General features: G+C 49.7%; 5 protein-coding genes and 1 long non-coding RNA gene across 6 annotated transcripts in view; 3 read left to right on the top strand and 3 right to left on the bottom strand.

The window, feature by feature from the left end:
• gal3st4 (galactose-3-O-sulfotransferase 4) overlaps positions 1–16,338 on the top strand; it is an 18,758-nt gene extending 2,420 nt beyond the window's left edge. Inside the window, exons 2-4 of the mRNA XM_072591467.1 lie at positions 2,041–2,151; positions 8,020–8,332; positions 9,216–16,338. Coding sequence (XP_072447568.1) covers positions 2,084–2,151; positions 8,020–8,332; positions 9,216–10,037 — 1,203 coding nt within the window. The 5' untranslated portion in view covers positions 2,041–2,083 and the 3' untranslated portion in view covers positions 10,038–16,338. The remainder of the gene's footprint in view (positions 1–2,040; positions 2,152–8,019; positions 8,333–9,215) is intronic.
• A 16,501-nt stretch (positions 16,339–32,839) lies between these two features.
• On the top strand, positions 32,840–97,281 carry trappc14 (trafficking protein particle complex subunit 14). Its single transcript, XM_072591457.1, is given in 12 exon segments — positions 32,840–33,447; positions 60,200–60,295; positions 62,294–62,423; positions 70,703–70,789; positions 73,955–74,075; positions 75,233–75,359; positions 75,361–75,381; positions 77,191–77,273; positions 82,745–82,917; positions 84,715–84,869; positions 86,418–86,614; positions 89,604–97,281. Coding segments are annotated over 12 exon segments (1,905 nt in total). The 5' UTR covers positions 32,840–32,886; the 3' UTR covers positions 89,758–97,281.
• A 5,107-nt stretch (positions 97,282–102,388) lies between these two features.
• lamtor4 (late endosomal/lysosomal adaptor, MAPK and MTOR activator 4) lies at positions 102,389–111,867 on the bottom strand. The gene is made up of 4 exons (XM_072591459.1): positions 111,770–111,867; positions 106,659–106,739; positions 106,109–106,226; positions 102,389–102,918 (listed from the first exon to the last, which is right to left on the bottom strand). Exons 1-4 carry the CDS (start codon positions 111,770–111,772, stop codon positions 102,821–102,823), a joined length of 300 nt encoding a protein of 99 aa, XP_072447560.1. The 5' UTR covers positions 111,773–111,867; the 3' UTR covers positions 102,389–102,820.
• Positions 111,868–112,484: 617 nt separating this feature from the next.
• LOC140492528 (uncharacterized) lies at positions 112,485–133,673 on the top strand. Its single transcript, XR_011963578.1, has 2 exons — positions 112,485–112,726; positions 133,353–133,673. It is a non-coding gene; the product is annotated as an uncharacterized lncRNA (long non-coding RNA).
• LOC140492526 (interferon-induced very large GTPase 1) lies at positions 117,807–128,043 on the bottom strand. The gene is made up of 3 exons (XM_072591458.1): positions 127,720–128,043; positions 126,707–126,802; positions 117,807–123,038 (listed from the first exon to the last, which is right to left on the bottom strand). The coding sequence occupies exons 1-3, from the start codon at positions 128,021–128,023 to the stop codon at positions 118,300–118,302; spliced, it is 5,139 nt and encodes a 1,712-aa protein (XP_072447559.1). The 5' UTR covers positions 128,024–128,043; the 3' UTR covers positions 117,807–118,299.
• A 5,945-nt stretch (positions 133,674–139,618) lies between the features above and the next one.
• LOC140492367 (transmembrane protein 272-like) overlaps positions 139,619–142,146 on the bottom strand; it is a 6,137-nt gene continuing 3,609 nt past the window's right edge. The window contains exons 3-5 of the mRNA XM_072591284.1: positions 141,699–141,749; positions 141,147–141,350; positions 139,619–139,827 (exon numbers count right to left, since the gene is read on the bottom strand). Of these exons, the coding sequence (XP_072447385.1) occupies positions 139,619–139,827; positions 141,147–141,350; positions 141,699–141,749 (464 nt within the window). The remainder of the gene's footprint in view (positions 139,828–141,146; positions 141,351–141,698; positions 141,750–142,146) is intronic.

The following is a 142,146-nucleotide window of genomic DNA, read 5'->3' on the forward strand; positions in this document are numbered from 1 at the left end:
ATACAAATCAACGATAAACATTTGCTTACACACACATATCTCCCAACTCACTTCTAACTCCTCCCCAACTCTGCTGGTTCCTCCCTTTTCCAAGAGGTGTCCGAAGGTGTATGTATCAGTTTCCGAAGGCAATCAAACACACAGTCAAAGAAAAAGGTGCATTCTCGCTATCTATAAAGGAAGATGATGATCCCAGTGGTATTGCCGTCGGACTGTTAACCGAGAGATGAAGGTAGTGGTCCTGTGAACCTGGGTTTGAATCCCACCACAGCCGATATTGGAACCAAAACACGATCCAGAAATACGAGTCTATTGATGGAATTAAGAGTCTAATGGTGACATTGAGTCAATTGTCAGAAAATGTGAGTGGCAGATGGACATTGAAGTGGTCATTGGATAGGCATATGGACAAGAATGGAATAGATGGACTTCAGATTGGTTCCACAGGTCGGCGCAACATCGAGGGCCGAAGGGCCTGTACTGCGCCGGAATGTTCTATGAACTTGGATAAACGTGAGGTAATGCATTTGGGTAAAACAAAGGGCAGGACTTATACAGTTAAAAGTTGGATCTTGGGTAGTGTTGTAAAACAGCAAGACCTAGGCGTTCAGGCACATAATTCTTTGACCTTTGTGTCACGTGTAGACAGAAGGGCTAAGAAGGTGTTTGTCATGCTTGTCTTCATTGCTCAGCCCTTCGAGTACAGGAGTTGGGGCGTCATGTTAAGGTTGTACAGGTCATTGGTGAGGCCTCTGCTGGAGAACTGTGTCCAGTTCTGGTCGCCCAGTTATGAACTGGGCCAGACCCCCTCAACACATATCAAGAAAGTAGCCCAGACCTTAACTTGGCTCGTTGTTTTAAGCAGGTGTAAAGCAGATATTCCAGGAGCGATGCAGCTGGCCCAACCACTTAGTTTATTTGCAAGGTTACTGAATGAAACACAAACAAAAGAGAGCAGAATGGGGGTGGAGTAACTTAACCAGTTCGAAAACCTAACAGACCATCCTGACTTAATGATGCTGTTCCAAATTCCTGCAACGATCCCCATAAACACCCCTTGGCAGAAAAAGGTAAAATCAAATACAGGGTCTTACAGGAGAGAGAGATGGCAGTGATATTTAGCACGATTCCATGTAGCTGTTCCTTTGACCAACTGACCAGCGGTTCTGAACAGCCAGCCTTCCAAACACCAAATCACACCAGAGACAAGCTGAGCTGGGAGAACTGGCCACTCCCCTCACGTTGTACAATTATCTTAAACTCGAAAGCCTTTTTCCTGATGCAGTATCTGTTAGGTATGATCAAACTAAAACCCATCCAGCCCAGATGTTTCAGAATCTACGTGTTTGCAAACCCTCTGGGAAAACGATCAAGGACCACATAACCTTGTCTAAGCATCGTCACGGCCTGCTATCGAAGGATATTATTCAGCTGGAGATCTTTCAGAAGAGATTGACCAGGATGTTGCCGGGATTGGAAGTTTTGGGTTATAAGGAGAGGCTGGATAGGCCGGGACTTCTTTCAGATGCTGGAGATTAGAGTCAAGATCAGAGTGGTGCTGGAAAAACACAGCAGGTCAGGCAGCATCCGAGGAGCAGGAGAACTGATGTTCTCCTTCTCCTTAAGCCCTTTTCATGGAGTGTAGGAGGTTGAGAGGTGATCTTATAGAGGTTTATAAAACCATGAAGCCTGTAGATAAGGCAAATGGCAGGTGTGTTTTCCCTGGGGTGGGGGATTTAAATACCAGGGGGCATATTTTAATGGTTAGAGAGGACGTTTTTCAAAAGATATGAGGCGTAGTTATTTTACACAGAGAGGGGTTTGTGTGTGGAATGAACATCCTGGGGAAGTGGTGGATGTGGGTAAAGTTACAATGTGTGAAAGATATTTGGATAAGTCCATGAACAGGAAAGGGATTTGAGTCAGGAGCAGGCAGGTGGGAACTAGTTTGGGATTATGGATTGGATGGGGAGGCAGGTTTTAGTATAACCTTTTCACACCCCCCCTCTCTCTCTCTCTTTCTCTCTCTCGTCCCTTCAGGAAGCCAAGATTACTGCAATGGTGCACACTGAGTGTCTTGTGGATGTCCGTGGTGATTCTCATGGCGATCGGACTGGCGATCCAGACATTAGGCATCACAGATAAAAAAAGGTGACCCTCGTCCTCGTTTCACCATGGTGCAGCCAGTGGTTCAGATCTAACGTCTGCAGCCACTGAAAGGCAAAAGATTCTTGTCATCAGGACCAACACAAGAATACCATGTGGCCAGCAATCACAGCAGTGTGTGCTGCAGGAGAAACAGGGGACAGCCTCGTTTGAAATTTGGCACTCTTGCGTTTGTCCTGATGAACAGTTTTGGCAAAGTTTAAGTTCGTTAGTACGAGCGACTGTTGACATCTAAATGCTGAACATTAATGTGTGTTAACGGACTTCACGAGAAAGAGGTAACTCAAACACAGCCATTTAGAAACTCTACAGTGTGGAAGCAGGCCATTGAGCCCATTGAGTCCACACTGATCCTCTGACGAGCATCCCAACCCCTACCCGATAACGCTTAATTCCCACGGCCAATCCACCCCAACCTGAACATCCCTGGGCACTATGGGACAGTTTCCCACCGCCAACCCACCCTAACCTGCACATCCCCTGGGCACTATGGACAAATACCCACGGCCCATCCACCCTAACCTGCACATCTTTGGACTGTGGGAGGAAACCGGAGCACCCGAAGTAAACGCACGCAGACACGGGGAGAATGTACAAACTGGAATTGAACCCGGATCCCTGGGGCTGGGAGGCAGCCGTGCTAACCACTGAGACACCGTGCCCTCATGATTTTATAAACCTCTATAAGGTCACCCCTCAGCCTCCAACGCTTCAGGGAAAACAGCCCCAGCCTGTTCAGCTTCTCCCTGGAGCTCAAACCCTCCAACCCTGGCACCATCCTTGTAAATCTTTTCTGAATCCTCTCAAGTTTCACAACATCTTTCCGATAGGAAGGAGACCAGAATTGCACGCAATGTTCCAACAGTGGCCTAACCAATGTCCTGTACAGCCGCAACACAACCTCCCAACTCCTGTACTCAATACTCTGACCAATAAAGGAAAGCATACCAAACACCGCCTTCACTATCCTATCTACCTGCGACTCCACTTTCAAGAAACTGAGCCTGAACTCCAAGGTCTCTTTGTTCAGCAACACTCTCTAGGACCTTACCATTAAGTGTATTAGTCCTGCTCTGATTTGCCTTTCCCAAAATGCAGCACCTCACATTTATCTGAATTAAACTCCATCTGCCACTCCTCAGCCCATTGGCCCATCTGGTCCAGATCCTGTTGTAATCTGAGGTAACCCTCTTCGCTGTCCACTAGACCTCCAATTCTGGTGTCATCTACAAACTTACTAACTGTACCTCCTGTGTTCACATCTAAATTGTTTATATAAATCAAAAGAGAAAATGCTGGAAAATCTCAGCAGGTCTGGAAGCATCTGTAAGGAGAGAAAAGAGCTGACGTTACGAGACCCTTTGACCCTTTGTTTATATAAATGATTGAGTAACTGGGCCTGATGTCAAAGATTTTTTTGTTGTTCTGGGCACCCTGTCTCAGAATGAGTTCCCCTCCGTCAATTACTTTGACCACCTTAAACACCGTCATTTGATCATTGATAACTAACTACGTACCAAGGGGAGATAGCGTGAACATGGTACTGCTATCGCAGTCAGACTGATGCCTGGGGAACACTACGGCAACTTTTTTGGAAATTATATTCAACTCGTAGATCCACAAAATGAAGATAGGGCAACGACCATCAATTGCTGTAAATAACTCCATCGAGTCACGCTGCACAGCAAAGGCCCTTCGGCCCGTTTAGACGTTACCAACCTATCTGCTCTAAACCTCCTCACCGGCGACTGGCCCACCAAACGACATTTTAGGTGCTCACCGACATACGGTTTAAAGGCTGGAAGGGGTCTCACCTCCCCGACGCGCTGGAGTTAGCAGGCAGCGGTGGGGGGGTTAGCTCACTTGGCTGGATGATGGGTTTGGGATGTAGAGTGATCCCGACATCGTGGGTTCGGTTCCCGGCTGAAATTCCCAGGAAGGGTCTCTCCTTCCCAAACCTCTCCCCTTGCAGAAGGGCGTGGTAGCCCTCAGGTTAAGTCTCCAAGGGACATCTCCTTCTATGCAGGGTTCTCTCAAACCAAGGCAACACCTTCCCCTAACGAAGGCATAGCGCTGCCTTGGTACAGTAACACTGTGGCTGCCTTACATCGGGTTTATCATTCAGCTGGAAAAGCAGAGAGCAGCCCACACCAGGGAGAGATGGAAATCTCCCCTCCTTCCCTTCTCTGGTCTCCATGTGGCTCCAGACCCACAGCCAATCTGGTTCACTCTTAAATACCCTCCCAAATGGCACCTAGTGAGACAGGGGGCAATTAGGTTTGGCCTCATCCAGCAATACCCATGAGCATTAGGGACCCTCGGGCAACTGCCTGTGTGGAGTTTGCGCATTCTCTCTGAGTCAGCGAGATTTCCTTCAGGTTCTCGGGTTTCCTTCCACAGTCCAAAGGTGTACAGGTTAGGGTGGACTGGCTGTGCCAAATTGTCTCATAGTGCCCAGGGATGTGCAGGTTAGGGTGGATCGGCCGTGCTAAATTGTCCCATAGTGCCCAGGGATGTGCAGGTTAGGGTGGATTGGCCGTGCTAAATTGTCCCAAAGTACCCAGGGATGTGCAGGTTAGGATGGATTGGCCGTGCTAAATTGTCCCATAGTGCCCAGGGATGTGCAGGTTAGGGTGGATTGGCCGTGCTAAATTGTCCCATAGTGCCCAGGGATGTGCGGGTTAGAGTGGATTGGCCGTGCTAAATTGTCCCATAGTGACCAGGGATGTGCAGGTTAGGAGGATTGGCCGTGCTAAATTGTCCCATAGTGCCCAGGGATGTGCAGGTTAGGGTGGATTGGCCGTGCTAAATTGTCCCATAGTGTCCAGGGATGTACAGGTTAGGGTGGATTGGCCGTGCTAAATTGTCCCATAGTGCCCAAGGGATGGTACAGGTTAGGTGGATTGGCCGTGCTAAATTGTCCCATAGTGTCCAGGGATGTGCAGGTTAGAGTGGATTGGCCGTGCTAAATTGTCCCATAGTGTCCAGGGATGTGCAGGTTAGGGTGGATTGGCCGTGCTAAATTGTCCCATAGTGTCCAGGGATGTGCAGGTTAGGGTGGATTGGCCGTGCTAAATTGTCCCATAGTGCCCAGGGATGTGCAGGTTAGGGTGGATTGGCCGTGCTAAATTGTCCCATAGTGCCCAGGGATGAGCAGGTTAGGGTGGATTGGCCGTGCTAAATTGTCCCATAGTGCCCAGGGATGTGCGGGTTAGGGTGGATTGCAAGGTTACAGGGACAGGGGGTGGGTCTGGGTGGGATGCTCTCCCGAGGGTCATTGTGGACTCGATGGGCCGCATGGCCAGCTTCTGCACTGTCGGGATTTTATGAAACCTTGAAAGGTTGCAAATCCTCATTGGCCATTGGTTATGGCGATACGTGACCAATTATTTCCCAAAGCCTCACCTGGTAGATCATTTTGTTTTGTTCTCGTAGCTGTGACAATGACTGCAACGCAGTCGAACAGTCCACTTCGTTCACGCCCCAATGAGTGGTTTGGCCTCTTTGCTAAAAGTCAGACACAGGAGGTAAATCCTTAATCCGGAGAGACTCCAGGACAACCCTGAAGGATTGGCAGAGCCACTCCCTCTAGACCTCGTTGTTAAGAATCCGAAGATCTGTGCTCCTGCAGGAATCCACCCAAGAATGGATATGCTGAGTGTTTATCTTCTACAGCGATTGGTGTGTCAGGCGCCATTGTGTTTTAGTGTTGTTGTTGAATGGAGATCTGCAGAGGGGGAGGGGGGAGGGGAACCAGGGACAGAAGTGGGGAAGGGAGTGGGGGAAGAGGAGAGAGAGGAGGGGGAAGTGGAAAGGGAGTGGGGGAAGGTGAGGGAGAGGGGGGCTAGGGGAAAGGGAGTGGGGGATGGTGAGGGAGGGGGGTCTAGGGGAAAGGGGGTGGGGGATGGTGAGGGAGAAGGGGGCAAGGGGAAAGGGAGTGGGGGAAGGTGAGGGAGAGGGGGGCTAGGGGAAAGGGAGTGGGGGATTGTGAGGGAGGGGGGGCTAGGGGAAAGGGAGTGGGGGATTGTGAGGGGGGGGCAAGGGGAAAGGGAGTGGGGGGATGGTGAGGGGGGGGGCAAGGGGAAAGAGAGTGGGGGGATGGTGAGGGAGGGGGGGCAAGGGGAAAGGGAGTGGGGCTGGTGAGGGGGGGCAAGGGGAAAGAGAGTGGGGGGATGGTGAGGGAGAGGGGGGCAAGGGGAAAGGGAGTGGGGGATGGTGAGGGGGGGGCAAGGGGAAAGAGAGTGGGGGGATGGTGAGGGAGAGGGGGGCTAGGGGAAAGGGAGTGGGGGATGGTGAGGGAGAGGAGGGAAAAGGGAGTGGGGGAAGGTGAGAGAGAGGATGGAGAAGGGGAAAGGCAGTGGGGGATGGTGAGGGAGGAGGGGGAAGGGGAAAAGGAATGGGGGAAGGTGAGAGAGAAGGGGGGAAGGGGAAGGGGAAAGGGAGTGGGGAAAATGAGGGAGAGGAGAGGGGAAGGTGAAAGGGAGTGGGGGTAGGTGAGGGAGAGGGGGGAAGGGGAAAGGGGGAGAGGAAGATGAGGGGGGATGGCAGTGGGGGAAGTTGAGAGAGAGGAGGGGAGAGGAGAAAGGGAGTGGGGGAAGGTGAGGGGGGAAGGGGAAAGGGAGTGGGGGAAGGTGAGGGGGGAAGGGGAAAGGGAGTGGGGGAAGGTGAGGGGGGAAGGGGAAAGGGAGTGGGGGAAGGTGAGGGGGGAAGGGGAAAGGGAGTGGGGGAAGGTGAGGGGGGAAGGGGAAAGGAAGTGGGGGAAGGTGAGGGGGGAAGGGGAAAGGGAGTGGGGGAAGGTGAGGGGGGAATGGGAAAGGGAGTGGGGGAAGGTGAGAGAGTTGGGGAAAAGGAAAGGGAGAGGGGGATGGTGTGGGAGACGAGCGGGGGGAAGGGAGTGGGGTCAGAGGGGAGTGGCAGGGAAGTGATCAGCCGAGGTCTGCTGATCCTTGAAAGGGTTGAGAAAAGATTTACCAGGATGTTGCCAGGGTTGGAGGATCTGAGCTACAGGGAGAGGCTGAACAGGCTGGGGCTGTTTTCCCTGGAGCGTCGGAGGCTGAGGGGTGACCTTATAGAGGTTTACAAAATTATGAGGGGCATGGATAGGATAAATAGGCAATGTCTTTTCCCTGGGGTTGTGGAGTCCAGAACTAGAGGGCATAGGTTTAAGGTGAGAGGGGAAAGCTATAAAAGAGACCTAAGGGGCAACTTTTTCACACAGAGGGTGGTACGTGTCTGGAATGAGCTGCCAGAGGATGTGGTGGAGGCTGGTACAATGACAGCATTTAAGAGGCATTTGGATGGGTATATGAATAGGAAGGGTTTGGAGGGATATGGACCGGGTGCTGGCAGGTGGGACTAGATTGGGTTGGGATATCTGGTTGGCATGGACGGGTTGGACTGAAGGGTCTGTTTCCGTGCTGTACATCTCTATGACTCTATGACTGAATCAGCTTCCAATTTCCCACATTTGTATTGCCATGGAGACCGCATCAGTGATGTGGTTAAAAGCCGTCTGGTTCACTACCGTCCTTTAGGGTGGGGGAGATCTACCATCCTTACCCTGGTCTGGCCTGCACGTGACTCCAGGCCGGCAGAGATGTTCCTGACTCAGCGCTGCCCTCAGAGACAGTCCCAGATGGGATCAGGAGCCGTTCGGGAACTTGTAGTCTTCCAGCGAGGTCCACTCTCTCCTCTGCTCCCTCCCCAAACCCCCGTACCCCTTGAGAATTCCAAACACTAACAATGCCCGAGACAGGAAATCCCCCCTCCCCCCCCCCCCCGCCGCCCCCCCGACTGTGCCGTAGCAACAAAACCGGGACACTAGATAAATTGAACCTTGCTGCATTTCTCCAGGATGGCCTCGGATCAGCGGGAGCAGTCTCGGAGTTTGACGATGACCCCCCGCAGTGAAGGAGGGATTCCGCGGAAATCCTGCCAGCCCAAGACGCACGTGATGTTCCTGAAGACCCACAAGACGGCCAGCAGTACCATCCTGAACATCCTCTACCGCTTCGGGGAGGCGAGAAACTTAATGTTTGCCCTGCCCAACTCCTACCAGTTTGGCTACCCCTTCCTGTTCAGTACAAGGAAGATCAAATACTACAGTCCCGCAAAGTTGCAGGAGTATCACATCATATGCAACCACATGAGGTTCTTCAGGCCGCAGGTAGGTGGCGATAATAGCAGCGTGGTGGTATTATCGCTGGACCCCAGCTCCGAATCCCGACGTGATGGGACCTGGATTCCATTTTTAAAAGGAAGCGTGGAACTAAGATGGCGGCTCAGCGGTTAGCGCTGCTGCCTCACGGCGCTGGGGTCGTGGGTTCGCTTCCACCCTCAGGCGAACGTCCATGTGGAGCGTGCACATTCTTAGATTACCTACAGTGTGGAAACAGGCCCTTTGGCCCAACAAGTCCACACAGACCCTCTGAAGCGCAACCCACCCACACCCATTCCCCTACATTTACCGCTACACCTAACACTACGGGCAATTTAGCCTGGCCAATTCACCTAACTGCTCAGTTTTGGTCCCCATGGCTTTCTTCCAGTTTCATCCCACAGTCCAAAGATGTGCAGGTTAGGGTGGACTGGCCGTGCTGAATTGTCCCATAGTGCCCAGGGATGTGCAGGTTAGGGTGGATTGGCCATGCTAAATTGTCCCATAGTGTCTAGTGATGTGCAGGTTAGGGGGGATTGGCCGTGCTAAATTGTCCCATAGTGCTCAGGGATGTGCAGGTTAGGGTGGATTGGCCGTGCTAAATTGTCCCATAGTGCCCAGGGATGTGCAGGTTAGGGTGGATTGGCCGTGCTAAATTGTCCCATAGTGCCCAGGGATGTGCAGGTTAGGGTGGGTTGTCCGTGTTAATGTGGACCCAATGCTCTTCTTCCGACACTGCAGGGATTTTACGGTAAGGTCACCCCTCAGCTTCCGACGTTCCTGTGCATCGTCTCCCGGTAGCTCAGGCCCTGCGTTCCCAGCAACATCCTTGTGAACGTTCCACGCTGCCTCACCAAAACCCTTGACCCTTGTCCGTTTGTGGCCTCTCTAGGTTGAGAAAGTGATGGCAAAGGGGACCTTGTACTTCTCGATCTTGCGGAACCCGGTGACCCTGGCCGAATCGTCCTTCACCTACTACAAGGGGACCAGCTCGGCCTTCAAGAAGGTGGAGTCGCTGGAGCAGTTCCTCAGTGACCCGTGGAGGTATTACTCTGCCCGGGAGCGGGGCAACCAGTACGCCCGCAACCTGATGTGGTTCGACTTCGGCTTCGACCCCAACGCCAACGACACGGCTGACTACGTGGAGCTGGTCCTCAAGGAGATCGGGGCTACCTTCCATCTCATCCTGCTCTCCGAGTACTTCGACGAGTCCATGATCCTGCTGAAGGACGCCCTGTGCTGGGAGTTCGACGACGTCGTCTCCTTCAAGCTGAACTTCCGCAGCAACGTTACGGTGAGGCGGCTGTCGGAGGACGCAACCCGACGGGTGAAGGCCTGGAACGCGCTGGATTGGAAGCTTTACCTCCACTTCAACCGCACCTTCTGGCAGAAGGTGGAGGACTACGGCCTACAGAGGATGAGGAGCGACGTCCTGATCCTGAGGGAGAAGCGCGGGAGGCTGATGGACCTGTGTCTCCAGGGAAGCAAGCCGGTGGACGCCAGCCAAATCGAGGACAAGAACATCAAACCCTTCCAGTATGGCCGGGCCCAGATCATGGGCTATAACCTGAACCCGAATCTGGATAACAGCACCAGGGAGAAATGTTTAAGGATGGTCATGCCTGAGCTCCAGTACAAGGATCTTCTCGATGCCAAACTGTTCCCGTTGACTCCCACTGTCAAAAGCCTACAGACGCCGCAGAAACATTTCTGAGGGGGGGGGGGGAGAGGCATGGGTGGCTCCCTCTTGCCCGAGGGAAACGTCTTGCCTGGTTGTTGGCACCGAGCCAAGAGAAATCTCCCTAAACGTCGCCACTCCTCCTCGCTGCCAATCCCACAATGCCCCCCCCCCCCCACGGGGAGGGCGGCCATGCCAATTCCCGGCCTTCGTCCTGACCTAACGCTTCATTCTTCAGGGTTACCACGGTGGGGGTGGGGTGGTTGGGGTGCTAAGGTCAAAGGTGTCGGGCGGTCAAAGGCGTCCGTCTTGAATCCGTCAGGATGGGAACGCCGGGCTCCCTGGGGAGTTGGCAGGGCCGCGCGGAGACAATTTGCCGGCCGGGCGTTGGATGCGGCTCACTTACCCTTGCACGCTAGGGTCTGCCCGCTGCCCTCATGTTCTGGAGCAGGTCACCCAGAGCGTGGCCACATTTCTAGGGTGAGGCCAGAAAACGTTGACCGTTTCCAAGAAGGAGGCAGATGTGGTTCTCAGGATCAAAGGGTATTGGGGGGTTGATGGGGTGGGGGAGAGGAGAAAGCAGGAATAGGGGACTGAGCTGGATGGTCAGCCATGATCATATTGAATGGCGGACTGGTCTCCTCATAGAATCTCTGCAGTGTAGAAAGAAGCTGCTCAACCCAGGTTCGATTCCACCCTCAGGCCACTGTCTGTAGGAGAGCAGGCCTCCTCCAGGTGCTCTGGTTCCCTCCCACAGTCCAAAGACTTGCAGGTTAGGGTGGATTGGCCACGCTGAATTGTCCCGTAGTGTCCAGGGACGTGCAGGCTAGGTGGGCTAGCTATGGGAAATGCGGGCTTACAGGGATGGGGTAGGTCTGAGTGAGGCGCTCCTCAGAGGGTCGGTTTGCACTCGACGGGCCGAATGGCCTGCTTCCACACTGTAGGGGATTCTATGAACGGTCTGGCCCTAATTCTAGAACCCTCCACCAGTGGACTTTGTAAGTTTATGCTGCTCTCTTCCTGTTAATGTATTGAAGAATTCAATCAGATCACCCTGACCCTTCTAAATTCGAGGGAAAACGGGCCTCATCTGTACATCTGTCCTTGAAGCGTTGTGACCACCTCACATGTATGAGCCCTAGCTTTGGTATCTTCCACAAGTGGCCAAAACAATACATCTACCTTATCCAGCCCCTTCATAATCTCGGAAAGATCTCACGTTGGTCACCTTGCTGCATTTTCTTTTCTGAAGTTGCTGACCACCTCTACCTGAGCGATCTAAACTCCGTTAGCACAGCAGGAGACTTTTATTTATTGTGGGGGCATCACTGGCTGGGCCTAGCCTTTATTGCCCCATCCCTAATCGCCCCCGAGGGCAGTTAAGAGCCAATCCCATTGGCCGTGGGTCTGGAGTCACGTCTGGAGTCAGCAGGTCTGGCAGCATCTGTGGAGAGAAATCAGACTCAAGGTCTCAGTCTGGTGTAGGCCAGACCAGATAAGGATGGCAGTTTCCATCCCTGAAGGACATTAGTGAACCAGATGGGTTCTTCCCGACAATGGGTTCACGGTCATCATTAGATTCCGGATTCCTTATTGAATTCCGTGGCGGGATTTGAAGCCGGGTCTTCGGAACGTTACCCGATTCTCTCAATTAACAGTCAGGTGATAAGGACCACTAGCCTCCCCTGTAATTATTATGATGTGGAGGTACCAATGTTGGACTGGACAGATAAAGTCAGAAGTCGGATGACACCAGGTTATAGTTCAATGGGTTTATTTGGAATCAGAAGTTTTCGGAGCGCTGTTCCAATTATCATGGTGAAGAGGCATCTTCCATGTAGTACATCAGTTACCTTAAAGCTTTCCACACCTTCCTGTCCAACTGTGTAAAACAAAACCTGGACCCTATCTGTACTCCCACCACCCCCCCGACAACTTTCAAAACTTGAGTGGCAAAGCCTCAACCAATCAGTGTTGACTTACTCAACCAATCAGCTCCCTTTTCTCATTCGGTATAAATTGTTGCTCACTTTGAAGTTTGGCATTCTTGCACGTGTCCTGATGCCTACGAGATTTATCAGTCATCCTTCTATAAGGACGACCCAAGTTCTTCACTCCCACAACTTTGGAAGTTAGAGGGAAACTTACAGAGCTGGCTTAAGTGAGGGTTATGTACAGATACATAAAAGAGGAGATTTCACTTGGAATGGTCTGCTTCGTTAAAGCGTAGAGCTAATTTAAAAGGGACAACTATTCTCGAGCTCTCAAAGTGTGGAACCCTCAGAGAATGTGCATTTCGATGAGAGTACACATGTACAGGATGGTGAAGAGTTAGAACTGGGGGTGGAGGAAACGAAATGTTCTTGGTTTGAATGCAAAACGAAAATGCATCTTTGTTTTGCGGGATGGTGCTCCCCAGCAGCAAATTCTGGTTGTGTTTTTGCGTATGTGAAAGGCACTATACAAATGCAGGTCGTCCTATTTATTTCCGTACAGTCACATTAATACGGGTGTTTTGATTCTAGTTCCGGTTTTGTGTTTGGTACTGGATTGTGGGTTAAAATCCTAGAGTTCTTTTTCTCTCTCTTTCTCTCTCACACGCACACAACACCCTTTACCACAAGTTGATTCAAGATGGCGTCCTTATGTCAGCAGTTGGTGGGAGAGTTGGCTGAACCAGGGACATCCACTTCCACAAAAGACAGAGAAGGAAACTTCATAGGAAGGAACACACGTTTTAGTTCTCTTTAGGAATCAAAGTTCAAGAAATTTGAACATTAAAAAAAAACCACACAATGACTTTGCAAGATCTCAGTGGGCGTGTCGACATCTTTAGAGAGAAGGAAGCAGAATTAAGGGTATCCTTTTATCAGAACTGGGAGAATTCAAGACCGGACAGAGATTGAAAGCAAGTCAAAAGTGAAAGAACTGCTGATGCTGTAGATCAGAAACGAAAAGCAGGAATTGCTGGAAAAGCTCAGCAGGTCTGGCAGCATCTGCGGAGAGAAAGCAGAGTTCAGGTCAAGTGAGGTTCTGAGGAAGGGACACCGGACTGAAACGTTGAGCCTGATTTCTCTCCACAGATGCTGCCAGACCTGCTGAGCTTTTTTCCAGCAATTTCTGTTCTAAGCAAGGGCCCTGGCTTCTCTATCCTCCCAGACTGTGGGAGTGAATTCCTCATTTCTGTGACTTGCTCAAATTTCACCTTCCGCTTCACTAAAGCCTCTGCATCCCGGTCCAGCCTCCATCCTGTGATTGACCCAGAATCACAGAAACCCGAGGCTATTTGACTCGTGTTGTGGTTGTGTGGTACTGGACTATGGGTCAAAGTCCTGAGGTTCTCTCTCTCTCTCTCTCTCTCTCTCTCCAACACACACACGGCGCTGTTTACCACACGGCAATTCACATCAGGCTCACAGCCACACTCCCTGCGTTTCCCGTGGCTAACCCACCCAACCCGAACACTATGGGACAATTTAGCACGGCCAATCCACCCTAACCTGCACATCCCTGGGCACTATGGGACAATGTAGCATGGCCAATCCACCCTAACCTGCACATCCCTGGGCACTATGGGACAATGTAGCATGGCCAATCCACCCTAACCTACACATCCCTGGGCACTATGGGACAATTTAGCACGGCCAATTCACCCTAACCTGCATATCCTTGGATAGTGGGAGGAAACCGGAGCACCCGGAAGAAACCCACGCAGACATGGGAAGAACGTGCAAACTCCACACAGTCGCCCCAGGCTGGAATTGAACTTGGGTCCCTGGTGCTGTGAGGCAGCAGTGCTAACCATTGAGCCACCGTGCTGGAGTCCCTCAGCTCCTGTGGCAATGTGCACTTTTTATTGGCATGCAGTAGCTGTGGACAGTGATGATCGAGACTCCAAGCCCTTTGAATCATGGTTCCAATATCCTGCTGTTCCCTCCTGGAAGGATTTACAAATCAGTTTGCAAACTGTTTAATAGAGACACCTTCCTTTTTTTTGAAAATCATTCATTTGCAAGATGTGGGGGTGGGTCACTGACTAGGCCAGCATTTATTGCCCATCCCTAATTGCCCAGAGGACAGGTGAGAGTCAACCCCATTGGGTGCAGGTCTGGATTCACATGTAGGCCAGACCAGGTAAAGACAGCAGTTTCCTTCCCTTCAAGGCCAGGTAAATTTTCCCTCCAACAATAGTCACCATTAGACTCTTAATTCCATTTTTTTACCCTTGAAGCTGAATTCAAATTGCACCATCTGCCGTGGTGGGATTTGAACCGAGCTCTCCAGAACATGAGCCAGGTCTGTGGATTAACAGTCCAGCAACAATACCACTAGGCTATTGCCTCCTTTCGGGATATCAGGTACAGGACTTCAGGCAGAGATGGTACATACTGAACCTCAGGACCAGTTTCTTCCGAGAGCTATAATCTCTCTGTGACCATCCTTGTAAAAAGTTACATCGCATCTTCTCTGGTGTGTGTGAGTCCTAGTTTAATACAGTCAAGACCAAACCACTTTGGTGAGAAGGACAGGCAAAGAATATAATTACTAAATTATAGTCCAACACCAGGTTCTAGTCCAACAGGCCTATTTGGAAGCTCTAGCTTTCGAAGCACTGCTCCTTCATCAGGTGGTTGTGAAGAATAAGATCACAGACACAGAATTTCTAGCAAAAGTTTACAGTGAGATGCAACTGAAATGATATTGAACAAACCTGGATTGTTATTAAGTCTTTCATCTTTTAGAGTGGGTTGCAGATTTTGGTTCATTAATACGGAAATCCCAGAACTACTTTCCAGTCACATTCTTGAGATAACTTAAGATTTTATATAAAAAAAACTCTCATGCACACACTCCCATGCTCTCTCTCTCCCCCTGCCCCTCACATGCACACACACACACACACACACACACACAAACACATAAGTCTATGGGGTTAATTTGCATTTGCAAATACATTCTTTTTTATCAAAAAGCACACAACCTGCAGGCAGTCAATCGATGTAACATTTTATAAATTCCTACTTTGAAACAGAACCAGTCGGACTCAAGACTGGGATACAGACAGATCCTAACCTCACACCTTTAATACATTGTCTGAGCCGAGATGTCACTTTTTTAATATAAAACCTTACGTTATCTCGAGAATGTGACTTTAAAAAAGTTCTGGGATTTGCATATGAATGAACCAAAACCTGCAACCCATTCTAAAAGGTGAAAGACTTAACAGAAATCCAGGTTTGTTCAATATATTGTTTTAATTGCATGACACGATGATCTTTTGCTGTAAATTCTGGGTCTTATGATCCTGCCTCACTAGTTACCTGGTGAAGGAGCAGCGCTCCGAAAGCTAGTGCTTCCAAATAAAGCTGTTGGACTATAACCTGGCATTGTGTGATTTTTAACTTTGTCCACCCCAGACCAACACCGGCTCCTTCACGTTATAATGATTAAGGTGAACTTATCTTTGTCGAATCTGATGTGGGGAGTTCCCTGTATGATACAGTCTTCCCAACTTGGCCATGTTCTGTCATGGTAAAAGCTTAGGTGAAATCGGGCTGAGACTGTCTTACAACCCCGAAAGAATGCAAGTCAAGTTGACAACTTTATTTGGTTTGATTTCTTGGACTGACATGCAGTGGAAAGTATTGTTCTGTGTGCTAACCAGACAAAACATACCTTTGCATGAGTACATCAGGGTAACAGAACAGAATGAATATCGAGTTAGAGTCACAGAGGACAGCGAGAGATCAACTCCAAAGTGCGAGTCTGATAGCAGCGGAGAAGAAGCTGTTCTTGAATCTGTTGGTACGTGTTTGTATGTTCTGGAAGAAGATTGAAGAGAGTATAACTGGGGTGGGAGGGGTCTTTGAAGATGGCCGCTTTCCCGAGACAGCAGGTCGTGTCGACACTGTAAGGAAGGCTGGGTCACCTGATGGACTGGGATACAGCGACAGTGCATATTTTGTTTCAGAACTGATCATTAATATTAAAACTGCATGCCTCAGACTGCACAACGACAAGTTAAATTGAGTGTGCATTTGTACGGTTTGTTATTCATTTGCACACACACTCTGTACAGGAAAAGAGAACTCATTCAAAAGATTTTTAAAAAAAGCAGGGATCTGACTAACACGTGTTGTATAAAGACGAAACTGTGTCCTTTGGAGAAATGTGACAGGGATATTTTTATAATTCGAATTAAATTCCACTTGCATAGATGGGAACTCATTTCATAATTGTTTTTAATCCAGGTACGTAAGGCAAGTGTTCTGGCGTTGTCTTAACTGTGGAAAACTGCAATGAAGAAACATGTTAATTTATTAAAATCTTAACCTGACTAGTGTGTCTTTGTTAATCTCCTCACCTTGAAGTCTTCAGTCAGACTGTGCATCTTCTCATTTCACGATGGGTTTGAAATCTTCCAAAGGTTGAGCCCTGAGGACGGGGCGTACTCGCTGTTACGCAGAAAGCATAAGGGACTGTCAGAGAAGACAGGAGGATATAGATAGACTGGAGAGGTGGGCGGAAAACTGGCAGATGGATTTCAATCCAGACAAATGTGAGGTGATGTGTTTCAGCAAGACTAATTCTAGAGCGAATTATGCATTGAACGGGAGAGCCTTGGGAAATGTTGCTGGGCAGAGAGATCTGGGAGTGCAGGTCCATTGTACCCTGAAGGTTGCTGCACAGGTGGATAGAGTGGTCAAGAAGGCATATGGTATGCTTGCCTTCATCAGACGAGGTATTGAGTACAAGAGCTGGCAAGTCATGTTAACATTGTACAAGACATTCATCCGGTTGCATTTAGAATACTGTGTACAGTTCTGTTCACCTCACTACCAAAAGGATGTGGACACATTGGAGGGGGTGTAGGGAAGGTTTACGAGGATGTTACCTGGTATGGATGGTGCTAGCAATGAAGAAAGGTTGAGTAGGTTCGGTTTATTTTCATTAGAAAAAAGGAGATTGAGGGGGGACCTGATTGAGGTTTATAAAATCATGAAGGGTATAGACAGGGTGGATAGAGACAAGTTTTTTCCCAGGGTGAGGGATTCAATAATGACAGGTCACGCTTTCAAGGTGAGAGGTGGAAGGTTTAAGGGGGGATACATGCGGCAAGTACTTCACACAGAGACTGGTGGGCGTTTGGAACGCGTTGCCAGCAGAGGTGGTAAACGCAGGCACGGTAGATTCATTTAAGATGTAGGTTTGCTCGCTGAGCTGTAGGTTTGATATCCAGATGTTTCATTACCTGGCTGGGTAACATCGTCAGTGGTGACCTCCAAGTGAAGCGAAGCTGTTGTCTCCTGCTTTCTATTTATATCTTTCTCCTGGATGGGGTTCCTGGGGTTTGTGGTGATGTCATTTCCTGTTCGTTTTCTGAGGGGTTGATAGATGGTATCATAGGGGTTGATCTATGTGTGTGTTTATGGTGTTGTGGTTGGAGTGCCAGGCCTCTAGGAATTCTCTGGCATGTCTTTGCTCAGCCTGTCCCAGGATAGATGTGTTGTCCCAGTCGAAACGGTGGGGTTTTTTTCATCCGTGTGTAGGGCTACGAGGGAGAGAGGGTCGTGTCTTTTTGTGGCTAGCTGGTGTTTGTGTATCCTGGTGGCTAACTTTCTTCCTGCTGGTCCTGCATGGTGTTTGTGGCCGTCCTTGCATGGAATTTTATAGACGATTGTCTACAAACATATCAATAGAAAGCAGGAGACAACAGCTTCGCTTCACTTGGAGGTCGCCACTGACGATGTTACCCAGCCAGGTAATGAAACATCTGGATATCAAACCTACAGCCTAAACCTCAACCTGAGCTACAAACCTTCACAAACCTTGCAAGATTCATTTAAGATTCGTCTGGATAAATGCATGAGTAGGTGGGAAGCAGAGGGATACAGATGCTTAGGAATTGACCGACAGGTTTCGACAGTACATTTGGATCGGCCCAGGGTTGGAGGGCTGAAGGGCCTGTTCCTGGGCTGTAAATTTTCTTTGTTCTTTGTTGCAAATTGTCATCAGCTGATTGACCTCGTTGGAGCTTCCCATGTTGCTGGTCACGGGCCCCGTGTGCGCATGTGTACGCGTGTGTGTGTGGCTGATGTCCTGCACGTTTGGCGTTTCTGGGAGATGGCATTTATCTTTGAACTTGAGCTACCTAGTGTTCCTTCTGTCAGTTCCTAGTCCATAACCTCCTCTTACCAATGGGTGTTCTTGTGGAATTGTGGTCACTCATACAGGGATTCCTTCCCAGTTGGTGTCATGGGAACAAGGGTCGTCCCGGCCTGGACAACATTTCTTGAGTGAAGCTCTTCATGGAGTCTTTGGAATGCTTCCCATGTTCTCCTCTCATTCGGATGCCTTCCCTTTTTCATAATTTTGATCATCTCAATATGATCACCTCTTATTCTTCTCCATGGAGAATCAGCCCAATCTCCCTATGAACAAAGAGACCTTGGAGTGCAGGTTCATAGTCCCTTGAAAGTAGAGTCACAGTGGACAGGATAGTGAAGGAGGCATTTCGTATGCCTTGGTCAGCACATTGGGTATAAGAGTTGGAAAGAGTAAATGAGGACTGATGAAGGGCCTGCGTCCGAAATGTTACCTCTCCTGCTCCTCGGATGCTGCCTGACCAGCTGTGCTTTTCCAGTACCACACTTTTTGACCCTATAGGAGTTGGGAGGTCATGTTGTGACTGTACAGGACATTAGTTAGGCCACTTTTGGAATTCAGTGTTCAATTCTGGTCTCCCTGCGATAGGAGGGATGTTCTGACAATAGACAATAGATGCAGGAGTAGGCCATTCAGCCCTTTGAGCCTGCACTGCCATTCAATATGATCATGGCTGATCATTCCCAATCAGTATCCTGTTCCAGCCTTATCTCCATAACCCTTGACTCCACTATCTTTAAGAGCTCTATCCAATTCTTTCTTAAATGAATCCAGAGACTGGGCCTCCACTGCCCTCTGGGGCAGAGCATTCCACACAGCCACCACTCTCTGGGTGAAGTAGTTTCTCCTCATCTCTGTCCTAAATGGTCTACCCCGTATTTTTAAGTTGTGTCTTCTGGTTCGGCACTCCCCCATCAGTGGAAACATGTTTCCTGCCTCCAGAGTGTCCAATCCTTTAATAATCTTTTCTGTCTCAATCAGATCCCCTCTCAGTCTTCTAAACTCAAGGGTATACAAGCCCAGTCGCTCCAATCTTTCAACATAAGATAGTCCTGCCATTCCAGGAATTGACCTCGTGAACCTACGCTGCACTCCCTCAATAGCCAGAATGTCTTTCCTCAAATTTGGAGACCAGAACTGTACACAATACTCCAGGTGTGGTCTCACCAGGGCCCTGTACAGCTGCAGAAGCACCTCTTTGCTTCTATACTCAATTCCTCTTGTTATGAAGGCCAGCATGCTATTAGCCTTCTTCACTACCTGCTGTACCTCATGCTTGCCTTCATTGACTGGTGGACAAGAACACCCAGATCTCTCTGAACAGACCCTTTACCTAATTTGATACCATTGAGGTAGTAATCTGCCTTCCTGTTCTTGCCACCAAAGTGGATAACCAGACATTTATCCACATTAAACTGCATCTGCCATGCATCTGCCCACTCACCTAACTTGTCCAGGTCACCCTGTAATCTCCTAACATCCTCATCACATTTCACCCTACCACCCAGCTTTGTATCATCAGCAAATTTGCTAATGTTATTGCTGATACCATCTTCTATATCATTTACATATATTGTAAAAAGCTGCGGTCCCAGCACGGATCCCTGCGGTACCCCACTGGTCACTGCCTGCCATTCCGAAATGGAGCCGTTAATCACTACCCTTTGTTTCCTATTAGCCAACCAATTCTCTATCCAATCTAGTACTTTGCCCCCAATACTGTGCGCCCTAATTTTACTCACTAACCTCTTGTGTGGGACTTTATCAAAAGCTTTCTGACAGTCCAGGTACACTACATCCACTGGATCTCCCTCGTCCATCTTCCGAGTTACATCCTCAAAAAATTCAAGAAGATTAGTCAAGCATGATTTCCCCTTCATAAATCCATGCTGACTCTGTCCTATCCTGTTACTATTATCCAGATGTGCCGTAATTTCATCCTTTATAATAGACTTCAGCATCTTTCCCACCACTGAGGTCAGACTAACTGGTCTATAATTTCCTGCTTTCTCCCGCCCACCCTTCTTAAAAAGTGGCACAACATTAGCCGCCCTCCAATCCTCAGGAACCGACCCCGATTCTATTGAACTCTGGAAAATAATCACCAGCGCATCCACGATTTCCCGAGCCACCTCCTTCAGTACCCTGGGATGCAGGCCATCAGGTCCCGGAGACTTATCAACCTTCAGACCTAACAGTCTCTCCAACACCAAATCCTGGTAAATAGAAATTCCCTTAAGTTCAGGTCCTTCAGCTACTGTTACCTCAGGGAGATTGCTTGTGTCTTCCCCAGTGAACACAGATCTGAAGTACCCATTTAATTCCTCTGCCATTTCTTTGTTCCCAGTAATATATTCCCCTGTTTCTGTCTTCAAGGGCCCAATTTTTGTCCTAACCATTTTTTTGCCTTGGACATACCTAAAAAAGCTTTTACTATCCTCCTTTATATTTTTGGCCAGTTTACCTTCGTACCTCATTTTTTCTCTGCGTATTTCCTTCTTACTAATCCTCTGTTGTTCTTTAAAAGCTTCCCAGTCCTCCGTTTTCCCACTTATCTTCGCTAAGTTATACTTTTTCTCTTTTAACTTTATATGTTTCTTTACTTCCCTCGTCAGCCACGGCCACCCATGTCTCCTCCTAGGATCTTTCTTCCTTTTAGGAATGAACTGATCCTGCATCTTCTGCATTATACACAGAAATATCCGCCATTGTTCCTCCATGGTCTTCCCTGTTAAGGTATTGCACCATTGAACTTTGGCCAGTTGCTCCCTCATAGCTCCATATTTCCCTTTATTCAACTGAAATATTGTCACTTCAGATTGTACTCTCTCCCTCTCAAATTGCAGATTGAAGCTTATTGTATTATGGTCACTACTTCCCAATGGCTCCTTCACTTCGAGGTCACTGACCAATTCTGGTTCGTTACACAATACCAGATCCAGAATCGCCTTATCCCCGGTCGGCTCCAGCACCAGCTGTTCTAAGAATCCATCTCTGAGGCACTCCACAAAGTCTCTTTCTTGAGGCCCGATACCATCCTGATTCTCCTAGTCTACCTGCATGTTAAAATCCCCCATAACAACTGTAGTAACATCTTTGCGACAAGCCAATTTCAGCTCCTGATTCAACTTACATCCGACATCCAGACTACTGTTTGGGGGCCTGTAGATGACTCCCATGAGGGTCTTTTTACCCTTAGTGTTTCGAAGCTCTATCCACACTGACTCTACATCCCCTGACTCTAGGTCCCCCCGCGCAAGGGACTGAATATCCTCCCTTACCAACAAGGCCACCCCACCCCCTCTGCAATTTACGAGGATATTGCCGGGGTTGGAGGGTTTGAGCTGCAAGGAGAGGTTGAATAGGCTGGGGCTGTTTTCCCTGGAGCATTGGAAGATAAGGGGTAACCTTACAGTCAAGGTCTTTTTTTCTCAGGTTAGGGGAGTCCAAAGGGGATTCACTAGAATGATACCCGGAATGAGATCTTTTAGATACAGGGGAAGATTAGAACCATAGAGTCGTACAGCTACCATAGCAACAAGCACTTTTTACGCAGTTATACAGCACAGACACAGACCCTTCGGTCCAACCCGTCCACGCTGACCAGATATCCCAACCCAATCTAGGCCCACCTGCCAGCACCCGGCCCATATCCCTCCAAACCCTTCCTATTCATATACCCATCCAGATGCCTCTTAAATGTTGTAATTGTACCAGCCTCCACCACTTCCTCTGGCAGCTCATTCCATACACGTACCACCCTCTGTGTGACAAAGTTGCCCCTTAGGTCTCTTTTATATCTTTCCCCTCTCACCCTAAATCTATGCCCTCTAGTTCTGGAATCTCTCACCTTGCCTGTTTATCCTATCCATGCCCCTCGTGATTTTATAAACCTCTATAAGGTTTAGCCTCAGCCTCCGATGCTCCAGGGAAAACAGCGCCAGCCCTGTATTAGAATAATGGACAGTGTTGATTTGACCGCTTGTGACTTGCCTTTTGTTTTCTTGTGATATAATCACCTTTCTTTTAGGCCCTGCAAATATTCAATTCCGTCTTTGAATAAACTCACAGATTCTTTGCCCCTGCCACCCGTTTAATCAAACCACATTCACTAACGTGAGTCCAGTGACGGGATCAGGGGGTTGATGGGTGATCTGGGCTACCTAGGTCCGGATTCTCATCTGATGAAGGCCTGATGCCCGGAACGCCGAATCCTCCTGCTCCTCGGGCGCTGCCTGACCTGCTGCGATTTTCCAGCACTACGCTCTCTCGACCTCAAGAGTGTCAGTGGTGTGCTGATCCCACAAAACCAGAACTCCCTCCGCCCGGGTCCCTGTGAGGCTGTGTGCAAACCACCGAGCAGCTGAAATGTTGTTGGACCAATGGCCTGTGGAGAGGGAACGTCCTGTCCTCACCCTCGACAGGTATCCCCTGCTTTTCAAAAGCTCGCGTTACGCCACTTCGCTTTTTATGAAAGACCAACGTATTATGAAAGTACCTGCTTTTGCTAACCGAAAGAAATACAAAGAGGATGTTCGCTTTTCCGAGAAAAGGTGAAATTTTTCCCCGTATGAGCGGCACGGTGACTCAGTGGTTAGCGCTGTTGCCTCACAGCACCTGGGTCCCGGGTTCGATTCCCAATTTGGGTGACTGTCCATGTGGAGTTTGCACATTCTCCCCGTGTCTGTGTGGGTTTCCTCCGGGTGCTCCGGTTTCCTCCCATAGTCCAAAGATGTGCAGGTTAAGGTGGATTGACCGTGCTAAACTGTCCCATAGTGCCCAGGGATGTGCAGGTTAGGGTGGATTGGCTGTGCTAAATTGCCCGTAGTGTTAGATGTGTTAGTCAGGGGTAAATATAGGGTAGGGGAATGGGTCTGGGCGTGTTACTCTTTGGAGGGTCAGCGTGGACTTGTTGGGCCGAAGGGCCTGTTTTCATACTGTAGGGAATCTAATCTAATCATAAATTTATGCTTCTTTGCTTTACGTCATTTCACCTTACGAAAGGTTTCATAGGAGCTTTCCGATAGTGGGGAATCCTGTATTTATAAACCCTGGATCCTATAAGCCTTTTGAATAACCCGGTTTCCACTCGCCTGGCCAGCGATCCCTAAGGTCCCTACGCTCCTGAACTCCCCTCAGAGTTGCACCATTGAGGCCGGTGCTTTCAGAATGAAGCCAACACCTGGGTGAATTCCCGCTTTGTCTGGGGTTATGACGAACGCTGTACATCTCTATGACTCTATGCAGGATTTATACACTTAATGGTAAGGTCCTGGGGAGTGTTGCTGAACAAAGAGACCTTGGAGTGCAGGTTCATAGCTCCTTGAAAGTGGAGTCGCAGGTGGATAGGATAGTGAAGAAGGTATTTGGTATGCTTTCCTTTATTGGTCAGAGTATTGAGTACAGGATTGAGAGGCCATGCTATGGCTGTACAGGACATTGGTGAGGCCACTGTTGGAATATTGCGTGCGATTCTGGTCTCCTTCCTATCGGAAGGATGTTGTGAAACTTGAAAGGGTTCAGAAAAGATTTACAAGGATGTTGCCAGGGTTGGAGGGTTTGAGCTACAGGGAGAGGCTGAACAGGCTGGGGCTGTTTTCCCTGGAGCGTCGGAGGCTGAGGGGTGACCTTATAGAGGTTTACAAAATTATGAGGGGCATGGATAGGGTAAATAGACAAAGTCTTTTCTCTGGGGTCGGGGAGTCCAGAACTAGAGGGCACAGGTATAGGGTGAGAGGGGAAAGATATAAAAGAGACCTAAGGGGCAATGTTTTCACACAGAGGGTGGTACGTGTATGGAATGAGCTGCCAGAGGAAGGGGTGGAGGCTGATACAATTACAGCATTTAAAAGGTATATGGATGGGTATTTGAATAGGAAGGGTTTGGAGGGACGGGTTGGACCGAAGGGTCTGTGTCCATGCTGTACATCTCTATGACTCTGTGACTGAAAATATTGAGGCAGCAGGACATATCACCAAAGGGTTCGGAAAGTAGTCAAGGAAACTCAATGTAGAAATTTACAGGTCAATCCTCAACTGGAGAGGTACATTTACCGAAAATAATCCAGTACAAAAAAACCCCAAAGTCACAGCACACACAAACTCCTCCTCCTCACCCAAAATAGAGCCAAGATTGACAAATTCGAACGAAAATGACAAGAGGTCAAATTTAATTTTGACAGAACTGACAAACTATTGCCAGAGTTGAGATCTTGAGGGGTAAATCAGCTTTGAGAAACCTCAGCAAGACTGGGCCCAATGTCAACTATGAGCTTGCACAAAGTCGTTGTCAATGAACGATTATTCCAATGGTAAAAGATTGCAGCGTGCCGCACTGCAGAGGGAGCCAGGAGTCCTTGTGCATGAATCACAGAGAGTTGGTTTGCAGATGCAGCAGGTAGTTAAGAAGGCAAATGGAATAGTGTCCTTCGTTGCTAGAGGGATGGAGCTTAAATGAGAGTGGTGCTGGAAAAGCACAGCAGGTCAGGCAGCATCCGAGGAGCAGGAGAATCGACGTTTCGGGCAAAGGCCCTTCATCCTTCCTGATGAAGGGTGTTTGCCCGATACGTCGATTCTCCTGCTCCTCGGATGCTGCCTGACCTGCTGTGCTTTTCCAGCACCACTCCAATCCAGACTCTGGTTTCCAGCATTCTGCAGTCCTCACTTTTGCCTGAATGGAGTTTAAAAACAGGGAGGTTATGCTGCAGCTGTATAGGGAGCTGGGGAGGCCCCACCTGGAATATGGTGGACAGGTTTGGTCTCCTTCCTTGGGAAAGGATGTCCTGGCACTGGAGGAGGTTCATTAGGTGGATTCTGGAGTGGAGAGGGTTGGCTCATGGGAAGGGATTGAACAGACTGGGACTACACTCATGGGAATTTCGAAGCATGAGTGTGGGGGGATCTTAAGAGAAACCTATGAAATGATGAAGGGAATAGAAGCAGGGAGGCTGGTTTCACTGGTGGGTCAAACCAGAACGAGGGGGCAGATGATTTGGGACTGAGTTCAGGAGGAAATTCTTCACCCAAAGGGCTTTGAATCTGTGGAATTCCCTGCCCAGGGAAGTGGTTGAGGCTACCCCCTGTTGAATGTTTTTAGATAGATTTTGGAACAGTAAAGGAATGAAGGGTTAGGGTGAGCGGGCAGGAGAGAGGAGCTGAGTCCATGAAAAGATCAGCCATGATCTGATTGACTGGTGGAACAGGCTCAAGGGGCCGGACGGCCTACTCCTGCTCCTATTTCTGACGGTCTTATGTCAACTCGATCGCGATTTGGAAGGGAACAATCAGACGGACTTTCATAACTGCGGACATATAAGGCCTCCCTGGAGAATGTGTGCCTTCACGGCTTCAGAAAAGTGCGAACCCAACATTTATAGTCGGGTTCTGGCGATAGTTTGTCAGCTCTGTCGAAACTAAGATGGACCTCTGGTTGTTTTAGCTGGATTTTGTCACTCTTGGTCTCTATCATCAGCGCTCCAAGAGAAAAGGGCGAACAACTTACTGTGGTGACCCTGGAGATGGAATGTCACCTTGCTGAACGGCCAATGACAATGTACACGCATACCATTAGCAGGTCAGGAATGACATAAAGACTAGGTGTGAAATATAACGGGGAATAATGCACAAGGAGAGTTGTGTGCTTGCTCACCAACTTGGGGTAACGCTGTGGGCTCACGTTATTCCTTGCCTGGAGAGGGGTTAGTGCATGAACGTGGATCCTGGTACCTCTCAGTTGTGCGAAACGCCTACAGCTGGTGGAAACAAGCCTGTGGTTGCACGGTCCGTACAGGTTACAAGGGGGGGGGGGAAAGGATGTGGGTCGGGGTCTGAAAGCAAGGATGTGAAGTTTTAAAACGGCGAGGCAACTTGGGTCAGAGGGCACAGGAAGGGTGAACGGGACTCGGTGAGAGTTAGGAGCTGAACCGCTGCATTGTGGACCAGCTCGTGCTCATGGGAGGGCAGAAGGTGGGAAGCTGACCAGGGAGAGCCTTGGAACAGAATAAAATTGGCAACGGCAATCCTCCTGCAAAGGGGGAAAGCAACCAAACAATGCTGTTTTTGTGCTGCTGTAAGATCAGAGGCAATGTACTGCCGTGTCTGGAAATGAACTGCATTTGGAAGTTGAAAATTGGGTCTGTTGTTTGTACGCTCAGCCAACGGCTTTGCAGGCATTTGATCTTTCAAGTGGTATTTGCCTTTGCGAGCGGATGAGAAACGGTTTAATAGTGTGCATCGATTGTTTGTTCCCCTTGTCCCTTGGATGGATGGTACACTGCGTTAACCAGAGGTGATCCAAATTAGCCAGTACTGCAAAGACCTCTGCAAATTATTCTCACAAATGAATGCCTTCAAAAGCTGTTCCCTTCACACCATATCCCAGACAGCTCCAGAGGATTGTCATTCAACACCACAGATTAATGGTGTAGTTTATTTAAGGGGGAGTCTGAGTTACCATAGCAACAAGAGCCTTTTAACACAGAGCTGTACAGCACAGACCCTTCAGTCCGACTCCTCCATACCGACCAGATATCCCAACCCAATCTAGTCCCACCTGCCAGCACCCGGCCCATATCCCCCCAAACCCTTCCTATTCATATACCCATCCAAATGCCTCTTAAATGTTGTAATTGTACCAGCCTCCACCACATCCTCTGGCAGCCCATTCCATACACATACCACCCTCTGGGTGAAAAAGTTGCCCCTTTGGTCTCTTTTATATCTTTCCCCTCTCACCCTAAACCTATGCCCCTCTAGTTCTGGACTCCCCCACCCCAGGGAAAAAACTTTGTCTATTTACCCTATCCATGCCCCTCATAAGTTTGTAAACCTCTATAAGGTCACCCCTCAGCCTCCGACGCTCCAGGGAAAACAGCCCCGCCTGTTCAGCCTCTCCCTATAGTTCAAATCCTCTAACCCTGGCAACATCCTTGTAAGTCTCTTTTGCACTCTTTTTGAGTTTAACCACTTCTTTCCTCCAGCAGGGGACACCGCAACTGAATGCAGTGGCCTAACCCATGTCCTGTAAAGTACTCAATACTCTGACCAATAAAGGAAACCATACCAAACACCTTCTTCACTATCCTATCTACCTGCGACTCCACTTCCAAGGAGCTATGAACCTGGACTCCAAGGTCTCTTTTGTTCAGCAACACTCCCTCGGACCTTACCATTAAGTGTGACGGTGTTGCCTTGATTTGCCTTCCCCAAAAGTGCAACACCTCACATTCATCTCAATTACATTTTGTCTGCCATTCCTAGGCCCACCTGAATGTCTTTGACCACACCCTGGACACATTCTGTGATCGTCAGGGGTCGGAATGGCTCTCGAACCCTAAGACACCTGGTACTCTGATCACAGCTCCATGCGGCCTCTGAACACCTTGACACAATTTCCGAAGGGCCAATAATCGCTATGTAATGTTAGAGCAGGTCCTTGGTATTACCTCTATTCAGTCACACCATGGCCTAGTGGTATTATCACTAGACTATTAATCTAGAAACGCAGCTAATGTTGCAAGGACCACAGTGGGTGGTGGAATTTGGATTCAATAAAGAATTCTTTTTTCTCTTTATTCATTCGCAGGATGAAGGCGTCGATGGCCAGGGCAGGATTTATTGCCCCAAAGAGCAGTTAAGAGTCAACCTTGTTGCTATGGGTCTGGAGTCACATGTAGGCCAGACCAGGTAAGGATGGCAACTTCCTTCTCTTAACAGTGGGACCAGATGGGGTTTTTCCCCCTTGCCAGCTGGCAATGGATTCATGGTTGTCATTGGATTCTTAATTCCAGACATTTAGTGAATTCAAGATCCACCATCTGCCAGGAGAACGTGCGGACCGGAGATGCTGGAGATCAGAGTCGGGAGTGTGGTGCTGGAAAAGCACAGCATCCGCGGAGCAGGAGCAGCCTCACTCCTGATGAAGGACTTACGCCTGAAGCATCGATTCTCCTGCTCCTCCGCCGCTGCCTGGCCTGCTGTGCTTTTCCAGCACCACACCTGCACCATCTGCCAGGGTCAAGGATTTGAGCCCAGGACCCCACGAACATTACCTGGGTCTCTGGATTAACAGTTCAGCAATAATACCGTTAGGCCATCAGCACAAATCCATTGGAATAATCCATCTGTTCACTCATCCCCTTGAGGGAAGGAAATCTGCCATCCTTACCTGTGGTCTGGCTCACATGTAACTCTCGGCCCACAGCGATGTGATGGTTCTCTTAACTGCCCTCTGAGCCATTAGGGATGGGCAATAAATGCCAGGCTTAGGCAGCGATGCCATCATCGAGTGAGTGAATAAAGGAAAAGGAAATGGTGTCTGATTGAATGGATACTAAGCTTCCTCCCCACTTTTGGGCGGCACGGTGGCACAGTGGTTAGCACTGCTGCCTCACAGCGCCTGAGACCCGGGTTCAATTCCCGCCTCAGGCGACTGACTGTGTGGAGTTTGCACGTTCTCCCCGTGTCTGCGTGGGTTTCCTCCGGGTGTTCCGGTTTCCTCCCACAGTCCAAAGATGTGCAGGCCAGGTGAATTGGCCGTGCTAAATTGCCCGTAGTGTTAGGTAAGGGGTAAATGTAGATGTAGATGTAGGGGTATGGGTGGGTTACGCTTCGGCGGGGCGGTGTGGACTTGTTGGGCCGAAGGGCCTGTTTCCACACTGTAAGTAATCTAATCTAATCTTAAGGAAGGCACTTGATTGACGGGAAGATAAAAGAAGCATTTCAAAGATTCCCCTAAAGGAATGCAATGTCGCCATCAATGTGTGGGAGACCCTTGTTCAGAAGAAACCGTCTCAGAGGGAGCTCCTGTGCATGGAGACGCAATTCTTCAAGAGAGAGAGGCCTTGGCAAGAGACAGTATGGAAAAGAAACTTGAAAACAGGAATGCCAGGGATCTCAGGGCTAAGGATGGACTCCACCTCTTGGAAACACCGAAGGTGTGGTTGGAGGTATGGGTCTGGGATCAGCCACACCCTGAGGCTGTGACCAGTGAGGGCGGAACTTCCCATGTCGATAACCATTCTCATCGGCCAGCGATTGCTAAAGGCGACAAAGGCAAAATCGCTGTAGTCCCCATTACCGCGAGCGATGACTGGTGGCGGTTTAACCGGACGGTCACCAAGCTCCAGATGAGGGGAGGGGTTGAGAAGGAGAGTCCTGCGTGGTGACCCCAACCTATGCTAGGATTGAACCCAGTGCGTTGGCATCACCAACAGAGCTAACTGACTCCAGGCAGGTGGGGTACATTAGGCAAAAGTGAGGACTGCAGATGCTGGAGATCAGAGTCAAGATTAGAGTGGTGAGCAGGTCAGGCAGCATCTGAGGAGCAGGAAAATCAATGTTTCGGGCAGGAGCCCTTCATCAGGAATGAGGCTGGGAACTTCCAGGGTGGAGAGATCAATGGGAGAGGGGTGGGGCTGGGGAGAAGGTAGCTAAGAGTGCAGTAGGTAGATGGAAGTGGGGATAAAGCTGATAGGCCGAGAGGAGGGTGCAGCAGATAGGTGGGAAGGAAGATTGGCAGGTAGGACAGGTCGTGAGGATGGTGCTGAGTTAGAAGGTTGGAACTGGGGTAAGGTGGGGGAGGAGAGGGGAAATGAAGAAACTGGTGAAGTCCAAATGAATGCCCTGGGGTTGAAGGGTCCCAAGGCAGAAGTAAAGGCGTTCTTCCTCCAAGCATTAAGTGGTGAGGGAGCAGCGGTGGAAGAGGCCCAGGACCTGCATGTCTTCGGTAGAGTGGGAGGGGGAGCTGAAATGTTCGGGACGGGGCGGTGGGGTTGATTGGTGCAGGTGTCCTAGAGATGTTCCCTAAAGCGCTCTGCAAAAAGGCATCCAGTCTCCCCAATGTAAAGGAGACCACACCGGGAGCAACGGATACAATAAATGATATTTGTGGAAGTGCGGGTGAAACTTTAATGGATCCTTGCTTCCTTTGGAACACATTGTGAGCGTCGACTTGGGGTGGGATCCCCAGCAGCAGGTGGTGATGGTGAGGCAGGAGGAGGAGTGGCTGGACCAGTCGAATGGAGAAAGAAAGAGCGTCTTTGGTAGAGAGAGGGAGAGGGCAGAAGACAAGGGACAGATATCAGACAAAGGAATTCCTGTGGCCAATGTCGTCATTATCCTGGTCTGTCCTGTTATTGGGAGTCAGGGTTGGAAAGGAAAATCCTGCAAGTGACACTCTCAGAAAATTGGGGCATGAGTAGACATTTTCTTCCCTTCAAACCTAATCTGCCACTCAATATGATGACGGCCGACCATCCAACCTGGTATCCTGTTCCCGCTTTCTCCCACATACCTTTCGATCCCTATGCCTTGACTCCTTCCGGCAATGCTTTGGCCTCGACTGCTTTCTGTGACGGAGAATTCCACAGACTCCCCGCTCCCGGGGTGAAGACATTTCAGGATGACCTGCACGATCAACGTGACGTGCCTTCCATATTTCAAAAAAGGGAACTCTGCGGTATTGTTCACGTCCAAGCCAAGTCACCTCCCATGACAAATGGGAAATGGTGGTGGAGGGTGCGGCGTGTCTGCTGGTTGGTCGATAGGGAGACCATTTCCCATCAGTAGTGGGGTCGATACACAGCAGGCATAGTTTTGAGGTCAGGAGCAGGGGTTTGAGAGGAGATTGGAGGGGTTTTCTTCACCCTCAGCATGGTCAATGTGTCTCTGGAACTCAGACTGTAGAGGCAGGAACCCTCAAGACATTCAGGAATTATCCTGATGATCACCAATGGCCTAAGTGCTGGGAAATGGGATGAGAAGCGGTGGGTGTTTGATGGCTAGCACTGACACGATGGGCCGAAGGTTGTAAAATTCCTCCCTCCCTCCCAGTCTCTGCTATTCCTCCCCTTCCCGCTGGTCCTCCGGATGGCGCTGTTCCTTCCGCAGCCGCTGGTCCTCCGAGAGGCGCTGTTGCTGATCTTCCCCCACCCAGTCTTGCTCCGGATGGTGCTGCTCCTCCAAGTCCCGCTGGTGCGCCCCCTCTCCCTGTTGTTCCTCTCCCGGCCGTTGCTCCTCCGAGTGGCGCTGTAGCGGGTCCTCCGACAGCCCGCCGGTTGTTGCTCCCTCTCCCTGTTGTTCCTTGTCCGACCGCCGCTCCTCCGAGTGGCGCTGTACCGGATCTTCCCACCCCCGCTGGTTGTTGTTCCCTGTCGTCCCTATCCCGGCCGTTGCTCCTCCGAATGGCGCTATACCGGGTCCTCCCAACGATGGTTATTGCTATCTCTCCCTGTTGTTCCACCAGCGACCGCCGCACCTCTGTGTGGCTTTGTACCCGGTCCTCCCACCCTCGCTCGTTGTTGCTCCCTCTCCCTGTCGTTACTCTCCCGGCCGCCGCTCCTCCGAGTGGAGCTGTACCGGGTCCTCCCACCCCCCGCTAGTTGTTGCTCCCACTCCCTGCCGTTCCTATCCCGGCCGCCGCTCCTCCGAGTGGCGCTATTCCGGGTCCTCCCACCCCCCCGCTGGTTGTTGTGCCCTGCCGTTCCTCTCCCGGCCGCCGCTCCTTTGAGTGGCGCTGTACCGGGTCCTCGGACCCCCCGCTGGTTGTTGCTCCCTGTCGTTCCTCTCCCGACCGTCGCTCCTCCGAGTGGCGTTGTACCGGGTCCTCCCACCCCCGCTGGTTGCTGCTCCCTCTCCCTGTCGTTCCTCTCCCGGCCGCCGCTCCTCCGAGTGGCGCTGTACCGGGTCCTCCCAACCCCGCTGGTTGCTGCTCCCTGTCGTTCCTATCCCGGCCGCCGCTCCTTTGAGTGGCGCTGTACCGGGTCCCCCCCACCCCCGCTCGTTGTTGCTCCCTCTCCCTGTCGTTCCTCTCCCGGCCGCCGCTCCTTTGAGTGGCGCTGTACCGGGTCCCCCCCACCCCCGCTCGTTGTTGCTCCCTCTCCCTGTCGTTCCTCTCCCGGCCGCCGCTCCTCCGAGTGGCGCTGTACCGGTTCCCCCCCCACCCCCGCTCGTTGTTGCTCCCTCTCCCTGTCGTTCCTCTCCCGGCCGCCGCTCCTCCGAGTGGCGCTGTACCGGTTCCCCCCCACCCCCGCTCGTTGTTGCTCCCTCTCCCTGTCGTTCCTCTCCCGGCCGCCGCTCCTCCGAGTGGCGCTGTACCGGGTCCTCCCAACCCCGCTGGTTGCTGCTCCCTGTCGTTCCTATCCCGGCCGCCGCTCCTCCGAGTGGCGCTGTACCGGGTCCTCCCACCCCCCCGCTGGTTGTTGCTCCCTGCCGTTCCTCTCCCGGCCGCCGTTCCTCCGAGTGGCGCTGTACCTCGTCCCCCCCCAACTGGTTGTTGCTCCCTGCCGTTCCCCTCCCGGCCGCCGCTCCTCCGAGTGGCGCTGTACCGGGTCCCCCCCCACCCCCGCTCGTTGTTGCTCCCTCTCCCTGTCGTTCCTCTCCCGGCCGCCGCTCCTCCGAGTGGCGCTGTACCGGTTCCCCCCCCACCCCCGCTCGTTGTTGCTCCCTCTCCCTGTCGTTCCTCTCCCGGCCGCCGCTCCTCCGAGTGGCGCTGTACCGGGTCCTCCCACCCCCACGCTGGTTGCTGCTCCCTGCCGTTCCTCTCCCGGCCGCCGCTCCTCCGAGTGGCGCTGCCGCCGGATTTGTTGCGAAGGGGGTGCGGTTGGGAGAGCGGGGAGGCCGGCCGTTGCCATGGTGAAGGGCGGGGGTTAGGCCGGAGCCGGGAGCTGGAGGACGGGCCCGCGGGCCGGGGGAGGAGGAGGAGGAGGAGGGGAACAGGCCAATGGAGTCCCTGTGCGAGTACCTCATGTATTTCCCGGCCGGCCCGGTGCCGGATTACCGGCGTTACCGCGGCCTGCCCCGGCGGGCCCAGCTCTACCTCGGCGAGACCGTGCGCTTCGTGCTGGTGGTGCGCCGCCGGGGGCAGGGCCCGGGCCCGGGCCCGGGGGAGGGGGACAACGGCCAGGCCCGGGGCCTCGACCCCCGGAGCTGGAGGGAGCTGTCCGGCTCGCTGTCGGCGCTGGCCAGCGTCTGCCCCGGGCTCCAGCACCGGCACCGGGCCCCGCCGCCTCAGCGGCCCCTCCTGCCCGAGGACACCGGGCCCGCAGCCCCCTCCCCCGCCCCGGGACCGGGACCGGGACCGGGACCGGGACAACCCGAGGACGGAGCCGGGCGGCAGCGGCAGCGTCAGGCGGAGGGAGAGGAGCCGGAGCCGGAGCCGGAGCTGGAGGAGGAGGAGGGGGAGGGGGAAGAGGCCGGCGGATTCCGGGAGTGTCGCCCCCTACTCACCCACGGAGGAGGAGGAGGGGGGGTGCCCGGTAAGGAGGGCGGCTCTGGAGGACAGGTGAGACCCGGGGGGGGACACAGGGAGAGCAGGGGGCTGTTCTGGGACACTGGGGGTCGGGGTGGGGTCAGGGTGCGCTGGGTGTCGGGGTGGGGGTCAGGGTGGGGGTCAGGGTGCACTGGGTGTCGGGGTGCACTGGGTGTCAGGGTGGGGGTCAGGGTGCACTGGGTGTCGGGGTGGGGGTCAGGTGCACTGGGTGTCGGGGTGGGGGTCAGGGTGCGCTGGGTGTCGGGGTGGGGGTCAGGGTGCGCTGGGTGTCGGGGTGCACTGGGTGTCAGGGTGGGGGTCAGGGTGCACTGGGTGTCGGGGTGGGGTCGGGGTGCACTGGGTGTCGGGGTGCACTGGGTGTCGGGGTGGGGGTCGGGTGCACTGGCTGTCGGGGTGGGGGTCAGGGTGCACTGGGTGTCGGGGTGCACTGGGTGTCGGGGTGCACTGGGTGTCGGGGTGGGGGTCGGGTGCACTGGCTGTCGGGGTGGGGTCAGGGTGCACTGGGTGTTGGGGTGCGCTGGGGGTCGGGGTGTTCTTGTTGGGGTGCGTCATGTGTGATTGGGTGTTGGAGCGCCAGCTGGCTGCACTGGGTGTCATTGGTGTTCGGGGTGACCCTTGGGTGCCCGTCAGGAGTATTGGATTTCAGGATGCTGGTGGGGGTGGTGCTTAGGGTGTCAGCCAGTGTTTTCAGGTTGGGGCTCAGGATGTGAGTGCGCCAACTGGGTGTTTTGACTGTCAGTCAGGTTCATTGCTGAATGGTACACGGGGTCAGGGGGCAGATCTTGCCCCTAGAGTCAGTAGCAGATGCCCGCTGATCACATTGGGTTGGTGTGGGTTGTACTGAGTGTGGGTGTGCAGGGTTTCGAGTGAATTGGAGTTTCCGTCAGGGGTGTTGGGTGTGCTGATGTGCAGGTCTTGTGCAATTTGCTTCTGGCCCTGGCATGATGGTCACGATTAGTTGAAAGCTGGTCTGAGAACATCAAACATAACAGCCCTTTAGCCCTCAAGTTGCTGTTGCGTCCAGGGGAGCACCGGTAAACTCTGTTGCCCGTGGACAAAATGTGAAGATAATTCATCCTCTGTGATTCAGATGTAGCCTAACTCAATAAACTCGGGATGAATTTGATTTTGCCACCACGCATGTTTTAGTTGAGAAGAGAATTGAAACTTGCTGGGTCATCGCATTTCCTGGTTAATTTGAGTTCACATTTAGCTTTGGGAGCGATAATTACATGTGCCACTTCCATTTCTGAATTGTTGAGAATTTTGTTCATTCCGTGTGTTTGCAAGGTTGTTTGATGCATTGTTTAGCTGCAGTGTGTTGGCAAATGCCATAATAGCTCATGTTGTTCCAGCCTGAGAGCACCAGATAGGCCACTTGGCCTACTCCACCATTTCACCGGGCCATGGCTGATCTTGGGCTTCTACTCAGTTTGCAGCTAGCTTCCCCTACTCCTTGATTCTGGCGAGACCGGGCATCCATCAGTCCCAGGTTGAACTATATTCAACGATGGGACGTCCCCAACCCTCTGGGGGAACCAATTTCAAAGACTCAATACCCACCGAGTCTTGGAACTTTTCCTCATCTGAGTCCCGTGTTCTCGATTCCCTGACCAGTGGAAACAAGCTTCTGTCCAAGTCCTTGCAGATTGCAATGTGATCGCCTCTCGTCTTTCTAAATTCCAGAGCATTGTCGAATATATCGAATTTACTCAGCCCCTCAGTCAAGAGGGCAGCCCCTTCATTGCAGGATCCAATCCAATTGAGCCTTCATTGTCCCACCTCCAACACAAGCATGCATTAAATATGGAGTCCAAAACTGCATGCAGTATTCCATATGTGATCTGACCAAAACCCTATAAACAGTTGTATTTATTCCTGGACTCCCAATCCACTTGTGATCCAGGGCAGCGATGTATACGGCAGGTGCCTAGCCATTTGAGTGTCCCTTGACAGGGTGCTATCTTTGGTCTGTGCTGCAAACCATTGACCCAGTCTGGTTGAGATACGACACGCAAAACGAATTGGGGTTCGTAATTTTCATAAACCGCTGCCAATGTTTACTGTTGTAACCACCTTTTTCATGCTCCAGGTAGGGACCGTGCAAGGTCACCTGCACAATCGAAGGTTTCTCATGGTTAGAAAGCCCAGTCAATGTGAGGGGCAGTCCCAACTTGGGCATGCAGTCACGGATAAATGAGAGGTGCTGGGGTTTGGTGAGGCAAGTCAGGGCAGGACCTCATGGTAGGCTCCTGGAAAATGTTGCCAAATAGAGACCTTGGGGTGCAGATTCATAGTTCCTTGAAAATGGAGTCGCAGGGTAGTGACGAAGGCATTTGGCATGCTTCCCTTTATTGGTCAGAGCATTGAGTTGAGGAGTTGGGAGGGCATGTTGCGGCTATACTTTGGTTAGGTCACTTTTGGACTACAGCATTCAACTGTGATCTCCCTGCTGTAGGAAAGATGTTGTTATATTTGATAGGGTGCAGAAAAGATTTACAAGGATGTTTCTGGGGTTGGAGGGTTTGAGCTACAGGGAGAGGCTGAACAGGCTGGGGCTGTTTTCCCTAGAGCGTCGGAGGCTGAGGGGTGACCTTATACAGGTTTATAAAATCATGAGGGGCATGGATAGGGTAAATAGGCAAAGTCTTTTCCCTGGGGTGGGGGAGTCCAGATCTAGAGGGCATAGGTTTAGGGTGAGAGGGGAAAGATATAAAAGAGACCTAAAAGGGCAACGTTTTCACACAGAGGGTGGTACGTGTATGGAACGAACTGCCAGAGGAAGTGGTGGAGGCTGGTACAATGACAGCATTTAAAGGCATCTGGATGGGTGCATGAATAGGAAGGGTTTGGAGGGATAAATGCTGGCCAATGGGACTAGATAATTTAGGATATCTGGTTGGCGTGGATGTGTTGGGCCAAAGGGTTTGTTCCGGGGCTTTCCAACTCTATGATTCTATGCAGTCTGACGATGCCTTCAATTTAACCTTTTCATCCTTATGCCTGGATCCCTGTGTACTCCCAATCGTTTCTTAGCTTTGTATAATGTCTGAGGTGGGAGTGCTTCTCTGATGCCAGCTTCTTCTGCATCCCCAGTTTCCCTAGCTGCACTGATGGCTGGGCCTTCAGTAATCTCTGTGTAATTGCTTGTCTAAAACCACTCTGCCTCCCTCTCTTCCTCGAAACCTACCAACCAGTTAGTTGCCTATCCCTTTGCTATCCAGGTGCAAGGTGTTGGAGTGCTTGCCATGTGAAGGTTTAAGAATACAGCTGCCTTCGAGTGACCCACTCGATATTTATTCTGCACGAGCATCAGATTGGTTTGTAACGTTGCTAGATCTGTTTCAGATAGTTGTGGGTTTAAAACCCATCTTAAAACCATGACAGGCGGGGAGGAGAAAAGAAGAACAGATTATATTGTGGGGGGTGAAGTTTGCTCAAGGCAGGTTATCGACGTCTCGTCCACCTCTTCAGGACGGGTTCAGTGACTGACTGCGTGCAATATCTGAGAATGGCTGAGGTTTCTGTGGTGTCTTGACAATCATTGCTTCATCAGCCGAACACCCAGAACTAGGTAAACGTGAGGACTGCAGACGCTGGGCGTCAGAGTGGTGCTGGAAAATCCCAGCAACTCAGGCAGTATCAGCGGAGTCGGAAAATCGACGTCTCGGGCAAAAGCCCTTCATCAGGAACGCTTGCTGACGAAGGGCTTTTGCCCGAAACATCGACTTTCCTTCTCCTTGGATGCTGCCTGACCTGCTGGGAATTTTCCAGCACCATTCTGATCTCGACACCCAGAACTGATTACCTAGTCATGGTACTGTCAGCAAAGTCAAGGAACGTGTGTGTGCTAATGTGCAACAGCATTGCTATGTTAAAGATTTCAATCCCCAGCCATTGCACCTCCAACCAACACAGACACACAAGCCCTGTGATGATTGGCGAGAGGTGATAGGGATGGGCTTGAGACATCTGGAAGTCCCTAGCTTCGGACTGGCACGTAGATGGTGGAGTTTGGCTCGGTTGGTCTTCTCCTGGAGTCGGAGCGGACCATTTTGGCAGCTTTCTTCCAACCTGAGCAGCCCCTCTTCAGGATCGACTCTCCTCACCCCACGCGGAGAAGCGGCTAGGCCCTAAAAGCAACCTGTTCCGTCCTCAACCTGGCTGGAAATCCGCTCATTAACCAGCATTCTGAAACTCAAAACTCCGTCTCCGGATCTGGAATGTACGAGACCTCATGGATGAAATATGAGGAACTATGGTAAAGGAATGCCAAGGAGCAATTCCCCCTCCCGGAAACACTTGCAATTAGAGATTGGCTCATCAGCCACGCAGTGCCCATGACCGATGACGCAGAATTTCCAAGGTGGGAGACTGTGTGTGTTCATCACCATTAGCGAGCGATTATCGGCGTATCTGAGCTAGCTGTTGAAGGATCTATCCAGAGCCTCACCCCCTGTAAAAGGTTGGCAAGCATTTCCTTTGGGATACAGGTTTTAACAGGCTCTCTTGCAAACTGTTCCAAATTGATGATTTCCTGCAGGTTGCTTCCTGAGTCATTGCTGTTTTGTGAGGGCGTGGACTCGGCCATTTGGCCCCTCAAGCCTGTTCTAGCATTCTGGCTGATCTGAACCTGAACTCGGTCGACCCATCTTTCCTCTGTGTCACGTGACCCAACAAAGATCGATCAGTCTCGGTTTTAGTGAGCTAATGTCCCCAGCCCTTCCACATTGTGCTGATGCCAGGTGTTTTACTTTTATTCTTAGCTGAGAAAAGAGGGGAGGCTGGCTTGGCCATCTCAGCAACTCAGTCAACTGCAAGGTGGGTCTGGAGCCGCATGTTGGCCAGACCAGGTAAAGATGGCCGATTTCCTTCCAGAAAGGACATTAATGAATTAGGTTTTTACTGCAACTAATGCTTTCATGGTCACTGAGCCGGGCTTTCACTTCCTGATGTTATTATTCACTCAACCTATCCATATCATGATTTGGAGATGTCGGTGTTGGACTGAAGCGTACAAAGGTAAAAATCACACAACACCAGGTTACGGTCCAACAGGTTTAATCAGAAGCACTAGCTTTTGGAGCGCCGCTCCTTCGTCAGGTAGTTGAGTTGCAGCGCTCCGAAAGCTAGTGTGCTTCCAAATAAACCTGTTGGACTATGACCTGGTGTTGTGAGCCTTTTAACCCTGTCCAGATCCCTCTGCGCACACAGTATCCACTCCACACATTGCTCTACCTCTCATTTTAGTGAATCTGTGAATGACGCTTGGTATTCAACTCTAAATCATTTATGTAAACAGTAAACAACTGAGGTCCCAATACTGATCCCTGAGGCCCACCAGGAGCCATTATCACCACCAACCAGGGAAACATCCATCTATCCCCACTCTTTGCTTCAAGAGACTTTAGTTCCTCATTGCTTTATCTATGGTGAAACTTCAGCCAATCATAATTGACTTGGCGACCAGTCAGCGTTCTCTTCTCTCGTAGTGTAACGTGTGCTTGTTTGAAATTTGGCATTCTTTCTTTGGTAACACATCTCTTTTCAGCAAGCAGTATTCCGATAATGTTTCAGTCTTCGAGTCATACAGCCCAGCAACAGACCCTTCGGTCCAACCAGTCTGTGCTAACCATAATCCCACCTGCCCATGCTTGGCCCATAGCCTTCCAAACATTTCTTCTTCATGGACTTATCTAAATATCTTTGAAATGTTGTAACTGTACCCGTCTCCCCCACTACCTCAGGAAGCTCATTCCACACATGAACCACTCTATATTTAAAAAAATTGCTGTTTGTCTTTTTAAAATCTTTCTCCTCTCCCATTAAAAATGTGCTCCCTGGTCTTCAAATCCCCCACCCAAGAGCAAAGATACCTTTATTTATACTCCCTTATGATGTTATAAATCTATATAAGGTCACCCCTCAACCTCCTACATTCCAGTGGAAAAAAAGTCCCAACATCTCCTTATAACCCAAATCTTCCATTCCCGACGACATCCTGGTAAACCTCTTCTGAACCCGCTTCAGCTTAGGACTAACCTTCCGATAACATGGAGACCAGAACTGCACTCAGTACTTCCCTGAATGCTACGGGGCAATTTAGCACGGCCAATCCCACCCTAACCTGCACATCCCTGGGCACTGTGGGGCAATTTAGCACGGCCAATCCCATCTAACCTGCACATCCCTGGGCACTATGGGACAATTTAGCACGGCCAATCCCACCCTAACCTGCACATCCCTGGGCACTGTGGGGCAATTTAGCATGGCCAATCCCATCTAACCTGCACATTCCTGGGCACTATGGGACAATTTAGCACGGCCAATCCCACCCTAACCTGCACATCCCTGGGCACTATGGGACAATTTAGCACGGCCAATCCACCCTAACCTGCACATCCCTGGGCACTGTGGGACAATTTAGCACGGCCAATCCACCCTAACCTGCATATGTTTGGAGTGTGGGAGAAAACCAGAGTACCTGAGGATACACACACAGACATGGAGAATGTGCAAACACCACACAGACAGTCACCTGAGGCTGGAATCAAACCTGGGTCCCTGTGAGGCGGCAGTGCTAACTACTGAGCCACCCAAGGGATACAAGTATTTGCTACCTTATCAGCATTTATTGACAGGTCTGCATTGGAGTTGCACACACCCATTCAGAAGATTTGGCCTTGATTATATACTATTTTGGCTCCGAATGCGAGAAACCTTTTCATTGCAACTAAATTAGTGAGTTAATGACTGTGTAATGAATCGAGTTGACTCTGCAGTACATTGCTGGGATTGTATAGCTGTATGTGGAATATAGCCTGGGGTGCAGTCTGACAGGTTGGGACTTGCTGTATATTCAAAGCTCACTGCATGATTAAAGTTCTGAGTCGTTAGGGCGGTTGCGGAAGGTGCCTTGGAGGTATGTCAGAGTCTGGATTATGCTCTTGTAAAGATTTCCCTTTGGGCACTTATCTGCCTGTTCGTTGTGTTTACAGTGACTGTATCCTCTCTGTCTACTAATATCCTTGCTCCCCAACCACATTTCTGTTCTGCCATAGACCTGGGTTATGATAGGTTAGTGGTTATATTTTGGGACTGATTTATCCCAAGGATTAACTTTTAGTGGGAGTTCTAATACTATTGCTGAGTTAAATTGAGTTTGTTAAGTCAGTCTTAGTTAATTTGAGGCTGGAATTTAAATAACCAATGATAATGGCCGCAGAGCTATGAGTGATTGTTGTAAAGCCCATCAGGTTTACTAACGCCCACGCACAGTTGACCCGAAGTATCTCTTAGTGTGCACGTTAAACTGCTCGATCCCTGACCTGTTTGGCCTCATTCCAAATGCACCTTCCTAGAGGTGGAAATCAAGGCCAGAGAGTGTGACTTTCCGATGCAGGGATGCTATCTGCTGCATCATGGGACTGCAGTTGTTTGGCGTTGGGCAGTATGTGAAGGTTCCTTTAGTGACGGACCTCCTTCCGTGAACGGGTAATAGAAGGAGGCCCATTTTTCTATTCTGCTTCTCGATGCTCCCAACTCCTAGCCTGAAGCATTAGCTCCTGCCTGTGTGGATACATTTTATTTCAAAAAGAGACTTTATTCATAAAAATACTTAGTCACTAGAGCAGTTTGATTCTGTACAGTCTTTACAGATGAAGAACAAAAAACCCCAGACATTTCTTTCTTGTGCAAGACGGCATTTACATCCATTTGAGGCACCGGGAGGGTCTGCTGACTGAACCGGCCTCCATTTAACTTCAGACAGGGGTCTTTCCCCACTGCACCTTGGCTGTGGCTGTCTCAAGCTTTCGTGGGTCCCTCAGCACGTAGACCTGGAACGTGTCAGTCTGCAACACTCGGTCAGGGTCTAATGGACCATAACTTGATGACGTGTGTACTTTAACTTTGTCCACCCCAGTCCAACACTGGCACCTCCCCATCATTGCTCCAGAAGACCAACACAGCATCTTTCACCAAGGTGATGGTCTTCAAGGTGCAGTTGAAGTTTATCTCGGTGTTGGGGAACAAATGGTAGAACACAGAGTCCTGCATCACGGAGTTGCTCGGGACAATCCTCGACAGGAACCGCTGCATCTTCCTCCAGGCTTCCTTTACAAAGGCACATTCCAGAAGGAGATGTGTGACAGTCTTTCCACCCTCTCAGTTGCTGCAAGGGCAGCATGTGGTGACACACAGAGTCTGGACACACAGAGGTAGTGGTCTTCTCACCAGCAGCCAAGTGATGGCTTGGTGCTTGTTGGAATGCACTGGCTATAAGGCATCTGCCAAATGACTTTGACAGCCTGCTCAGGGAACACCCCGACAGGATCCACCCTCTCCTTTTCCAGCAGGGTCTCAAGGATGCTACGTGTTGACTACATCCTGCCGGACTTGTGGTTAAAGGTGTTTTTCTTTGTAGACTTCTCTACCAAGGACAGGTGATACAGAACGGTGCAGCACTCTGTCGAGGTCAGCTTGCTTGAAAACAAAGCTTTTCACTCTACTTCGGTACACATGATTATAAATAAATTCCCATTCTGTTATCAAGGCTGCTGTGGTCATCTTTTGTATGAAGGTGTCAGTCATATCTACCCCTTGGGGGAAAAATGTTACATGAATATTTCAATGAAAAACAGGGGGTTCTCTGTCAGATGTCAGGTCAATAATTATCTGATAAACGACATAACCAAATAAAGGATAGGAACTCTCCTGTCATTTCCTGCTACTCTGCCATCACTAAGTAACTACAAGTTTTCCTTTGTAAAGATGGATTTTGTAAGTTTTTATTAAGTGTTGCTGTTCTGATGAGTTTCTGAGAGAGGAGGGGGAATTTATTAAAGTCCTTTGAGTTGACCAGGACACTCCGTTTCTTTTAACTTGCCACTGGTTTAGTGTTGTCGTGTTTGAGTTGCAAAGACTTTTGTGTGTGGATTGCTGTTCGTCTGTGGTTGAGGATATATATCGAGCTATGGCTGCCATTAATCCAAGCTCCACACAAAAGCTTCCAGTATTAAGGGAGTTGCGAAAAGGGATGATTTAACAATATTCACAGCTGTGGAGACTTTCCTGCTTAGGAGCTGTTCATTTGTTTTTTTTTCTGCCACAAGGCTGACATCTTGTTTCTTTTCCTGAGAGTGGAAAACATCTCAAATTTCTTTTTAACCATTTGACGTTTTCGATTGTAGACCATTTAGATGGTGCAACCTCTCAGTGAAAACCCTGCTCAAAATCCTGCTGCGTGTTGGGTCCTGGTTCCCAGAAAGCCTGAGAAATCCTCTCCTTAATCCAGAGAATTGCTGGACAATTCCCCCAAACCTTGTTAAAAATATTAACCGAGAGCATTTGCCCCTTTCCTGCTCCTCTCTGCCCGCTTTCCCTTGGCAGTCCCATGCACCCCATCTGTGTGACCTCCATCTCCACCACCCTCGGACCTAAGTGCCCCCCTGACAATCTCGAATGGGACCAGCTGGGTTGTTCCTATTTTGGGATTACTGCCCGGCTGAGCAGCCAAAGGTTTCCAGGGTGTGGCGAATTCCAAGGGTTTTCAGTACCCCGAGTGAAGAGATTCCTCCTCATTCCAGTCCAAAATGGCTGACCTGATCCCGAGACTGTGACCTGTGCCAGTACCAGTCAAATCCTCCAAACACTTCAGTGAGATTGGCTGTTATTCTATTACCCCATTCTACTCAATCTCTCCACATGGGACAGCCTTCTCATTCTAGTGAACTTGGATTCCACCCTCTGTGGGGTGAGTGTCTCCTTCCTTACATAAAGGTTTGATTTATTATTGCCGCACATATCTAGGTACAGTGGAAAGTTTTGTTTTGCTTGCGGTGTGGGCAGACTGTGCCATACAAAGTGCGTTTGAGGTGCAGAGCAGAGCGAGGAGTACAGTGTAACGGCTGTAGAGAAGATGCACAGAAAGCAAGATCAATGTTAAATTTAAAATTTCAGAGGTCCATTCAGTAGTCTCACAACAGTGGGGAAGGAACTGTTCTTGAATCTGCTGGTCGGTGTATTTAAGCTTTAGTATCTTCAGCCTAACAGAAGAGGTGGAAGAGATTATAACTGGGGTGGGAGGGGTCTTTCATGATGTTGGCTGCCTTCCTGAGGCAACAGGGAAGTGTAGACTGAGTCGGTGGTTGGACGGTTGCGTAATGGATTAGGCTGTGTTCACAACTCTGTGTTGTATCTTCCTGTTCTGGGCAGAGCTGATGCCATACCACACCTGGATAGGATGCTTTCTAGGGTGCTTCTGTAAAAATTGGTAAACGTCTTTATGGACGTGCCGAATCTCCTTAACCTCCTGCTGTGAAGTAGAGGGATTGTTGTGGAAGTGTATGACTGGAGTGGGAGGGTTCTTTGATTAAAGAGGCCGTTGCCCTATACAGTTCCCCAGGTATGGTTCCCCCCACCCGGGATGGGAGGCTAGGGCAAGTGAAGTGGGAACAAGTTGGCTCAATAGTTCGGGAATTAGGACTTGCCCATTTGAGCCTGAGGTGAGAATTTTGGTTTTCTCTCTCTGAAGATCGTAGTGTATTCGAAGCTCTTCCCCAGAGAGGAGTGGAGGGTTACTTAGTTGAATATTGAGTTACATTGAGGGAAAGTATTATTGCAAGACTGTTAATCCAGAGACCCAGGTGATATTCTGGGCACGCGTGTGTTCGATTCCCGCCACGGCAGATGGTGGAATTTGGACTCAGTAACATCTGGAATTAAGAGTCTCGTGTTGACTATGAATCCATTGCTGATTGTTGGAAAAACCCCACCCGGTTGACTAATGTCCTTTAGGGAAGGAAACTGCCATCCTTACCAGGTCTGGCCTACACGTGACTCCAGACTCTCAGCAATTTGGTTAACTCTCAACTGCCCCTTGGGCAATTAGGGATGGGCCATAAATGCTGGACCTAGCCAGCGCTGCCTCGTCCCATGAATGAATAAAAATAAATTTATTGGAGGGAGAGTGTGGTTAGGCCTAACCCTATCGAAGGTGGGAAAGTGGCATTGAGCCCATAATCTTATCAAGTAGCCGAGCAGGCTTGAGGGGCTGAATGGCCTACTCCCTTTTATCTATCTCCATTCCTGATTTTGTTTGTCATTCCTGCCTCAGGTGACTCTCTGTGTGGAGTTTGCACATTCGCCCTGTGTCTGCGTGGGTTTCCTCCCACAGTCCAAAAATGTGCAGGTTAGGTGAATTGGCCAGGCTAAATTGCCCGTAGTGTTAGGTGAAGGGGTAAATGTAGGGGAATGGGTCTGGGTGGGTTGTGCTTCAGCGGGTCGGTGTGGACTTGTTGGGCCGAAGGGCCTGTTTCCACACTAAGTAATGTAATTGACCGTAAGTGCTTAAATGCGAGTTATTCACCTCTATCTTGTGGCTAAAATAGATGACGTTTCTCATTTGACCTTGTCTAAGGTAGAGCTTTGAGTAGTGCTGAGTAAGTGGTGACTTACTGGAATAAATCACCGAGAACATTAGCCCTATAACTCGTGTTGCAGAAAATGGTTGGGTTCTTTGACCTGACTTTGGAACGGTTCATTTTCCAATAATGTACTGTGTCTGATATTCTGTAATTAAACACAGCCTGACTCCAGGTGCACAAGGTAGCTTATTACTGCAGAGCACTTTGAATCTAAAATATTTACACCCCTTAATATTTCATGCTGGAGCAGAACATATTCATCACTCCCAACTAATTTGCAATTCCACTTAATCCTTTTAGTGCTCAGAGCTGCTGGTGTTGACAGGCATCTTTTCTTCATTCATTCAGGGGTGAGGATATTGCTGGCTGGGCCCAGCATTTATTGTCCATTCCTAATTGCTCAGAGAGCAGTTAAGAGTCACATGTAGGCCAGAGCAGGTCAGGATATGGGTCAAACGCAGGCAAGTGAAACTAGTTCAGTTTGGGAAACCTGGCTGGCATGGACGAGTTGGGCCGAAGGGTCTGTTTCCTTGCAGTGTGACTCTATGACCTAATCATAAGATGAAAGATGACATGGCGCACAGACTGATGGGCTGAATGGCCCGTTTTTGTGCTGTGCATCCTGAGTAATGTCATCTGATGCAAACCCACAGAACAAGAAATGCTAAAGGATGTTAATGAACTGGATGGGTTTTTCCCAACAATCGAATCGGGCTCATTATTTAGACTCTTAATTCCAAATTGTTGTTGGATTCAAATTCCACCATCTGTTTTGGCGAGATTTGAACCTGGGACCACAAACATTACCTGGGTCTCTGGATAAATAATGCAGTGAAAATACCACTGGGCCACCACCGCCTCATATGCAACACTGAAGGGAGGCCATTTGGCCCATCGTGCCTGAACTAGCTCTTTGTAAGAGCTGTTCAGTTAGTATCAAGCCACTCCTGCTCCTACCCCAAGTATTTTTCCAAGTTCCTGTGTGGAATCTGCCTCCACCGTCATTTCAGGCAGTGCCTTCCACATCTCACCAACCTGTTATTGTTTGTTGAATAAATAACCTTTAATGATCTTTTGAAGTGTTCAAAAGAGGCACTTGAATGGAGACTCTCACTGATGACTGATACTGTTGTGCAGTTTTCAGCGTTGCTGTGATTTTATAAACCGAGGTTCAGACAATGCTTCAGGCACTCAGCAGCTGAATATCCTGTTCAGTATTCACTGGGGGGGAGGGGGGTGCTGGAGTAAGTTGGAACAACCAATTGTTGTTACTTCTGCTTCTCAGCCAGGCCCAACATTTCTTGTTCTGTGCCTTTGCATCAGATTGTCTAACACAGGGTATACAGTACAGAAACGGGCAGTACCATCTGTCTGTGCTGGTGTCTGTACTCTGTGTCCTCTTTCACCTTATTACTACGTCATACAACATGGAAGCAGACCCTTCGGCCCAACTCGTCCATGCCAACCTGCTTTCCCAAATTGAGCTAGACCCACTTGCCTGCGTTTGGTCGATATCCCTCCAAACCCTTCCTATCCAAATACCTTTTAAATGTGGTAACTGTACCCACCCCCGCACCTCCTCTGGCAGCTCATTCCATCCACCACCACCCTCTGTGTGAAAAAGTTACCCCTCAGGTCCTTTCTTCATCTTTCCCCTCTCCCCTCTAGTTTTGCACTCCCTTACCCTGGACTATTCACCTTATCTACTCCCTTCTAGTTCTTTCTGCTGTGTGTAGTTATCCAGCTCCCCCTCAAATAAGTCTGTGCTCTCCACCCCAACTGCTCGCTATGGTGAGAGTTCCACTTCCTCAGCACCACCTGGGTAAAGAGGGTACTCCTGGGGGATTTATTAGTGACCCTTTTCCATTTATGGATTCGTTGTTATAACCTCTCATTTTTGGCATCATCCCTGTAAATCTTTCCAGCTGACATTGATTTGATTTCTTACTGTCACGTGTACCGAGGAACTGTGAAAAATGTTGTCTTGTGTGCTGGAGAGACCGATTTAACCGTACAAAAGTCATCAGGGTGGCAGAATGTTATAGCTGCAGAGAGAGAGATCAGAACTAACGTTAAAGAGGCCCATTCAAAAGTCTGATAACAACGGGGAAGAAGCTTTTCTTGAATCTGGTGGCACATGTATGCAAACTTTCATATCTTCTGCCTGACAGAAGACAGTATAAGCCAGCTGGGAGGGGTCTTTGATGATGTGCTTTCCCCGAGGCAATGGCAATTGGGCTTGCAGTAAATACAGTTGGCTCTGTCCAAGTCATAGCACTGACCATCCCCCCCCCCCCTTCACTGCACTGCCCTGATTCTGTCTATTGCCATCTGTTGGAGCAGGGACTCCAATTTGGCCTTTTAAATCTACTTTGATTAGTTACGGTTGATTGACAATGCCTTGATGCCCTCCACCAAGATTTTGATTTGGAGGTGCTGGTGTTGGACTGGGGTGTATAAAATTAAAAATCACCCAACACCAGGTTGTAGTTCACCAGGTTTATTCGGAAATCAACATGGTCATTCTAAAAGATGAGAGACTTAACAAACAATCAATATGTTGATCTTATAAATATATGATTTCAGTTACATCACACTGTAAACTTTTGCTAGAAATTCTGTGCCTTATGATTTTATTCTCCACAACCACCTGATGAAGGAGCGTCGCTCCGAAAGCTAGTGCTTCCAAATACACCTGTTGGACTATAACCTGGTGTTGGGTGATTTTTACCAAGATTTTGGTCACCTTCCCAGAACGTCTCCTCGTGTGGCTCAGTGTCCAGCCTGGTTTGGTAATCGCTCCCACAAAGAGCCGCGGGAAGGTCTTCCTTTGTTGAAAGGCACTACATAAATGTAGAGTGTCGACTGAATGGCTGGTCTGCCACACCAGGAGCGTGGGTCTGATTCCCGCGCCTGCTCGGGCTACTGTGACGGTCCTGACTTCTCACTCTGTCCCATCGCCATGAACCCTCGGGTTAAACCACCACCTTAAAGAGAGAACAGCCTCTGGTCCTCTGTGGGAGGGGGGGGGGGGAAGGAGAGGGAGGGGGGAGGGAGGGGGGTCCTATGATGGCTTTCCCCTTCCTTAGATTAGATTCCCGACAGTGTGGAAATAGCCCCTTGGCCCAACAAGACTGGGGTGACTGACAATACCAGCCTTTCCCACCGGCAACAAATGGGCAAATTCCAAATCCTGGTTTCATTAAAGACAAGGTCTACTTCTTTTCAATCTGTTTTGCTGATTCCCTTTAAGAATATACATTTCAGCCACCAATCATCCAAACCCTTTGCATGAATATGCAAAGGCGGCACGGTGGCACAGTGGTTAGCACTGTTGCCTCTCCGCGCCAGAGACCCGGGTTCAATTCCCGCTTCAGGCGACTGACTGTGTGGAGTTTGCACGTTCTCCCCGTGTCTGCGTGGGTTTCCTCCGGGTGCTCCGGTTTCCTCCCACAGTCCAAAGATGTGCAGGTCAAGTGAACTAGCCATGCTAAATTGCCCGTAGTGTTAGGTAAGGGGTAAATGTAGGGGTATGGGTGGGTTGCGCTTCGGCGGGGCGGTGTGGACTTGTTGGGCCGAAGGGCCTGTTTCCACACTGTAAGTAATCTAATCTAATCTAATATTGTTGGACGGTAGCAGACAGCACATTGGCAGCTGTAATTCAGATCCTCAGTTGCACCTTTACAAATCACAGCTAAGCTGGAACCACAAACATATTATGTTGGGATTACTGCTTTTAATCTGCTGCAAAATGTTTACTTCAAGTTTGTGATTTATTTTTAGAACATTGGCAGCCATTTTACTGTTTGGGGTTACGGAATTATCGGCGGGTTAGGGTGCGGAAGGGTTGGAGAGTTACGACGTGGAAAGATTGAAGAGTTGGGGGGTGGCAGGTGGCTCCGAGAGTCAGGGCGGGGGAAGGTCGGGGAGCCGAGAGGGTGGGAACGTCAGAGAGCCAGGGCACATCCAGGCAAGTGGGGAGTATCCGCTCGCGTTCCTGACCTGTGGGACAGGCTTCGGGGAGTTACTCACTGCAGGATTCCCAGCCTTGCAGCTGCTGTGTTTATGTGGTTAGTCCAGTTGAGTTTCTGGTCAACAGTAACCCTCAGAATATGGTGGAGGTGGGGGTTTCAGTGATGGTAACGCCATTGAACGTCAAGATGCGGTGGTTATTGTCTTATCAGTGATGGTCATAGTCTGGCATTTGTGTTCCTCAAAGCGCATTCAAAAGGAAGAGGTGGGGGTGGGGGTTGGAGTGCTTTATGGAGCAAAAGCTTGAGCCTGGGGCCTAGTTGGGGGTAGGCCCAGGCTCCCTGTGGTAGAGCACTTAAAATCAGAGCAAGGGATGACAGAGGGCCAGTGGAGAAGGGTACCTCATGCAGGAGGGGCTTGAAATTGAAGTGGACTGCATTGGATTTGAAGGGCTTTTGCCCGAAACGTTGATTTTCCTGTTCCTCGGATGCTGCCTGACCTGCTGTACTTTTCCAGCCCCAATCTAATCTAGACTCTGGTTTCCAGCATTTGCAGTCCTTGTTGTTACCCTGCATGGGATATGGCAACATGTTGGCAGGAGCTGGTGCACACTGGAAGGCTGCAGTGGTGCTGTGGGATATGGCAACATGTTGGCAGGAGCTGATGCACACTGGAAGGCTGCAGTGGTGCTGTGGGATATGGCAACATGTTGGCAGGAGCTGATGCACACTGGAAGGCTGCAGTGGTGCTGTGGATCTGCAGAGCAAAGACTGGGTGCAAACAGATATTTTACTGCCTGCTTTCGATTCCCTGCTCAGCTCCACACTTAGATGGGACAAGGTCACTTACTGAGACCAGAGTGAGGTAATATCGTGCAGCTTTGAGAACCCTTGTGGTGCGGTGGTAGTGTCTCTGGGCCAGGAGCCCTATCGGGTCAAGTCCCATCCACTCCAGAGCTGTCTCTTGAGCAGATTGGTTTGAAAATATCTACAATGCAGCTTTGCCTGACAGTGGGTCAGATAGCGAGCAGGAGCGATCCGAGTCCCAACCAGTTCCCAGCCTGTCTCTAGGCATCAGCTTATTCTAATGCTCAGACTGAGGTTCTGAACAAAGTGGGATTATCAAACTCGAGAAAGTGACGTGGGAAGTGTTTGAAATTGTAAATGAGCATTTGAAGTGTTGAGTCACGTCTCTATAGCAGCTTGTCCATGTAACTGATTACTTGATCTTCCAATGTGACATGTAACATTTGTCACGAAGCTGTGTAATGTATGTAATGGAAATGACCCCAGTAGAATGTTGAGTGTGTTCCATTTAGTTTAAGAATGATCTTGGACAGCCGTGATGTTGGAGTGTAATCTATTGGCACTCCATTTTGCAGAAACTTAACGCTCATTAACTGATGCTGTTTCTGCAGCAGAGAGTGTTCTTTGTGTAATTTATTTTGGTGCAGAATTGGTGCTGCGTTTACTTCTGCAAACCAAATGACGACAGCATTTCTCTCCCCTCCCCCACCTCTCGTTGTGAAGATGGACAGTGTCGTCCTGTTGAAAGGAATCGGGGAATAAATCTTTGCCCGTCTCATCTGCTGAGGGAGAGGCTTGCAATAACTGTCCTGCATTTCAATCCAATGGAGAATTACATATGAAGTCTATTATTTACACGCATGTCAATGTGTTTCCGATTGGCTGTGCCAGCTCTGTTTTGTGTTGTGGAGTATGCCAGGTGTTGGTGTCTTTCTATTTAAATGATCTAAAGACTTAGTTCCTTTGACGGTCCTTGCACAGGTCCACAGGCTATGTCTGACAACACCCTCAGAGCTGCTGGCGCTGTTGGAATTTCTGCAGGATTCCAGTTGAATTTCTCAGGGAAAATTGAACTAATTGGGCAGCACAGTGGTTCGGTGGTTAGCACGGCTGCCTCACAGCACCAGAGACCCAGATTCGATTCCAACCCCCGGGCAACTGTCTGTGTGGAGTTTGCAAATTCTCCCCGTGTCTGTGTGGGTTTCCTCTGGGTGCTCCGGTTTCCACCCACAGTCCAAAGATGTGCAGGTCAGGGTGGATCGGCCATGCTAAATTGTCCCATAGTGCCCAGGAATGTGCAGGTTAGGGTGGATTGGCCGTGCTAAATTGTCCCATAGTGCCCAGGGATGTGCAGGTTAGGGTGGATTGGCCGTGCTAAATTGTCCCTTAGTGCCCAGGGATGTGCGGGTTAGGGTGGATTGGCCGTGCTAAATTGTCCCATAGTGCCCAGGGATGTGCGGGTTAGGGTGGATTGGCCGTGCTAAATTGTCCCATAGTGCCCAGGGATGTGCGGGTTAGGGTGGATTGGCCGTGCTAAATTGTCCCATAGTGTCCAGGGATGTGCGGGTTAGGGTGGATTGGCCGTGCTAAATTGTCCCATAGTGCCCAGGGATGTGCAGGTTAGGGTGGATCGGCCATGCTAAATTGTCCCATAGTGCCCAGGGATGTGCAGGTTAGGGTGGATCGGCCATGCTAAATTGTCCCATAGTGCCCAGGGATGTGCAGGTTAGGGTGGATCGGCCATGCTAAATTGTCCCATAGTGCCCAGGGATGTGCAGGTTAGGGTGGATTGGCCGTGCTAAATTGTCCCATAGTGCCCAGGGATGTGCAGGTTCGGGTGGATTGGCCATGCTAAATTGTCCCATAGTGCCCAGGGATGTGCAGGATAGGGTGGATTGGCCGTGCTAAATTGTCCCATAGTGCCCAGGGGTGTGCAGGTTAGGGTGGATTGGCCGTGCTAAATTGTCCCATAGTGCCCAGGGGTGTGCAGGTTAGGGTGGATTGGCCGTGCTAAATTGTCCCATAGTGCCCAGGGATGTTCAGGATAGGGTGGATTGGCCGTGCTAAATTGTCCCATAGTGCCCAGGGATGTGCAGGTTAGGGTGGATCGGCCGTGCTGAATTGTCCCATAGTGCCCAGGGATGTGCAGGTTAGGGTGGATTGGCCGTGCTAAATTGTCCCACAGTGTCCAGGGATGTGCAGGTTAGGGTGGATTGGCCGTGCTAAATTGTCCCATAGTGCCCAGGGATGTACAGGTTAGGGTGGATCGGCCGTGCTAAATTGTCCCATAGTACCCAGGGATCTGTAGGTTAGGGTGGATTGGTCGTGCTAAATTGCCCCATAGTGCCCAGGGGATGTGCGGGTTAGGGTGGATTGGCCGTGCTAAATTGCCCCATAGTGTCCAGGGATGTGCAGGTTAGGGTGGATTGGCCGTGCTAAATTGCCCCACAGTGTCCAGGGATGTGCAGGTTAGGGTGGATTGGCCGTGCTAAATTGCCCCTTGTGTCCGAGGATATGAAGGCTGGGTGGGTTAACCATGATAAATGTCGGCTTCAGTCTTAGGATGGAGTTGTGTGTCTGGGTGGAGTGCTTTTCATAGGATCAGTGCAGACTTGATGGGCTGAATGACCTCTTTCCACTCTGTAGGGATTCTGAGTTACTTCCAGTTTTCAGTCGGTCTCCATAACGAGGAGCAGAGATTGACCATTTGGTCGTCCGGTGATGCATGAAGGAAGCAAGGGTAATGTGAGAGAGAAGGGGAGAGATTGGGAGGGTGAAGGATGGGGGTGAGGAGAGAAGAGAAAAAGACGGAAGGAGGGAATCAGGAGAGTGGAAAACAGTGAAGCTTGAGGGAGGGGGAAAAGAAACAAATTAACAGTTAATCTGTTCAACATGTCGTCACAGCCAATTCCTTATTCATCTGTCTCGTCGAAAAAGAGCAGCAGGGTAGGAGAGATTAAACTGCTGGCAAGAGAAACAGCCGTTCAGCTTTCACCTCGTGAGTAGTTAGGGCCAGGAATGCACTGCCTGGAAGTGTGTTGGAGGCAGGTTCCATTGAAGCGTTTGAGAGCTTACTCAGATAGTAACGGTGTGCAGGGATATGGGGAAAAGGCAGGGGACTGGCAGTAGATAATAGAGTGGGTGCAGGCACGATGGGTTGAATGGTCTCCTCCTGAACCACGACAATTCTGAGAACCTCTGTGCAAATCGAGTCAGTCACGCAACAAAGGTGGGACCAGACGTGGGCCACGTCAGTCTCCATGGACTGAAAACCTTTTGGTTGTGCCCACTCAGGCATGGTTCTTTTGGAGCATTCTGCGCTGGCCCGTTTTTACACAGGCATTGCAGTCTGTTCACCTCGTCACTCGGCATCTCAACCTCTTGGGAAGAGGTTGTGCACGTTCCTGAGACCGGTGCAGAAATGCCGTGCTGCAGCCCCTTTTTTTCTTGTAAGGACCAGGTTAATGCCGTGTTGTATCGCATGTCTCTCCTCGGTCCTTAGGACTAAACCCAAGAGAGTCCGAAAGAGATTTTTTTCACTTGAAAGTGCTTGCAGAGACAGTGCAGAGCTCAGATCACTTTAAATAGTCCATTTACGAAAGGCTTGACCTTCACCGTCTTTGTTTTTGAGAAGATTAATCTTCCCAGACTGATCCCATCACAGTGGTGTTGAGTCGGTCATACATCAAGAGCCATCCAATCTATAATAATTACTGTTTTGCAATCTTGTGTTCTTTAAATTGCTGTGTATGTTCGGAAGCAGCCTGAGGTAAGTTCTTGTTAATAACTGTGTGGGCTTCAGTGACCAGCTGCCTGCCTGATGGCTGTCGTGACCCTGGTACTGTGTTACCCCCTCAGTCTGCGGTTACCCTCTGCCTCAGATATGACAGAGCAAAGCATTAGGATTTTGTTTCACATTGAACAGCCGCTGTTCTTGCCAGCCTTACACTTTTCCTATTCTGCAGCTCTTTTCTGACTAGACAAGTTAGATAATGAAGTGGCTGTGATGATACGTTTAACAAATGTTGATTTGTTTGTTTTCCTTCTGAACCTTTCAGTCTCCTGTCTTTCCTGTTCCTTCAGTCCTCCTTTTGGATTTCCTCCTCTCTGTGCCTCCCTTTATTCTACCTCTTTTCCCCCCACCCCCTCTTTTCCCCCCACCCCCTCTTTTCCCCCCACCCCCTCTTTTCCCCCCACCCCCTCTTTTCCCCCCACCCCCTCTTTTCCCCCCACCCCCTCTTTTCCCCCCACCCCCTCTTTTCCCCCCACCCCCTCTTTTCCCCCCACCCCCCTCTTTTCCCCCCACCCCCCTCTTTTCCCCCCACCCCCTCTTTCCCCCCACCCCCTCTTTCCCCCCCACCCCCTCTTTCCCCCCACCCCCTCTTTCCCCCCACCCCCTCTTTCCCCCCACCCCCTCTTTTCCCCCCACCCCCTCTTTTCCCCCCACCCCCTCTTTTCCCCCCACCCCCTCTTTTCCCCCCACCCCCTCTTTTCCCCCCACCCCCTCTTTTCCCCCCACCCCCTCTTTTCCCCCCACCCCCTCTTTTCCCCCCACCCCCTCTTTTCCCCCCCACCCCCTCTTTTCCCCCCACCCCCTCTTTTCCCCCACCCCCTCTTTTCCCCCCACCCCCTCTTTCCCCCCCCCTTCCCCCCTCCCCCCTCTTTTCCCCCCTCCCCCTCTTTTCCCCCCTCCCCCCTCTTTTCCCCCCCTCCCCCTCTTTTCCCCCCTCCCCCTCTTTTCCCCCCTCCCCCTCTTTTCCCCCCTCCCCCTCTTTTCCCCCCCTCCCCCTCTTTTCCCCCCTCCCCCTCTTTTCCCCCCTCCCCCTCTTTTCCCCCCCTTTCCCCCCTCCTCTCTTCTCTCTTCTCTCTATGCCCCCTACTCAGCCCGCCCTCCCATTCAGCCCGCCCTCCCCTTCAGCCGTTCCCCTGTCCTTGCCCCCCCCAGCACCTTTCCATGTCCGTTCCCCCGCAGGATTGTCCCTGGGCTCTCTGCATCTTCCCCACCCTCCTGCACTTGGCCAAGCTCATCACCCTCAACAACTTCTCCCTTCAATCCCCTCACTTCCCTCAGGACTGAGAGGTGGCCATGGGGGAAGGCGCATGAGCCCCAGTGATGCCTGCCTCTTCGTGGGGTCCTATTCCAGCCCCCACCCACAACTCTTTCTCCGATAAAGCAATGATATCATTGGTGCTGCTTCCCTCTCTCACCCAGTATTGGAGAAGTTAATTGGTTTCTCTTCCATTTTCCACCCTGCCCTACTTTCACCTGGTCTATTTCTGACTCCTCCCTTCTCTCCCTTGACATCTCTGTTTCTAGTTCTGGGGATAGACGAGCCACTAATATCCATTATAAACCCACCGACTCCCATGGCTACCTGGATTGTACGTCCTCACACCATGCTTCCTGTAAAGATTCCAGTCCTTTCTCCCAGTTCCTCCGTCTCTGTTGCATCTGTCCTGATGAGGCCAACTTCAACAAGGGAGCCTCTGAGATATTTGCCTTCTTCCTCAGCTGAGGTGTTCCCAGCACTGTTGTTCTCAACCGGATCTGACCCACCTTCCGCCCTCACCCCCCACACTTGCCTCCCACAACAGTAATAGGGTTTCCCTCGTCATTACCTACCATCCCGCCAGTATCCGCACCCACATCCTCCCCCCAAACCACGGGCTTTGCCCATATCTCTCCAAACCTTTCCTATTCATGTAATTATCCAAATGTTCCCTAAACATTGTAACTGTACCTGCATCCACCACTTCCTCAGGAAGTTCATTCCACACGCGAACCACCCCCCCCGTGTAAAATAAATATAGCCCCTCGTGTCTTTTTTTAAATCTCTCCCCTCTCACCTTAAAAATATACCCTGAATCTTGAAATCCCACCCCCTAGAGAAAAGGCGCCTGCCATTTAGCTTATCTATACCCCTTGTGATTTGATTTTATTTGGTTAAAAAAAACAGAAAGATCAGAGCAGGAGTCGGCCATTTTGAGCTTGCTCTGCCATTCCGTGAGACCATGGGTGATCTTCCAACACAGTACATTGCGCGAGCTTCCTCCCTGTATCCTTTCACCCCTTTCGCCCTAAGAACTATATTTATCACCACACCTTGAAAGCATTCCATGGTTTGGTCTCCTCCACTTCCTGTGGCAGAGGATTCCACAGGCTCCCACTCTCTGGACGAAGGCATTTCATCCCCTGTGACGCCTGCTTCTGCACTTCCCGGTTATCAGGAACATCCTGCATTTAACCTGTCTCGCCCTGTTAGAACGTTATAGGTTTCTGTGAGAGCTCCCTCAGTTTTCTGAACCCCGGTGAATATAGTCCTAACCGATGCAGCCGCTCGTCCTGTGTCAGTCCTGCCATCCCAGGAATCAGTCTGCGAAACCTTCACTGCATTCCTTCCCTTGCCAGAGCATCCTGCTTCAGATAACTGCTCCCAATATTCCACGTGGGATCTCACCAAGGCCCAGTGCAATAGCAGCACGATATCCCTGCTCTGATATGCAAATCCTCTTGCTGCGAAGGCTCCCATAAAGTATACCACTTTCAGTGGCTGCTGTACAAAGGTCTTGTTGCACCTTGCTGTTTCTCAGTCACGTAAGAATCTGCCTTCCTGGTTTTTTTTTGCTACCAAAGTGGATAACCTCAGATTTTGTTTGGTGGACAGATTCGCAAGGCTGGCCGTGTGCCGGGCTTCCCCCGAGAGAGCCCTGTTTCTGCAGTTGCTTTTGATTTGCCTTGCTTTGCAGGCCTCAAGGGGAATTCATTCATCGGCACAAAACAGTGAAGGCCGATGGACAGATTAACCCCAGGAGCCAGCGCCACGTATAACGTGGGGCAACATCTCGAAGCCTCCCCAACTTACTTTGCCTGGTTATCAGTCAGTTCATGAAACCTCCGGCCTCTCGATATTGTAGCGAGGCCAAAACTGCTGTAATGTTGCGAGGAAATGGGACAGGTCAGAAAAGAAAGCATGCTGTAGGGGTGGAGACATTAGGTAGTTGATAAACTTCTCCCTCCCTCCAATTGGCCCTGTGTTTTGGGGGATAAGTGTAAGGGAGATATGCGTGGAAAGTTCTTTACGCAGAGGGTGGTGGGTGCCTGGAATGCGTTGCCAGCAGAGTTGGTAGGGGCAGGCACAATAGCGTCATGTATCTAGACAGATACCTGTATAGGCAGGGAACAGAGGGATACAGATCCTTAGAAAATAGGCAGCAGGTTTAGACAGAGGATCTGGATCGGCACAGGCTTGGAGGGCTGAAGGGCCTGTTCCTGTGCTGGAATCTTCTTTGTGCTTTGTGGTTTCCCTAATTTGTACGCTTTTGGAAAGGCTGTAATGGGATCCTTTTTGAGAGCACATCTAAATCAGAGAGACCAAGGGATTCAGGTACATAATTCTTGGATGTTTGTGTCACATGTAGAGAGGGTGGTTAAGAGGACATTGAGCGCGCTTGCCTTTGTTACTCAGTCCTTTGAGTACAGGAGTTGGGGTGGGCATGTTGAGGTTGTACAGGATATTGGTGAGGCCTCTTCTGAAGAACTGTGTCCAGTTCTGGTCGCCCTGTTAGAAGAAAGACAATATTAAACTGGAGAGGGTTCAGAAAAGATTTACCAGGATGTCACAGGGACTGGAGGGTTTGAGATATAAAATTGGACTTGAAAGACTAGAAACTTGTTCACTGGAGCATAGGAGGTTGAGGGGTGACTTGATAAAGTCATGAGAGGCGCAGATAAGATGAATAACAAAAGTCTTTTCCCTAGGGTGGAAAGTTCAAAACTAAGTGGCATATTTTTAAGGTGAGAGGAGAAAGATTTAAAAAGGACGTGAGGGGTGACTGTTTTTTACACAGCGAGATGTTTGTATGTGGACTGAACCGTCTGAGAGAGTGGTGGATGTGGGGACAGTTGCAACGTTTAAAAGACATTTGAATAGGGAAGGTTCGGAGGGAGATGGGCCAGGAGCAGGCAGGTGGGCCTAGTTTAGTTTGGGATTATGGTCGGCACTGACTGGTTGGGCCGAAGGGTCTGTGTTTCCGTGCTGTGTTACTCTAAGTGATCACATTGGTAAAATCTAATCTATCAGAAAGGTAAGTTTCATTTGCTTAGTACTGTGTCGGGAGTTTTTGGGAGTTGGGCTGTTGTTGCTCGACAAGGAAGCCACGACAGTGGTTTCCAGTGGACCAAACTTTTGGTATTGGTTAAGGGTGGGCGGAGAGAACGTAGTGGGAAATGGAATGTTAGTCTGAACACGAGAAATTATGACTGTCCGCTTGTTGGCACAGGGGGTGCGATTTGGTAGGCCAGGTCCGAGTTTAATATCCTGTCCCAAGCCTGGCATCTCGAGAACACAGCCCTGCACCGGACTGGAAGGAATTGTATATGAGGGGCTCCTGCTGTGGGACTCAAACCCAGCATTTGTCAGCTTCATTACTCTGTGAAGCACTTTGGAAATGTCCTGAGGTAGTCTGGAAATGCAAGTTTGATTCCTTTTCCCTTTGCTGAAGTAGTTGAGGTTTTGTTATTGTAGGTGTCATCTTGGAGGTTGTGTATGGAATGTCAGAATGCTAAAGCATAGCAGAAAGGGTATTTGTCCCAGCCTCCCTGCTGACACTTCAACAGAGCCATCCGATTCATCCCACTCCTGTGTCCTTTCTCTTCTGCCCTGTAAATATGCTGGAAACCATGTCATCCTAGCAGGTTTTGAGCAGATTTGTAGCTCGGGTTGAAATTCTGGGTGTAGGTTTGCTCACTGAGCTGGAAGGTTCATTTTCAGACGTTTCGTCACCATACTGGGTAACATCTTCAGTGAGCCTCCGGATGAGGCACTAGTGGCAAGGCCTGCTTTCTATTTATGTTTAGGTTTCCTTGGGCAGGTAATGTCATTTCCCGCGGTGACGCCATTTCCTGTGGTGACATCATTTCTGGTTATTTTTGTCAGGAGGTGGGTAAATGGGATCCAAGTCAATGTGTTGTTGATAGAGTTCCAGCTGGAATGCCATGTCTCTAGGAATTCTTGTGCGTGTCTCTGTTTGGCTTGTCCTAGGATGGAGGTGTTGTCCCAGTCGAAGTAGTGTCCTTCCTTATCTGTATGTAAGGATACAAGTGAGAGAGAGTCATGTCGTTATGTGGCTGGTTGGTGTTCATGTATCCTGGTGGTTAGTTTTCTGCCTGTTTGTCCAATATAGTGTTTGTTACAGTCCTTGCAAAGTATTTTGTAAATGACATTAGTTTTGCTTGATGTGTGTATAGTGTCTTTCAAGTTCATTAGCTGCTATTTTAGTGTGTTGGTGGGTTTGTGGGCTACCATGATACCAAGGGGTCTGAGTAGTTGGACAGTCATTTCAGTCTGACCACATACTGAACTACAGAAGCAATCATTCCAACACCCACAAACAAAGCTGTATTAGAACATTATTTCAATGAGCCACCGCACACTGCAGCACAGAGGAACTACGCAGAGCAGAGGAAAACCACCTATACAGCATATTCAAAAAGAACGGGTACCCAATGAACACAGTCTGCTGATTTCTCAGCAACAAACCCAAACAAACAGACAAAACATGTCCAGAAACCCGAACCACTCTCCCCTACATCAAAGACATCTCGGAAAAGACTGCCAGACTCCTCAGACCCCTTGGCATCATGGTAGCCCACAAACCCACCAACACACTAAAACAGCAGCTAATGAACTTGAAAGACCCTATACAGACAACAAACAAAACTAAAGTCATTTACAAAATACTGTGCAGGAACTGTAACAAACACTACATTGGACAAACAGGCAGAAAACTAGCCACCTGGATACATGAACATCAACTAGCCACATAACGACATGACCCTCTCTCACTAGTATCCTCACATACAGATGAGGAAGGACACCACTTTGGGACAATACATCCAACCTAGGACAAGACAGAGAATTCCTAGAAGCATGGCATTCCAACTGGAACTCTATCGACAAATACATCGAGTTAGTCCCCATCTACCACCCCAAAAAAAAGAACAGGAAGTAACTTCACCACAGGAAATGACATCACCAACCCAAACATATAAATAGAAAGCAGGGATTTTCAGCATTGCTTCGCCTGAGGCCCACTGAAGATGTTACCTAGTAGGGTGACGAAACATCTAGAAATGAACCTATCAGCTCAGCGAGTGAACCTACATCCATTGTGTCATGCTTCCCAAGCTTTTTGTCTTGCATTCATCAGGACAAATGCACGAATGCCAATTTTTTAATGATTGCAATAGTGTAACTTCTTGTCATCAGGGAAAGCGTAAGAAGCAGATTTTATCAAACTGCAGAGCAGTTTTGAGTTCACCCCCCTCCTAATTTATATGAGTATTCGACATGCAAATTGTTCAAAATTTGGCGTTCTTGCACATGTCCTGATGAACGCAAGACTGAAAGCTTCAGTCATGTTTTCAGCAACATTCAAGAGTTCTGTGCTGCAGAATGACGTCTGAATGTCTTTCCATGATGCCCTTGCTGTGATGCAGAATTGGCAGCGTGCCTCGTGGGGCCTGTGTATCTCAGAGTTTCTGTTTCTCTTGTTCTCCAGGCTACAGTGGAGGAGCCGATAATTCACAACGATGAAGTTATCTTTCCGCTGTCGGTGGCTCTGGACAAGCTACCGGTGGGAACCATAAAGGCAAAGGTGAGAGACTTAATTGTCTGCGAGATGGGTGTGTGTCAGAGCCAGCCCCTCTTTCTGAATATCTGCAGGTCTCACACTCACTCCTCAAAAATGTATCCCCCCCACCACCACTGTTCAGGGGCTGGTTGTAGGTCTGGTCTATACCAGTCCACAATAGAGTGGCCCATACAAAATGGCCGACAGACAAAAGAGAGGCAGCCTACCTTCGAATTAAAACACAAGATGGCTGAGGGGAGATAAACAAGAGTAACAGTCTGTTCCAGTCTTTAATTAAAGAAAACAATAACAACTTTGAACAGTACCACTCCACGACCATAAGTACACCATGCTGAGCAGTTTTGGATAACAGCAATGTGTTATACAGACAAGCGACCAACCCCAACCTTCTGTAATGAAAGAATAATTGTCCCAGTAAATGGATGAACACATGTAAGATTCACTCCCTCAAAATGACAGCTAAAGTTATAGTATTTCTTTAGAGTGACTCAGAACGTTAAAAATCAATAGGTTCTAGTTAAAGATTCATGGAGGTAGGTTTCAACATAAAATATATACATCTTACCAACGCTTAGTAAAAGTGTTAAAGAAAAAGCATTTTGATCCAGATGTGAAGTTAACTAGCTTTAGGAAAATGGCTTTTTTTATATGCTGAACAAATCAGATTGTTGGGCGAAAGTGAGGGCTGCAGATGCTGGAGATTAGAGTCAAGGTTAGCGTGGTGCTGGAAAAGCACAGCAGGTCAGGCAGCTTCCAAGGAGCAGGAAAATCGCCATTTCAGGCAGGAACCTTTCGTATGAAATCCTGATGAAGGGCCCCTGCCCGAAACGTTGATTTTCCTGCTCCTCGGATGCTGCCTGACCTGCTGTGCTTTTCCAGCACCACTCTGATCAAGTCAGATTGTTCACAGCCCATTAACCACAAACTGCTGAAGTAGAGTTAGTTCTGTGACTTTAACACTTTATAACTAACTTTGTAACAGAAGTCAGTGTTACAAATCTTAGAGCAACTAGCTAAAACTAACTGTCTTTTGTATTTTTACATATAATTAGGTCAGTGGGAAATATGAGGAATAACTGAATTTGATAAAGACAGGACATGAGAACTAATAAATAACAATTCCAATAGTCTGTACAGATAAAGCCAGCCTGAAAGGTCTGAAGAAGTGTCGCATTTAACATTGGAATATGAATGATTTAGATGCATAGAAAGATCCCAAGGCCTCGAGGTTATATTGCCTGTTAAACACCATGAGGTCACGAGGCTGCCCATAGAGACGCCCATCATTGATTCAGTGTTTTACATGATCTGGTACATGGATTAGGAGGCAAGGGCTGTAACCACATTGTGTGTGATTATTGTCATACACAAATGTATAAAAATACTGCTTTTTAATGTACAAGTTAGAATGTGTCATTAATCTATCTTCTGATCTGAGCCAAAGATGAAGCAAATAACTGAGTTCGTACCTTGAGGCATGAGTCAAGGAAGATCCTTTTGGCCCTCTCTCTCCCTGGCTTTAACTGGTTTCTATGAATAAACAACTTACACTTGCCTGATGTCTTCCTTCCTCCTGAGTTTTCATTCCCTGTCAGGGGAAAATGCTCTCTCGTTCCCCTTCCCTCTCTCTCACACTCCCCATCTCCCCCCACCCCCCTTGCTCCTCTTTCTCTTCACCCCCAACTGCTTCCCTTCCCCTCTCTCCCACTTCCCCCCTCTCTTCCCTTCCCCTCCCTCGCTTCCCTTCTCCTCTCTCCCACTCCTCTTCCCTCCCCCCCCACTCTCCTCTTTGCCCCCCCCCGCCATCTGTTGCCCTCTCTCCCTCTCACTCCCCTCTCCATTCCTGTTGCCCTCTCCCTTTCACACTCTCTCCCACACACACATATCTCTCGTCCATCTCTGCTGCCCTCCTGGTTCTCTCCCCACACCCTCCGTGTTGCTGCTGTGACATTCGCTCCTGTGAAGTGCTGCAGCCTCACTGAAGCATCTCCTCGGTTGCAGATCATTGTGACGGTGTGGAAGAGAGACCGGGAGAAAGCCGAGGTGAGGGAGCACGGTTACCTGACTATCCTGCAGAACCGGAGCCCCTCCCAAACCTTCCGGGAAGATCAGAGCGGCTTCAAAGCTCAAGGTATGTCTAACGGCTGCTGGAGCGACCATATAACACCGTAAAATGGGGTAAAAGGGACGGCAGGGCGAGGTGGTAAAGGGGGAGGGGGGCGGGGCGGGGCGAGACGGTAAAGGGGGGGCAGGGTGAGATGATAAAGGGGGGGGCGATACGGTAAAGGGGGATGGGACAAAACGGTAAAGGGGGGGGCGAGACGGTAAAGGGGGCGGGGCGGGGTGAGACGGTAAAGGGGGGGCAGGGCGAGACAGTAAAGGGGAGGGCGATACGGTAAAGGGGGATGGGACAAAACGGTAAAGGGGGGGCGGGGCGAGACGGTAAAGGGGGATGGGACAAAACGGTAAAGGGGGGGCGGGGCGAGACGGTAAAGGGGGAAGGCGGGGCGAGACAGTAAAGGGGGGAAGGTGGGGCGAGACGGTAAAGGGGGAAGGCGGGGCGAGACGGTAAAGGGGGAAGGCGGGGCGAGACGGTAAAGGGGGAAGGCGGGGCGAGACGGTAAAGGGGGTAGGCGGGGCGAGACGGTAAAGGGGGAAGGCGGGGCGAGACGGTAAAGGGGGAAAGGCGGGGAGAGACGGTAAAGGGGGAAGGCGGGGAGAGACGGTAAAGGGGGAAGGTAGGGAGAGACGGTAAAGGGGGAAGGTGGGGCGAGGCCGTAAAGGGGGAAGGTGGGGCGAGGCCGTAAAGGGGGAAGTCGGGGCGAGGCCGTAAAGGGGGAAGGCGGGGCGAGACGGTAAAGGGGGAAGGCGGGGAGAGACGGTAAAGGGGCGAGATGGTAAAGGGGCGAGACAGTAAAGGGGGGAAGGTGGGGCGAGGCCGTAAAGGGGGAAGGCGGGGCGAGACGGTAAAGGGGGAATACGGGGCTAGGCGGTAAAGGGGGGAAGGCGGGGTGAGACGGTAAAGGGGGAAGGCTGGGCGAGACAGTAAGGGGGGACGGCTGGGCGAGACGGTAAAGGGGGGAAGTTGGGGCGAGACGGTAAAGGGGGAAGGTGGTGCGAGACGGTAAAGGGGGGGGTGGGGCGAGACAGTAAGGGGGGAAGGTGGGGCGAGACAGTAAGGGGGGAAGGTGGGGCGAGACGGTAAAGGGGGGAAGGTGGGGCGAGACGGTAAAGGGGGAAGGCGGGGTGAGCCTGTAAGGGAGGGGGGGCGGGGCGAGACGGTAAAGGGGGAAGGCGGGGTGAGCCTGTAAGGGGGGGGCGGGGCGAGACGGTAAAGGGGGAAGGTGAGGCGAGACGGTAAAGGGGGGGGCGGGGCGAGACGGTAAAGGGGAAGATCGGGCGAGACGGTAAAGGGGGGGAAGGTGGGGTGTGACGGTAAAGGGGGAAGGCGGGGTGAGACGGTAAAGGGGGGAGGCGGGGAAAGACGGTAAAGGGGAAGGCGGGGAGAGACGGTAAAGGGGGGAGGCGGGGTGAGACGGTAAAGGGGGGAAGGCGGGGCGAGACGGTAAAGGGGGGAAGGCGGGGCGAGACGGTAAAGGGGGAAGGCGGGGGCGAGACGGTAAAGGGGGAAGGTGAGGCGAGACGGTAAAGGGGGAAGGCGGGGAGAGACGGTAAAGGGGGAAGGCGGGGCGAGACGGTAAAGGGGGAAGGCGGGGCGAGACAGTAAAGGGGGAAGGCGGGGCGAGACGGTAAAGGGGGAAGGCGGGGCGAGACGGTAAAGGGGGAAGGCGGGGCGAGACGGTAAAGGGGGAAGGCGGGGCGAGACGGTAAAGGGGCGAGACGGTAAAGGGTGGAAGGTGGGGCGAGACAGTAAAGGGGGAAGGTGGGGGCGAGCGGTAAAGGGGGAAGGCGGGGCGAGGCGGTAAAGGGGGAAGGCTGGGCGAGACGGTAAAGGGGGAAGGCTGGGCGATACAGTAAAGGGGTGAGACGGTAAAGTGGGGAAGGTGGGGCGAGACGGTAAAGGGGGAAGGTGGTGCGAGACGGTAAAGGGGGGGTGGGGAGAGACGGTAAGGGGGGAAGGCGGGGCGAGATGGTAAAGGGGGGAAGGTGGGGTGAGACGGTAAAAGGGGCAGGTGGGGCGAGACGTTAAAGGGGGGCAGGTAGGGCGAGACGGTAAAGGGGGAAGGCGGGGCGAGGCGGTAAAGGGGGAAGGCTGGGCGAGACGGTAAAGGGGGAAGGCTGGGCGAGACGGTAAAGGGGCGAGACGGTAAAGGGGGGAAGGTGGGGCGAGACGGTAAAGGGGGATGGTGGGGCGAGACGGTAAAGGGGGGGTGGGGAGAGACGGTAAGGGGGGGGTGGGGAGAGACGGTAAGGGGGGAAGGCGGGGCGAGACGGTAAAGGGGGAAGGCGGGGCGAGACGGTAAAGGGGGAAGGTGGTGCGAGACGGTAAAGGGGGGGGTGGGGAGAGACGGTAAGGGGGGAAGGCGGGGCGAGACGGTAAAGGGGGGAAGGCGGGGCGAGACGGTAAAGGGGGAAGGTGGGGCGAGCCTGTAAAGGGGGAAGGCGGGGCGAGACGGTAAAGGGGGAAGGTAGGGAGAGACGGTAAAGGGGGGAAGGTGGGGCGAGACGGTAAAGGGGGAAGGCGGGGCGAGACGGTAAAGGGGGAAGGCGGGGCGAGACGGTAAAGGGGGAAGGCGGGGCGAGACGGTAAAGGGGGGAAGGCGGGGCGAGGCCGTAAAGGGGGAAGTCGGGGCGAGGCCGTAAAGGGGGAAGGCGGGGCGAGGCCGTAAAGGGGGAAGGCGGGGCGAGACGGTAAAGGGGGAAGGCGGGGAGAGACGGTAAAGGGGCGAGACAGTAAAGGGGCGAGACAGTAAAGGGGGGAAGGTGGGGCGAGGCCGTAAAGGGGGAAGGCGGGGCGAGACGGTAAAGGGGGAAGACGGGGCTAGGCGGTAAAGGGGGAAGACGGGGCTAGGCGGTAAAGGGGGAAGGCTGGGCGAGACGGTAAAGGGGGAAGACGGGGTGAGACGGTAAAGGGGGAAGGCTGGGCGAGACAGTAAGGGGGGACGGCTGGGCGAGACGGTGAAGGGCGGAAGTTGGGGCGAGACGGTAAAGGGGGAAGGTGGTGCGAGACGGTAAAGGGGGGGTGGGGAGAGACAGTAAGGGGGGAAGGTGGGGCGAGACGGTAAAGGGGGGGGGGGAAGGTGGGGCGAGACGGTAAAGGGGGCAGGTGGGGCGAGACGTTAAAGGGGGGCAGGTAGGGCGAGACGGTAAAGGGGGAAGGCGGGGTGAGCCTGTAAGGGAGGGGGGCGGGGCGAGACGGTAAAGGGGGAAGGTGAGGCGAGACGGTAAAGGGGGGGGGGGCGGGGCGAGACGGTAAAGGGGAAGATCGGGCGAGACGGTAAAGGGGGAAGGCGGGGGCGAGACGGTAAAGGGGGAAGGCGGGGCGAGACGGTAAAGGGGGGAGGCGGGGAGAGACGGTAAAGGGGGGAGGCGGGGCGAGATGGTAAAGGGGGGAAGGCGGGGCGAGACGGTAAAGGGGGGAAGGCGGGGAGAGACGGTAAAGGGGGAAGACGGGGCGAGACGGTAAAGGGGCGAGACGGTAAAGGGTGGAAGGTGGGGCGAGACAGTAAAGGGGGAAGGTGGGGCGAGCGGTAAAGGGGGAAGGGGGGGGCGAGGCGGTAAAGGGGGAAGGCTGGGCGAGACGGTAAAGGGGGAAGGCGGGGCGATACGGTAAAGGGGTGAGACGGTAAAGTGGGGAAGGTGGGGCGAGACGGTAAAGGGGGAAGGTGGTGCTAGACGGTAAAGGGGGGGTGGGGAGAGACGGTAAGGGGGGAAGGCGGGGCGAGATGGTAAAGGGGGGAAGGTGGGGCGAGACGGTAAAAGGGGCAGGTGGGGCGAGACGTTAAAGGGGGGCAGGTAGGGCGAGGCGGTAAAGGGGGAAGGCTGGGCGAGACGGTAAAGGGGGAAGGCTGGGCGAGACGGTAAAGGGGCGAGACGGTAAAGGGGGGAAGGTGGGGCGAGACGGTAAAGGGGGAAGGTGGGGCGAGACGGTAAAGGGGGGGTGGGGAGAGACGGTAAGGGGGGAAGGTGAGGCGAGACGGTAAGGGGGGAAGGCGGGGAGAGACGGTAAAGGGGGCAGGTGGGGCGAGCCTGTAAAGGGGGGGGCGGGGCGAGACGGTAATTGGGGGGACGTGGCAAGACGGTAAAGGGGGAAGGTGAGGCGAGACGGTAAAGGGGGGGCGGGGCGAGACGGTAAAGGGGGAAGGCGGGGCGAGACGGTAAAGGGGGAAGGCGGGGCGAGACGGTAAAGGGGGGAAGGTGGGGGCGAGACGGTAAAGGGGGCAGGTGGGGCGAGACGGTATGGGGGAAGGTGAGGCGAGACGCTAAAGGGGGAAGGCGGGGCGAGACGGTAAAGGGGGAAGGCGGGGCGAGACGGTAAAGGGGGAAGGCGGGGCGAGACGGTAAAGGGGGAAGGTGGGGCGAGACGGTAAAGGGGGAAGGTGGTGCGAGACGGTAAAGGGGGGGTGGGGAGAGACGGTAAAGGGGGAAGGTGGGGCGAGATGGTAAAGGGGGGAAGGTGGGGCGAGACGGTAAAAGGGGCAGGTGGGGCGAGACGTTAAAGGGGGAAGGCGGGGCGAGGCGGTAAAGGGGGAAGGCTGGGCGAGACGGTAAAGGGGGAAGGCTGGGCGAGACGGTAAAGGGGGGAAGGTGGGGCGAGACGGTAAAGGGGGAAGGTGGGGCGAGACGGTAAAGGGGGGGTGGGGAGAGATGGTAAGGGGGGGGTGGGGAGAGACGGTAAGGGGGGAAGGCGGGGCGAGACGGTAAAGGGGGAAGGTTGTGCGAGACGGTAAAGGGGGGAAGGTGGGGCGAGACGGTAAAGGGGGCAGGTGGGGCGAGACGGTAATGGGGGTGGGCGGGGCGAGACGGTAAAGGGGAAGGTCGGGCGAGACGGTAAAGGGGGGAAGGTGGGGCGAGACGGTAAAGGGGGGAAGGTGGGGTGAAACGGTAAAGGGGGGGTGGGTCGAGACGGTATAGGGGGAAGGCGGGGCGAGACGCTAAAGGGGGAAGGTGAGGCGAGACGCTAAAGGGGGAAGGCGGGGCGAGACGGTAAAGGGGGAAGGCGGGGCGAGACGGTAAAGGGGGGAAGGTGGGGGCGAGACGGTAAAGGGGGGGGTGGGGCGAGACGGTATAGGGGGAAGGCGGGGCGAGACGGTAAAGGGGGAAGGTGAGGCGAGACGGTAAAGGGGGGAAGGTGGGGGCGAGACGGTAAAGGGGGGGGTGGGGCGAGACGGTATGGGGGAAGGCGGGGCGAGACGGTAAAGGGGGCAAGGCGGGGCCAGATGGTAATGGGGGGAAGGTGGGGCCAGACGGTAAAGGGGGGGAAGGTGGGGAGAGACGGTAAAGGGGGGGAAGGTGGGGCCAGACGGTAAAGGGGGGGAAGGCGGGGAGAGACGGTAAAGGGGGGAAGGCGGGGTGAGACGGTAAAGGGGGGAAGGCGGGGAGAGACGGTAAAGGGGGAAGGCGGGGTGAGACGGTAAAGGGGGGAAGGCGGGGAGAGACGGTAAAGGGGGGGAAGGTGGGGCCAGACGGTAAAGGGGGGGAAGGCGGGGAGAGACGGTAAAGGGGGAAGGCGGGGTGAGACGGTAAAGGGGGGGAAGGCGGGGAGAGACGGTAAAGGGGGAAGGCGGGGTGAGACGGTAAAGGGGTAAGGCGGGGCGAGACGGTAAAGGGGGAAGGTGGGGGCGAGACGGTAAATGGGGAAGGTGGGGGCGAGGCGGTAAAGGGGGGAAGGCGGGGAGAGACGGTAAAGGGGGGGAAGGTGGGGCCAGACGGTAAAGGGGGGGAAGGTGGGGTCTGACGGTAAAGGGGGAAGGTGGGGCCAGACGGTAAAGGGGGGGGAGGCGGGGAGAGATGGTAAAGGGGGAAGGCGGGGAGAGACGGTAAAGGGGGAAGGTGAGGAGAGACGGTAAAGGGGGGAAGGCGGGGAGAGACGGTAAAGGGGGGGGAAGGTGGGGCCAGATGGTAAAGGGGGGGAAGGCGGGGAGAGACGGTAACGGGGGAAGGCGGGGAGAGACGGTAAAGGGGGAAGGCGGGGAGAGACGGTAAAGGGGGAAGGCGGGGAGAGACGGTAAAGGGGGGAAGGTGGGGAGAGACGGTAAAGGGGGGGAAGGTGGGGCCAGACGGTAAAGGGGGGGAAGGTGGGGCCAGACGGTAAAGGGGGGGAAGGTGGGGCCTGACGGTAAAGGGGGAAGGCAGGGAGAGACGGTAAAGGGGGAAGGCGGGGAGAGACGGTAAAGGGGGGGAAGGTGGGGAGAGACGGTAAAGGGGGGGAAGGTGGGGCCTGACGGTAAAGGGGGAAGGCAGGGAGAGACGGTAAAGGGGGAAGGCGGGGAGAGACGGTAAAGGGGGGGAAGGTGGGGCCAGACGGTAAAGGGGGAAGGCGCGGTGAGACGGTAAAGGGGGAAGGCGCGGTGAGACGGTAAAGTCAGTGGCCTTTTGTGCTGCTCTGTATCCTTGTGAATTGTCCTGCTGTGAGCTCCCGCAGAATCGGTGAAGTGCGTACTGAGCCCCGATCCTGATTGCAGAGCAGCATCGGATGCTGCCAGGCAGCACCTTGTGTAAACTGCCTGTTTCCTGAATGTCCCGAGTGACAAGTGCTGATTTGCTCAGTGCAAACATAACGGGTGTAACTGGAGAGTTTCATGCTCAGAACTGGAAAAGGTGTCTGCTATTCTGTTTGGAATTCAAATTGTGCGTCTGTATGTGTCTGTCTGTCTGTGTGTGTGTGTGTGTCTGTCTGTGTCTGAGTGTTGGGGGAGGGGGGACGGTGGGTGGGAAAGCTCGGCCGAGTCACAAGTACATCAATTGTCAGACTCAGCTGTTATTAAGGAGGGTGTGTTACAAATATTCTTCCATTGACCTACTTGCCCCTGAACATGAGCCTATCTTTACTCATGCCCACCTTTCTGTAGAAACATAGAAAAAGGAGCAGGAACCTCCAACTTAGAACATTACAGCACAGTTCAGGCCCTTCGAGCCTGCCCCACCATTCAATATAATCGTGGCTGATCATGCAATCTCAGTATCCCATTCCCGTGATCCCTCTGTGATCCCTCTGTGATCCCTCCGTGATCCCTTTAGCTGTAATTGCCCCGTCCAGCTCCCTCTTGATTATTTCTAGTGAACTAGCCCCATCAACTTCCTGTGGGAGAGAATTCCACAGGTTCCCAACACTGAGAGTGAAGAAACTCTTCACCATCTCCGTCCTGAATGACCTTATCCCTTATTCCTGGACTTTGACCCCCCCCCCCAGTTCGGGTCATCCCCCTACATCGGAGTGTTCTTCCTGCATCTCGCCTGTCCGTTCCCTCTGGATTTTATACGGCTCTATGAGAAACCCCCCCCCATCCTTCTAAATTCCAGCGAGTACAAGCCCAGTTGATCCGGCCTTTCCTCATATGTCAGTCCCGCCATCCCGGGAATCAATCTGGAGAACCTTCACTGGACTCCCTCAGCAGTGAGAATGTCCTTCCTCAGACTAGGAGACCTGCACGTTCTCCCCGTGTCTGCGTGGGTTTCCTCCGGGTGCTCCGGTTTCCTCCCACAGTCCAAAAATGTGCAGGTCAGGTGAATTGGCCAGGCTAAATTGCCCGTAGTGTTAGGTAAGGGGTAAATGTAGGGGAATGGGTGGGTTGTGCTTCGGCGGGGCGGTGTGGACTTGTTGGGCCGAAGGGCCTGTTTCCACACTATAAGTAATCTAATCAAACCTGCACACAATAGAATACGCTACTTTGCCTCCCTCTGCCCCTGGTCCATCTGTATGCCCCAGTACCCTCACCTACATTTCTATTACCCTTCATCTCTCCATTTCCAGTGGTTTGTTAGTTGACCTGCCCACTTGGCCATACAGAACTTTAGAGTGGTGACCATAGGAGACAGTTTTACAACCTGCACCCAGTAGAAAGGTGCTCAAAGATTTCGAACAATGCAGGAGGATAAGGAAGCGGCTGAATTATGGCTTGCTTTGAGATTTCTCATTCTTGCACATGTTCAGACAAGAGCAAGGCAAATAGAACTGAAGTCTGTCATTGTTTTCCCCAGCTATAACCAAACAGGGAAAGAGCAGAAACAGCGGGAGAGATTGTGGAAAGCTTTGCTGAATGCTGTGTCTGGACCTCAGCTGTGGGTCAGTTCTGAACCTCTCACTTTCCGGGCAGCTGTGAAGCCTTAGGGTAACAGAGGAAGTTTACCAGGCACGAGGGTGTTCAGCTGTGAGGAGAGGTCAGGAAACTGTGAGCTTGAAGCTGAGATTGTCAAGTAGGTCTAACAGGAGCTTTCGAGTTGGCGAGAGGTGTCGATATGCTGGATGGTGGGGGAACCCTTCATGTTCTCCGTTTTCTCTGCCTGCAGTGAGTACGTTGCTGACGGTGCTGCCGCCTCCAACGGTGAAGTGTCGACAACTTAACATCTCGGGGAAACAGCTGACTGTTCTGAAAGGTAACAGCGTCAGTCCACTCTGCAGGGTTTGTTGGTCCAGCTTTGCAGGAACATCCCCTTGAACGCCGGCCAAGGGCAGTCTCGGTGCCGAGATGCCACAGACATTATCTTCCACACTGCTAGGACCAAATCCATTGGAAGCATTCAGCGTTTCAAACATCACCTTGCTGTGCCCTGGTTTCTCTGCTATGACCTTCAGAACGTGGTCAGAGGACTGAATTGGTCCTTCTATTTAATACGTCCTGAATCTGACATTGAGTATTCAGTATTTGGACCAGAGCGTCAAGGTTCCCACTCCTTTACATCCCTGCCAATCACCGAGGTCCGATATAGAAACATAGAAGATTAGGAGCAAGAGGCAGACATTCGGCCTTGCTCCTCGATTTATCACCACCGCGACTGATCGTCCAACTCAGTAGCATAATCTTGTTTTCTCCCCATAACCTTTGATCCCATTCGCCCCAAGTGCTATATCCAGCTGCCCGTTGAATGCATTCAGTGTTTTGGCATCAACTTCTTCCTGCAGTCATGAATTCCACAGGCTCGTCACTCTTTGGGTGAAGAAATATCTCCTCATCTCCATCCTAAATGGTCCCCCCCCTCCGCCCCCCACCGAATCCTCGGACTGTGATCCCCTGGCTCCTGATACACCCACCATCGGGAACATCCTCCCTGCATCTGTTAGGATTTCAAAAGTCTCTATGAGATTTCCCCCCCCCCCCCCCCCCCCCCCCCCCCCCCCCCAACTCGTCTGAACTCCAGCAAAAACAATCCTAACCTCGTCAATCTCTCCTCATACGTCAGTCCCGCCATCCCTGGTATCAGCTTGAGAAACCTCCGCTGCACTCCCTCGGGAGAAAGAGCACCCTTCCTCAGAAAAGGTGACCAAAACTGCACACAGTATTCTAGAGGTGGCCTCACTGAGGCCATGTATAACTACTACAACACCTTCCTACCCCTGGACTCGAAACCTCTGACTTGTCCTTCGATGCTTCTCTGCTGTTCTCCTCAGCTGCTAACCCAGCCACTCCCTAACAATACCTCAGTCATGAACACGGTCATTTACCTCAGCCCTCTCACCTGAACGAAGGCAGCTCCAACAGCCACTTATTTGGTGCGGGGTCAAGGGGTTAGCGCAAAGCAAGCCAAAAGCCGTCACTAACTGCCAGGCGCCCTGCTGTCATTGGACCGGCAGTCCGGTATTGCGAGTGTTCACCTCCTTTATCTCATCATCCATGCAATGATTTCCAGTTTGAGGTCAGCGCTCTCAGAGAAGCCAGGGAATGCTGCAGGGCATGAAGAACAGAACGGTGGAATCTGTTCGTCCCCTCCAGCCTAACTTGGCATTCGTTTGGAGCCAGGTCAATGCGCAACCTAACCCCACGTACTCGTCTTGGTCCCCGTCCCTACAATTAGCAATAAAACTTTGTCAGCCTCAGGTTTGACATCAACCATAGATCCAGCATTTAGTGCCATTTGCAGAAAACATCGCCAAGCCTCTAACTATAAGACACAGGAGCAGAAACTAGGCCATTCAGCCCATCAAGTCTGCTCCGCCCCTCAATCATGGCTGATAGGTTTCTCAACCCCATTCTCCCACTTTCTCCCTGTAACCCTTGATCCCTCTGGTACTCAAGAACCTATCTATCTCAGTCTGTAATATACTCAATGACCTGCCCTCCACAGCCTTCAGTGGCAGTGAATTCCACTCTCTGGCTGAAGATGTTTCTCCTTATCTCCGTACACACCCTCCTTTGTTTTCTGATTTCTCACTCCTGAAAGGTCTGCCTCGAAGGTTTGGAATCTGTCCCCAGCCACAGCCTTTTCAAACCCACACAGCTAGTTTTTTATTTCCATCCAGCCATTCCGTTCACCTGAATATCTTCAAAACCTTTGATCAAGTCACCCCCTGACCTTCCTAAATTCTAGGTTACACAACTCTAGGGAGTGCAACGTGGAGTCAGTAAGGGCTGCAGACGCTCCTGGCCAGAGTAGGTAGATGTGGAGCTGGAGGAACACAGCTGGTCAGACAGCATCCGCGGATCGGGAACGTCAGCGTTCCAGGCCTGAGACCCTGCCTTCAGCAGCTTCAAAATCCCTCCATCCCCCATCCAGCCCTCGCCTCCCTGAGCTGAGCTGACCTGACCTAACCTGTCCACCTTCCTACTCACCTATCCACTCCAGCCTTCCCAGTGACCAATCACAATAACCCCACCCTGCATCCACCCACCACCGCCTCATCTGCCCACCCACCACAGAGGGAACCTCGATTATCCAGCATTCCATTAACCAAATTTCGGATTATCCGAACAGGATCGCGAAGTCCCGAAGCTTGGCTGACTATGTTATCCAGCATTCGATTAACCCAATGGAATACTGCCCGCCCTGTGCCATGTGTATAATCCAGGTTCCTCTGTATTTACTGCTGGGCTCCCCACACCCTCCCCAGGCCTGACAAAGGGTCTCGGGCCCAAACCTGCTCTCCAGACGCTGTCTGACCAGCTGTGCTTTTCCAGCTCCACATCTATTGACCGAGATTGTGTGGTCCCACCTAATTCGACTCCAGCTCAGTTCAGCGAGTTGCCACGCTCAGTTGGAGATTCGGGTCACGCTGTGTGTCTTATTCCTGACCCGTACCCAGCTCTCTTTCCCCCCCCCCCCCTCCACTCTGTCACAACTGAGGTCAGAACAGAGTTCTCACCGTCCCCGGATCTGACCAACGCGCGAAGTAACTGCTTCCAGGTTCAGAGAAAGATACACAAATCCTTCCGAGTTCAGGGCTGTGAGAGGCTGCTCCCCTTTACTGGGGTTTGGGGGTGGGGGATGTGTCTAGAGCTGAGCGGGGGGCTGTGTGTGGGGCGCGCATCCTCGGGGTAAGTGCTGGGCCGTTTGGGGACCCGGATGACGTCTGATCTCTTCCCGCGGAGGGTCTCTGAGTTCTCCACCCCTCATGGCTCTGTCACTTCTGGGTCAATATTTGGATGTCGAGGGTACGCCGAGGCCCAGGTGGAGCAGGCTGTAAAGGGGCCGAATGGCCTCCTGCAGCAGCTCCCCTTTGTGACGCGAGTGACTGGGGTGGGGTGCTCTCCGCGCAGCAGCAGTGCTGTCATGTCTCAGCCCGATGGTGAAATGGCTGCTTTCTCTTCCTCCCTCCCCCTCCGACAGTGTTAAACACCTCCTCTCAGGAGGAACTCTCCATTCAGGATGTCCGGATTTTGCCAAACTTTAACGCCAGCTACCTGCCCATGATGCCCGACGGTTCGGTGCTGCTCGTGGACAACGTCTGGTGAGAACGGCTCCTCGTCTGTTTTCTCTTCCTGGGATTTACAAGGGGCTGGAGGAATGGGTGGGTTGGTGGCACCTCTGACAATTGGTTCACACTTGAGTGGCTGGACCGTGGGGTGAATGAAGAATTCTCAAACTGATCAGGGGTCAGGTATTTGCTGGGCTGGTGCTTGTCATAGAAACGTACAGTGCGGAAACAGACCCTTCGGCCCAACCCGTCCATGCCGACCAGATATCCCAACCCAATCTCATCCCCCCTGCCAGCACCCGGTCCATATCCCTCCAAACCCTTCCTATTCATATACCCATCCAAATGCGTCTTAAATGTTGTAATTGTACCACCCTCCACCACATCCTCTGGCAGCTCATTCCATACATGCACCACCCTCTGGGTGAAAAAGTTGCCCCTTAGGTCCCTTTTATATCTTTCCCCTCTCACCTTAAACCTATGCCCCTCTAGTTCTGGACTCCCCCACCCCAGGGAAAAGACTTTGTCTATTTACCCTATCCATGCCCCTTATAATTTTGTAAACCTCTATAAGGTCACCCCTCAGCCTCCGATGCTCCAGGGAAAACAGCCCCAGCCTGTTCAGCCCCTCCCTGTAGCTCAAACCCTCCAACCCTGGCAACATCCTTGTAAATCTTTCCTGAACCCTGAGGTGGGGTGGGGGGGGGATGGTAGGGGGGGGTGAACCGTGTCTGTAATGGAGGAGGAGCGAGCTCAGCTGCCCTGTAGCCTGGTGTGTTTGCTGCTGCCCATTTTCTGTCGTCACTGATGTATGCGGGCTCCCGATCTGACAGTGCGGCCGGCTTTCAGATTCTGGAATCGTGCATTCCAACTTCTTGCCCATCCTCGATTCCAATCGCTGCCCTGTCAGCAGCTTGTCCCTTCAGCTTCCTAAATCCCTCCGGCTCTCCTTCCCTCTTTTTAACACCCTAACCCTTCAATACCGTCCTGGATGAACCTCCCTCTGCTGCTCCTTGGGCCTGTTCTCGTGCCACTGTTGGATCGTGTGCCCTGGGGAGAAAGGGAGGGAGGGAGGGGTGTAACTCTGCCTGTCGAAGTGTCGGTTGGTGGTACTCCGTGTCAGACTCTGTGCTGATGGTTTCTCTGCTGTTGGTTTTCTCTCTCCCCACCCCGCCCTCGCCTGCCGACAGCCACCAGTCGGGAGACGTGTGCGTGGCATCCTTCTGCAGGATGAGTGGTAACTCCAGCCGCCTCCCGACGAAGCTCAGTGCCCTGGAGGAGCAGGCCTTCCTCTTCCAGCTCCAGGTCAATGAGAGGGCCACAGCCGGACACCAAGGAGGTAGGCTGCCCACTGTCAGACCATTGGGGACTTCCTACGCTGCGGAAAGGGGCTGTTTGGCCCATTGGGTGTGTGCCGACCCTGGAAAGAGTGTCGCACTCATTCACACAAACCCACCTCCCCAACACTGTCCCTGTGTTACCCTGCATTTACCTTGGTCAATCCACCCTAACCTGCACATCCCTGGGCACTATGGGACAATTTAGCACGGCCAATCCACCCTAACCTGCACATCCCTGGGCACTATGGGACAATTCAGCACGGCCAATCCACCTAACCTGCACATCCCTGGGCACTATGGGACAATTCAGCACGGCCAATCCACCCTAACCTGCACATCCCTGGGCACTATGGGACAATCTAGCACGGCCAATCCACTCTAACCTGCACATCCCTGGGCACTATGGGACAATTTAGCACGGCCAATCCACCCTAACCTGCACATCCCTGGGCACTATGGGACAATTTAGCACGGCCAATCCACCCTAACCTGCACATCCCTGGGCACTATGGGACAATTTAGCACGGCCAATCCACCCTAACCTGCACATCTTTGGACTGTGGGAAGAAATCCATGCAGATAAGGGGAGAATGTGCAAACTCCACACAGACAGCCGCCCGAAGGTGGAATCGAACCCGGGTCCTTGGTGCTGTGAGACATCAGAATAGGTGGAAGCCTCAGTCCCTCAGACATGTTCCACAATTCCATTAGTAAGCGTCCTCGTGATGTGAAACCACTGTTTGCTGTCCATTTTAAATTGCCCCTGAGAGAGGGTGGTGAGCTACAATCTGTATGGTGTGGGCTGAGGTGTATAGTCTATCTGTGATCTAGGTCTTACAGGCCTGCCTTACTTTAAATCACTTCAGAAAAAAATGTGTATCTGTGTTAGATTTGCGTTGGTTCAGAGGTTAAGGGAGTCAGTTTCAGAGTGTGTCTCTGAGTGTTCAGTCGCCATGTGGGACAGTTACTGTTAAAAAAAAACCATGGAGGTTTGTTGTGCTTCAGTTCGATCCTCATTTGGCTGTGGGTTTTAACTTGCTTCCTTTAGCTGTGCTCGGGCATCACATGACCTGATGGTGTTCACACTCTGTGTGAGAGGGGGAGAAATGGTGTCAGTGCCTAATATTGACGTTCTGTATGCATCGTGTGTGTGTGTGTGTGTGTGTGAGAGAGAGAGAGAGAGAGAGAGAGAAAAAAATGGTGTCAGTATCTAATATTGACATTCTGTGCTTTGTGTGTGAGTGTGTGAGAGAGGAAGAAATAGTACCAGTATCTAATATTGGCATTCTATATACATCGTGTGTGTGTGTGGGAGAGAGAGAGAGAAATGGTGACAGTGCCTCATTTTGGCATTCTGTGCATCGTGTGTGTGTGTGTGTGTGAGAGAGAGAGAGAGAGAGAGAAATCATGTCAGTGTCTAATATTGACATTTTATGCACCGTGACTGTGTGTGTGTGTGTATGTGAGAGAGGGAAAAATGCCGTCAGTGTCCAATATTAATGTTCTTTTGCATCGTGTGTGAGAGATAGAGAGAGAAATGGTGTCAGTGTGACTTTGTGTGTATGTGTGTGTGTGTCGGGTGGGGAGCTGGTCTGATTGACGAGCTGGCCGCCTCCTCCTGCTAGAATGACTGGTCAGTCTGAGACTGATTGACCTTTGCTCTGTCTGGGTGTGTATTTAACAATGTAGATGCTGAATAACATTCGGTTTTGCTGTCGGAGGGGTCCTGGATGCGGGCTCGCATTGTAATGTCACCTTCGAGGGCAATAATTTATTCCTTTGCTGTGTCCCTTTTAAACCCTGATTAGGGTCTGGAGGTGCCACTGACTGCGATAGTGTGCTGGTCCACAGCTAACCTGCCCCCAGACAACAAGATCTACACCCATTATAGGTGAGTATTGACCACTGCTGTCACAATCCGTCTTCCTTCACTTGGCGACTCCTGTGCACCACCAGGCACGTTTAATGATCTATTGTTTTGTCACCATGTCAACATTTTAAATATAAGCAGGAGACAGGAATAGGAGTAGATCATTTGGCCCATTGATACTGTTCCACTGTCCAATGCGAGGGCTGTGAATCCACTCTCCTATCTGCTCGTCCCTGGATTCCCGGAGAGACCCGCAGTCTGTCAATCCCAGCCTTAAATATATGCGGCGATGAAGTGCCCACGGCCTTCTGAGGGAGAGAATTCCAAAGGTTTGCCTCCCTCTGAGTGACAATATTTCTCTTCATCCCAGTCTCAACACTCAGACCTTTTTGTTCTGAGGTTGGGGCCTGGATTTTAGGTTGCCCGACCAGTGGAAACAATCTCTGTGTTGTTGACCCTGTCAAACCCCTTTACGATCTTTCAGTGATATCACCAAATTACTCGGCTCCCCAAACCTCCCGGTGTTATGGACCAGAGCAGAGCCCCTCAATAACATCTTAGAAAATAGTCTAGACCATAACCTGTTGTTATTTTCAAAGACAGATGTGTCTCATGCAGTGTGACTGGTCGAACTACTTGCCATTAATCAAAACAATTTATTGAAACTCTGTAACTAACGTACTACCAAACAGAGGAATTTAGAATAAGTGAACTCTGTTGGAGAACTTAGTAGAGTAATAGAAACAATATCTATTACTAATTAACTGTTCCAATGCAGTAACATCCCATAAACCCCTTAGCAAAGAAAATTCAGGCACAGATTCTCACATGCAGTTCTCCAATCCAGGAGGAAATCATCCTGAGAAAGTTCAGAGAGGGTATCAGCCAGGAGACATTCACTGAAGCTTGCAACTCTGAGACTCCAAAGGCTTCTGCTCAAAGCTAAACCTAAAAACTGCAATAAAGCTAGAACGGCTGGTCTGAGAGAGCTGCCCACACCCAGCCAGGCTGTCTCTATTGTTCCAACTTGGTGGGGGGGGAGAAGCAAAAGAAAAACCTCAAGCTGTTTACTTTCTGAGAGAGAGCTCAAACACCTGCGCCTTACGACCCATCTCTTCGGGAAAAGAAAACCAGGAACAAAATAACCTCTTAAAGCCACAGCATCCTCTCAGCAGGAACCGATCTAGTGAACCTTAGTGCTGTGCCATTTCCACTGCAAGTCAACCCTTCCTGGGTTGCACAGCTGCACACAGCGTTCCATATTGAATGCGGAGGGGTGATAGATACAGGGCAGCTGTCAGAGGTAGTTTTCTTTACTCAGAGAGTAGTAAGGGTGTGGAATGAACTGCCTGCAACAGTAGTAGACTCGCCAACTTTAAGGGCATTTAAATGGTCATTGGATAGACATATGGATGAGAATGGAATAGTGTAGGTGAGATGGGCTTCAGATTGGTTCCACAGAGCGGTGCAACATCGAGGGCCGAAGGGCCTGTATTGCGCTGTAATGTTCTGTGATCTCACCTCAGGCAGCCCTCCATCTCTGGACTGCAATCCCCTTGCAATAAAGGGCACGCAGCTTAATTTACTCTGTGGTTATGTGGTCAGTGGCTGCACACTGCAGTGGGTCATGGTCCTGTCAGAAAGACTTGGGAAACCCTGCCCGTCCTGTCCACTCCCTGCCATTGGGTTTAATTTTAAAAATGCGGCAAGGACATTTCCTCAGTCAGTGGTGGGGGGTCGTTGGCAAGGCTAACGGTTTATTGCCCCGTCCCTAGTTGCCCCTTTAGAAGATGGGGGGGGGGGGGGGAGTGAGCTGCTTACTTGAGCCACCGCAACACCGTGTGGTGTAGGGACACCCACTTAACTCCGTTAGGGAGGGAGGGAGCTCCAGGATTCTGACCCAGAGACACTGAGGGAACGGCCGATATATTTCCAAGTTGGGATAAGGAGAGGGGAACTTGCAAAGGGGGTGGTGTTCCCGTGTGTCTGCTGCCCCTCGTCCTTCTAGATGGAAGCAATCGTGGGTTTGGATGGATCTTTGGTGAATTGCTGCAGTGTATCTTGTAGATGGTACACACTGCTGTTATTCAGTATCGGTGGGGGAGGGAGGGGATGTGGTGCCGATCAAGCGGGGGGGGGGGGGGGGGGTGTTGCTTTATCCAGGATGGTGTTGAGCTTTCTCGAGTGTTGTCGGAGCTGCCCCCATCCAGGGGCAAGTGGGGGGGAGTATTCCCTCACCCTCCTGACCTGTGCCTTGTTGATGGTGGGACAGGCTTCGGGGCGGGGGGGGGGGAGGGTAGTCAGGAGGGGAGTTGCTCGCTGCTGCTATTCCCAACTTCTGAGCTGCTCCATCAGCCGCAGTATTTGCAGGACTGGTCCACAACAGTGACCTCCATCTCAACCACAACAAGCAGGAGTCGCTGGAGAAACTCAGCGCAGTCTGGCAGCGTCCGTGGAGAGAAAGCGGGCAACGCTTCGGTTCCAGCGACCCGCTGCCAGAACTGGAGGGTTCTGGGGAAAAAAAAAGGTGAGTGGACCTGAAACATGAGCTCTGCTTTCTCTCTCTCCGCAGATGGGTTTGCAGAGCACCTTCTGCCCTTGTTTCAGGCCTTCAGCATCCCCAGTTCCTGGTTTTAGTTAAGAGACTTTTTGCTTGTTCTGTTCAGAGGAGCTTCGGTGCTATGACATGGTTAAAGTGCACCACCCTGTGGCTGATCACAGATTTGCAGCTGTGGTTGGTATTGAGTTTCGATGGGGGGAACAAGACAAAAGCTAAGAGTCATAGAGATGTACAGCACGGAAACAGACCCTTCAGCCCAACTCGTCCTAACCTAATCTAGTCCCATTTTACAGCACTTCATCCAACCTTCCTATTTGGGGTTTAGAGGGATATGGGCCAAGTGCTGGCAAATGGGACTAGATTATACCCTAATCTAGATACCTTTTAAATGCTGTCATTGTACCAGCCTCCACCACTTCCTCTGGCAGCTCATTCCATACACGTACCACCCTCTGTGTGAAAAAGTTACCCCTCATGTCCCTTTTAAATCTTTCCCCTCTCACCCTAAACCTATGCCCCTCTAGTTCTGGACTCCCCGACCCCAGGGAAAAGACTTTGCCTATTTATCCTATCCATGCCCCTCATGATTTTGTAAACCTCAATAAGGTCACCCCTCAGCCTCCGACGCTCCAGGGAAAACAGCCCCAGCCTGTTCAGCCTCTCCCTGTCGTTCAAACCCTCCAACCTTGACAATATGCTTTTCAGTTTTTTTCGGAACCCTTTCAAGTTTCACAGCATCTCCCCCACAGCAGGGAGACCAGATACAGCAGTATTCCAAAAGTGTCCTGTACAGCCCCAACATGACCTCCCAACTCCTGTACTCAATGTGCTGACCAATAATGGAGAGCGTACCAAGCGCTGGCTTCACGATGCTGTGAGTCCACTTTCAAGGAGCTATGAACCTGCGCTCCAAGGTCTTTGTTCAGCAACACTGCCCAGGGGAACAGAGTACTGTCTGCCCAGTATTTAGCTTGGTGGCCCAACAGGCAAATCGCAGCCCATCGAATATGTGCTGGGCACCCCATGGGTTTACTCGTGGAGCATTCCAAAGGCATTAACTGTTTGTGAAGCACTGCAGGGCATTCAGGAAGCTTAGCTCCATCTATAAGACCGTAGGAAATAGGAGAGCAAATGAGGCCATTCAGCCCATCGAGTCCACTCCGCCGTTTAATCATGGCTGATGGGCATTTCACTGCCACTTAGACGCACTCTCCCCGTAGCCCTTAAATTCTTAATCTTGCAAGGAGTTATCAATCTCTGCCTTGAAGACATTTAACCTCCTCCACTGTTCTCTGTGACAATGGATTCCACAGGCCCACCACTCTCTGGCTGAAGAAGTACCTCCCTCGTTTCCGTTCTAAATTGATCCCCTCTAATTCGAAGGCTGTGCCCACGGGTCCTAGTATCCCCGCCTGACAGAAACAATTTCCCAGCGTCCATCCTTCCTAAACCACGCATTATCGTGTAAGTTTCTATTAGATCTCCCCTCAACCTTCTAAACTCTAATGAATACAATCCCAGGATCCTCAGCCATTCCTCGTATGTTAGACCTACCATTCCAGGGATCATCCGTGTGAATCTCCACTGGACACGCTCCAGTGACACTATGTCCTTCCTGAGGTGTGGGGCCCAAAACTGGACACCGTATTCTAAATGGGGCCTAACCAGAGCTTTATAAAGTTGCAGAAGCACATCGCTGCTATTATATTCCAACATGCTTCCATTCCATAACAACACCCCTCCTCCCCCAAACAAAATAACGTGAAACCCACATGTGAAATATATAATCAATGCTCACTCCCATACAAGGCTTTTGACACCCTTTTTTGAAAGGGCAAGCTTTCTAGATTTCTCCCTCACTTTGTGTGGCTCCAAGAGGAGGTCAGAATCCTGCAGCGAGTAACTCGCCTCCTGACCCTCAGTAGCAGCGGTGTGCACCATCTACAAGACGCACTGCAGGAACTCACCGAAGATCCTCAGGCAGCACCTTCCAAAGCCACAACCTCCGCCCTGTGGAAGGACAAGGGCAGCAGATACACGGGAACGCCACCCCGCTGCAGGTTCCCCTCTGAGCCACTCACCATCCTGACTGGGAATTCTATTGCTGTTACTTCGCTGTCGCTGGGTAAGATTCCCGGAACTCCCTCCCGAAGGTGGACTGCAGTGGGTCAAGAAGGCAGCTTACACCCACCTTCTCAAGGGGGCAATTAAGGACTGACCCAGCCACCCATATCTGAGTGAAGTAAATATGCTGAGCCCTTTCTGCACCAAAGGAAAGACATTTCCTCTGTATACCCTGTTGAGTCCTTTAATTACCTTAAAGCCATTCATTAGATGCTCCCTTGATCTTTGACATCCTTGCTGCATAATTACACGAAGGGTCACTGCTTAAATATCGGGTGTCACCCGCTTAAAACGAAGACGAGAATTTTGTTTCTAAAATCCGAAAGGACTGCTGATGCTGTAAAGCGGTGACAAAAGCAGGAATGGCTGGAAAATCTCAGCAGGGCCTGGAGAGAAATCAGAGTTGAGGTTTCGGGTCGAGGGACCCTCGCTCAGAACTTGAGGGTTGAGAGCGTTGGGAGCCAATTCCTGAGAAGGTGGAGGAATTGTTTGTTTTAAAGGCTGCAGTCCGTAGGATTCCTGCTCAGCGTGGAGCGCTGAAATGTTCCCAGGGCTGTGGATTTGAGGTTGCAGTCAGATTAACCTGATTGAACAGTGAAGGAGATTAGAGGGGCTGAATGGCAGACTCCAGATTTGCGTGTAAACCCGTTCTCTTTTTGAGTACGGTCAGCTCGGTTTGGGGTGGTACAAAGCCGAAATAATTTGCAGCGGTTCGGGAGCATCTCTCTCTCTCTCTCTCTCTCTCCCTCCCTCTCTCTCTCTCTCTCTCTCTCCCCGTCTGATGCCCTTTCTCCTTCCCCCACTTCAGGCTACCGAACATTCAGCTGAACCGCCCCAAGTTTGTGATGATGGCTTCGTGTGAGTCTCCCGTCTCCCTGTACAAGCGATTCACGGTCAAGTACACACTCCTGAACAACCTGCAAGACTTCCTGGCTGTGCGGCTGGTGTGGACTCCAGAGAGTGCCCTCAGCTCACAGGCTGGTGAGTGAGTGACAGGGTGGGACGCTCTGTGTACCTTGTACCAGCCTCTCGGACGCTCCGAATCCGGCATCCTACTCTCCCGGCGATCAGGGGAGAAATGGAACGAGAGCAGACAGCAGCAATGGTTCCGATGTAGCCTGTGCCAAGATTGGATTAGATTCCCTACAGTGTGGAAACAGGCCCTCCGGCCTAACCAGGCCACACCGACCCTCCAAAGAGTGACCCACTCCCCCCCCGACTAATGCACCTAACACTATGGGCAATTTAGCATGACCAATCCACCCTAACCTGCAGAGGGAAGGAGAAATGGGGTTAAGGTTTCAGGTCTGTGACTGGGACATGGATTCATAGAATCCCGACAGCGTGGAAAGAGACCCTTCAGCCCAACAGGTCAGAGTATCCCACCCAGACCCATTCCCCAACCCTATTACTCTACATTTATCCCTGACCTAACCTGCACATCCCTGGACACTATGGGACAATTTAGCACGGCCAATCCACCCTAACCTGCACATCCCTGGGCACTATGGGACAATTTAGCACGGCCAATCCACCCTAACCCGCACATCCCTGTGCACTATGGGACAATTTAGCACGGCCAATCCACCCTAACCTGCACATCCCTGGGCACTATGGGACAATTTAGCACGGCCAATCCACCCTGACCTACACATCCCTGGGCACTATGGGACAATTTAGCACGGCCAATCCACCCTGACCTACACATCCCTGGGCACTATGGGTAATTTAGCACGGCCAATCCAGCCTAATCTGCACATCTTTGGACTGTGGGAGGAAACCGGAGGAAACCCACACAGACTCAGGGAGAACGTGTAAACTCCACACAAACAGTCACCCGAGGGTGGGATTGAACCCGGGTCCCTGGCGCCGTGAGGCAGCCGCACTAACCACTGAGCCACCGTGCCACCCCAAAGGTGTTGAGATGCCGTCGGATTCGAACAATCGAGTGAGGATCAAACGGGAAGGAGGGGGTGAAAGATGGGAGAGATTGAACAATGGAAGGGTTCACCCTCCTGGGCTCCAAGGGACAGGGACAGAAGAAAGGAAACAAATCCTGTTGCAGCAATGGATGTGCCAGTGTCTGGAAGTTAAAAACCGAAGCGCAGGGAGGAAATGTGAGGAGCTAGATGATTGATGTTTAATGGGTTGTGGAGTTGAGGCTGATATCGAGCATGTTGAATGGGGCAGAAGGTTCAAGGGGCTGAATGGCCCCCTCCTGCTCCTAATAGTTTTGTGCTCTTTGAAAATAAACCAGTAAAGAAGGGGAAACTAAATGGGGTCTGGAGCGCTCTGTCAGAGGGTGTGGTGGGGGCAGGTTCCATTAAGGTTTCCCGGAGAGAGCCCGGCAGCTACCTCAAAGGGAGGTCCGTCCAGGGAGAAGGCGAGACAGTTACTGCTCGGCAACGATGGGCCGAATGGCTACCTACTGCACCAGTCCTGTGATCTTTCAGGCAGCACACTGGTTGTAGTGAAGCCGGAGTGGCCAAGCGTGTGCAATAATATCGCTGCGTTTGTTTACCACCTGTGGATGAAGGCAGAGCCTGGCAGTTGGTGAAGAGGGAGAGGAATGCTGTTGAACCTTTCTCCATAGTAACGCCATGGCCAATCAGCAGCGACACGCCCACCCTTTGCTCCTGCCGTATATGTTGTTGTTGTGGTGGGTTTGAAATGTGGTAAACTTGCGTCATGGCTGAGACACTGGGAGCTGCTGTTCACTTCCCTCAGCCCTTCGTGTTGAGAGTCATCCTCTCTCCCTGTCTCCATCTCCCTTGACAGGAAAGAAGCTGTCAGAGGAGGATCTCCGAGCTGCTGAGACCACCGCCAACTCCGTGGTGTGCCACACACCCCTCAACCACTTGGGCTACTGCAAGAAAGGCAGCTCAGTGACGTACACAGTCGCGTTCCAGGTGCTGCGTGCCGGCCTTTTCGAGGTAAAGGGGACACGGCCAAAACACATCGTCCCACTGTCTGTAAGGACAGTCTCCCATGCCTAACTCACCCTGGGCACTATGGGACAATTTAGCACGGCCAATCCACCCTAAACTGCACATCCCTGGGCACTATGGGGCAATTTAGCATGGCCAATCCACCCCTAACCTGCACATCCCTGGGCACTATGGGACAATTTAGCACGGCCAATCCACCCTAACCTGCACATCCCTGGGCACTATGGGACAATTTAGCCTGGCCAAACCACCCTAACCTGCACATCCCTGGGCACTATGGGACAATTTAGCCCGGCCAAACCACCCTAACCTGCACATCCCTGGGCACTATGGGACAATTTAGCACGGCCAATCCACCCTAACCTGCACATCCCTGGGCACTATGGGACAATTTAGCACGGCCAATCCACCCTAAACTGCACATCCCTGGGCACTATGGGGCAATTTAGCATGGCCAATCCACCCCTAACCTGCACATCCCTGGGCACTATGGGACAATTTAGCACGGCCAATCCACCCTAACCTGCACATCCCTGGGCACTATGGGACAATTTAGCACGGCCAATCCACCCTAACCTGCACATCCCTGGGCACTATGGGACAATTTAGCATGGCCAATCCACCCTAATCTGCACATCTTTGGATCGTGGGAGGAAACTGGAGCACCCGGAGGAAACCCACACAGACACGGGGAGAATGTGCAAACTCCACCAGGACAATTGCCCGAGGGTGGGATTGTCCCACGTGTTTGATGCGATTTAATCCCAGGCCAGCTGTGAATTATAATGACCTTGTATTTCCTCTCTGTGTCTCTGACTGTCTTTATGAAGTGGTGGAGGTTTCGAAACACAATCAGTGGCAAGATATTAAAGTTTGTTCTTGCTTGTGCTCTTGTCCTATTCCCTTGACATTCTCACTCTCCCCCATGTGTCTCTCTCGTTTCCTCCCTCCCCCCGCCTCCCCGCCTCCCTCCCCCGCCTCCCTCCCCCCCTCCCTGCCTCCCTCCCCCCCTCTCCCCGTCTCCCTCCCCCCTCACCCCATCTCCCTCTCCCCGTCTCCCTCCCCCCCTCTCCCCGTCTCCCTCTCCCTTCCCCCCCCCCCCCCGTCTCCCTCTCCCTTCCCCCCGTCCCCCTCTCCCTTCCCCCCACCCCCCCTCTCCCTTCACCCCCCTCCCCCTCTCCCTTCACCCCCCTCCCCCTCTCCCTTCACCCCCCTCCCCCTCTCCCTTCCCCCCGTCCCCCTCTCCCTTCCCCCCACCCCCCCCTCTCCCTTCACCCCCCCTCCCCCTCTCCCTTCACCACCCCCACCTCCCTCCCCCTTCCCCCACACCCCCTCCCCCTTCCCCTCCCCCCCACCCCCCTCCCCCTTCGCCCCCCACCCCCCTCCCCCTCTCCCTTCACCCCCCCTCTCCCTTCACCACCCCCACCTCCCTCCCCCTTCCCCTCCCACTCCCCTCCCCCTTCGCCCTTCGCCCCCCTCCCCCTCTCCCTTCACCCCCCCCCCCCCCGTCTCTGTGCCCCTCCCCGTGTCCAGTTGAGCCAACACATGAAGTTGAAGTTACAGTTCACAGCAAGTGTGACCAACCCACCCCCTGAGGCGCGGCCGGTCTCCCGCAGGAACAGCCCGAGCAGCCCCGCAGTCCGGGACCTGATGGAGCGGCACCAGGCCAACCTGGGCAGATCGCAGTCCTTCTCCCACCAGCAACCAGCACGGAGCACCCACCTCATCAGGTAACAGGGGTGGGGGGGGGAGGGGGTGGGGGGAGAGGGGGATTCGTTCACCCGGGGCCTCAGGGAGGGCTCATTCTCCAACCTCTACACCCCCTCCATATCCCTGTGAACCCCCTACACCCTCTCGCTATCCCTGTGAATCCCCTACACCCCCTCCCTATCCCTGTCACCCCCTACACCCCCTCCATATCCCTGCCACCCCCTACACCCCCTCCATATCCCTGTCAGCCCCTACACCCTCTCGCTATCCCTGGCACCCCCTACACCCCCTACACCCCCTCCCTATACGTGTCACCCCGTACACCCCATCCCTATCCCTGTCACCCCCTAAACCCTCTCGCTATCCCTGTCACCCCCTCCATATCCTGTCACCCCCCTACACCCCCTCCCTATCCCTATCACCCCCTACGCCCTCTCGCTATCCCTGTCACCCCCTACACTCTCTCGCTATCCCTGTGAACCCCCTACACCCCCTCCCTATCCCTGTGAACCCCCTACACCCCCTCCCTATCCCTGTCACCCCCTACACCCCCTCCCTATCCCTGTCACCCCCTACACCCCCTCCATATCCTGCCTCCCCCTACACCCCCTCCCTATCCCTGTGAACCCCCTACACCCCCTCCCTATCCCTGTGAACCCCCTACACCCCCTCCCTATCCCTGTCACCCCCTACACCCCCTCCCTATCCCTGTCACCCCCTAAACCCTCTCGCTATCCCTGTCACCCCCTACACCCCCTCCCTATCCCTGTCACCCCCTCCCTATCCCTGTCACCCCTACACCCCCTCCATATCCTGTCACCCCCTACACCCCCTCCATATCCCTGTCACCCTCTACACCCCCTCCATATCCCTGTCACCCCCTACACCCCCTCCCTATCCCTGTCACCCCCTACACCCCCTCCATATCCTGTCACCCCCTACACCCCCTCCATATCCCTGTCACCCTCTACACCCCCTCCATATCCCTGTCACCCCCTACACCCCCTCCCTATCCCTGTCACCCCCTACACCCCCTCCATATCCCTGCCACCCCCTACACCCCCTCCCTATCCCTGTCACCCCCCTACACCCCCTCCATATCCCTGCCACCCCCTACACCCCCTCCCTATACCTGTCACCCCGTACACCCCCTCCCTATCCCTGTCACCCCCTACACCCCCTCCATATCCTGTCACCCCCTACACCCCCTCCATATCCCTGTCACCCTCTACACCCCCTCCATATCCCTGTCACCCCCTACACCCCCTCCCTATCCCTGTCACCCCCTACACCCCCTCCATATCCTGCCTCCCCCTACACCCCCTCCCTATCCCTGTGAACCCCCTAAACCCTCTCCCTATCCCTGTGAACCCCCTACACCCCCTCCATATCCCTGTCACCCTCTACACCCCCTCCATATCCCTGTCACCCCGTACACCCCCTCCCTATCCCTGTCACCCCCTACACCCCCTCCATATCCTGTCACCCCCTACACCCCCTCCATATCCCTGTCACCCTCTACACCCCCTCCATATCCCTGTCACCCCCTACACCCCCTCCATATCCCTGTCACCACCTACACCCCCTCCATATCCTGCCGCCCCCTCTGCCCCCTCCGCCCCTACACCCCCTCTCTATCTCTGTAACCTCCTACACCCCCTCCCTATCTCTGTAACCTCCTGCACCCCCTCCCTATCTCTGTAACCCCCTCCCTATCTCTGTAACCCCCTCCGGCCCCTACACCCCCTCCCTATCTCTGTAACCCCCTCCGGCCCCTACACCCCCTCCCTATCTCTGTAACCCCCTCCGGCCCCTACACCCCCTCCCTATCTCTGTAACCCCCTCCGGCCCCTACACCCCCTCCCTATCTCTGTAACCCCCTCCGGCCCCTCCCTATCTCTGTAACCCCCTCCGGCCCCTACACCCCCTCCCTATCTCTGTAACCCCCTCCGGCCCCTACATCCCCTCCCTATCTCTGTAACCCCCTCCACCCCCTCCCTATCTCTGTAACCCCCTCCGGCCCCTACACCCCCTCCCTATCTCTGTAATCCCCTCCGGCCCCTACATCCCCTCCCTATATCTGTAACTCCCTCCGGCCCCTGCATCCCCTCCCTATCTCTGTAACCCCCTACACCCCCTCCAGCACTGCTCATCCAAGATCAGGATCTCAAACACCCTCCCCGGCCTCCCCCAGCTGGATATCACGCTCCATCTCCTTCAGAGAAGGATTGACGGAGACCCTTTGGCCCACCTGTTGTGAGTCTGTCGGATCCATGGCTGTTGCTCCCCGGCCCAGCTCGTTTCCTCACACCCGGTTCCCTCCCATTAGCCGAGCATTAGAGCTGCCCACTCCCTCCCACCCCGGTCCACTCCAGATCCTGAACCTTTCCCTGTGTTTATATAAATCTAAAGCTACTTCCTCACTCTGCCTCCCTACCAACATAGGGCCCTCCTGCTTCTGTACCCTTTGGCCCCCGGGGACGGTTTCTCCCAGTAACCTTCTGCATTCCCTCTTCCCCCACCCACCCACCTGTCTGTCCGCCATCCAGGCCTCTGTCCATTGGGAACGTCACCTTCCCCCACCCCCCCATCCCGGGCTGTCTGCTATTAACATCGAACATTCCAGCGCAGTCCGGGCCCTTCGGCCCACAATGTTGCACTGACCTGTGGAACCAATCTGAAGCCCGTCTAACCCACACTATTCCATTCTCGTCCATCTGCCCATCTAACAGCCATTTAAATCCCCTTAAAGTTGGTGAGTCTGTTACTGTTACACGGTGTTCCACGCCCCCTACTACTCTCTGAGTAAAGAACCGACCTCTGACATCTGTCCTATATCTATCACCCCTCAGATCCAAGCTATGTCCCCTCGTGCCAGCCATCACCATCCGAGGGGAAAGGCTCTCACTGACCACCTTATCTAACCCTCTGATCATCTTGTATGCTTGGCCCTCAGTGACCAGGTCTCTCTCTGCTTCCACCCCTCTTCCCCCCCCCCCCCCCCCCCAGGACTGGGAGCGTGATGGAGCGTCGAGCGATCACTCCACCCGTGGGCTCCCCCATCGGCCGCCCACTCTACCTCCCCTCGGAAAAGGCCGTGCTGTCCGTCGACAAGATCGCCAAGCGAGAGTGCAAGGTGCTGGTGGTGGAGCCCGTCAAGTAGGGAATGGGGGGTGGGGAGGGGGAGTGAGGAGGGAACGGCTGGTGCCGTCTCCTCCAGCGAAGCTAGGGGGACAGCGCAAAGCATCCCGCTGCTCACCCCTCCCTGGGGAGAAGCCCCGGGCTGGGTTTTTGTTTAATGGTCGTCGCCCTTCCCGCGTCACGTCGGCCTGGGAAGCCCCGAAGTTCCCTCGCTTTCGGACCGTAGTGAGCGCGCGTCTCATGTTGGGTGAAACCACCACCCCCCACCCCCCCACCAGGTGGTGTCCAAAGTCATTTCGTACAGGGGAGGGGGAGGGTGCTGCAGAAACATGTCCCTCTGCAGATCAGCTGCGTCCACCAGCGAAATGGGTCCCCCCTCGTGTTTCAGTGGGGGGGGGGGGTTGAAATATCAAACTCCAGCCCCTCCCCCGTTCCCCCGACTGAATGCTTGGGTGGCATCCCCCCACCCTGGGGCTCCAATTCTGTGTCCCGCGCTGATAGAAACTCCTCCCACCTTTCTGCTGTTACGCATTGCTCCGGTGCCCCAACTCTTCTCTCTCTCTCTCTCTCTCTCCCCCCCCCCCCCCCCCACCACCACCATTGAGATCGCCAAATCTCCTGTCTCCTTCCCCGCGCGTGTGGGATCTTGAACGTCATGTCATTGGCAGCGGCCGAATGCCCAGGCAAAGGGATCTCAGCTGGCACGGTGCCCCCCGCCAACAATGCTGAGCTTCAGTCTTTGTCGGGCTGTCTGTCTACTGTAGGTGATCCGTTTCCCCCCCCCCCCACAGTTGGTTATTTGTGAAATTCCTGTTGAGGGTAATGGCAGCCAAAGCTGTAAATGAGTCGTGGAGTCACCGAGATATACAGCACAGGAACAGACCTTTCAGTCCATCTCATCGAGTCCCATTAGGATAAATAGAGAAGGTCTTTTCCCTGGGGTCGGGGGAGTCCAGAACTAGAGGGGCATAGGTTTAGGGTGAGAGGGGCACGATATAAAAGGGATCTGAGGGGTAACTTTTTCACCCAGAGGGTGGTGTGTGTATGGAATGAGCTGCCAGAGGGAGTGGTGGAGGCTGGTACAATTACAACATTTAAAAGGCATCTGGATGGGTATATGAATAGGAAGAGTTTGGAGGGATATGGATTTTTCTGATAGAAATTTTTTTTCTGTACTACTCAGCTTAAAATTAAATTAATACACGCAGCATCTACAGATATGATTTAACGTTTCGATCGATTCTGGGTGGTGCGTGCGGCTGTATTCATCGCCCACCCGATCGGTGCCAAGAATTCTCAGACTGCGGTAATCCTTCCAGTTTCCTTCCCTGCAATGTCTGTCCTGTTATCTTATGGAGATCATTCACTGTCTGCACTTCCCCTCCCCTCTGTTCCACGTCACTACCACTTGCTGCAGGACGGAAGGTTGGTTCATCTCCCTCCCCCCACCCCAACAATACCCATTGATCCAAAACCTTACGTCTGTCTGTCTGTCTGTGTGCGTGTCTGTCTGTCTGTGCGTGTGAGAGTCCCCAGTCCTTGTAGGAGCAGCTTCTGTATGCACACCTTCTCCAAATCCTGTCAGAACCTTGTGCGTCTCAATCAGAAACTCCTGCTCATTCGGAGGACGGCCCAAGCTTTTGTAGCTCATCCCTGGAGCATTTTCTGGTCGATCCCTTGTGTCCTGAAGAGTGGTGACTGTGAGTGGACCCCGGACTCCAGGTTGGAGAAAGGAGGCTGACTGAGTCAGCTACAGTGGCACAGACCTAGATTCACTGACCCTCAGTTGCCCTGCTCCAGAGCCTGCAACCAAACGTTATTGAACTTGAAAGGGTTCAGAAAAAATTTACAAGGATGTTGCCAGGGTTGGAGGATTTGAGCTACAGGGAGAGGCTGAACAGGCTGGGGCTGTTTTCCCTGGAGCGTCGGAGGCTGAGGGGTGACCGTATAGAGGGTCATGAGGGGCATGGATAAGATAAATAGACAAAGTCTTTTCCCTGGGGTCGGGGAGTCCAGAACTAGAGGGCATAGGTTTAGGGTGAGAGGGGCACGATATAAAAGGGACCTAAGGGGCAACTTTTTCACACAGAGGGTGGTGCGTGTATGGAATGAGCTTCCAGAGGAAGTGGTGGAGGCTGGTACAATTACAGCATTTAAGAGGCATTTTGATGGGTATATGTCAGAGAAATTAACCCAATAAAGCCGAGATCTCTGAAACCAGATCGGGTGAAATTGACAAGTTGTTTTAATTGACGAGGCTGACCCAGAACTGACGGTCTGTGCAGGTAGATTAAGGGTTCTCTTCCTCGAGCTGAGGAAGAAGCCAGGTTTTATAATCATCTTGTACAAGAAGGTTAATTAAAATGGGGAAAGATACAATGTATTTGAAATGGAGTAATCCATTGGTGACAATGGTGACAATTGGAAATCAGTTATCGGAACAATGTCCTGATTCTCGATGCAACGTAACATCCCAACAGTATCAATGGGATCAGGAGAGTCCCATTCTCTTTTGTAGGTCGGTGAGAATATCTCTTTTGAACCAGTAAGGTGTTTCCATTGTCCTGTCCTGGGAGTGAGGTCTTTGGTGGTGCCCCTCTGTCTGACCTGTTCTTTGTGTGGCTTTGGTATTGCTGGGTTATGAGACTGCCCTGGGACAGCTGTGTTGATCTGGCATTGTTAGTGGGTGTTGGGAAGTGTATTCCCTTGTCTGCGAGTGCTGTCTGGTTTCACTTGTCAGCCTGCTTGGTCATTGCTGAGGCATTCTGGGTGTTTCTGGTATAGTTTGGCCAAGTTTGCTTTCCTGTGTTCGGTGTGGGCCTGCTATATGGGTAGGTAGGGTGGCAGATCTTTTCCCACAGTGGGTTACTGTTTGGAGGGTTAGCCGGGACTTGTTGGGCCAAAGGGCCTGTCGGGATTCTGTGATTCTCTGACTGCGTACCTATCACACCAAATGACTTGAGGCTCCGTATCCCATTGGCTCCAGTGGGGGGAGGCTGACCCTCTCTCTGCATTATAAAAAGGTCAGTAGAATGCCCTCAGCGGAAACCATTCACCCATCCTGCCTGTGCTAGCCCACTGCTCTCTGCAAGAGCGGCTCAGTAGATGGGCCAAGTGCTGGCAAATGGGCCGAGCTTAATCTCGGATATCTGGTCGGTGTGGACGAGTTGGATCGAAGAGTTTGTGCATCTCTATGACGAGCACCAGCCAAGCACATACCTGACCCCTGATCAGTTTGAGAATTCTTTACTCTCCCCACGACACCGATCTGGTGGGTGATGAATACAGCTGCACACTGCTCCCAGAATCGGTCGCAACGTAAAACCATACCTGGAGATGTGGTGTGTCTCGATGTAATGGAGCAGCACCAGGAGAATGTGTTGGTCATTAACCTGACGTCCTTGACAGATTTAGCTAAGCTCTACCTTCGCCTGGAGAGGCCCAAATAGGGTCAGTTCCACCCGTGTAACATTGCGGGTGACTGCAGGAAGTAGATCCCAGTGACAGGACAGCGTTTAGACGGGTCAGGGTTTTGGATTTGACCCTTCAGTGCAGGCCGTGTACATTAACAATGACCAACGTTTCAGCTAGCCTTGACAGTGACCACGGTCTGTCCTAGACCAGATCGCATCCCCTCAAAATATCTGAAGGAGAGAGCCTGGAGTCAGACCTACTGCTTATATTAAAGGCAGTGCCGTGTCCCAGATGCAATTTGACTGGTCACATTACTCGATGTTAAACAAAACACAATTTATTCAAATGCTGTGGTTAAAATACAAGAAGAATTTAACTCTATCGGAAAACTTAACTGAATAGCAGGTGCCTGTTGCTAATTAATTCAAGGGTGGCACGGTGGCTCACAGCGCCAGGGGCCTGGGTTCAATCCTACCCTCGGGTGACTGTCTGTGTGGAGTTTGCACATTCTTCCCGTGTCTGCGTGGGTTTCCTCCGGGTGCTCTGGTTTCCTCCCACAGTCCAAAGATGTGCAGGTCAGGGTGGATTGGCCATGCTAAATTGTCCCATAGTGCCCAGGGATGTGCAGGTTAGGGTGGATTGGCCATGCTAAATTGTCCCATAGTGTCCAGGGGTGTTTGGTTTAGGGTGGATTATTCAGGGGTAAATGTAGGTTAGGGAAATGGGTCTGGGTGGGTTACTCTTCGGAGGCTCAGTGTGGACTTGTCGGGCCGAAGGGCCTGTTTCCACACTGTAGGGATTCTAAATCTAATGCTTTAAAAAAAAGCTGTTCCAATATCGGAACATCTCATAAACACACCCCTTGGTTTAAAAAAAAAGCAGATTCAGAAAACAGATTTTGTCCTCCCAATAAAGGCAGGGACCGAGCCCCCCAGCTTCTAGCTTGAATTGAGAGACGGGGGAAAAATAGGTTCCACTACTTCAGACCCACAGGAGCAACTGCTCTCAAGCTAAAACCTAAACATTAGAAAATAAAACTCAAACTCCTGGTTTGTGAGAGCTGGCCACACCCAGCCAGGCCACTTCTACTGTTCCAACCTTTTTTTAAAATTAAAAAAAACCAAGGCCTCTCAAGCTGTTTACTGGCTTTCCAAGTAGACAGCTCGGTGCCTCTGTTTTACGAAAAAAAAACCAGGACAAAATAACCTTTTTAAAAACACCACAGCTCCACAGGGCCAGTTAAGAAATGCACACTTGGGAGAGATTTGGACAGTGAGGTCTCTGCCCTTCTGCTGCACCCTGCCCAGCTGTTAAAGGTATTAGGAATGATCTGTGAGGGTCTCAGGGAGGTCCACCAATTCCCCCAGGAACGACGGAAGCAGAATTTCGATCAAACCAACTTCTGCAGCTCTTGGTGGCAGGAATTTCCATTTGTACTTCTCTCTTCCTCTACGTCTACACCCGTACGTGTTTGCACTCTGCTGGCAGGTGGGACTAGATTGGGTTGGGTTATCTGGTCGGGTTGGACCGAAGGGTCTGTTTCCGTGCTGCACATCTCTATGAGCCTCTGCTGCCCCCCCCCCCCCAGTCTGAGAGAGAGTCCGGAGTGGGCTGATTGGAGCATATGGTGCAAAACCTTGAGTAATGTTTGTTGAAAACCTTGCAGTCCTTTGCCAAGCCTTCTCTTGCCTAGGGGTTGGAAGTGGTGTTGTGCTGACATGTCTTTGAGTCAGCTCCCTGCAATCGAAACATCACGGGGACACATTTCACTGGACCCATCTGCGTACGTGTGACGATAAACCTCATTCAATTCAATGCAGGGGAGAGAGAGGCAGTCGGCCTTGAGGCTACCATACTGAAGGGCTGAATGGCCGCCTCCTGCTCCTATTTCCCATCATCTTAACCCGCGAGCAGAGGGGAACGGGTTTCTCTTGATCTGCGCTATCAGCTCCTTCAATCGTCTCAAACATCTTCCCCTGGGTCGCCTGGATTTGAGCACATTGAAGCAATTTAACCCTTTGAGTCCCCAGGATCATTCTGGTAAATCTGAGGCTGATACCCCTCCCCTTGCCGAAGGTCCGGGGGCAGGGATCTAGCACTCAGCTGAACACACCATCTCTCCAAGTGGGGGGGTCTGAGGAGACTTTTACATAACTCCAGTGTACCTTCCACCCTCCCCACTCCCTTGTGGACGAGCCCCTGCAGATAGAAGATCAATGTGCGTTCGTCTTTGACGTCAAACGGCAGCTGCTACCAGAGGAACCTCGATTATCTGAGAAGTAGTTTGTTCAGTGAATCGAATGCCAGAAACCACAGTTCAGCCGAGCATTGGGGCCTTGCGATCTTGCTGGATAATCGAGGTTCCTCTGGGTGCGTCTAGTTTCCCATTCTGGTGGGGTTGGGGGTAGAGAGAGTGAGCTATCTGAGGTTTTTTTTTTGTTGGGACAGTAGGGCAGGGGGGAGGGCTCATTGTTAAACGTGGAGAGACAGGGGTGCAATCAAAAGTCTCCGGAGGAGCAGCTGCCCAGAAATGAAACCGTTCCCCTGCCCACCAGTTTTACCATTTACTGCAAGGTGTCCAGAGCCCCTCCCCACCACCGTCTCCCATCCCACAGGTGAGCAGCCAGTCTCAGCCCCTGCTCCCAAGCGCTCACTGTGTACGTTGCACTGCCCCCTCCCCCAGCCACTGTGGTGGGGGTTAGCCCTGTGGTCAGCGGGTGCCCAGCCCGTTCCTGATCCTCGGTGCTGGCTGGGCGAGCGTCGGGTTCTCTTCGTTCCCAGTTGCCGTTTCTCCTGGCATGTTTGCAAATGCGCCGTTCACCCAAGCACATGGCACTCTACTCACCGCTGAGCCGTGCCAATAAACAAAAGACAGGTTCTTGATCCATCAAGGGGAGAGTGAGGAACATCGCATCATCCGTGATTGAATGGCGGAGCAGGGTTGGAGGGGCCGAATGGCCTCTCCCCTGCTCCCATTTCTTACTGTCCAACGTGAGTGCATTCCCAACACCGTCTCTTTCTGCCCCTGAGTCTCTGTTTACTGCACACTCCTGCCCAGTGCTGTGGCCTCACTCCAGATGATCCAGTTGTGAACAGAGTGGGCAAAGTGTTCAGTGGCTTCTCAAACCCGCCCCGAGCCAACCAAGGAGCAGGAGCGTTAAAAACTAAAGGTGTGATGGCTTCCTCGCTAACCCCGTGGACCTGAATGTTTGTGGTGGGTGGTCACCCAGGATATTAAGTTGTTTGATGTTTTTATTATTTTTTTTACCTTGCTAATGTGATGATGCGTCTGTACTCACGATCGATAATCAGCGTCTTTTTACTTTGTTTCGGAAAGTGAATTTGCACTTGAGTTCTAACACTGAGCTGTGAATGTGAGTTCCGGTCACTGATCTGAGCATCCCTCGGTCCGAGTGCGTGCTCACACACACACACAGCTGCCCAACACCAGTGTTGTCCTGACCAACAAGAGAGATGCCAATGTGTGATATGAGGCAATCAGGGATTGCCTCTCGTCAGTCAATGTCCCTTTTTTTAACCCTACAGTATTCTGCTACCTTCTCCCTTGGAGCTCACGTGAACCCTGGCCTCTGCCTGTACCAGTATGGAGAGATTTGCCCAAAGCCAAGGAGGTGGAATATGTGGCCTGGCTTCCTAAATCTGTTTAGAAATTAGGGCGCTCTCATTTCAGAGAGGGGGAGTGAGGGGAGAGATGTGTCCCTCCGAGGGGCACACATCTGAAACTCTTACTCCAGTGGGAGAGGCAGGGTCCTTGGAAAGATTTCAGCCAAAACGTTTGACCAACGAGGGTCTCGGGGGGTGAACAGGAAAGTGGGGGTCGAGGCCACAGTCAGATCGGGTTGCAGCATCGAGGAGCTGAATGCCCTGCTGCTGCTCCCAGTTACACTCACAATTTGTGAGACCCTCTCCCCTCCCCGCCCACCCCCATCTCCTCTTGCCCCTCACCATGGACACTGAGGTGGTCCCCTGAGCGAGAGTGTTGCTAGGATCGGAGGGGGTTAGGGCCCAGTGACCTGCTCGTCAGGTACGCCAGGCCAGTTTCTCGGGGACTGGGTTCTGTCCGGTGACCCCAGGGTCGCCAGTGCAGTGGGGCTGGGTGCTTTCACTGGGGGTTGGGGGGGGGTGGGGGGGGAGGATGGTGCAGCCAGTCCTGAAGGGAGAGCGAGCCTGGGCCTGGCCGCTCTCTGGCTTTTGCTTTGAGGGGTCTTCACAGTAAAGGGACCCTCCCTCGGTGCACACACTCCGTGTTGTTCCCTGGTGCCTCTGAAACCAGTGCACTACCCCAGAGGTTAGCAGGTTTGTGGTTTCACACCCTCCTTCCCGAATCTCTGGTGCAGGAGGGCCGAAGGTAACAGTTCACTGGCCCCTTTGCCCGTGCATGCAAGTTCTTCCCCAGTCTCTTCCCTTCCCCCCCTCAGGGCCACAGCTCACTCTGTCGTGTCTGGAGAGCTTTGTATTTGAACAGAGCCCAACGCCAAACAGGAGCAGAGGTCCCTCGTGTCCTGAACAATGATCTGTACCAATCCAAGAAACCCCTGAGGTTGAGGAATAAGCAGAAACGTGGGAGTCTGCAGGAGTCAGGAAAATCTGAGATCTCCTCAGATCGCCAACAGTCCCAATGTTGCTCTGGTTTCCCCAGCCAATCCCCTATCTCGGGGGGGTTGGGGGGAAAAGGTCAGAAGGACCCAACTACACTGACCTCTGAAAGATTACCCCATCCCCCAGATGCACATAGAGGGTGTGAGGAGAGCTAACGCCAGCGAACAGGGTGGTGGGGTGGGGAGAGAGTACCTGGGGGCTAGGCTCAGGCCACATCCTTCCCTCAGATAGCACGGTCCCCACTTGCTGCAGACAGTGGTCGAGCAGAAGGATTTGTTTGCTGGAGCAGTCCAGGGTTCAGCTATGCTGAGTGAGATCACTCCCATCAGCTACCTCTGGGAAGCCCTTGCGCTGAGATACTACGATTGGAATAATTGCAGGAATCCAGATTAATCCAGAGCCAGTGGTCAGTGGTCTCATGTTCTCCTTTCCCCAGTTCCAATTGCAGTGTTTGTAAGGGAATAAACCTATTACCGTGGACTACACTACTGAAGCAAGTACACTGTATACTTGAAAGGATCTGATCTCCCCAAAAAGCATGAGAACAGGCTTTCGGTACAAAGACTTTTTTTTAAAAAAAGAGATACGTTTGATGATAGAATGCACTTTATTTTAATGTAACTTATTCACTGTGTGATATTGTTTTAATATTGGGAAAACTGGAATCTTTTGTGTATGTCTGATGTTTTGTTGAGCCGCTGTGTTTACTGTCACGGAGGGAGGAGGGTCAGGGTGTTTTAACAATCGGTGTCACTACAGAGCAATCCCTTCCCTGCTGCCTCCCTAATGGGGTGATTTAAGAGGGCAGTGCTGCTTGCTGGACCTGTCCTAACTGCTCGTATGTTCTGGTCATGGTATGTCGCACTGTTGGAAATAAATGACTGTTCATCACCTGGACGTTCCACGGTCAGTTTATTCCACGCTGCTTCCTGATATGGAAATGCTGTCGCTACAAGAGCAAGTCAGAGGCAGTGTGGGGGGGGGGGCAACTCACCTGACTGTCCCCACAGCCTCTCCACCTTCCCCAGGGCCAAGGGGGTTCCACCTCACTTTGCATGGGCTCCAAGAGCAGGAGAGAGGCTGTGAATCTTGCAGCGAGTCACTCCCATCCTGACTCTTCCCCCCTCCCCCCCCCCCCCCCCCCCCCCAAAGCCTGTCCCACCATCGACAAGTCAGGGAGGGTGAGGGAATACTCCCCACTTGCCCCTGGATGGGGGCAGCTCCAGCAACGCTCAAGAAGCTCGACACCATCCAGGGACAAAGCATTCCCCCCCCCTGCTTGATTGGGAGCACATCCACAAACATCCCCCCCCCCCCCCACCGACACTCAGTCACACTTGTGTGTACCATCGACTCACCACGGCACCTTCCAAACGCACTAGTAGAAGAACAAGGGCAGCAGTAACATGGGAATTCCCTTTGAAGCCACACTCCATCTTGACTTGGAAATCTACTTTCCCTTCAGTGTCACTGGAAAAGGCAGAACAGGTTAGCTCTGTTGCTCTATTTCTTTTTCCCTCTTTTCTTTTGGATGTCTGACCCTCCTGTTTATTTTGAACCCCCCCCCCCACACACACACACACACACTACTGCCTAACTGTGGTAATGCTTATTTTTTCCCCAGCCCCCATGTGTGTGTGCAGGTGTGAGACACAGTGAGAGACACAAGGTGCACGAATCTTCATTCAATTTCCACCACCAGGAAGATAGGAAACACCCAAGTGGCCAGTGACAAGCAGTGTCCTTCTCAGAGGGCAGCTCTGTTTGTTTGTAGGACAGGTGTATGAAGAGAGATTGGAGCATAGAGTCATAGAGATGTACAGCATGGAAACAGACCCTTCGGTCCAACCCGTCCATGCCCACCAGATATCCCAACCCAATCTAATCCCACCTGCCAGCACCTGGCCCATATCCCTCCAAACCCTTCCTATTCATATACCCAAACACCTTTTAAATGTTGTAATTGTACCAGCCTCCACCACTTCCTCTGGCAGCTCCTTCCATACATGTACCAACTCTCTGTGTGAAAACATTGCCCCTTAAGTCCCTTTTATATCTTTCCCCTCTCACCCTAAACCTATGCCCCTCTAGTTCTGGACTCCCCCACCCCCGGGAAAAGACTTTGTCTATTTACCCTATCCATGCCCCTCATAATTTTGTAAACATCTATAAGGTCACCCCTCAGCTTCCGACGCTCCAGGGAAAGCAGCCCCAGCCTGTTCAGCCTCTCCCTGTAGCTCAGATCCTCCAACCCTGGCAACATCCTTGTAAATCTTTTCTGAACCCTTTCAAGTTTTACAACATCTTTCCAATAGGAAGGAGACCAGAATTGCATGCAATATTCCAACAGTGGCCTAACCAATGTCCTGTACAGCTGCAACATGACCTCCCCACTCCTGTACTCAATACTCTGACCAATAACGGAAAGCATACCAAATGCCTTCTTCACTATCCTATCTACCTGCAACTCCACTTTCAAGGACCTATGAACCTGCACTCCAAGGTCTCTTTGTTCAGCAACACTCCCTAGGACCTTACCATTAAGTGTATAAGTCCTGCAAAGATTTGCTTTCTAAATTAAAATCTATCTGCCACTCCTCAGCCCATTGGCCCATCTGGTCAAGATCCTGTGGTAATCCACAGTAACCTTTTCCACTGTCCATTACACCTCCAATTTTGGTGTCATCTGAAAACTAACTATACCTCTTATGCTCACATCCAAATTATTTATATAACAGACGAAAGGTAGTGGACCCAGCACTGATCCTTGTGGCAGTCCACTGGTCACAGGCCTCCAGTCTGAAAAACAACCCTCCACCACCACCACCCTCTATCTTCTACCTTTGAGCCAGTTCTGTATCTAAATGGCTAGTTCTCCCTGTATTCCATGAGATCTAACCTTGCTAATCAGTCTCCCATGGGGAACCTTGTTGAACACCTTACTGAAGTCCATATAGATCACATCTACTGCTCTGCCCTCATTAATCCTCTCTGTTACTTCTTCAAAAAACTCAATCAAGTTTGTGAGACATGATTTCCCAAAGCCATGTTGACTATCCCTAATCAGTCCTTGCCTTTCCAAATACATGTACATTCTGTCCCTCGTGATTCCCTCCAACAACTTGCCCACCACCCATGTCAGGCTCACTGGTCTATAGTCCCCTGGCTTGTCTTTACCACCCTTCTTAAACAATGGCACCACGTTTGCCAACCTCCAGTCTTCCGGCACCTCACCTGTGACTATCTATGATACAAATATCTCAGCAAGAAGCCCAGCGATCACTTCTCTAGCTTCCCACATAGTTCACAGGTACACCTGATCAGGTCCTGGGGATTTATCCACCTTTAACCATTTCAAGATATCCAGCACCTTCTCCTCTGTAATATGGACACTTCAAGATGTCACCATCTATTTCCCCACATTTGAGATCTTCCATATCCTTTTCCACAGTAAATACTGATGCAAAATACTCATTTAGTATCTCCCCCATCTCCTGCGGCTCCACACAAAGGCTGTCTTACTGATCTTTGAGGGGCCCTATTCTCTCCCTAGTTACCCTTTTGTCCTTAATATATTTGTAAAAACCCTTTGGATTCTCCTTAATTCTATTTGCTTCAGCTATCTCATGTCCCCTTTTTGCCCTCCTAATTTCCCTCTTATGTATACTCCTACTGCCTTTATACTCTAAGGATTCACTCGATCTATCCTGTCTATACCTTACATATGCTTCCTTCTTTTAACCAAGCCCTCAATTTCCTTAGTCATCCAGCATTCCCTATACCTACCAGCCTTCCCTTTCACGCTGACAGGAATACACTGTCTCTGGACTCTCATTATCTCATTCCTGAAGGCTTCCCATTTTCCAGCTGTCCCTTTACCTGCCCCCAATCAGCTTTTGAAAGTTCTTGCCTAATACTGTCAAAATGGCCTTCCTCCAATTTAGAACTTCAACTTTTAGATCTGGTCTATCCTTTTCCATCACTATTCTATAACTAATAGTATTATGGTCGCTGGCCCCAAAGTGCTCCCCCACTGACACTTCAGTCACCTGCCCTGCCTTATTTCCCAAGAGTAGGTCAAGTTTTGCACCTTCTCTAGTAGGTACATCCACATACTGAATCAGAAAGTTGTCTTGTACACACTTAAGAAAGTCCTCTCCATCTAAACCTTCAACACTATGGCAGTCCCAGTCTGTGTTTGGAAAGTTAAATACCCCTATCATAATCACCCTATTATTCTTACAGATAAAAGATCTCCTACAAATTTGTTTTAAACCTGGTAGTAACTGCAAATGATAGCAATGTGCCTTTATTAACAGAGGCCCATTTGTTGGCCAGCCCATGGATGACGCGGTAGCTCAATGGTTTGCACTGCTACCTCACAGCAACTGTGCAAACTCAACACAGATTGTTTGGGTGCTCCAGTTTCCACCCACAGTCCAGGGATGTGCAGGTTAGGGTGGATTGGCTATGCTAAGATTGTCCCATTGAGTGCGCTTCCCTTGTCGTTCTGGGTTTGGAGAGATTGCAAGTTTGGGGACATACTTTCCACATCTGCAGCCAAAATATTTGCCCCTCCCCACCCCCCATGGGAACAAGAAAAACCAATGGAAATCATGTGCGTATTACAAGTTTATTGTGAATTAAACACCCCGCAAGTTACAAGTTAAGAAACAACAGTGGGTTCCACAGTACAGTAACTGTCTAAACTTCTACCACTCTCTCCTCCACCTGGAAGGCAATACACAATGGAGAAAGAGTCTGGTGAGATTTAGAGCAATGCATTTTGAAATATATTTTTTTAAACTGGTTAATGCAAAAAAAAAATTGAGGGGAAGAAAAATAATTTAGTCAAATAGCTTCACAGTTTCAGTGATTGTCAAACCATGCGAAAGGAGTCATTGAGAAGATGCGCCAGGTTATGTTAAAGTTCTCGCTGCCTGATTGCGAAGGAGTGAGCTGCTCCGAAACAGAGGGTTCAAGAGTCACCACAGGAAAAATGATCCACGCCGTCAGGAGCAGGAGCAGCTCCATCGCTCGTTCTCTCACCGTCACACCTCGACCGCCTCGTGAGGATTATTGTGCCTTTTCACCACAAACACTTTCTGACCAGAGATTGTTGCCATGTATGTGTGCTCTCCGAATACCACTGCAGGCGACAGAGTCCTGTTAGAGTTAGTGCCCAAGTGCTGACCCTACCTTTAGAAGCCCTCTCACTCAACCCATTACCACAGGATACATGGACAAGATTATCCCTCCCGCCTTCCCCAGCGACCGGTTCTGCCTTGCAACTAGATTGTGGCTAATTTTCCCCTTCCCCGTCAGTTTCCGCACACTATCCCCTTAACCTGCTAATATCTTTAAAATGTGTTAAACAAAAGGGGTACCGCACTTGGTAAATAGAAATTGATCCCACTTTTTGGAGAGATCTCTTGCCCACATTATCAGGTCTATAAGATGCTAAAGGCGATTAAAAGAGTAGAAGGAAAGAGGATGTTTCCTCAGGTTTAAAACAGAGATGGGGAGGAACTGCTTCTCTCAAAGGGTCAGAAATCTGCGGAATTCACTCCCCTGCGGTGTGGTGATTTTGGGACATTGAGTAACTTTGAGGAGTCGTAGAGATGTACAGCATGGAAACAGACCCTTCGGCCCAACCCGTCCATGCCGACCAGATATCCCAACCCAATCTAGTCCCACCTGCCAACACCCGGCCCCTATCCCTCCAAACCCTTCCTATTCATATACCCATCCAAATGCCTGTTAAATGTTGTAATTGTACCAGCCTCCACCACATCCTCTGGCAGCTCATTCCATACACGTACCACCCTCTGTGTGAAAAAGTTGCCCTTAAGGTCTCTTTTATATCTTTCCCCTGTCACCCTAAACCTATGCCCTCTAGTTCTGGACTCCCCGATCCCAGGGAAAAGACTTTGCCTATTTACCCTATCCATGGCCCTCATAATTTTGTAAACCTCTATAAGGTCACCCTTCAGCCTCCGACGCTCCAGTGAAAACAGCCCCAGCCTGTTCAGCCTCTCCCTGTAGCTCAGATCCTCCAATCCTGGCAACATCCTTGTAAATCTTTTCTGAACCCTTTCAAGTTTCACAACATCTTTCCGATAGGAACGCAATATTCCAACAGTGGCCTAACCAATGTCCTGTACAGCCGCAACATGGACCTCCCAACACCTGTACTCAATACTCTGACCAATAAAGGAAAGCATACCAAACGCCTTCTTCACTATCCTATCTACCCCGACTCCACTTTCAAGGAGCTATGAACCTGCACTCCAAGGTCTCTTTGTTCAGCAACACTCCCCAGGACCTTACCATTAAGTGTATAGGTCCTGCTAAGATTTGCTTTCCCAAAATGCAGTACCTCGCATTTTTCTGAATTAAACTCCATCTGCCACTTCTCAGCCCATTGGCCCATCTGGTCCAGATCCTGTTGTAATCTGAGGTAACCCACTTTGCTGTCCACTACACCTCCAATTTTGATGTCATCTGCAAACTTACTAACTGTACCTCTTATACTCGCATCCAAATCATTTAAGAAAATGACAAGAAGTAGAGGGCCCAGCACCGATCCTTGTGGCACTCCACTGGTCACAGGCCTCCAGTCTGAAAAACAACCCTCCACCACCACCACCCTCTATCTTCTACCTTTGAGCCAGTTCTGTATCCAAATGGCTAGTTCTCCCTGTATTCCATGAGATCTAACCTTGCTACCCAGTCTCCCATGGAGAACCTTGTCGAATGCCTTATTGAAGTGATGGATATTTAAATTGGAAACAAGTTGAAAAGTAGTGGACAGGCAGGAACATGGTGTGGAGGCCGAGGTGAGTGTACAAAATGTTACAGCAGGTTTGAGGGGCTACTCCTGCTTCTTAGCACAGGAGAAATAGTGACCTAACGATGTGGTTAACAGGAGCTGATCCTCTACCCAGATAGTTACCAGATCGTACTGCAGTGATGAGTTAAATCACATTTCCCTGGATAAAAACACATTCAAAGTCACATCATTCTAAGTCTGATTTACCCGTTAATTAGTTGGTAAACCTTTCTCCATGGAGGGGCAGAGGCTGAGGGATGACCTTATAGAGGTCTATTAAAACCGTGAGGGGTGTGGATAGGGTGTATAGATGAGCTCTTTTCCCCAGGATAGGGGAATCCAAACATAGATGGTGGAGGGGGAATGATATAAAAGGGATTAAGGGGTACCTTTTTCACCCAGAGGATGGCGTGTGTATGGAATGAGCTGCCAGAGGAAGTGGTGGAGGCTGGTACAATTACAGCATTTAAAAGGCATCTGGAAGGGTTTGGAGGGATATGGGCCGGGTGCTGCAGGTGGGACTAGATTAGGTTAGGATATCTGGGCAGCATGGATGGGTTGGAGCAAAGGGTCTATTTCCTCTCCATCCCGAACATAAACACTTAATGTTCATGGCTTCATCTGTGCTACTGTTGATTTTCCTCACTGCGCACCCTTTTAAAGGCACATAACCAGTTCTCTAAGCCAACACCAGATGGCGCCCAGGGATGTGCAGGTTGGGGTGGATTGGCCGTGCTAAATTGTCCCATAGTGCCCAGGGATGTACAGGTTAGGGTGGATTGGCCGTGCTAAATTGTCCCATAGTGCCCAGGGATGTGCAGGTTAGGGTGGATTGGCCGTGCTAAACTGTCCCATAGTGTCCAGGGATGTGCGGATTAGGGTGGATTGGCCGTGCTAAATTGTCCCATAGTGCCCAGGGATGTGCAGGTTAGGGTGGATTGGCTGTGGTGAATGTGAGGTTCCAGGCTTGGGGTGGCTCTGGGTGGGGTACTGCTCAGTGGGTTGACGTGTACTCAATGGACCAAATGTCCTGCTTCCACACTGTAGGGGACACTATGAATGGGAAATCTGCATCCTGTCTCTCTCCTGCTCGCCCCTCTGCCCAAATTTAAAAAAAGAGCAGATTCTCAGGTGTGACTGCAAACCTCAGAGTGGACGGGGCTAGATGTTCTTGGCGTTGGGGAAGGGTTGGCTGGCCAAGGTGGGTTGATGGAGCTATGGTGCAGAGATTGGCTGTGATCTCCACGAATGACAGGTCAGGGCCGAGTGGCCTTCCACATCGTTCCCCTCCCTGTCCCCATTAACGTAACAAAAAAGGGAAGGGGAGCTGAAATCCCACACTGACCGAGGAGAGCTGGCCGTGTGGATATCGTATTACCGTCCCACAGTGTTCCGGCCGTCGTCCTCAACCGAAGAGAAGTTCCACGCACAGAAGCACGCCACTGCTTCCTGTTCCCCTCTCAGCTTTCAGTCCCACCCTGAGGTACAGCGCAGCACGCTAACGTACCGGACATTCTCTTGAAGAAAGGTTCGCTGCTGCCGTTCATGCAGAGTTTGACAGCCGTCTGCATCATGCGCATAATCACTCCCGCAGCGTGTTCATCGTTCTCCATCTCACCTGCTGACTGAACCGAAACACACACACGTCAGAGAGCGATGTAGATTCGCGAACATTGCTGCTGCAACCAGCTCACACCTCGGCAGCTTTAATCAGCGCCATACACCAGGCTGCAAGGCAATGGGCAGCCCTTCGGAAACAGCTCTTCCCTTGCTGGAGGGAAAGTGCCATCCTGTCAGAGGGCCAGTGCCAAGGGAGCACCGCCCTGTCAGAGGGAGCGTGCCTGTCTGCTCCATTTACATAGCCCTTCCTGGTTGTCACAGAGAGATGTCGAGTTGATGCCTCAGCTATCCTGCCATTCCTCACACACCTTCTCCTGAGCTCCGGCCAGCTCCGAACCATACCCTAAACCTTTCCCCCTCCAGCAGCAGCCCTCAAACTCCGAGGGGAGTTCCCTCCCCTTTGTTCTTTGCTCCCTCCCGCCCTGAGTCAGACTCACAGACAGGACTCCATCTTCACTGATGACAAGGTAACCCAGCTGGTCTGGAATCCTCTCCAGGCCTTGTGTCAAAGTCGAAGCCTGGTTACAACAAGGAGAGACAACGTACAGTTAGAGCAGCAACAACAACGAGAAACAGCATAAAGACTTGGGTTCTCAGCAACTTTCAATCAAATGAGCTTTATTGTCACTAGTACTCGGAGGAGGAGAGTGAAAACTTTATGAGTTGGCACTAACATACAAAGGTACCTGAGTACACAGTCTAAATCTTCAGGAAAAATAAATTAGGAAAATAATGAAGTGCAGCATTGCAGTTTGTTGGAATAAATTAGAAACCAAAAGCTTGTGTGAACAGTGGAACATTAAGAAAGGTGATGACATTACTGGGGTGCCGAATGGAAAAGAAAATGACAAAGGCTGATCCCAGGCTGCGCAGTAAACACAGAAATTACAGACCATTCAGCCCACTGACAGAATCAGTGTTTCTGCTCCCCATTAGCCTCGGCCCACCTCCTCTCTCTCTGTCACTTGGAAGGAAGGTCGTTCACGGGATGTGGGTATAGCTGGCTGGACCAGCATCTGTTACTCACCCCTCCCTGTCCTGGAGGAGGGGGGGGGGGGGGGGGAAAGAGAACACCGCGGTGTAGGGAAACTGTTCCAGAATCCGGTCCCAGCCACACTGAAGGAACAGCCGATATATTTCCACTTCAGGATGGGGAGGGGAGTGTTCCCACGTACCTGCTGCCCTTGTCCCTCTAGGTTTTAGTGGCTGTTGGAGCTCTTTCAAAATCATTTGAATGTTAAAAAAAACGTAAATTAAAAGGGTGTCAGCCCGTGCAAGGGATCAAAGAATCAAACTTTAAACCAACAAAATGGAGGTTAAAGTGTCATTTTGATGATGCCCAGAAGCCCCTGCGGTGCCCACCCACGTGCCCCAAACACCGCACACTCCCTCCCAAAGACCATTTAAACACCCTTCAAAGTTGGTGAGTCTATGACAATTGCAGGCAGTACATCCCATGCCCCTTCTACTCTGAGTAAAGAAACTACCCCTGACACCTGTCCTTTATCTATCACACTTCAGTTTAAAGTTATGTTCCCATACTTGGAAAAAGGCTCTCCCTGTCCACCCTCTCTAACCCTCTGATTATCTAATATGTCTCTATTAAGGCGCCTCTCAACCTTCTTCTCTCTAATGAAAAACAGCCTCAAGTCCCTCAGCCTTTCCTCGTAAGTCCTTCCCTCCAGACCAGGCAACATTCTGGTAAATCTCCTCTGAACCCTTTCCAAAGCTTCCACATCCTTCCTATAATGAGGCGACTAGAACTGTATGCAATATTCCAAATACGGCCGCACCAGTGTTTTGTACAGCTGTAGCATGACCTCATGGCTCCGAAACTCAATCCCTCTACCAATAAAAGCAAACACACCGTATACCTTCTTAACAACCCTATCAACCCAGTGGTAACTTTAAGGGATCTACCTGGGCACCAAGATCTCTCTGCTCATCTATACTACCAAGAATCTTACCATTAGCCCAGTACTTTGCATTACAGTTACTCCGACCAAAGTGAATCACCTCACACTTATCTGCATTAAAGTCCATTTGCCACCTCTCAGCCCAGCTCTGCAGTTTATCCATGTTTCTCTGGAACCTGCAAAATTCTTCAGCACTATTCACAACTCCACCAATCTTAGTGTCGTCTGCAAATTTACTAATCCATCCTACGCCCTCATCCAGGTCATTTAGTAACTGAACTCCAGGATGAATATTTCCCATCAACCACCACTCTCTGTTGTCTTTCAGCTAACCAATTTCTGATCCAAACTGCTAAATCCCCCTCAATCCCATGCCTCTGTATTTTGTGCAATAGCCTACGATGGGGAACCTTATCATATGCCTTACTGAAACCTATATAAACCACATCAACCGCTTTACCCTCATCCACCTGTTTGGCTACCTTCTCAAAGAACTCAATAAGGTTTGTGAGGCATGACCTATCCTTCACAAAATCGTGTTGACTATCCCGAATCAACTTATTCCTCTCAAGATGATTATCAATCCTATCAATTATAACCCTTTCCAACGGTTTACCCACAACTGACATAAGGCTCACAGATCTATAATTTCCAGGGTTGTGTCTACTCCTCTTCTTGAGCAAGGGAACAACATTTGCTATCTTCCAGTCTTCTGGCACTACTACTGTAGACAATGATGACATAAAGGTCAAAGCCAAAGGCTCAGCAATCCCCTCCCTGGCTTCCCAGAGAATCCGAGGATAAATCCCATCTGGCCCAGGGGACTTATCTATTTTCACACTTTCCAGAATTGCTAACACCTCCTCCTTATGCACCTCAATCCTGCCTAGTCTAGTCACCTGTATCTCAGTATTCTCCTCGACCACACTGGCTTTTTCCAATGTGAATAATGATGAAAAGTATTCATTTAGCACTTCCCCTATCTCCTCTGACTCCACGCACAACTTCCCACTACTATCTTTGATTGGCCCGAATCTTACTTTAATAATTTTTTTTATTCCTGACATACCTATAGAAAGCTTTAGGGTTTTCCTTGATCCGATCCGCCAACTTCTCACGTCCCCTCCTGGCTCTTCTTAGCTCTCTCTTTAGGTCTTTCCTGGCTAACTTGCAACTCTCAATCACCCTAACTGAGCCATCACATCTCATCCTAACATAAACCTTCTTCCTCTTGAAAAGACATTCAACTTCCTTAGTAAACCACAGCTCCCTTGCTTGACCACTTCCTCCCTGCCTGTCAGATACATACTTATTGAGGACACCCAATAGCTGTTCCTTGAATAAGCTCCACTTGTAATTCTGTCCATCCCCTGCAGTTTCCTTCCCCATCCTATGCATCCTAAATCTTGCCTAATTGCATCGTGATTGCCTTTCCCCCAGTTATAACGCTTGCTCTGTAGTATATACCTATCCCTTTCCATCACTGAAGTAAACATAACCGAACTGTGGTCACGATCACCAAAGTGCTCACCTACCTCCAAATCTAACACCTGGTCGGATACATTACTCAGTACCAAATCCAATATGGCAGCGCCCCTTGTCAGCCTGTCTACATACCATGTCAGAAAACCCTCCTGCACACGTTGGACAAAAACTGACCCGTTTAAAGTATTTGAACTATAATATTTCCAGTCGAGAGTGTAGTGTTGAAGAAACACAGCAGGTCAGGCAGCATCCGAGGAGCTGGAGAATCGACGTTTCAGACATAAGCCCTTTATCAGAAAGGGCTCTCTTGCTCCTATCCAGAATCATCTTTGCTATCCTTTCCTCTACATCTCTGGAACTATTCGGAGGCCTATAGAAAACTCCCAACAGGGTGACCTCTCCTTTCCTGTTTCTAACCTCAGCAGACGAGTCCTCAAATGTCCTTTCTGCCACCGTAATACTGTCCTTGACTAACAATGCCACACGTCCCCCGTTTTACCATTTTCTCTGTTCTTACTGAAACATCTAAACCCCAGAACCTGCAACAACCATTCCTGTCCCTGCACTACCCATGTCTTTGAAAATGGCCACAACATCAAAGTCCCAGGTACCAACCCATGCTGCAAGTTCACCCACCTTATTCCAGCAGCTCCTGGTGTTGGAGTAGACACAACTCAAATCACTGTCTTGCTTGCCAGTGCCATCTTGTAACCTCGAAACCTTAGTTCTGACCTCACTACGCTCAATCTCCTGTCTACTCAAACTACAATTCCGGTTCTCACCCCCCCCCCCCCCCCCCCCCCACACACACAGAGTTAGTTTAAACCCACCCAAGAAGCATTAGCAAATTTCTCCCACCCAGGATATTGGTACCCCTCTGGTTCAAGTGAAGGCTATCCGGTTTGTAGAGGTTCCACCTACCCCAGAAAGAACCAGCAATTAAAATCCAATTTCTTCCAACCAGTTCAGAGGGTGGGGAATCCTTGGAATGGTCTCCCCAAGAATGCTGTGGAGGCTCAACCACCAAGTGTGTTCAACAAATTTCTAGACATTGAAGATTTCAAGGTATAATGTGCACAGCTTTGGTCTCCTTACTTGAAAAAGGATGTACTGGCACTGGGGGGGGGGGGGGGGGGGGGGGGGGGGGGAGTTCACTAGGTCGATTCCAGAACGGAGAAGGTTGGCTTTTGAGGAGGTAACTGAGTAGACTGGGACTGTACTCATTGAAACTTAGAAGAGTGAGGGGGGCATCTTATAGAAACATATAAAAAGTTACTGCATGAAGAGAAGAGAGAAACAGGTGGGGCAGGCCATTCGGCCCTTCAAGCCTGGATTCCTGAAGCAAGATGGCAACGGATATGGTCAGCTCCTGAGTGCAGATCTAAGTTTCCTATTTCCTACAATCGTTCAACACTCTAAAAACTTAATAGCATGCTTTTAAAAAATTACTAATAACTCTTGTTTTATCCATCATTTGCCTGTACCTGTGTTTTTTTTTGTTTTTGCCACTGTTTACTTATTATTTACTTAACTCCATGCTACTTAACTCTATGATCTGCCTGGATCGCTCGCAAGACAAAGCTTTTCACCGCGCCTCAGGTACACCTGATAATAAATTGAATTCAATTTGGTGCCAGGAATGCCCCCTTTTCCACAGGAATCTCCAAGGCAGGACCCATCTCCAGATGTGGATTGGAGATATCCCTTTTTTTTCCAGATGCCTCCCTCCCCTTGAAAAGGATTGACTCCCACCTCCCCACTCAAAATCCCCAACCCCCACCTCCCCACTCAAAATCCCCAAAGCAACAGCACATTGGTGCAAGCTAATGTTAGCTAGAATCAGTGCATTTAGCGCAATGCAAACGATTCGAGGTGGTGCAAATAAATAATTGCAATGTTTGGATTGAAGCCCACTCGAGTTTTTGTTTGGGCCAGAACCTGTTCCAACTTTAAACAAGGAATGGCCAATGGCCGTGACCTATGACCTCCCGGGGTTGGCCAACCCCGGGAAAAGGGGGAAGGAGGGGGAGGGGGAGGTTAACGGCTTTCGGAAAGCGGCTCCCCCGAACAAGGTGGACACCCCGAGTCGGGTCAGGGTGGGTTTCTTAACCCCACACCCCACACCCCACACCCCGGCTCGTACTCACCATCAACACGGAGCCCAGACACCACTTCAGCCTCCGCCCATCCGTCGCTCACGGCCCGCGTCACATGACATTCGCATCCCGCCCGCCGCCGCGTTCTGATTCGCTCGACCCGAGCGCCGCCGGTTTCCGATTGGCCCGACGATCCGTCCGTCAGGCCCCGCCATTGGGGGCCGGGCCCATTCTGACTGCGGCGATTGGACAAAAACCGGCGCGCCATTTAGTTTTGATTGGTCTGAATGATCGTCCATCATCACGCATTTGGCTTCGGGTCCACCCCCTTCTTCAAAGGCGATTGGATACTACCGAGCGACCCCACCTCTGGTTTGACCAATACAGCCGTCCATCATCCGTCAAATGACACCCGTCCCTTACGTCACTGGTGGTTGTACGATTGGGCACACCTCTACCTTTCTATTGGTTCTGGGAGCTGGCAATCAGCGCACCGCGCAGCACCATGCTCCTCTTGTATATCACATGACATTCAGCCCCGAACGTCCACTTCACTGATTGGATGATACTTGTCCCTCTTCCCGCCCACCGTTCGCGCGCGCCGATCACTCACCGATCTAGGCCCCGCCTTCCTGCTCACCAACCGTCGGTCACGCGGGGCCCGCCCCGACCTTGCTCCCAGCCGATTGGCGGGAAGGGCGCACCTGACATCCGATTGGTCGAAGTGGAGGTCACCCCGCCTGCGTCCTTCACGGATTGGTCAATGTCAATGGACCTGCTACACTCCGGTTGGACCGTCTCGCTGTCAATCATCCCCCCCCCACGTGGAGACTGTCCGCTTGATGTGGAAAGGGAGGATTCCTCAGTCTCTCACATATTTATTTTTGACGATAAGTTTTGTTTTTATGAAGTCAGATCGTTTAAGACTTTAAATTCCTCTTTCCTGAAAAGACAACGATCGCGCGCAATACTTTAGATAAGTTTGCCAACCGACTCCTCCCCAGCGATGTAAGTATATATGAGGATTCCATTTACCAGAGAGATCCGTTGAGGATCTCAGTGTCAGGGGAATAAATAAAACTCGTCTTTTGTTCCTAGTTCGTGTACGGAAGTATGACATTTCTCACCCCTTCCCATGCGCACCCCTGTCGGGCGGAATGGTCGCGCCCCTTCTCCGTAGAAGCTCAGCTGGGCTGCGCCATCTTGCCCCTTGCGGCGGGGGGGGGGGGGGGGGGTGCCCGCGTATTCCTGGCGATGCCTGTGTGAAGCTGACCTCTCGATCCCCCTAACGGAGAGTGGTAGAGCCCACTGTACGTGCGAGGGCCATTGGCAGTAAATGGGACTGGACCACCTGCCGTGGGGAGGGCGGGGGAGAGGGGATGATGCTGATGATGATTATTATTATTGGACTTTCTCACACTCACAACCCCCACCCCAGACAGACACAGACAGACACACACACACACAGACAAAGACCCACATGCACACATATATTTTGTGGGGTGAATTTGTACTTGCAGGGTTACATTGTACTTTGCTCAAAAACTGCATGAATTCATGCAAGTTTTCATTATCTCACTTTTTAGATTAGAATCAATCCAAACATCAGGTCATAGACAGAGAACACAGGGGGCCAACACCTTCAACATATTGTTTGGCTATCACCATTGTTAACAGCTAACCTGAGAACGCAACTTTTAAAAAAAGGTTTTGTGATTTACACATGAAAGAAGTGAAACTATCACTGTATTCCAACAGATGAAAGGCTTAACAGACACTCAGTTTTTCAATGTATAATTTCAGTTACGTCACTCTGTAAATTTTTGCTGTAAATTCTGTGTTACGATTGAGCCCTCCACTATCACCTGATGAAGGAGCGTCGCTCCGAAAGCTAGTGCTTCCAGTTAAACCTGTTGGACTGTAACCTGGTGTTGTGTGATTTTTAACTTTATCATTGAATCCCTACAGTGTGCAAACAGGGCCATTTGACCCAACTCTCCAAAGAGTATCCCACTCAGACCCATTCCTCTAACCCTATTACTCAACATTTTCCCCTGATCAGTGTCAAGATTAGATTGCACAAAGTTAAAAATCACACAACACCAGGTTATAGTCCAACAGGTTTAATTGGAAGCACTAGCTTTCAGAGCACCCGGCGCTCTAATCAGTGCCAAGGTTAGAGTGTACAAAGTTAAAAATCACACAACACCAGGTTATAGTCCAACAGGTTTAATTGGACTATAACCTGGTGTTGTGTGATTTTTAATTTTGTACACCCCAGTCCAACACCGGCATCTCCAAATCAAGATTAGAGTGGTGCTGGAAAAGCACAGCAGGTCAGGCAGCATCCAAGGAGCAGGAAAATGGATGTTTCGGGCAAAAGCCCTTCATCAGATGAGCCACATGACCTCTGTCCACACTAGGGACTCTATCATTCAACATAAGTGGAAACTTTATGTGGATGTGAGGGGCAAGTGTTTGTGGATTAAGTGTGCCGGAGAACTGGTCTGGAGGTTTTTAGTTGTGAGGAGAGGCTGGATAATCCCAGATTGTTTTCACTAGAAAAATGGAGGCTGAGATAGTGTCCTGACAGAATTATGAGAGGCGTAGATAGGGTGGATAGTCAGAGGCTTTTCCCTGGGTGGAAAAAGTCAACCGCAAGAAGACACAGATTCAAGGTGAGAGAGGGAAAATATTTCACACAGAGCTTGGTGGTCGCCTGGAACACTGTGCCAGCGGAGGTTGCAGAACCAGGTATGTTAGCACCATTTAAGGCATGTCTTGATTAACAGATGAATGGGAAGTGATCAGAGGGATAGAAATGGGCAATAAGTAGCAGGTCTAAATATGGATTAGGAATCAGCACAGGCTAGGTGGGCCGAAGGGCCTGTTCCTGTTCTCCATTGTATTATTGTATAATTATCAAACCTCATTAAGGTCTAAGAAAGTGACATACACAGGTTTTAATTACAGGCAATTGGAAATTGTTTTCTGACAGTTTCTTTCCTGAACTTAGAGCTGAATGTGTTCTCCTCACCCTGAGCTGGAAAGGGTTTGGTTCAAGTCCCACTGCAGACCATTGGTAAATCAGTGCGTGACACTGTTAGTCAACTGCTCTGAAAATTGAGAAATGATTAATATGTGGGAACAATCTGTCAAATTTTACCATTCGTGATTATTGTTTTGTGTGATGAAGAGTCTGACTCTGATTTTCATACATTGTGATGCCATAGAAAATGCCACACCCTACGTGTTCCAGTACTGCAGCAACACAGGCACATACCTAACGATGTGCAAAATTGCTCAGCTATGTCCTCTCAAGCAGGTCAAATCCAAGCCAGTCTATGACTACCATATCTTCAGCAGGAGACAGAAAGAGTCACCAGAAGGTGCTATCGACTGGCTCTTAACCAATAGTCTGCCCACAATGCTTAGTTTGAACTTCATCAGGCTTCATTATAGCTCCAGTCAAATTGTAGGCACAAGTTGAATTACAGAGATGAGTTAACACCAATGCAATATTTGACAATTGTTATTGAAACTGAAGTTATTGTGGATTGGGAGAAAGCTCTCCACTAGCTGTAGTCATTACCAGACACAACTGTAGGAATTTTATGATTCTATAATTCCAAATCATTGAATGTTTTCAAGATTGTAGTTCTTAGGGCTAAAGGGATCAAAGGGTATGGGGTAGGAGGGGTGGGGAAGAGAGAGCAGGGCACTGAGCTGGGTGATCAATCATGATCATCTTGAATGGCGAGCAGACCTGAAGGACCGAATGGCCTGCTCCTGCTCTTATTTGCTATGTTTCTAATAATGGTCTCAGGCCCAAGATCTTTCTGCAGGAGTTCTTTTGAGCAGCCTCCTAGAGAGTTTCATTTGCAGTCCCTTTGTTAATGAAACAGTTCACACCTGCATGCATTCCTCAGACATACTTCTTCCCTCAGTGCAGAAAGACCTAGACAATATCCATGTTTGGCTGGATAAGCAATGAGTTGCATTCACGCCACATAAAGTTTCAGGCTGATTCTAACAATAGAGATCATAACCAACACTGTCTGCCCACCCCCAGCCCCACCCATAATGCTTAAATGGCATTACTATTATCTACTGTAACAAATTGGGGTTACCACGCTCCAGGTACTTGGGCGGCACAGTGCTCAGTGGTTAGCACTGCTGCCCTACAGCACTAGGGACCGTGTTCGACTGCAACCTCGGGCGACTGTGTGGAGTTTGCACATTCTCCCTGTGTTTGCGTGGGTTTCCTCCTGGTGCTCTGGTTCCCTCCTACAGTCTAAAGATGTGCAGGTTAGATGAATTGACCATGCTAAATTGCCCGTAGCGTTCAGGGATGTGTAGGTTAGGTGCACTAATCAGGGGTAAATGTAGAGTGATAAGGGAATGGGTCTGGGAGGGTTACTCTTTAGAGGGTTGATGTGGACTTGTTGGGCCAAATGGCCTGTTTCCACACTGTAGGGATTCTATGACTCTGTGAAACGATACTGCATCACGCAGATATATGATGTTGCTGCTAGAGTGGATCACACACTGTAATCTGCAGTAACTGGTTCACTTCTTGACTCGCCAAGGCACAAGACAGAAATGGAATGGAGTATCATTTTCCCCAGAGAAGTGCTTCTGTACAAGCTGTCTTACCAGTGCCTGCTGCCTGCTTGTTTAACACTCATTAAGCATCTATGTCCTCCACCACCACTGCAATATGTGAACACCATCTACAAGATGCATTTCAGACAACTCGCCAAAAATTCAGCATTATCTAGAATATTTTCACGACTTGAATTGCAACGTTTCAAGAATGAAGGTACAGAGTTTTACTGAGCAGAGTGATGCCATTTGCCCATCATCCGTGTGCCGAGCAAGATGGACCATTCGGCCTAATCCCTCTTACCAGCCCTGTCTCCATAACTGTGTAGCTTATAACACTTCCAAGTGTCTATCCAAAAAGATTTTTTTTATTTTCAATACAGTGCAAGTTTTTGGCTCTTTACGGCACTTTTGAGAGTTCCACATCGGCACTATTCTTTGGATGAGCATCTTCTCAACTCCTCTCCAATCTAACAAATTGCGACACCTCTGGATTCTTGACCAATCCCGCTAAGGCAAATAGGTCCTTTCTCTACAGTCTGTCTTCATTTTTCTCCTGTTGTCCCCTGGGCCACATCCTTCTGTGAGAGGCCAGGCCTTGGATAGCACCAGGCTCATGTCCCACTCCAGCTCAGACATGCCGCAGGAGCAGGAGCGGAGGATGTGCCCGTCACCGAGACCCCTGCAGCCGCTGTCCAGCATCAGTGTCTGGAGGAGCATCAGAGATGGAACAGGAGGTAGGAGGAGACACATGCAGCCCCAGACCATGGCCTGCTCTAGCTTAGACCCTGGCCAAGCAGCAGTGACTGGAAGAGCAGCAGAGGAAGGGCAAGAAGAAGGAGAAGCCAACTGAGGCGAAGATGAATTGCTGAACCAAAAGCTGTTGCAGTAATAGCATGCAATGCAAACAAATCCGAGGTGACGCCAGGGAGTGGTGACACTTCGCAAATAACTCGCAAAACAATACTTTTCATTGTAGGAACATGTGATAGTATTAAATAAATCTAAATAATATTATACACTTCGATTAAATCGTTTCTCAGCCTCTTTTGTTCCAAAGAAAACAAATGCATAAAGGCAAGGATATACTTAAAGCCATCCAGCAATTTCATTTTGGATTTTAACCAGGGAATTGTTTTTAAGTTCAGATTTAATGTGTCTATTTTAACACAGTTTGTAATGGTTATACATTGTTTGTATGTCGGTAAGAATCCTTTTTGTGGCTATCCAGTCTTAACTAAAATTCTTCATTCCTGGCAGCATCTTCATAACTCTTCTCTGTACCCCACCCCAGTAATCCAACCACCATCTTTTGAGGACACTGAGGGATGGACAGGCTTATCCACAGCTTCCTAATAATTGTAGCCAAATCGTAACTGAGTTATTTTGGTAACAGAAGGAGTGCATAAAGCAAAAAAGGACAGAAATAAGAGCTAATCAGTACATAGAAGGATGCATAACAAACTTTATTGAATATGTCCACGTATTGCAGGATAATAAAGTAAGAGTTCAGAATTATGACAATTGATTCCTTCTATTTAATTCAACCTATCCTAATTTAAGCATTGTTTCTAGCCCAGCCTCAGTGGGATTCCCTCTAAACTACTTCAACTACAATCTCAGAAATATATTTAAAGCAAACTATAATCACTGAGATAACATTGATCAGTACATTATTCCCCTCTAGATTGGCAATTAACTCTCTTGTAGGAGACTAGACAGTTCAGTTCACTAGGAGAAAGTGAGGCTGAAGAAGGGCTTATGCCCGAAACGTTGATTCTCCTGCTCCTTTGATGCTGCCTGAACTGCTGCGCTTTTCCAGCAACACATTTTTCAGTTCAGTTCACTAGTATTTTTGCACAATTTCTGAAGTTCTTTGCTTCCTGATTTTGTGAAGGGCTAAGTTCACCTGAATCCTCACCTGAAACTGAGTTAATAGTATTTAAAGTGGACATCTGATCATCCTGAATTTCTAACTATTTCAGTTCTTTTTTCCTAAACATATTGTATGTTTTCACAATTTCTGCCCTTACAGTTTCCTTCTGTATTTTTTTCCAGTCAACAGGAATATCAGCTTTTTTGGCCTTGTAAGCTTCTGCAAACTCTCTATTAAAAGTAGACAGGACATATTTCCAGTAGGTTGCTGCTTGGATACTTGTGTCAGGCGGAATATCCCAGGAAGCGAAATAATCATTTACACTGCGGTAGTCTTTATAGGGATGGAATGTATATTCTGTCTCCGCACAGCGGAATGAACTGTCAGATGCTACTGCAGAAGTGCACACTGTCGCCACAAGCTTGTTGTTGTCAATATAGCGATAACTATTTAGTCCTTCAGGTCGATGGGTTGTAGCAAAATGCTCCTTATGTCCTGAGCCTTCACGTTCACAAGGCACTCCACAGAATGGGCACATCTTCCCACAGCCGAGAACTTGGCGGAAGATCTCTTCATCCGGCTGCATTGGCAGACATAGCAGAACTTCTTCAATGTCGCAATTCTTGTGAAAGTCTGATGTGAGTTTCTCCTCCATGTCGTCCAGGGCCGCAGTAAAATCAGCAGCAAACTCTCTGGCTGTGACAGCATTCTGAAAGAGTATAATTTCCAAATTCTCCTTGTTAATCACAAAATCATTCTTCAAAATGTCACAAAATTCTGTTAAAAACTCTGACACGTTCTCCTTCTCCGTCACCATTGCTTGTTTTATGGCATCTTTTGTCTTTCGTATCAGTGCTCGGATTATTTTTGTGATGATCTCCATAATTTTAGTTGTTCCCGTGTAATTCTTTATTATTCTTTTCCTGATCCACTGTCTTGCAAAATGCTCATAGTTTTTGATATATTGTAAGTAATTTTCCACACGGTGCTCATCCAGCAAATCCAGTAGAATCACAGCTTGGAGATAGGCTCTGCTGCTCATTTCGTGGTTTGTACAGCTGGCTTTTACATCTTCGACAATCTCCACACCAAGCTTTTTGTCAATGGCTTTCTGAAGTGCGGGCTGGAGGCAGTTGCTGCACAGAGCTTGAGCCCTTTTCTGACTTTGATCTTTCTCGTGGTAAATATCTTTAAAAATGGAATAGTAGACATCCTTCATTGCTGTCAGACAAGTCAGTGGATCGTTCTCTCTGAAGAAATCTTGGTGCATCTTTTGGAAAATCGGCAGGACAAAACCACACATATGCAGCTTTAGATCTACCTCAAAGTTAACATTCGTGTGAAAGTAGTACCATTTCCCATTGAGTAATGTTTCATCAGTATTTTTCAGCAATGTTTGACAGTAAGTTGGATCGAAGTCAACTTTTGCTTTCAGCTTTTCCAGTGCAAACTGCTCAGCGTTTTCAATTAAACTATCTGCAAACACTTGTACTTCACTGCTAGATCCATTTGTAAAAAGGTCTTTAGCTTTTTGCCAATAACCTCTCTCAATATGATCCCTGGTAACTTTAAACTTGACTTGTCCTTTTTCAAATAGTTTCCCAGCGGTATCTAATCTCTGGCACACCGCACTGCCTCGATGGCGTAGATTTTGTTGCAGTTGATTTTCAAACTCAATTTCGATGTTCTGTTGTTTGAATGACATTGCCTGAAGTGGTTGGACTGTATCTCCCCACATCTTTTCAAACTTTTCCTTGAGTTTACTGTCATTGAGTTCAGCATTCAACTCTTTGCACATTTGTAGCAGCTCACAGACCTGTTTCTGAATAATCCCCTGATACTCCTTCTGTATGTTATCCAGTTTGGCCATGCCTTTGCGCCTCCGAATTGCATCCTCACATTTGCGCTTGCTGTAAATCTCAAGCTCATTTCGCAAACTCTCAGTACTCAGGGTGAAATCCATTTTGAATTTCTCCACAAGATGGATGTTGTCTACTTTGCTGTTGAAGTATTTTTCCAGTTGTATGAGAATCATTTGCTTTTGCGCCTGGAGAATTTTATTTGTTTCTTGTATCAAACTCTGGTACAAATCATCAAGCTGATCAAGAGGGTGATTCCCAATGTTGTTCTCGGCCTTTTCTACCTGGGAATGAATGCTTTTCCTAAATTGCCACTCCCATTCTGAGTACTTCAAACTGAGCTGGCTGTAAGCATCTGCAACTAGGCTGTTTCTAAAACTGAAAATGAAATTTTCATACTTTACTGCATTCCATAAACCCTTCATCCATTCTATGAATTGGTGAATCGTAAATGGTTCTTTTCTTTCTCTGCGTTGCTTAAACAAATCAAACAGATATTTCTTTAGTTCAAATATATTTTCACTGTAGCCAGTGTTTACCGGTGCCATGGGAGGAACACCATGCCAGAGGCCTGGAATGTACCAGTTGTTCTTTTCAGGATCATATTCCATGATATCTGAAAACTTTGTGAATTCGTATTCTTTCTTCTCCATCTTTGCTGCTGCCTTAGTCATTTCATTTAACTGATCCAGGAGATGCTTCCTGTCCCTCATGTTCTGATCATGTGCTGACACTTCTCCCACATTTTGATGAATGAACTGACAGTTTGGTTTGTGCCCTACCTCTTTCATCCTCAGGAAGGCGTGCACCACTATCTGCAAGACATCCTTCATTTCAGAAGAGTTTTCCATAGCCATATTGACTAATGTAACGTCACTCAGTCCAACAACCAGCGTTGCAAGTTCGTTATCATGTTCATGGCTGTCCTCCAGCTTTGCCAGTTCTGGAGCTTTTAATCCTTCAGTGTCAATAATCATCAGGTACTCACTACCAATCTCCTTGCTCAGGTCTCCTGTAATTTTGATCAACTGCATGAAGGCTCCTCTTGTACATCTCCCACTGCTCACTGCAAACTGCAAACCGAACATAGTGTTCAAGAGGGTAGACTTCCCTGTACTCTGTACACCCAGGACAGTCAGAACAACTATTTTAGTATCTGGTCCTAGTTTCTTTGAAAGATGTGTGAGCACAGCGCTGACCCACTGTTCAGAAATGCTGGATGCATCGCCATCTAGAAGCTCAAGTGGAAAGCCATCTAACATGAGATCAGCAACCACACTAGGAAGTGATGTATACTGACGCTTATCTTCTGACAGAATGTGTTCCTGAACTAGAGTTGCCTCAGCTTCATAAACCTGTCCGATTTCTCGCATGAAGTGTTCTAGCCCTAGAGAACTGTCTGATATTTGTTTGTCAAGGTCTGTGAGTTTTTTGGTTGCACCAGGTGATGCTTTATATAGTTGTTTATAAGCTTCACGTAATTCAGAAAGCTCTTCTCGTGCGGTGGCATCGAGAAGATATTTGATCCATTTCAGGAAAAAGTGTCTTTCATCGTGGCTTGTATTTGCCATTACTGCGACAAACTCAGAAAGGTTTTCCGTAATGTCATACTCTTGCTGTTTCTTCCGGATATTTGTTAGTTCAAGTCTGAGTTTGGAGTTGTATGCCTCAACAGGCATATCGCCACGCTCCTTCTGGCGACGAAGCTCCTTGTCTATCTTCGACCATTTCTTCCAGAGCTCTCCCTGTAAGGGTAGTTTTTCCATCTTATACTCTGCCACACTTCGCATGTCTCCCATGGCAGCCTCTGCCACTTCTTTAGCACTATGGCAGCGTGGCTCATCTTCATCCACTAAAATCCCTAACTTGCGAGCTACATCAGCCATTCCCTCAATGCTCACACAATCTGTCATATTTTCCAAAGTCTCCTTGATGCATGATCGGATTTGTTCAACAAACATTGATGTGTTCACATTCTTATTTTTAACAATAATGTGGTTCCGTTCCAACTTCATTAATGGAGCCAATGTCTGGAGAAAGCTGCTTGTAACAACCTGCTGGTCCGGCTGTGGATTGAGGATGAGGAAGTATCGCGTTTCCAATTCAGCGACGGACTCCAAAAAAGCGAACTCGTTGGCACCGATCTGATTGACAAATATAAAGACTGCTGAGGATACCTGAGCCAGGAAATGAACTTGGGAGCGTAGCGTACTTGCATCACCACGGAGGTTGGCAACGAGGACGGGTTCTGTGAAGATATCAATATTTCTCTTGCCACAGGGGAGGTACCAGCAGAACTCCACTAATCCGTCCGAAATTTTCCGAGGAATATCACCACATTCCATGCTGTGAGTGACAAAGAAGTTGTGATGATGGTGGGGGTTACTTAATACCTCGTTGAGAATACTTGATTTGGAAGTGCTGCACTCACCCAGGCGAATAAATGAAATAACGTGTATTGGCATGGTCACCATTGTTGCCTCTTTGAATCCTTTACTCGCCTCGAGTGACTGAGGTCTCCACTTCTTCACAATGAAACGCATGGCCCACAGCAGTAGGGTGCTGTTGTCCTTGCTGTAATCTGGCAGTAAGAGAGGCAGTGCAAACTGACACATAGACATCTTCATCATCATCTCTTGATGCAGGATGCTGTCAGCACAAAGGAAAACTGCAGTAATGACATCCAGTGGATTGCATGCATCGCCAGTGTCTTTTCCCGTGATATCAAAAAGATTGGAAAAATTTGTTTGGTCAACGGTCAGTTTAGGAATGTCTACTGAGCATTTGATATTTCTGGCTGTCAAATTGAGAATCATAAGTTTCTTTAGAAAATACCACGGAATATCTTCCAAGCTTTGTGGCTTTGCACACGCTATGGTTTCTGGGCCAATTTCAAGAATTTTGCTTAAAGAAAGTTTCTCTCTCAAGTACTTCTGTAGTTTCAGCTTGGAAAGCACTTCCTGAAAATTGTTTTCTTTGACTGTGAAATGAAAAATACAAAAGATGCTTCAAATATGTAAATTAAACATATTTCTCTTCTGATATTGCAGTCCATTTCAACATAGAATATGTTCCCTCAAGTTTACATTAAGTTACACTAGAGATTTCTTAATTAAGTGCCCATCTTACGTAGCACAGTTGCTCAGTAGTTAGCAATGAGGGACCTGGGTTTTATTCAATCAATGGCCTATGAGATCCATTAGAAATCTGAACCAATAAGTTAAGGAAAGAATAAAAATATATATGATGTTGTGGCCATTACAGAGACTTGGTTGAGAGAGTCACATGACTAGCTGCTAAACTTTCCCAGGTTTCGTTGTTTTAGATGAGATAGAGAGGGAGGTAAAAGAGGTGGAGGAATTGCATTTCAAGTCAGGGAGAACGTCGCATCTGCATTCAGAGAGGACATACTGGAGGGCTCATCCACTGAGGCAGGAAGGGTACAGCTCAAAAATAAGATGGGTGTAATCACTCTGATAGGATCATACAATTGCCCTGCAACAGTCACCGATACATTGAGAAACAAATATGTAAGCAGATTATGGAAAGATGCAATAACAACAGGGTTGTCATAGTGAGTGGCTTTAACTTCTCCAGTATTGACTGGGGCTCCCTTAGAGCAAAAGGCTTAGATGGTGCAGAATTTGTTAAGTACATCCAAGAGGGTTTCTTGGAACAGTATGTAGATAGTCCAACTGCAGGAGGAGCCATACTGGACCTTGTAATGGCTAGTGAGCCTGGCAAGGTGACTGACCTTTTAATGGGAGCACATTTTGGAAACAGTGGTCACAAGTCCTTAAGTTTTAAGATTGATATGAATAAGGATAAGTCAAGACCTTGCGGGAATGTACTAAACTGAGGAAGGGCAAATTATGTCAGTATTAGGCAGGAACTAGGGAGTGTTCATTGGGAGGAACTTGTTATTGGGCAAGTCCACATTTGGCATGTGGGAGTTGTTTAAAGACCTACTGATCAGAGTTGAGGACTGGCATGTTCTTAAGGATGAAAGACAAGGATGGCAAGGTAAAGGACCCTTAGATAATGAGGGAGGTTCTGAATTTAGCCAAAAGGGAAAAAGGGGCATATGTAAGTTTTCGAAAATTGGACAAGGCCCATGAGGAATATAAAGAAAGCAGAGTAGTACTCAAGCAGGAAATTAGGAGAGCAAGAAGGGGCCATGAAATGACTTTGGAGAGTAGGGTTAAAGAGAATCCCACGGCATTCTATCTTGACATTAAAACTAAAAGGAAAGCTAAAGAGAAGGTAGGACCACTCCACAATAAAGGAGGGAACTTATGTTTGGATGAGATCCTAAATGAGTGCTTTGCATTGGTATTCACCCAGGAGAAGGATATAGAGGATAGTGAGATTAGAGTGGAGCAAGCTAATATGCCAGGGCATTTTGAGATCAAGGAAAAAATAGTAGTGGGTCTCTTGAAGAGTATTAAGGTAGATAAATTTCAAGAACCTGATAGTTTCTACCCCAGGTTATGAGACAGGCAAGAGAGGAGATTGCTGGGCCTTGACCAAGGTTTTTGTATCCTCACTAGTCACTGGTGTGGTCCCGTAGGACTGGTGAGTAGGTAATGTTGTTACTCTGTTCGAGAAGGGAAATAGTGATAATTGAGGATGGTGAGTCTCACTTCAGTAGTTGGGAAGCTATTGGAGAGAATTCTTAGGGATAGAACTTAACGCATATTTGGAAAAGTGTGGCCTAATTAAGTACATCCAAGAGGGTTTCTTGAAACAGTATGTGGATAGTCCAACTGCAGGAGGGACCGTACTGAATCTTGTATTGGCTTTGAGCAGGACAGGTCATGTCTTACTAACTTAATTAAATTTTTTGAGGAGATGGCGAAGTGATCGTTGAGGGTAGAGCAGTGGATGTTGTCTGTATGGATTTTAGTAAGGCTTTCAACAAGGTCCGTCAATGGTAAGTTCATGTAGAAGATTAAGATGCATGGAATCCATGGTAACTTGGCCATTTGCAATCAGAGTTGGCTTGCCCATAGAAGGCAGAGGATAGTGGTGGGAGAGTGACTTTCAGGCTGGAGATCTGTGACTGGTGGTGTTCCGCATGGATCCCATACTCTGATATTTGTGATATATGTAAATTACTTGGATGAAAATGTAGATTTTAGCACGTTTGCAGTAGACACAAAGATCAATGGGTTTTTTTTTATTGGATTAGATTAGATTATATTACTTACAGTGTGGAAACAGGCCCTTCGGCCCAACAAGTCCACACCGCCCCGCCGAAGCGCAACCCACCCATACCCCTACATCTACCCCTTACCTAACACTACAGGCAATTTAGCATGGCCAATTCACCTGACCTGCACATTTTTGGACTGTGGGAGGAAACCGGAGCACCCGGAGGAAACCCACGCAGACACGGGGAGAATGTGCAAACTCCACACAGTCAGTCGCCTGAGGCGGGAATTGAACCCGGGTCTCTGGTGCTTTGTAGAATGTTATCAAAGGGTACAGATCAAAGGAGATAGATCAGCTGCAGATATGGGCAAGAAAATAGCAGATGAAGTTTAATCCCAGTAAGTGTGAGGTGCTATACTTTGGGACATAAATGTGAAGGAAATGTATCCAGTTAATGGCAGGACCCTGAACAGCATTGATGTACAGAGGGATCTGAGGGTTCAAGTCCATAACTCCCTGAAAGTGGCCACCCAAATAGATAGGCTGGTAAAGAAGGCATAAGGCATGCTTGCTTTTATTGGTTGGGGAATTGAGTATAAGAGTCAGGATGTTGTGTTGCAGCTTTATGAGAGTTTGGTTAGGCCAAACACTGAAGAGTATTGCATTCAGTTCTGGTCGCCACATTATAGAAAGAATGTGGAGAGTTTAGAGAGGGTGCAGAAGGATGATGCATGGATTAAATTGGTATGAGCTATAAGGAGAGGCTAGAAAAACTCAGGTTGTTTTCTCTGGAGCAGCAGAAGCTGAAGGGAGATGTGGTAGCAGTCTATAAAATTCTGAGATGCATAGATAGGGATGACGGTCAGAATCTTTTTTCCCTGAGTTAAAATATCTAATACTAGGGGCATGCATTTGAGATGATGGAGGGAAAGTTTTTTACAGAGTGTGGTAGGAGTCTGGAATGTGCTGCCAGGGATGATGGTGGAAGCACATACAAAAGAGGCATTCAGGAGACATTTAGATAAGCACGTGAATCTGCAAGAAATGGAGGGATATGGATCAAGAGCAGGCAGAAGGGATTAGTTTAATTTGGTATCATGTTCAGCACAACATGGTGGGCCAAAACGTCCATTCCTGTGCTATATTAAATAAATGAAGGTTTCACTGGACCGGAAACAGATGCTACCAGACCTACTGCAATTCTCCAGAAATTTCTGATTTGGTTAAGGAAAGAAGTTTGATTCTTGAGCAACCCTAACATTGTAGATATTACAGTAAAGTCTCTGCAGTCCCTCAGAAAAAAACTATTTGTTTGTTCTGATTCCTGATGAAGGGCTTTTGCCCGAAACGTTGATTTTCCTGCTCCTCTGATGCTGCCTGACCTGCTGTGCTTTTCCAGCACCACTCTAATCTAGACTCTGGTTTCCAGCATCTGCAGTCCTTGTTTTTACCGATAAACTGTTTGTAGCCAACCCAATTCAATAAATGATGCACCTTTTTTCCCAATTCTTTGTCGGTTTTCTTCTTGTTGATTGAGCAAGTCCTTCTCAGCAGCAGGAGTTCCATTTGCATTAGTACAGCAAGATTCACCTGAGTCAAGAGAACAAACAGACCCTGTAAACCATACAAAGCATTGAAATAGCACTAGTTCAGCAGGAAGGTAGGAACAGGAGGAGTGAGTTCTCCCCTCAAGGCTGTTCACCGTCAATGAGGTCATAGCTGACCCACAGCTTGACTCTGTATATCAGTGTCCTCGGTAGCACGGTGACTCTGTAGTTAGCACTGCTGTCTTGCAGCATCAAGGACCTAGGTTCAATTCTACCCTTGGGTGACTGTCAATGTGGAATTTGTATGCAGTCCCCGTGTCTGCATGGGTTTCCAGTTTTTTCCCACAGTCCAAGGATGTGCAGATTAGGTGCATTGGCTGTACTAAATTGCCTGTAGCATCCTGGAATGTGCAGGCTTGGTGGATTGGCTGCAGGAAATGCACGTTTATAGGGTTGGGTTGCTGTGGACTTAGTGGGCCATCTGCCTGCTTTCAATCTGTACAGATTGTATGATTCTTCTATGGTATCTCTTGATGCTAACTACCAAAATGCTGCCTACAAATCTGTTTAACAATGTCAGTACTTCTCAATGGAAGCTTACAAACACAATGAAAATTGTTGCAGGAAGATACTTGATTTAATGAAGTATTAAGTGATAAAAAGACTGTGTGGGTTGTTGTGCTTCACTCTTAGCTGGCTGTGAACTCTTACTATGTTGCTTTTAGAAGGCTCCCACTTTTCCAAATGTAGACTTAACTGCAAGTAGCTGCTACCAGTGTGCGTTTGCCAGATCCTGTCTACTGATATTGAAATTGGCCTTCCCACCCCCCCCCCCCCACCCCCCCGCCTCTAATTTAGGGACCTAACTTCTGCACTATCCTTATCCCTTTCCATATGATTTTGAAACTTACAGGGTCTGATTGTTAATTTAGTAATACTGACTTGCAAGTTCCAACTCACCTCTTGTGGCAAGATTAAATCCAACCAATATTTCATCCACTCCTGGGAATTCATTCTGTAAACTTTGCAGAACTCTTAGAAAGATCTCACAAGTCTCCTCTCCCTTCAGAACCACAGTGTTTATAATTGTTCTGATCTTATCCTTGGGATCTGTGATCCCATCAATACTATTATACTCATCCACTTTGAAAATGAGCATCGCATCAAGCTCATCAAGGAGAACGTTTGGTTGCTCTTTCAGAATGTCAATGAGCGTTCTGCGATTTTTCCGTAGAATGTTTGATGGACTCTGTTCCGAAGCCATTTTGTGGGACAGTTAGTTAGCAACACCTGTGAGAAAATACAAAGTTGTTAGCCGAATCGTTAATAGACTCTGAAGCAATACATTGGAAACATTAATTCTTTCTGTGCTATTCTTGCCTTCTTCTATAACAATGTAAAATCTGAAGCTTGTTGATAGACTCAGAACCAGTGCTCCTACTATACCAATGAAAACTACAAAATTTAATTTAGTTGTGTTTGAACTGTAATTGTTTAAAAATAAAAGACACTTATTTATGCTCAGAATGATGCGCTGGCTTTGGAAGACCAGAGGAGGTTTACAAGAACAAACCTGGGGATGAAGGGCTTGACATGGGAGGAGTGGTTAAGGACTCTGGGTCTGTACTCAATGGAGTTTAGACCCATTGAGGGGGGATCTGATTGAAACTTACAAGGGGACATAAATTTAAGGTGAAGGGTGGAAGGTATAGGGGAGATGTCAGGGGTGGGTTCTTCACCCAGAGAGTGGTGGGGGCATGGAATGCGCTGCCCGTGGGAGTGGTAGAGTCAGATTCATTGGCGACCTTTAAGCGGCATTTGGATAGGTACATGGATGGGTGCTTAATCTAGGATAGAAGTTCGGCACAACATCGTGGGCCGAAGGGCCTGTTCTGTGCTGTATTGTTCTATGTTCTATGTTCTATGTTCTATTATTGAACACTGGACGAGGAGAAGGTATTTCCGTTAGTCACAGAGACTAGTACCTGAGGCCACAGCCTCAGAGTGAAGGGATGACCCTTTAGAACTGAGATGAGGTGGAATTTCTTCAGCCAGAGGTTGGTGAATCTTAGAAACCCTACAGTGTGCAAATCAGGCCCTTCAGCCCAACAAGTCCACAGCAACCCTCCAAAGAGTAACGCGTGCAGACCCATTCCCCCTACTCTATATTTACCCCTGACTAATGCACCTAACCTAGGCATCCCTGAACACTATGGGCAATTCAGTGTGGCCATTTCACCTGGCCTGCACATCTTTGGACTGTGGGAGGAAGCCCACACAGACAATCACCCAATGCTGGAATTGAACGTGGGTCCCTCGTGCTGTGAGGCAGTAGTGCTAACCACTGAGCCACCACACTGCTCTGTTAAACCAATTGTTGAATCGATGGGCTGAATGGCCCAATTCTGCTTCTATATCTTATAGTCTTATGTGCTATGTCATATTATGTATAACTGCCTTTTGAAGAACTACTGGTGAACTGCCTAAATGGTCCTCTACCCACCAAGTGACTGTTGCTGTGGCGCTGGGTAGCATGTAAACTTGAGTGTAGCTTTGAAGTGATGCTGCATTTAATGCGGGTGTGGAGTTGAGGGGGGGGGTTCTGGAGAGCAGCATTCACAGCGGGAGCACATAGTGCATCCACTTCAATTCTCGAAAGGCCGCCTGTCCTCTTCAAGGAAGCCTGCATCGAATGACACTAAAACAAGTGGGGTCCAGATCTGCAAGTAGACTGCCAAATCAGCCACTTCAGAGGCTCCTGGAACACCCTTCACATCATGGCGTGAGTTCTTAGCCCAACTCCTATTTGGCAGCATTCAATTCCTCTCAGCATCACCTGACTCCCTGTTTACCAGTCCTCTAGGACTGCAGGCTACAATCAGATCATCTGTGATCATATGGAATAGCAGCACAGGTCTGAAAGCACAAATGGCCTCGCCACGCTCTTATTTCATTCATATGTTCAAAGTCCTGGAGCTCCCTTCCTAACAGCCCTGTCAACACAGGTTTCAGTAGGTTCAGCATCACCTCAAAGGAATTAGGGATGGGCAATAAATGCTAGACCTACCAGCGGCACACACATCCCATGAATGAATAAGTCCATGTTGGCATATCCATCCTGCTCCTCAAATGCTGCCTGACCAGCTGTGCTTTTTCAGCACCAAACGTTTCGACTCTTATCTCCAGCATCTGCAGTCCTCGCTTTCTCCATGTTGGCACATGCTGCAGTCAACCTTCTGGCCGTCTTAATGCATCTAATTGTATCAACATAAACCTATTCTCTGCATATCATTTCACACGTGTGGACCTCGAAAGGAATCAGTTACTATAATTTCTGAACTAATTTTGCAGAACCACAATTAAAATTCAGGATGGCACGGCGGCTCAATGGTTAGCACTGCTGCTAATAGGGCCAGCGACCCGGGTTCGATTCCTGCCTCGGTCAACTGTCTGTTTGGAGTTTGCACGTTCACCCTGTATCTGTGTGGGTTTTCGCTAGGCGTTCCAGATTCCTCCCACAATCCAAAGATGTGCAGGTCAGGTGAATTGGCCATGCTAAATTTCCCAGAGTGTCAGGGGTAAATGTAGGGGAATGGGTCTGGGTGGGTTACTCTTCAGTATGGACATGCTGGGCCGAATGGCCTGTTTCCATACCGCAGAGAATCTAACCTAAAATATTCCAGCAGGTACTTCAAATGCCAATAACAAGGCATGGGACAAGTTTTAAAAATCTTTGAGGCTGGATGTCTCTATTATGCTAAATTGACATGTATACATTTAAAGACCATAAGATATAGGAGCAGAATTAGGCCATTCAGCCCATCAAGTCTGCTCTGCCATGCAATCAATACTGATATGTTTCTCAACCCCATTCTCTTGCCTTCTCCCCATAACCCTTGATTTCCCAACCAATCAAGAACCTATCTATCTCTGTCTTAAAGACACTCGGTGACAAAGCCTAGAAATTGCTGCAGTTAAAACAACAAGAAAAAATAAGTGGCAATTCTTTGATTCATCCAAACCTTTAACTTTTCCATCCATTGGCAGGCACCAGGCTTTGTTTTGGACTCCCAAGTTATCAACTGAAGGATTGGTGCTTTCAGAGAGTCTAATATAGTTCCCTGATGATCCTCCCACTTTTTGCAAAACAGCAACATGTGATTTCTAGTAAACACCCCGAGTGTAGTTTCTGTTGCTAGCATACGTCACTCCCAGGAAATAGTTACGAACACAATGTATGGCTAATTACTCAGAATCTGTACTTGAAAGGCTGGATGTTTCTTCTCTTTCCTTTGACCTTGCACTACAAAATCAATGATATATGGGGATTACAGTGCTTATCTCAGGACAAATTAACCCAACAGAACAAAAAAATCCAATCTTTGATTTCCCTTGCTGTAAGGGGAATAAAGATTAAAATAATAGCAATTGTCATTTTAAATAATGGATTGGATCAGTGTGACAGCTTCGATAGAAAATTTGAGAATGGAATTGCAAACACAATTGCAAGCCAGGCAGTTCCTTAGTTAACCATGTGGAAGATCGTATCTGCATTTATAAGCATCCTTCACAACCTCAAGACATTTCCATGCTCTGTGTAGCCAAAACATGGCTTTGAAGTGTATCTAGGACCCGTGGCAACCAATTTCCTCAGGGCAAAAACTGACAGAGGCAATATATAGTGAACCAAGAGAATCAAAGAGTGATTTATGGCACACATTCAGCCCATTGAATTTATGCCTGCTCTCCAGAGCAATCCAGCCCAGCACATTCCCTTTTCTAACCTTATAGCCCCATGAGTCCTTTCTTTTACATGCTCATCCAATTTACTTTTTGAATTATTGTCTTTGCTTCCACCACACTCAAGAGCAGTGAGTTGCACATCATTATCACTCCCTCCAAGACAGGTTAATTCTCACACTCCCTCTTGAACAAATTTAGAAATCTGTGTTCCCCCAGTACTTATCCCAACAGTCAGTAGAAGTCATAGAATTCCTACCGTGTGGAAATAGGCCATTTGGCCCATTGAGTCCACACCAATCCTCCACAGATCATCCCATCCAGACCCACCACATCCCTGTTACCCTGCATTTCCCATGACTAATCCACCCAGCCTACACATCCCTGGACTCAATGGGACAATTTAGCATGGCCAGTCCACCCTCACCTGCATATCTTTGGACTGCAGGAGGAAACCAGAGCATCCAGAGGAAACCCATATAGACACAGGGAGAATGTGCAAACTCCACACAGACAGTCCCCCAAGGATAGAATTGAACCCAGGTCCCTAGCACTGGAGTGTACATGGCGAAGATGTTTCCGCCAGTAAGAGAGACAAGGACCGAAACGCACGGCCTCGGGGTGGGGGGAGAAATGACCCGTTAAAACTGAGATGAGCTGAAATTTCTTAAGCCAGAGGGTGGTGAATCTGTGGGACTCATTGCCTCAGAGGGCTGTGGAGGCCAAGTCATTGAGTGTCTTTAGGACAGTGATAGGTAGATCAGTAAGGAGATCAAGGGTTATGGTGAGAAGGGGGTTGAAAAACATATCAGCCATGATCAAGTGGCAGTCGAGAGTGTGGTGCTGGAAAAGCACAGCAGGTCAGGCAGCATCCAAGGAGCAGGAAACAACAACGTTTCAGGCAGGACCCCTTCATCAAATTCATTCCTGATGAAGGGCATAAGCCCAAATCATCGATTCTCCCGCTCCTCGGATGCTACCTGACCTGGTGTGCTTTTCCAGCACCACACTCTCAACTCTGATCTCCGGCAATTGCAGTCCTCACTTTCTCCTAGACGATCAAATGGCAGAGCAAACTCGATGGGCCGAATGGCCTTCTTAACTCCTTACTGAATCTGCATGTTAACCTTCAGAGAACCCTGTATTAGGACTCCCTTGTGCTTCAAATTCCTGAAGCCTTTCTCCATTTAGAAAAGAGTGCGTGTCTCTATTTTTCCTATCAAAGTGCAGACCCTCACATTTTTCCACATTGTATTCCAGCTACCACTTCTTTGCACACTCTCCTAGCCTGTCCGGTCCCTCTACAACCTGTCCACTATTCCTAAAGAATATTAGTGGACCAGATGGGATTTTCCTGACAATCAACAATGGTCTCATGGTCATCATTAGATTGTCAACTCTGGGTATTTATTGAATTCAAACACCACCAGCTACTGTGACATTATTCAAACCCAAGTCCCCAGAACATTACCTAGGTCTCTAAATTAATAGTCGAATGATGAAACCAGTCATCCATCACCTCCATAAGCAGATGTACAGAGAAAGTCTGGGTGGCCTGCTATATGAATGGCACAGTGGTTAGCACTGTTGCCTCATAGCGCTAGAGACTTGGGTTCAATTCCCACCTCAGGCAACTGTCTGTGTGGAGTTTGTACATTCTCCCTGGCTTTGCTCTGGTTTCCTCCCACGGTCCAAAAATGTGCAGGGTAGGTGAATTGGCTATGCTAAATTGCCTGTAGTGTTGCGGGGGGGGGGTTCCTCTTCGGAGGGTCAGTGTGGACTTGTTGGGCCGAAGGGCCTGTTTCCACACTGTAAGAAATCTAATCAATAAGGCAGTTGTTTTTTTTCCCCAGGAGCTGAATGGAACTTCCCAGAAAAAGTCGCAAGTGTTCCACCAGTAATATTCTCTTCCATCAAGCTGAAGATATGAAAGTTTGAAAAAAATATACAAACAGGTTCAAGAACAGCTTCATCCACGCTCTTATCAGACTTATCATCAGACCTGTCATATATTCAACTTGATCCTTCTCTACAACTGTTAGACTATATTTTGCATTGTGTTCCGTTGTCCTATGTATTTACATAAGGTATGACTTGTCTGATTAGCACACAAAACAATACTTTTTCACTGTTTCTCAGTATGTGACAAGAATAAATCAAATCAAAAACAAGAACTCCTGGAGGATTAACGTTGGACTGGGGTGGACAAAGGCAGAAGACGCATGACACCAGGTTATAGTCCAACAGGTTTATTTGAAATCACAAGCTTTCGGAGAGCTGCTCCTTCCTCAGGGTGAAATGATTTCAAAAAGACTTGTTGAAAACTATAACCTGGTGTTGTGTAATTTCTGACTTTGACGACGTGCTTAAAAAAGTAATCAAGGTTCGATATGAATAGGTGGAAGGCTGTAAAAAGAATGACTATTTCCCTAAACTGAAACTGATGCATTTCCTGGAAATCACGTGTTGAAACGGAGTGGTACAAATTCATGGATTATACAATTCATGATGTACTAGGGAATTACTTCAGGTTGGCCACATGTATTTGATTGTGAAATTACTGGGAAATAAACCCCATTATTCACAGGAAGGTTAAGACCAGATTAAGAGCAGGTAAACTAGTATATTATAGCTTCAGGAACAATAGTAAAATTGTTTGTAAAACCAAGGACTACAGATGTGAAGCAAAATCAGAAATTGCTGGTGAAGGATCATAGAATCTCTACAGTGTGGAAACAGGCCATAATCGCCCAACAGCAACCCTCCGAAGAGTAACCCACCCATATTCATTCCTCCTACCCTATATTTAACCCTGACTAATGTACCTAACCTACACATCCCTGAACACTATGGGCAATGTAGCATGGCCAATTCACCCTAAACTGCACATCTTTGAACTATGGGAGGAAACCCATGCAGACACGGGGAGATTGTCTGTGTGGAGATTGCACAGTCACCTGAGGCTGGAATCAAAGCAGGGTCCCTAGAGCAGTGAGACAGCAGTGCTAACCACTGAGCCTCCATGCCTGCAGGGTCTACATCATCTGTAGAAAGAGAAAGTAGAGTTAATATTTTAAGTGCCATCACCTTTCTTCAGAAAGAAATGGCAGAAGCAAGGTATTTTTGTACTAGCTATCCATGTCTAAAATGCTGAAATTCCTTTTGTAGCACCAAAGATAAAGAAACCAGGAGTTTTCAGTAAAAGCAAAATATTAAAGAGCCCAGGGAACCAGAAATGCAACCAGAGTGTAGGCAAAAGCTCAGGTCTAGCAGCATTTGCAGAGAAAAAGAGTTAACATGGAGTCCAGTTGAACCTGGAAAATGGTGTTTGTGCTGTTGACAGAGAGGAGGGAGTAATAAGTGGATAGACTGAGTACCACCTAGAGCAAATAACAAAAGGCCTGTGACAGAACATTACAGCGCCGTACAGGCCCTTTGGCCCTCGATGTTGTGCTGACCTGTGGAACCAATCTGAAGTTCATCTATCCTACACTATTCCATTTTCGTCCATAATCCAAGACGGAGGATGAGAAGATTTCTGACTGCAACAGGCTGCTCCTTTTGAGTTGTCAGAGGGGATTTTCTCGAATTCCAGGAGCAGCAATTGTAGTTTTATAGGCTGTTGCATTGTTTTGGAACGTTAGAGAAAAAGAAAAGTCAAAACAACAGCACTTTTAAAAGGGGATAGAAACAGAAAAAGGCAGCACATGGTCAGGTCAGTGCAGGATAGCAAAAGAAACCTGCACTGCTAACTGACACAGCACTGAACCTGCTGTTGAATTCATGTATCTCTGGGACATCAGAGTGCGTCTGGGAAAATTAACAATCAGTGAAATTCACAACTGATCTTGGAGGAACCGGTTTTGGAGAGGTCACAACACAGAAGATAGATAAGTGAATAGTTTTAAGTGGCCTTGCTGTAAGTCTGCAGTAGTGAATAGAGTGTGTTCTTTCTTGATTATATGTCTTGTTGAGATAGGTCTCTTGAATAAACTTAAAAATATAAGCCATAATTATGAGGTTAGCCTGGAGCAGTGTTTTGTAGAGGAATAAGATGGGGCTATTTTCTGGGTCTGCAGATTAGAAGCAAAAATGGCCCTTGGTAGAATGATATGCTTCTCTTGTCAGATGTGGGAGTTTAGGGAGCGTTTACATGTCACTGAGGATTATATCTGCAATAAATATCGTTGATTGCAAATCCTATCAGATTGAATGGATTGGTTGGAGCGACAGTTAAAGGCAGTGAGGAATTTACAAGAGCAATGGGGATGTGATGGAAGGGAGAAAACCCACAGATACACAGTCAGGTAGATGGGTTAACTGCAGGAAAAGTAAGAGAGGGAGGTAGTGCAGGAATCTCCTGTGGCTATCCCCATTTCAAACAAGTATGCTGTTTTGGAAAATGTAGTATGTGATGGATTGTCAGGGGAATGCAACACGAACCACCATGTTTCTGGTATAGAAACTGGCTCTAATAATAAGGGGTATGTCAGGTTCCAAGAGATCGATTGTGTTATTAGACTCTCTGGTCCGAGGCACAGAGAGACGTTTCTGTGGCCAACAACGAAAAGTCAGAATGATGTGTTGCCTCCCTGGTGTCAGGATGAAGGGTGTCTCAGAGGGTGCAGAATGCTCTCAAGGGGGAAAGAGAGCCCAGCAGGAGGTCAATGACATAGGAAGGGCAAAGGAGGAGATTCTGAAGGGTGAATATAGAGAGGTTAGGCAGGAATTTAAAAATGAGGTCCTCGAGAGTAGTAATATCTGGATTACTCCCAGTGCTACAAGCTAGTGAGGATAGGAATAGGAGGATAGAGCAGATGAATGCATGGCTGAGGAGTGGTGTATGGGGTAAGGATTCACATTTTTTTGGATCACTGGAATCTCTTCTGGGGTAGAAGTGACCTGTGCAATCTGTCTTTTTTACACCTGAATTGGAAGGAGACTAATATACCGGCAGGGAAATTTACTAGAACTGCTCGAGGATTGAAACTAGTAAGGTGGGGAAGATGGGACCCAGGGAGAGATAGTGAGGAAAGATCAATCGGAGACTGGTACAGTTGGGGGAAAAAAAAGCAAGTCAAATAGTCAGGACAGGCAGGGACAAAGCAGAGAACAAGGGTGGACTGAAATCAAACTGCATTTGTTTCAATGCATCAGGGAAGGCAGAGGAATTCAGTATGGGACTGGGATATTATAGCAGTTACAGAAATGTGGCTCATGGATGGACAGGACAGGCAGCTTAATATTCCAGGATACAAATGCTACAGTAAGGACAGAAAGGGAGGCAAGAGAGGGGGAGTGGCATTTTTGATAAGGGATAGCATTACAGCTATAGAGGGAGAATATTCCTGGAAATACATCCAGGGAAGTTACTTAGGTGGAAGTGAAAAATAAGGGGATGATCACCTTATTGGGATTGTATTATAGACCCCTAATAGTCAGTGGGAAATTGAGAAAGAAATTTGTGAGGAGATCTCAGCTATCTGTAAGAATAATAGGGTGGTTATGGTATGATATTTTAACTTTCCAAACATAGACTGGGACTGTCATAGTGTTAAGGGTTTAGATGGAGAGGAATTTGTTAAGTGCATACAAGAAAATTCTGATTCAGTATGTGGAAAAGGTTGACCTACTCTTGGGGAAAAAGGTAGGGCAGGTGACTGAGGTGTCAGTGGGGGAGCACTTTGGGGCCAGTGACCATAATTCTATTCGTTTTAAAATAGTGATGGAAAAGGATAGACCAGATCTAAAAGTTGAAGTTCTAAATTGGAGAAAGGCTAAATTTTGACAGTATTAGGCAAGAACTTTCAAAAGCTGATGATTGGGGGCAGATGTTCATAGGTAAAGGGATGGCTGGAAAATGGGAAACCTTCAGAAATGAGATAACGTGAGTTCAGAGACAGTATATTCCTGTTAGGGTGAAAGGAAAGGCTGGTAGTTGTAAGGAATGCTGGATGACTAAAGAAATTAGATTAGATTCCCTACAGTGTGGAAACAGGCCCTTCAGCCCAATAAGTTCACACCAACCCTCTGAAGAGTAACTCACCCAGACCCATTTCCCTCTGACTAATGCACCTAACATTGCAATTTAGCATGACCAATTCACCTGACCTGCACTTTTGGACTGTGGGAGGAAACTGGAGCACCCGGAGGAAACCCAAACAGACTTGTTTGATTATATAAAATAAAGGAAGCTTATGTCGTGTATAGACAGGTTAGATCAAGTGAATTGTTGGCAGAGTATATGTAAAAATCCTACTCATTGAAGCTGAACTGTAGTCAACACTTATCCCCTCAAGACTGAATACCAAACTTAGTGGTGATCTGACTAAGCCCCAATCTCTAACTGGATCCTCAGTATCCTGACCCATAGGCCACAATCAGTGAAGATTGGGGACAATATTTCATTATCACCAACACTCAACACTGGAGCCCCCTCAGGGGTGCATATGCAGCCCCCTACTGTACTCACTGTATACCCATAACTGCATCGCCAAATGCCAGACTAATGCCATTTACAAGTTCACTGATGACACCAGAGTCAGTTGAATCTCAGATGATGAAACAGATGACAGACGGGAGGTGGAAGACCTGGAAAATTGGTGGACTGAGAACAATCTAACTCTCAATGCTGGCAAAACCAAGGAGCTCATTATTGACTTTAGGCAGGATGTTACTCATGTCCCCCCTACACATTAACAGCACAGAGGTGGAACGTCCCTATGATTCTATGCCTATCCAATAACCATTTAAATGCCCTTAAAGTTGGCAAGTCTCCTACTGTTGCAGGCAGGATGTTACATATGCCTACTACTGAGTAAAGAAGCTACCTCTGCCATCTCTTCTAAATCTATCACCCCTCAATTTAAAGCTCTGTCCCCTTATGCTAGCCACTGAGGAAAAAGGCTCTCGCTATCCACCCTATCTAACCCTCTGAGACATACAAGATAATCAATTAAGTCATCCTCAAATGTTCTCTTTAACAAAAACAGCCTCAAGTCCCTCAGCCTTTCCTCATAAGGCCTTCCCTCCATACCAGGCAACAAATCTAGTAAATCTCCCTGAATCTCTTTCAAAAGTTTTCACATCCTTCCTATAATGTGGCAACCAAAATGTAAACAGTATTTTGCCAAATCCTCTTCCTACTTGAGGATTTAGCAACAATTTAGGAACAAGCTCAAAAATAAACAGAACACAGCTTAAACCAAAGACTTAAGGAGCATATTAATCAGATTGACTATTAATCAGTCTACTGGGGAAGGTTGTGGGGAACTGGGGGCTGAAGTGTACAGTCCTTTCAGGTGAGACTCTCCTCAAAACCTACTTTACTGTATCTCATGCTCCCAATGTGGTCTTCTCTACAGTGGGGAGACCAAAGGTAAACGAAGGGAACATTTCATTGAGAATCTTAGCTGTGTCTGCAAGGGCTGACCTGCATTCCTTGTTACTGCCCATTGTAATTCCCCCTTCCCACTCCCTTTCTGACAGGACCATCCTTGGATACCTCCACTGCCACAGTGAATCAGAAATTAGAGGTACGAAACCTCATCTTCTGTTTAGGTAGCCTACAGCCCAGAGGAGGGAGAGAGGGCAAAAGGTGGTGTAGGGTAGGGTGGATGTTTTGGGCAAAGCTGATGAACTGCTCCAATTTGACCTGGTGCAGAATGCTGTACTGATGTTGGGGCATAGTGCCTATGTAGGTACTGAAGGACTATTCAACATAGCTGGTGCCCATCACTTTAAAATTAGACAGGCAGTCTTACAATGCTGTACAACACAAAGACCCTTAAAGAAAAACAAAAGACCAGAGTATTATCAAGTCATGCTTATTAGAAATTTTACATCCAACTTTTAAAAACACCTATTGGTTTCAGAGTTATGTACAAAGCAGTTTACTTCTATGAGCATAGAATGAGAGTGTAGAAAGAACAGTGTTTTCAGCTTTAATAAAAAAAGTCTACACATGCACTGCGAGTGAGTTCAAACTCAATTTCACCCACAGTAGGCATGCATATTTGACAGTGAGCAGATACATTTCCCCTCTTCTTTCTCTCCCCCCCCCCCCCCCCCCCCCCCCCCCCCCCACAAAAAAACTGAACAAGATTTCTTCAGCCAAAATTCAACTGCTTCTTTGCCTGATGCTCAGTGTCCCACCTAAAGCACATGCACAAAGCAAGCCACAGAATCCTAGAAACAGTGCAATCCCAAGGAGGATGTATGTGATAGTGGTGGCCCAGAAGGCAAAAAAGTAGAGAGTTTTATCGCAGTAATTGGGAGATGTTTTGTCAATATATTCTGGCTCATAGATGCTGTAGATCCAAACATTTCCTAGAAGGGGTAGAGAAATAGGTTTTTAATATTGATACTTCCCCAGAGATCACAAATCAAACATTTTACATTTCTGCCTCCTTCCTTCAGAATCTGGATTTTCTAATTCCCAACACTGAACAGTTATGCATGAACACTATCCTTCAGCACTTGTTTCCTCATTCACCACCCTTACCAGAGCACCACAAGGTCCAGTGCTAGGTCCACTGCTTAACATTCAAATAATTTAGTATGATAAACATAGGAGGCACCGTTAGCAAGTTTACAGATGACACCAAAATTGGAGGTGTAGTGGACAGTGAAGGCGACATGAGTACAATGGGATTTTGATCAGGTGGGCCAGTGGGCTGAGTGGCAGATGGAGTTTAATTTAGAGGTGCTGCATTATGCAAGAGCAAATCTTAGCAGGACTTATACACTTAATAGCAAGGTCTTCAGGAGTGTTGCTGAACAAAGATCTTGGAGTGCAGGTTCACAGCTCCTTGGAAGTGGAGTCATTAGTAGGTAGGATAGTGTAGTGGTGTTTGGTATGCTTTCCTTTATTGGTCAGAGTATAGGAGTTGGGAGATCATGTTGCAGCTGTGTAGAATGTTGGTTTGACCACTTTTGGAATAATGCATGCCATTCTGGTCCCCTGATCAGGAAAATGTTGTGAAACTTGAAAGGGTTTGAAAAGATTCAAGGATGTTGCCAGGGTTGGAGAGTTTGAGCTATAGGGAGAGTTTGAATAGGCTGGGGCTGTTTTCCCTGGAGTGTCAGAAAGCTGAGGGGTGACCCTATATAGGTTTATAAAATAGGAGTGGCATAGATAGGGTAAATAGACAGTCTTTTCCCTGGGGTCAGGGAGTCCAGAACCAGAGGGTTTAGGGAGAGGAGGGAATTTATAAAAAGGAACCTAAAAGGGGCAACTATTTCCATGGGGATGGGGGGGGGGGGGGGGGGGGGGGGGGTGGTACAAGTATGGAATGAGCTGCCAGAGGAAGTGGTGGAGGCTGGTACAATTGCAACCTTTAAAAGGCATTTGGATGGGTATATGAATAGGAAGGGTTTGGAGGGATATGCTGGCAGGTGGGACTAGATTAGGTTAGGATATCTGGTCAGCATGGACAAGTTGGATCAAAAGGGTCTGTTTCTGTACTGTACATCTGACTCTCCAAAATGAGACACCCCAGCACTGAGGCAGTAGCGCCAACCATTGAGCCGCCATGCTGCCCCAAGGGATTGATCAGAGGAACCTCACCCAATGAACATTCTAAAAACAGGTGAGTAGCAACATGCAAACTCAAGTTAAACAAAGCTAGTTTCAGTTAAGCAGTTACCTGTTATAAACCAGATGAAGGAAAACAGTGAGATGACACTTTTCCAAACTCTGCCAATTCTATGAAAAGCCAAAATATTGCCCTCATCATTTGGAGCACATGAAACTAGTGAAATCATCACAAAGAACAGGGTAAAGCTACCAGAGACAATCAAATAAATTGGGATCAGGTACTGCTTGGGACAGGAATCCAAATAGACAGTACCTATATGGGAAGGAGAAAAAAAAAGTGTCAGAAATGATTTGTTGCAAACTTAAAACAGTCAGATTTATGGTGACATTAAGAAGAAAGTTAATGGAGTTTTTAATTTTAAGCTGCTGTTAAAAACATGGAAATGGTCAAATCCTTAGAACCAAAAGGAAGAACGCTGCTCCTAATTGAGGCAAGCTTGGTACAGGAATCCAAACCATTTATATGCAGCTTAACTATTTTAATGTCAAGCATAGCTATGACTAGATTACATTAAATCTAACAAGCTTGACAAAGACAGACAATCCAAGTGAACAGCTTTTAAATTCATACCACTAACATCCTTTATTATTGAAATCTCACCAATAGTGATGGAAGCAACAGCCAACAGACAGGTCATAATTTTCATAGATGCTGAAAAGGAATTGGAGAATGTTTAAAAAAGTGTGTAACATTCAACATATTTGACAGTAGGGGCTGGTGATCCAGTTCATCCCTATCTGCTCTTTCAAAAGAGACCCACTCCCCAGTTCCCTCCCTGCCACCCCCTCCAAAACCTGAGTGAAATCTTTCACTGGGAGTAAATGCACTGGAGATTCTGCTGACACCACGTCAGGCATACATGGAGATGTTCTTAATCTCGAATGCGTTATGAAATGAGGGTCTTAACAGGGAGATTTCCTGGCCCTTGACTGGAAGTAGCCAATCAATGATTAACTTAAAGAGGAAAAAAATTGTTTTATTTAACCCAGGGATTTAAGCATTTAGATGCAATGGTACTCATTGAAGTAGGTAGTCACTTAGCTGGGCG

The sequence above is a fragment of the Chiloscyllium punctatum genome, chromosome 21, assembly GCF_047496795.1.
Source record: "Chiloscyllium punctatum isolate Juve2018m chromosome 21, sChiPun1.3, whole genome shotgun sequence".
NCBI classification, from domain to species: domain Eukaryota; kingdom Metazoa; phylum Chordata; class Chondrichthyes; order Orectolobiformes; family Hemiscylliidae; genus Chiloscyllium; species Chiloscyllium punctatum.

Coding starts and splice junctions, on each gene's coding strand:
- LOC140492526 (XM_072591458.1), bottom strand. CDS start 128,023: ATGGCTTCGGAACAGAGTCCATCAAACATTCTACGGAAAAATCGCAGA. Junction 126,803..127,719: donor ATTTAATCTTGCCACAAGAG/GTGAGTTGGAAC, acceptor CTCTTGACTCAG/GTGAATCTTGCTGTACTAAT. Junction 123,039..126,706: donor ACAAAGAATTGGGAAAAAAG/GTGCATCATTTA, acceptor TTCATTTCACAG/TCAAAGAAAACAATTTTCAG.
- lamtor4 (XM_072591459.1), bottom strand. Junction 106,227..106,658: donor GTGAAGATGGAGTCCTGTCT/GTGAGTCTGACT, acceptor GTTTCGGTTCAG/TCAGCAGGTGAGATGGAGAA. Junction 102,919..106,108: donor TTTCTTCAAGAGAATGTCCG/GTACGTTAGCGT, acceptor TGTCGCCTGCAG/TGGTATTCGGAGAGCACACA.